General features: G+C 44.1%; 3 protein-coding genes and 2 non-coding genes across 13 annotated transcripts in view; 2 read left to right on the plus strand and 3 right to left on the minus strand.

Annotated features, from left to right (window-relative positions):
* LOC115152595 (pleckstrin homology-like domain family B member 2) overlaps window positions 1–4,749 on the plus strand; it is a 50,149-nt gene extending 45,400 nt beyond the window's left edge. For all 8 annotated transcript variants that reach the window (XM_029697384.1, XM_029697386.1, XM_029697385.1 and 5 more), the window contains 6 exons: window positions 111–264; window positions 2,234–2,324; window positions 2,410–2,556; window positions 2,642–2,861; window positions 2,974–3,059; window positions 3,203–4,749. In XM_029697384.1, coding sequence (XP_029553244.1) covers window positions 111–264; window positions 2,234–2,324; window positions 2,410–2,556; window positions 2,642–2,861; window positions 2,974–3,059; window positions 3,203–3,343 — 839 coding nt within the window. In that variant the 3' untranslated portion in view covers window positions 3,344–4,749. The remainder of the gene's footprint in view (window positions 1–110; window positions 265–2,233; window positions 2,325–2,409; window positions 2,557–2,641; window positions 2,862–2,973; window positions 3,060–3,202) is intronic.
* A 10,380-nt stretch (window positions 4,750–15,129) lies between these two features.
* On the minus strand, window positions 15,130–20,191 carry cct5 (chaperonin containing TCP1, subunit 5 (epsilon)). The gene is made up of 11 exons (XM_029697411.1): window positions 19,955–20,191; window positions 19,271–19,331; window positions 18,719–18,883; window positions 18,132–18,330; window positions 17,667–17,859; window positions 17,077–17,226; window positions 16,681–16,800; window positions 16,384–16,569; window positions 16,058–16,195; window positions 15,729–15,909; window positions 15,130–15,543 (listed from the first exon to the last, which is right to left on the minus strand). Exons 1-11 carry the CDS (start codon window positions 20,057–20,059, stop codon window positions 15,416–15,418), a joined length of 1,626 nt encoding a protein of 541 aa, XP_029553271.1. The 5' UTR covers window positions 20,060–20,191; the 3' UTR covers window positions 15,130–15,415.
* LOC115163502 (small nucleolar RNA SNORA49) lies at window positions 17,350–17,479 on the minus strand. The gene has a single exon (XR_003869757.1). It is a non-coding gene; the product is annotated as a small nucleolar RNA SNORA49 (small nucleolar RNA).
* On the minus strand, window positions 18,429–18,564 carry LOC115163497 (small nucleolar RNA SNORA49). Its single transcript, XR_003869756.1, has one exon. It is a non-coding gene; the product is annotated as a small nucleolar RNA SNORA49 (small nucleolar RNA).
* A 2,709-nt stretch (window positions 20,192–22,900) lies between the features above and the next one.
* LOC115152674 (methionine synthase reductase) lies at window positions 22,901–61,150 on the plus strand. Of its 2 annotated transcripts, XM_029697415.1 has the most exons (14): window positions 22,901–23,419; window positions 23,626–23,779; window positions 24,281–24,398; window positions 24,760–25,297; window positions 25,406–25,519; window positions 26,174–26,327; window positions 31,410–31,498; window positions 31,941–32,121; window positions 38,161–38,203; window positions 39,868–40,048; window positions 40,121–40,239; window positions 51,764–51,856; window positions 59,907–60,092; window positions 60,216–61,150. In XM_029697415.1, exons 1-14 carry the CDS (start codon window positions 23,276–23,278, stop codon window positions 60,358–60,360), a joined length of 2,259 nt encoding a protein of 752 aa, XP_029553275.1. In that variant the 5' UTR covers window positions 22,901–23,275; the 3' UTR covers window positions 60,361–61,150. The 2 variants fall into 2 exon arrangements, with proteins under 2 accessions (XP_029553275.1, XP_029553281.1); XM_029697421.1 differs by lacking the exons at window positions 51,764–51,856; window positions 59,907–60,092; window positions 60,216–61,150 and adding an exon at window positions 40,677–41,113.
* The last annotated feature ends 61,453 nt before the right edge of the window (window positions 61,151–122,603 follow it).

Below are 122,603 nucleotides of genomic sequence, written 5' to 3' on the forward strand. Positions count from 1 at the left end.
CTCTCTCTCTCTGACCCTGTGTGCTTTGGTAGTGGTCTGTCTCTTTCTGACTGTGTGATTTTGTTGTGGTTTCTGTCTGACTATGTGGTCTTGTTGTATTTCTGGTCTAGGTCAGCCGAGCTCTCGGGCCGCCTCCCAGTCCAACGTGTACCTGGACACCTACGGTTACTGTGATAACGGCCAGGCATACGACACCATGAGCGTGGACAGCTCTGACTCAATGGAGACCAGCATCTCTGCCTGCTCCCCCGACAACGTCTCCTGGTAGGTGGCTGTGTGTGTGTTGGGGAGAGAGGAGAGGTGAAGGAAAAGGGGGAGAATTGATGTGTGTGTGTTCAGAGGCTGAATGTGCATACCAATCATATGAAATCAGTTTCTCATTTTCTATAATGTGAAACATGGAGAGGGAGAGAGAGAGGTGAATGTTCATGCATGTTGAAACATTTGTGTGTGTTTGTGTAGAGCTAATGTAAAAAGTATGTTTGCAAATGGACCTGTAGCTCTCCCGCCATTTAGGCTCCCTCCTCAGGGGGAGGTTAGGGGAGTCAGGTTACAAGCGGGGATAGCTATCAAGCGGAGGTAGATTTGGGGTTCAGCCTCACTGTGGTGAAATCATGAGTTCTGTATGTAGAGTGCTCTCTCTCTCTCTCTCTCTCTCTCTCTTTCTCTCTCTGTATCTTTCTCTCTCTCTCTCTTTCTCTCTCTATCTTTCTCTCGCTCTCTCTCTCGCTCTCTCTGACTCTGTATCTCTCTCTCGCTCTCTCTCGCTCTCTCTGTACCTCTCTCACTTTCTCTTTCTCTGTCTGTCTGGAGAGGGTTCAGTCCAGCTCTACACCCCTGGGTTTTAGATGGGTTAGTCTGTTTCTGTGGTCCAGACATTGGAGCTGTTTGCTTGTTTCTGTGCACTGTGAAGCTTTCAGTGACACAGCAAAGCACAATTAGGTTTTGTGGTTTCATTTCGGATTGGACTGAAGGTAAAACGGGATTGGTTCTGTAAACTCACGGCACAGATTCTGTATTCTGTGGGTCTTGGCTCTGGTTGGTTCTTTTTGGGTTAAATTGGACTGGACTAGCTTGGAGCATTTGAATGGACCATAAGCTCCACTCCCTCTCATATATACAGGTAAGCGGGAGAGAGGGAGAGAGGGGGGAGAGAGAGAGAGAGAGAGAGAGAGAGAGAGAGAGAGAGAGAGAGAGAGAGAGAGAGAGAGGAGAGAGAGAGAGAGAGAGAGAGAGAGAGAGAGAGAGAGAGAGAGAGAGAGAGAGAGAGAGAGAGAGGAGAGAGAGAGAGAGAGAGAGAGAGAGAGAGAGAGAGAGAGAGAGAGAGAGAGAGAGAGAGAGAGAGAGAGAGAGAGAGAGAGAGAGAGAGAGAGAGAGAGAGAGAGAGAGAGAGAGAGAGAGAGAGAGAGAGAGAGAGAGAGAGAGAGAGAAGAGAGAGAGAGGAGAGAGAGAGAGAGAGAGAGAGAGAGAGAGAGAGAGAGAGAGAGAGAGAGACACTGAGACTCAGGTTGCTTATATTTCCTGGCTAGCATTCCTGTTGGATTACCTCTCTGATCCGCATGGCGCTGTAATCACACATACAAACACACACACAGTGCTCCAATCAGGATAATTCCCAAAGGAGTATCCATGTAGCCTCGGGAATGGAACACCATATGGAATACTGCATCTCTGTAAAGCCATCACTGGAGTGACGTCTGTGTGTACTAGTTATGTAAGGGAGAGGCCTCTTTCTGAGAAAGGTGACAGGAACAGGAAAGAGAATCCCTGTGTGGCTCCGTTGGTAGAGCATGGTGCTTGCAACGCCATAGTACAAAAAAACGATGAGAATGCATGCACTAACTACTGTCGCCCTAGATAAAAGCGTCTGCTAAATGATTCAAATGTAAGAGAAGAGATGTCGAGAGGAGCGAGAGAGATGAGAGGGTTGAGAGAAGGAATGAAGGATTATGGTTGAGCTGAAGCAGAGATGGATAGAGGAGGAGTTAGCTAGACTTATTCCAGGTGTTTCTTTTGAAGTGGAAATGAAAAGCAGCAGACTGTGCTGAGACACACACACACACACACACACACACACACACACACACACACACACACACACACACACACACACGTCCAGGCTGGTTCTAATGTGTTCCAGCAGGGCCCATTCTTAATGACTGTGTGTGTTCCATGAGAAGAATAAGTCCTGTGCTGCATCATTCCCAGCCTGTAGAATATCTGTGTGTTGCAGTGCCAGTATGTCTAACGTGACCAAACTGGAGGAAATGGAGCGTCTGCTGAGACAGGCTCAGGCAGAGAAGAATCGCCTCATAGAACACAAGGTAACATACACACGTGCACAGATAAACAAACACACACACACACACACTGACATCTAAAGTAAAGTGTGTGTTGTGTCTGGTGCAGGAGCAAGAGATGGAATCACGCAAACAGGCTCTGGAGGAGGAGAGGAGGAGGAGGGAGGATCTGGAGAAACGACTGCAGGAGGAGACCAACAGACGACAGAAACTCATCGACAGGGAGGTGAAACTACGGGAGAAACAGAGAGCACAGGTAAAACAATAGGCATACGAAACAGTATCTCTCCAGGACTAAGATTGCTGACTACTAGAGTAACCTTTAACCCCTGTCCCCACAGTCCCGTCCTCTGACGCGCTACCTGCCAGTTCGTAAGGATGACTTTGACCTAAAAGTCCATATAGAGTCAGCGGGCCACAGTGCTGACACCTGTTTCCACCTGTCCCTCACGGAGAAGACGTGCCGAGGATTCCTGGTCAAGATGGGGGGAAAGATCAAGACCTGGAAGAAACGCTGGTTCGTCTTTGACCGCAACCGAAGAACGCTTTCCTACTTCTCAGGTAAAGAACGGACAGGGACCATGGACTGGAGTCTGAGTAACACACCACTAAGTCCTAGTCTTCTGGTCTGCTTGTGTGTTTCTAACTGTTATGTGTTTTGTCTCTGCTGCAGACAAGCATGAGGCCAAGCTGAAAGGGGTCATCTACTTCCAAGCAATAGAGGAAGTTTACTACGACCACTTAAAGAACGCACACAAGGTACCTACTCCTTTATTGTGTGTGTGTGTGTGTGTGTGTGTTAGACACGGTCTTTCTCTTATTAAATGCTGAATCCTTGTAGCCTTGCTGTATCTGATCCCTTTCCCTATTCTTCTCTCCCCCTCCTTCCCTCCCCCCTCCAGAGTCCTAACCCATGTCTGACATTCAGTGTGAAGACACATGACAGGGTCTATTACATGGTGGCCCCCTCTCCTGAGGCCATGAGGATCTGGATGGATGTCATTGTCACTGGGGCCGAGGGATATACTCAGTTCATGGTGTAGAAGGCGTGATATGGCCATGGCGGAGGGATACACCCACTTTATGGTGTAGGAGACTTAATCTGTACGCGTCGGAGGGATACACTCAGTTCATGGTGTGAAGAGGGGTGCTTCGGAGTGGAAGGATACAGCCAGTGTGTGGTTACAACGACAGGACTAGCTCCTCTCTCTTCTCTGTGACACAGATGGACTTTTTATTTCTGTATTTTATTTCTGTATTTTATTATTATAAAAATGTCCAAGGACGTGTTCTCCAACAGTGTGCCTTAACTCTCACAGTAGCTCTGCTGGGATTGGCCAGTGTTTTTATGCATCATTAGTAAACAACCAAACAGAACGGTCATTTAAATTCCTGGTTGTGTAGGGTCAAATGATCAGGGGGCAAGTTACTGATATTTACTCATCCCCAAAGACCTCAGGTCTCCTGTGTGTGTGTGTGTGTGTGTGTGTGTGTGTGTGTGTGTGTGTGTGTGTGTGTGTGTGTGTGTGTGTGTGTGTGTCTGTCTGTGTCTGTGTGTGTGTGTGTGTGTGTTTGTTACATTGTGATCACATAACCCAGAGGTGCTAATCTTTTTGTATGGTGTCTTTTCTCATGAGGCCAATGTCCTCCATTGTGTCTTCCAGTGTAGCCAAAGGTCAAGTCATCTGTGGTAAAATACAATACCCAAGGCTTCTACTTGGGGAATAGGTTGTCATTGAGATGCAGCCTTATACATGTCAGTGGTATAATAAATACAGGATCATATAGGTTAACCCTCACAGATTATAATCATGCTGGTCAAGCTTTCGCTGCGTATGTTAACGTTGACTAACCAGATAGCTATATGTGAGTTGTATTAATCAAATGCCTTGTTTCATGTTTAATGGTGAGCAGCCTTGGCATATAGGCTTACTGTATGTTAGTGCTCAGTCATGATGCTTTTCCTTCCCACCATCATATACATCTAGTTATTCCCTCTCTTCAGTAGAGGGTGACAGCTGAACAGTCTGAGGGACAGAGAATGACCCCTAAACCATCCCAACTTGACCCTAGCACCTTATGCAGTGAGTGTAGGACAGGTGTAAGCAAATCCAATCCATTTTTGTCACTTGCTTCATAAACAACAGGTGAAGACTAACAGTGAAATCCTTACTTAAATTACTAAATTCCACCCTGCCCATTGTTTCTACTGTATCCTTTCAGATATGAAGTATCCGGGGTCGGGCTAGCCAGGGGTTTGATTCATTATCGGGCATTAATGTGCTTTTTAACCATTATATATATATATTTTTAAATGGCTGTTTTTTTTAATCATGTAGCTATATCATACTGTATTTATGCTATTGATTATCAATGCATGTATCTTTATTTCTGCATACAGAAAAAGCAAGAACACATATTAAAGCAAGAACATATTGTCACTTGAAAATGTGTTTGGTAATTTTTCTTGAAAAGAGAACATGTTTTCATGAGACATTGATTTGATGAAGGGTCCATGATCCATGTAAAGATTCTGGTTATGCTAAATATCACTGGGAAACTCCATGTAATCAGAAGCAGCGGTGTTGTATCAGAACCACTAGAGGGTGATCTGGTCCTGTATTCAGACTGGCTCTCAGTCCTCTTGGCACATTGTATACACACAGGGGTAACATGAGGAGAGACCTTCAACCAAAGAACAGGTTCATTTCCCCCACGGTCTTAAAGAACATCAGATAATAGAGACCTGCTATGACCTCATCTTTGTCCCAGTTTTATGTTCAATCAGAGAGTTCTTGATGTTCTTGTTTTTCTGTCAGAATCACATGTTAAATTCTCATGCGGTGGCTCCCTAACTTGTGCATGTATATAAGGAAGGGGATTGTGCCTATAGAATACATGTCTAAAAGATGTATCATTTCAGAATAAGTGGTGCTGTAGCTCTGCTGGTGTTGCTGGTCTGTCTGTCTGGAGCATGGGCTCAGGGAGAGAGTGGAGGTGTCAGAGAATTACATCACTCAACAGGGTCACAGGGAAAGGGGAGAGAGTGGAGGTGTCAGAGATAATTACTCGACAGGGTCACAGTGAAGGTCAAGAGACCACCACCGCCCCTGACATCTGGACCGAACTGAGGTGCGCTGAGTGATGTGGTGTAACAGAGAGTGGATGTTAGATCAACATATTCATATTGTTTCCCTTTAATTCCAGTCAAAGTAGCTGAATTGTTATCCATGGGGGGCAGAGTGACAGTCAGTGAGAAGGAGGTGAAGGAGCTGGAGAGAGAGAATGCAGGTACTACACAACTACAGATATGAACTGGCACATTTACAGTGAGGGAAAAAAGTATTTGATCCCCTGCTGATTTTGTTCGTTTGCCCACTGACAAAGAAATGATCAGTCTATAATTTTAATGGTAGGTTTATTTGAACAGTGAGAGACAGAATAACAACAAAATAATCCAGAAAAACGCATGTCAAAAATGTTATAAATTGATTTGCATTATAATAAGGGAAATAAGTATTTGACCCCCTCTCAATCAGAAAGATTTCTGGCTCCCAGGTGTCTTTTATACAGGTAACGAGCTGAGATTAGGAGCACACTCTTAAAGGGAGTGCTCCTAACCGCAGCTTGTTACCTGTAAAAAAGACATCTGTCCACAGAAGCAATCAATCAATCAGATTCCAAACTCTCCACCATGGCCAAGACCAAAGAGCTCTCCAAGGATGTCAGGGACAAGATTGTAGACCTACACAAGGCTGGAATGGGCTACAAGACCATCGCCAAGCAGCTTGGTGAGAAGGTGACAACAGTTGGTGCGATTATTCGCAAATGGAAGAAACACAAAAGAACTGTCAATCTCCCTCGGCCTGGGGCTCCATGCAAGATCTCACCTCGTGGAGTTGCAATGATCATGAGAATGGTGAGGAATCAGCCCAGAACTACATGGGAGGATCTTGTCAATGATCTCAAGGCAGCTGGGACCACAGTCACCAAGAAAACAACTGGTAACACACTACGCCGTGAAGAACTGAAATCCTGCAGCGCCCGCAAGGTCCCCCTGCTCAAGAAAGCACATATAGATGCCTGTCTGAAGTTTGCCAATGAACATCTGAATAATTCAGAGGACGACTGGGTGAAAGTGTTGTAGTCAGATGAGACCAAAATGGAGCTCTTTGGCATCAACTCAACTCGCCGTGTTTGGAGGAGGAGGAATGCTGCCTATGACCCCAAGAACACCATCCCCACCGTCAAACATGGAGGTGGAAACATTATGCTTTGGGGGTGTTATTCTGCTAAGGGGACAGGACAACTTCACCGCATCAAAGGGACGATGGACGGGGCCATGTACCGTCAAATCTTGGGTGAGAACCTCCTTCCCTCAGCCAGGGCATTGAAAATGGGTCGTGGATGGGTATTCCAGCATGACAATGACCCAAAACACACGGCCAAGGCAACAAAGGAGTGGCTCAAGAAGAAGCACATTAAGGTCCTGGAGTGGCCTAGCCAGTCTCCAGACCTTAATCCCATAGAAAATCTGTGGAGGGAGCTGAAGGTTCGAGTTGCCAAACGTCAGCCTCGAAACCTTAATGACTTGGAGAAGATCTGCAAAGAGGAGTGGGACAAAATCCCTCCTGAGATGTGTGCAAACCTGGTGGACAACTACAAGAAACGTCTGTCCTCTGTGATTGCCAACAAGGGTTTTGCCACCAAGTACTAAGTCATGTTTTGCAGAGGGGTCAAATACTTATTTCCCTCATTAAAATGCAAATCAATTTATAACATTTTTGACATGCGTTTTTCTGGATTTTTTGTTGTTATTCTGTCTCTCACTGTTCAAATAAACCTACCATTAAAATGATAGACTGATCATTTATTTGTCAGTGGGCAAACGTACAAAATCAGCAGGGGATCAAATACTTTTTTCCCTCACTGTATTTATCTTGCTACAAATGCATCTTTCTAAATATAAAATGCAAATCATCCTAAACATGTATACAGTGCCTTCAAAAAGTATTCAGACCCCTTGACTTTTTCCACATTTTGTTACGTTACAGCCTTATTCTAAAATTGATTAAATAAAACAAAATCCTCAGAAATCCTCAGACAGGCCAAATGTGACCTCTGCAGGTTTGACTGATTCAGAAACTGTAGGACCTTTCAATACTGACACCACACTGGTCTACAGTAGAGTCATCACCAACACTGGTCTACAGTAGAGTCATCACCAACACTGGTCTACGGTAGAGTCATCACCAACACTGGTCTACAGTAGAGTCATCACCAACACTGGTCTACGGTAGAGTCATCACCAACACTGGTCTACAGTAGAGTCATCACCAACACTGGTCTACAGTAGAGTCATCACCAACACTGGTCTACAGTAGAGTCATCACCAACACTGGCAGGGCCTACAACCCAAAGGCTATTAAATATTAAATGTCATCTTCACAGCACCAGGCAACACTAATCAACACACACTGAACAGTTTACTGTAACATAGAGAAGTGGGCAGTGCTGGCCCCCTTGCTTCTCTGATGCAGGTATCTTCACAGCACCAGTGAGAGGAGTCTACTACCTCACATTCACTACTATAGAATATATTGGACATAACATGGGTGTAAAGCTATATCACAATGACCTCAGAGTTATGTTTAATGAGAATATCAATATCGATTCACATGGCTAGAATGTGCATATTTCAAATGCATTCTCTAGAGCTGTAGGAGGGGGATGATAGTAATAACTCCAACACCTTCAGTGGTTTCCTGCTCACTCTTGTGTGACGGGGAAATGTTTCTATCTCAAGTGAAGTTAGATGAGGGCTTCTAATTACCACACATAACTGTTCTTCTCATTAGCATGAATAAACAGATAAAGGCTTTATGTCTCTCCTTGTACCTATGACTTCTTACTATTCTATACTGTGAAACAAAGTAGTGAATACATGAGGTGACCTGGGACAGTGAAACATTGTTTTGTACATAGTGCAGTGTTGGTTATTATTGAGGCTCTGATCAACATCATCAATGAGAGGCTCCATCATGCCTTATGTCATGTGCTCAGAACCCGCAGTTCCAAACCCAAACCACTATAGGGTAATCTTGTTCTGTATTCAGACTGGCTCTGAGTATTCTCTCCAGACATAGGTGTAGGCTAGAGGTGCATTGTGTACACATAGGGGGTTACTTTGGGACAAAGCACAGGTTCATTTCTCCCACAGTCTTAAAAAACATCAGATACAAGAGACCTGCTATAACATCATCTTTGGCAAGGGTTTCTGTCCAATCAGCGAGTCAGAAACATGTTCAATTGTCATGCAGCGGCTCACTACGTTGTGAGTGTATATAAACAAGGGGACAGAGCCTCATAGACTACATCATTTCTGAAGAGGTGCCATTTCAGAATTAGGGGTACTGTTCTCTGCTGGTATTGCTGTTCTGTCTGTCTTGGGCATGGAGCCAGGGAGAGAGTGGAGGGGTCAGAGAGAAAGACATCACTTAACAGGGTTAAACACAGTCTACCAGCCTTGCCGCTCAAAATGAGTGGAGCTGAGGAACATGGAGGCCAGACTGAGGGACAGTGAGGGGGAGAATGCAGGTAATTAGCTGAGGTCATATCAGTGAAAGATTAACCATTTTTGAGAACTGATTGTCAAAATGACATAATTTCAGCACAAGCAGCTGAAATTGCGAGCCATGCGAGCCATGTGGGCCAGAGTGACAGCCAGTGGAAATGAGGCGACGGCTCTCAGAGAGGAGCAGAGTGTCGCCAAGACTGAACTGCAGCTCCAGAAGAACAAGGTGGAGGAGCTGGAGAAACAGAATGCAGGTAAATGTCACAGAGATGTCATCAGTTAGAAATGATACATTTACTGTATTTGAGTAATGTTTGATATTATGGTTTAACTTTGTTCAGTAATCATATTTTCTTTCATGTTATGTCAGCTCTGGTGGCCAGTGACAGCCAGTGAGAGTGAAAACACAAGTGTAACAGTGTAGGTTCCGTCCCTCTCTTCGCCCCAACCTGGGCTCGAACCAGGGACCCTTGCACACATCAACAACTGACACCCACGAAGCATCATTACCCATCGCGCCACAAAAGCCGCGGCTCTTGCAACGCAAGGGGAACAACTACTTCAGGTCTCAGAGCGAGTGACGTCACTGATTGAAACGCTATTAGCGCGCACCACCGCTAACTAACTAGCCATTTCACATCGGTTACACAAGTACTAGGACTTTAACATAATGAAACCATCACCTTAAAAAGGGTCAGGATAACTAAATTCAAGTTCGCTTTTGCATATGTTTTCTGTTAAACCACAGCCTTGGAGGCCAGAGTACCAGTGAGAGGGAGGTGGACGAGCTGAAGAGACAGAATGCAGGTAACAGATGCAGACAACCCTTTCCTCATGTTTATTCATCCACATTTGGATTTTAAAGTTATAGTTTGCTTTAGGATTTGGATAAAATGCATAAAAGACAACCAGAAAAAAAACATGATTTATATTTAACTTTGATTACACTTATGTAAATTATAATGTAAATGTATTTTTTTCACTCTCCTGTGTTTACAGACAGACCAAAGCTGGCCGTCTCTGTTGATTTAGGTGATGGACTGTTGGGACCCTTCAGTACTGAAATCCCGCTCATCTACAGTAGAGTCATCACTAACATCGGCACAGCCTACAACTCAGTTACTGGTATAGTAGTGCATACTACTACTACTTCAAAAAGTATTAGTTGTGCCATCAGATTGTAAAGAACAAGTATAGGTATACACACAGAAAACAAGAACAATGACTTGTGACCTCTCTGTATAGGAGTCAATCGCGATTTTAGCATGTAAATCTTTGTGGGGCAAACTCAACAATAACAAACATTATGCATGCCAGCAAAGCTATTACAAAACACAACACTAAACAATACATGAATTGCACTATAACGGTGACAAACGGTTCCCACAAACTGTTAGGGCCTACATAAAGCTGTCCCAAAAGCAGAGCTTTCTTTTCAGCATCATGGAGTGAATCCTTACCACCGCTACACCTGGCTATCAGCGGATCCTTGTCTGGCAGTGAAACAGGTCATTCAGCCTCATTTACTGCCTTTAAAAAAAACCTAGCTGATATGGCTGACTTGCATAAACAAATGTGGTTTCCTACTGACAATTGAGATGAACAAACTATGGCATAAGGGGACGAAGAGCGGATAAGAGGCAATTCGTAATTTCGAGCTAGGACGGATGTAGTCAATATAACTATTTGTTTAGCACTTTTGAAATGTACAGTGACAGAATTCAGAACATGGGCCGTTTTTACAGTATTCTCCATGTACACCAAGTCAGAACCGTAGGATAAATAAAGGGGGCATATAAACAGACAATGAAAGGTCTTACAATATTTGATGATTACATTTCTCTAAAACAGGCTATAGGCTACATGTGCACCACCAAGTCAGAACAGTAGACAGTAAGTTATGAGGGGGAAAGGGACCAAATTATTAGGGTGAGGCACATGGGCTACTAACAGCTTACTACACAACATACACTTAGTATTACTTTCTTAGCCACGGTATACATATCTTCCTGGCATATTACATAAGTTATGCAGCAGCATACAATACATTTTTGGACATACCTTGTTGTGCTGTGCTCACTTGAACAGGATGGTGGTGCGGCACTCCTTGTGGCCAAATTTTGTCATCAAACTTTGTCATAAAAGTCTGGTATTCTCTGGATTTAGGGTACTTTAAAGACAACTGGGAACTCTGAAAAAAACAAGGTTGAATCATGACGTCAGTGATCTTCAGGTTGGAGCTCTACAAAGAGGCCCGAGTTCCCGACTTAGAATCCCAACGGGCTTGGGAGCCGAAGGTCAAGTCATGCGTCCTCCAAAACATGACCCGCTAAACCACGCTTCTTAACACCTGCCCACTTAACCCAGAAGCCAGCCGTACCAATGTGTTGGAGGAAACAACGTTCACCTGACGACCAAGGTCAGCCTGCAGGCACCCGGACCGCCACAAGGAGTCACTAGAGAGCGATGAGCCAAGTAAAGCCCCCCCTGCCAAACCCTCCCCTAACCCAGACAATGCTGGGCCAATTGTGCGCCGCCCTATGGGACTCCCGATCATGGCTGGTTGTGATACAGCCCGGGTTCGAACCTGGGTCTGTAGTGACACCTCTAACTCTGCGATGCAGTGCCTTAGACCGCTGCACCACTCGGGAAGCCCGAATGTTTATTCTTTTAAGCTTGGACAAGAGACCCTTAAACCCAGACTTGGACCACACACCCACTCCACTGAATAGCAGACTAGTGATTACTTTGCAGCACTTGCAGTTAGCCACTGATTCCTTCCAAACCACTCATTGTTGAATTTGCAATTTCCAACTTGTTGTGTAATGTTTATGTCCAATGGCCGATGAGCACCGATACGTTTTATCCATAATTTCTCTTCATATGACCAGGATTGAAAAGAATTTACCAGTAGATTGTCGACGTGATTCATGATGAGTGCTTGTCTAGCTTGCTAGCTAAGATTTTGAAAGTATGATGTTGACATGATCAGTCCAAACAAAGCTACAGTAGATATAATGTGATTTGACGTCATTTTATCTGTGGCCAATGACCTTGAGCCTTCTTGGATGGGCACTTCAAATGTAACTCTATGGCAGCACCCAAGGAGCTTGAATTTTCGAATTCTCCCTGTAGATTTTGCGGTGACGTAAAAAAGCTCAGAAAGCACTAAGCTAGGCTGAAACATCTACATTTTGAAGCTGCCTTACACAAGAAAGCAAAAAAAAGATAATGTTTGTATGCGGCTTTATTAACACGACTCTTTTTATTTTATTTTTTTACATTGTTTCCCAACTGATGTGACACGTATTAATGCCAAATAACATGCAAAACAAGCCCCACCCGTCCTGAATGATGGGTCGCCAATGATAGGAGTAAACAACCTCTACTGAGAGGTTCAAGCTTTAAAGTCATAATCGGCGGCTCTCTCTCATATTCATAGACAGAGTATGAATGCAATGACTAACAGTCCTGCAGTGTCTATCAGAAATGGACAATGTTGATGTCTCCCTGCTTCTCCTCTGATGCAGGTATCTTCACTGCACCAGTGAGAGGAGTCTACTACTTCAGATTCACTGCCATGGATCACCGTCATTTAGGAACCATGTGTGTGAAACTATAAGAACAGCCAGAGTATTATGTTTCCTCATGAGTACAATCATTATGGGGGCGATGAGTATACAGTTGAAGTCGGAGGTTTACATACACCTTAGCCAAATACATTTAAACTCAGTTTTTCACATTTCCTGACATTTAATCCTGTTAAAAATTCCCTGTCTTAGGTCAGTTAGGATCACCACTTTATTTTAAGAATGTGAAATGTCAGAATAATAGTAGAGAGAATGACTTATTTCAGCTTTTATTTCTTTCATCACATTCCCAGTGGGTCAGAAGTTTACATACACTCAATTAGTATTTGGTAGCATTGCCTTTAAATTGTTTAACTTGGGTCAAACCTTTCGGAAAGCCTTCCACAAGCTTCCCACAAAAAGTTGGGTGAATTTTGGCCCATTCCTCCTGACAGAGCTGGTGTAACTGAGCCAGGTTTGTAGGCCTTCTGGCTCGCACACACTTTTTCAGTTCTGCCCACACATTCTCTATGGGATTGAGGTCAGGGCTTTGTGATGGCCACTCCAATACCTTGACTTTGTTGTCCTTAAGCCATTTTGTCACAACTTTGGAAGTATGCTTGGGGTCATTGTCCATTTGGAAGACCCATTTGCGACCAAGCTTTAACTTCCTGACTGATGTCTTGAGATGTTGCTTCAATATATCCACATAATCTTCTCCCTCATGATGCCATCTATTTTGTGAAGTGCACCAGTACCCCTGCAGCAAAGCACCCCCACAACATGATGCTGCCACCCTCGTGCTTCACGGTTGAAATGGTGTTCTTCAGCTTGCAAGACTCCCCCTTTTTCCTCCAAACATAACGATGGTCATTATGGCCAAACAGTTCAATTTTTGTTTCATCAGACCAGAGGACATTTTCTCTTTGTCCCCATGTGCAGTTGCAAACAGTAGTATGGCTTTTTTTATGGCAGGTTTGGAGCAGTGGCTTCTTCCTTGCTGAGCAGCCTTTCAGGTTGTGTCGATATAGGACTCGTTTTACTGTGGATATAGATACGTTTGTACCTGCTTCCTCCAGCATCTTCACAAGGTCCTTTGCTGTTGTTCTGGGATTGATTTGCAGTTTTCGCACCAAAGTACGTTCATCTCTAGGAGACAGAACACGTCTCCTTCCTGAGCGATATGACGGCTGCATGGTCCCATGGTGTTTATACTTGCGTACTATTGTTTGTACAGCTGAACGTGGTACCTTCAGGCGTTTGGAAATTGCTCCCAAGGATGAACCAGACCTGTGGAGGTCTACAATTGTTTTTCTGAGGTCTTGGCTGATTTCTTTTGATTTTCCCATGATGTCAAGCAGAGGCACTGAGTTTGAAGGTAGGCCTTGAAATACATTTTTACATTTACATTTTAGTCATTTAGCAGACGCTCTTATCCAGAGCGACTTACAGTAGTGAATGCATACATTTCATACATTTTTTTTTTTTTTTCTGTGCTGGCCCCCTGTGGGAATCGAACCCACAACCCTGGTGTTGCAAACACCATGCTCTACCAACTGAGCTACAGGGAAGGCTACACAAATACATCCACAGGTACACCTCAAATTATGTCAATTAGCTTATCGAAAGCTTCTAAAGCCATATCATTTTCTGGAATTTCCCAAGCTGTTTAAAGGCACAGTCAACCTAAGTGTATGTAAACTTCTGACTTCAACTGTATATCTAATGCATTGTCTCTAGAGCTGGAAGAGGGGGAGGTGGTCTACATGTGTCTCCCCAAAGAGCATGTGCTGGCTGGTTCTTCTTGGTTGCGCAACACCTTCAGTGGCTTCCTGCTCTTCCCTGTGTGAGAGAAATGTTATATTGAGCTCAACTGAAGAGTCAGGAGGTTAGAGCTTCCTAGACCAGGGGTGGGCAACTGGCTGCTCCCCTTTTGTGTTTAGAATAGATTAGCTTGAAAACTAACATTTTCTCTACTCCCAATGGCAAAATGTTTAGAATTGCAGGAAATGTACTCTAAAACTGCTCTCCACTGTCAAGAGGGGGCCGCCAAAATGTTTAGGTCGCAAGGTGGGAGGGATCCCCCATCAGAATGTTGCTTAGGACCCCCAAAAGATTAGGGTCTCTGACTGCATGTGTGGGTATGGATGTGAGCGTAAGCAGTCCCACAGCACCCAAGGTAACCCTCATGGTGAATTCAGAATGTTTGTGGCCCCCACCCCATCCAAGATCAAATGTTCTCATAACCATGAATAAAAGCATTAAGTATTTTTCCCTCTCACCATTGACTTCTCAACTTAATGTGCTAGTGGGCTGGCCCACCTGTGGTGAACTGTAGGGAAAATACCACAGCACAGCTTTAAGGAAAATTGTTTTTAAACTAGGGATTGTGGCTAATTGAGGTAAGACAGTAATTACTTATTATGCATGTATGAACTACACTGACACATACAGCCCAAAGTGAGAGGTGTAAAATATTCAATAGTCAACATCAAATGTACCAGAGCATGTCTTTGAGAGCAAAGCTTCAATGTGCCTACCATCTCATATGAATTAAATATGTTTGACACAGTGCATATAATTATTACCTACAAAGCAATAGTGACAAGTGTACTCAAATTAATCAATGAACAGTATTGCACAAGCATATTTGTATCATATTGGGTGAAAACCCACAAAGAGGAGAAATTTCACAGACCAACATTTTATTGATGACTTCAGCTTGAAGGAGGGGGGGGGCGGCAGTTCAGTATCAAATGATAAATAACAGTACGCAGGGTTGGACACTGTGCTGGACAAATGCCTAAAGGCCTAGGACACTTAACATTTTAGAACTTTGCAGAGTTGAGTTCTAGAACATTCTAAAGCGGTAATTCTAGAACACCTCCATTCCAGAAGATTCTAGATTAGAAGTCTGCTGAGTCCTAGAAGACTAACTCGCTCAGTGGGGGTAGGTGGCTAGGTGGGGGTCCTTAGTCTTCAGACTCTCCCGGGCTTCTGATGTCATCGATCTTCAGGATCATCTTGACCACCTGGGTGGCCAGAGAGATCTGCTGCTTCTTCCCATGCAGTGTCTCAATTACATGCTGCTGCTTCATGTCTAGGACAGAGAAAATAATCCACATCAATAACAGCTATATTAAAGATATAACGCTTCATATTAAGTGTTTACCTGTAGCCCCTAGACAGGTGAATGAAAACATTTAACATTGTGAATATTGGATATACAAAAGATGGGTATAAACACAAAAATGTACAGCTGACAAGTTGTGAGTCTGTCCTTACCATTGGTGTTGAGGTGCAGACAGTCGATGCCCAGTGCTGGGTTGTTCTCAGTGACCTGCCTGGCGCGGACCTCTGTCATGGTCTGGATGGAGTTAAGCCCACTGTTCTCTGCCAGGGCCATGGGGATCACCTCCAGGGCATCAGCAAATGCACGCATGGCATACTGCTCCAGGGACGGGCACTGCAGAGAGAGATGGAGGTATGAGCACATTGCTTTGTTTCAGAATCATCATCAGGCTATTAGTGTTACTCCGAGGCACACTCTTGATGCCAGTCAAATACAAGGTTTTAATCTTTCACCTGATACTGTGTGTGTGTGTACACACTACCTTGTCAGCAGCCTGGTTGACAGCGAGGGCACAGGAAATCTCAGAGGCTCCGCCCCCGTACACAATGCGGTTGTCTCTGACCAGGTTACGGATGACACACAGTGCATCATGCAGCGCACGCTTAGCCTCCTCAATGATCTGACAGGGAAATGAAACAGTTAGTTCTGGACTGCAATGAAAGCCTGTACACTTAGGTACAGGAAGTGCCCATCCGTGACCTAAAGATACAGCTGATGAGGAATCACAGCTGTCTACATTAACTGATTATCAGTTGCCTCAGCATAATCTCTTAACAGTCAACATTAGCAGACTACCAGTCCACCCACCATCTTGTTTCCTCCACGGATGAAGATGGTGACTGCCCTGGAGTTCTTGCACTCCTCGATGACCAGCATACGGTCCTTGGTTGTGCCAAAGCAGATCTCCTTAACGACGCCGGCTGAGCCCAGCTTCTCAGCGGTCAGCTCAGAGAACCGAGGCACGATGCGGCCCCCTGTCGCTATGGCAATCAGCTGAGGGAGGAGAAAACAGTGAGGTTAGCGATGCAGAAATACTTTGGTGAAACCCCCCCCAATAACTTTTTGTAGGTAGATGTAGTTTGTGTGTGACGGTGCGCGTATCACCTCGATCTCAGGCCCTCCGACCCAGCGGATGGCAGGCAGCTCATTCTGCAGCAGCAGGTGGTTGGCCTCGTCATCAAAGCCCCACTGGCAGATGGCCAGGTTAGCACCAGTATCCTTGATCTGAAAATATATATAAATAAAAAGTTTAAATATTACATATTTCACACCTTCATGTTATTTCACCAAATTACATTCAGTTAACGCCACTATCTGGTTTAAGAATTTTTTTTATTTTATTTTTATATATAGTTTAGATCACATTCAATTAGATTAGATTCAAGGAGATAGGGGAACTTCATATACACATATTTAAGTTGTCCAGACTGAATGGCTGGAATTAAAAGTATGCAGCTGTGCTATAGAGAAATATGAAGTCCTAAAGTTTCTGTGACTGACCTGTTTGATCATCTCCAGAAACTTGTCCTTCTCATACTTCTGCAGGGCCTTGTATTCCTCCACACAGGTCACGTCCAGCTTGTGCTTGGTCTTGGGCTTAGGGGGCTCAAACGGGCAGGTCAGGATGGCCATCTTTGTGTCTTTCAGGAGCTGAGGGGAAAAGAGTACAGGCAATTACTGTACAAGATCATTTATCTGGCTAAATACAATTAAAAAAAGGAAGTGCTTCGGACTTGGATGGACAAAAAAAAGTACACCTCTAAATCTACAGAAATTGTCAGCTCTCTCACAAGCCTAATTTAAGGTGAATGTCTTAAATGAGAGAGGCGAGATAGCCGTGGTGCTCTATCCCATCAATGCCAGACCACTCCACTGGGGACAGAGTGACTGGAGGGAGGGGAAGAAGAGTTACTGATCCAGTCGGTCCTAGTTTACACTGGGTTGGATCTGAGGTGTGCTAACATGACCCTTGTTTGTATCAACTGTATGACTGGGTTTGTACCTTGGATAAGGTACCACTACCTTTGATGAAGGTCATGCTAGCCTAAATGTCAACGCTATTACATGAAACTATCCTGAGCTGTGTGTACCTTGGGCATCTGAGGGTGGCTGAACTCCTTGTCTATGATGACTCCCTTGATGAGCTGGGTGTCCTCCAGCTTGCCTCCCACCTTGCCCTCCATCTTGATCAGCTCAAAGTCCACGTCCTTACGGTTCATGTCCGCCACAGTCAGGACGGCGTTCACTGCAATCTCTGCCATCTGTCTGTGGCAGCGGTTGATCCTGAGAAAGGGAAGATGGGGGAGAGAAATCTGTATGAGACCTTATGAAACCAATGACCAGGTTCGCAAATAAAAACTTCATCCTACTTTCCATACGGGCCAAATCAATTTGTGTATCATTCATATTTGTGCAAAGACTGCATGGTTCCATTAAAATAAAAATACAAGTAGACATGCAAACAATAAAAAGGCATCAGCTAGCTGGACCATTAATGAAATTCTTGAAAGTTGCCATGACGACCACAAAAAACACTAACTGCCAGTGAGACTCACACTTTGGATCCCAGTGTGGTCATGGCGGTCTGGATGAGTGGCTCCGTGTTGCTGGGGTCGTATGGGTAGGTCTCGCTGATCTTGTCCAACTGCGCGATGGCGATCTTGGCGGCCTGGTCGTAACCGTCAGAGATACGGATGGGGTGGATGCCCCTGTCCAGCAGCTGTTCTGCCTCCTCCAGGAGAGCACCAGCCAGCACTGGAGAGGGGAGATGAGTAAGTTAGGATGAGTGTACCAATATGATTCTGCATTGATGAACAATCTTATCATAGAAAGAATTGAGCATGGCTTTTAGAAATGATCAGCTGTCTCATAAGCCCCATGTAAGATTAAGTTCCTAGATGAGAGAAGTGAGAAAGCCATGCTGCTCTATCCCCTGTCAATGCCAGAACCCTCACTGGGGACAGAGTGACTGGAGTAAGGGAGGGGAGGAGCAGCGTCGAGCAACATTAATCCATTGTCCAGATTAGCGCCAAAAAAAAGGAACCAGGAGAAGAGTACAATCCAATTTTCACAATAATTTGTTTATCTTGTAAGCTAATGAGTCAGACCAATCACAGGGACTCAAATCTGTAGGGTCCCGTACCAACGACTCCGGTGGTCCCGTCTCCGATCTCGTCGTCCTGAGACTTGGAGAGCTCCACCATGAGCTTGGCGATCTGGTGGTCCACATCCATCATGCTGAGGATGGTGGCTCCGTCATTGGTGACGGTCACCTCTCCATCCCGGTCAACCATCATCTTGTCCAGACCTGTAGGAAGAGGAAAAATGAAGGGTGTGGGGGGGAAATCAAATGTACTACACGATGAATGTGTAGCTTTAGGTAGCCATTACTGTGTTGAGTAATCAGAGGGATTGGACACACACCAATACTAGAAGTTCCTTTATAGCTCTGTTTACGAATGTGGCTCCCGAGTGGCACAGTAGTCTAAGGCACTGCATCTCAGTGCTAGATGCGTCACTACAGACCCTGGTTCGATTCCAGGCTGTATCACAACCGACCATGATTGGGAGTCCCATAGGGCAGCGGACAATTGGCCCAGTGTCATTAGGGTTTGGCCGTCATTGTAAATATGGATGTTTTTAACTGACTTGCCTAGTTAAATAAAATATAATAAATAAGCTTCAGTGGGCTTACCGTTTGGTCCTAGAGAGGTCCTCAGCGTCGAGGCAACTGCCTTTGCTGCCATGATGTGAGACTGCACAACACAAAAGGACATTAGTGAATTTCTTCACTGAGGCTGGGATTCTGCAGGAGTCAAACTATAACCAAATAAAATCAAGATATCTCTGGGACCCACTGGCTAGATGGGTCCGTGAAAATGAAATTGACGATCAAGCTTCCTCGTTAATTGCCAAATCTTGTCAGCTGAGTTAGGCTATCCAACTAACTGTCGCTAAACTACTTTACCAACGTTACCTAACTACGTCATGACTGCATGTGGCATGTTCCAAAAAATAACTAATGGACTTTATTCATCATAAGTGATAAACACAGAACTGTTGGTGGCATGTTATCTAGCGAATTCCATTGTTTATTTGACAACCTGCCGCGCCTCACTGTGGCGTCTTCAGAAAATAAGCACATGGGCAGACTAGCATGCCGTTGCTAGCTAGCCATACAAATAACTTTCTAGCTAGCTAGCAAACTTTAACATCAACTAAACATATGCATTGGCCCGTAATGTTATAATGCAACTAGCTAGCCAACTGTCTAGCTAAGCAAGTGGGTGTGAAGTTGCAAGTGTTCTGCATTTGCCTTGACAAGATACTGACGCATGAATGAAGTGGCATGCTAGCTGACTTGCTAAATGCATTGTACCTTCAGTGCGTCAAGGCCCGATAAGCGAGTCTTCTTATCCTGATCTTTGATGATGATGAACGGCCGTCCATACTCATCGAATGCGAGTTGCCCCATAGCGGACATATTGCCCGAAAGACGGCGACACTTTAGAAGTGTCCACGGATGAAATTCAGACTATCACCGGTGAAAAAGTGGAGTGTTGGTAGGCACTTGGTCACACTGGTCTGCTGGCGACTTCTAGAAGGATCGCGGGGCGGGGAGGGCGAGACCAAGACCAAGTAGGAAAAGGGGGAAGTTGATAAATCATTCAATGATTCGATTTTTTAAAAACTATATTGTGAAGATATATTTCGTTTGCCTTTTATACAATGAACGTTTTGAGACAGATGTTGTGAATAAACGGATTGAATTCATGAAATGTTTTAGAAATCACCAAAATTCCTCTCATCACGTCGCCAAATCGGTTCTTCCAGTCTCGCGATCTCACTCTTTTTACTCTTGTCTTGTTTTCTCGCGCTTTAGATACATCGTTTGGTGCTGAAGTTAAGAAACTAGGGGTGATGAAAATACTCAGCTAAAGAGATTTTAAAACTTCAATGTATTAGCTTGATAATGTGCGTTGGGGTGAATACATTCATTTGAGTGAACTGGTATTGTTTGGCTCATTGCATTGGCCATCCAGCCCAAATCGTCCAGAAAAGTGTTAAACATTTGACTTGTGAGTTAGCTAATGCCATTGTGTCAGCTCCACCAAATGTTATGGATATACTGGCAAGACACATGTCTCCCCGACCTAACAATTGTCTACAAAGTGTAATTGCAATGGCGGGTGTCTAGCCCCCGCTTATATATTTTTTGGATTGGTGGATACATCTCATTATTGTAATTTTATTTTAATATTCAATGAGGGTTGTTGACGTCAAACGCCTGCATTCAATGGGAGAGACGCTATCAGTGGAGGCTCCTCAGAGAAGGAAGGGAAGGACCATCCTCCTCAGTGAATTTAATTTAAAAAAATAAAAAGGAAAACATTTTAAAAGTGATACTTTTTAGATAAAAAATATACTACATATATTCACATGTCACCAAATAATTAATTAAAATACACTGTTTTGCAATGAAGGTCTAAAGTAGCCTCAACAGCACTCTGTAGGGTAGCATCATGGTGTAGCCGGTGGACAGCTAGCTTCCGTCCTCTGGGTACATTGACTTCAATACAAAACCTAGGAGGCTCATGTTCTCACTCTGTTCCATAGATTTACACAGTAATTATGACAACTTCCGGAGGATGTCCTCCAACCTATCAGCATGAACTGACATGTTGTCCACCCAATCAAATGATCAGAGAATGAATCTAGTAATGAAAGCATAAACAGCTAGCAAGCACCGCAGTGCATAAAATGAGGTGAGAAGTTGTCTCAAAGTGAGAGAAAGACAATAGTTGAACAGTTTTAAACAAATTCATTTCTTCCAAAAAAGAAGGAGAAGCGAGATAGAGATTTTGTCATTTTTTTCTTCACTTTCAGTTTAATTGACTTAGCTAGCAAATGCAGCTAGCTAGTTTAGCCTACTCAAACAGATGGATTCTATGTTAGCTAGAGTGCTATGACTATCCAACACAATACTGGAACTCTTCCAAGTCAAGGTAAGCTTTTGGTTTTACAAACGTATTGCCACCGGGGCCCGCTGGTGTAAGCACTAAACTACTTACTGACTGTACACTGTAACATTACTGCATGATTGTGGCAGGTTTACTAACAGGTTAGTTCTATTAGCTATGTTGACTATAATGTTACTTTAGCCAATATGGTGACAATAATGTAGGCTGTGTGTAGCAGCTATGATATGGTTTGGCTTGGAAAGGTTTTTTCGCCTGGTCACATAGGGCTGATGTGTTGTTCATTGAAGTTCATAAGCGAAGGGAAGAGGTGAGAGGAGGAGAGCACATAGATGCGAGAAGGAATACAACGTGGCTGCTATGAAAATGAACTGCATTTATGTGTGATCAGGGGTTTATTCATTCTGCCGATTCTGTTGAAAAACGTTTCTTAAACGGAAGCAAACGCAACTAAAGAGGGATAAGCATACCTGAATTTGTCCAATAGAAACTATTGTTTGCAACTGTTGGACTAATTATTAAATCCTAGACCAGTTGTTAACTTTAATTCATAGCCTAGGTTGTAGAAACCCCATGATGGATATAGGGAAAATCAGAGTATCATGTAGTAGCCTAAACCTATTGTTATTACTGAGTGAATGGAATATGAATGACCAAAAACAATTGTCCTCCCTCATCTTAAACGGCACCGACCGCCACTGGACGCTATACTACTAGCCTCATCATGTCATGAATAGGCCTATCCATAGCCATCTCAACAACTCTGATATAAAGTGTTTTTTCTCAAAGATGCCGGGATGTCACGTGTCCTACATATATCAGTACACTCGTAACAACTTAAGCATTACGAAACTTATTCGATGAAATAAACCTCACGTAGCAAACAAGCCATTAATTTTAGTTGTTGACCTTACAAAAAACTCATTGCTTGGCGGGCAAAACAACGAAAAAACGCCACCTGCTGGAGGGAGACAGATTTTCTGCAGAGTTGGGCCCTTCTCTCTTCCTCTCTGGCTCCACTGAATAAACGATCTCTAAGTCCGCTACTGAGTTTGCTTTCTGGCCACTGTCTAGTGCTGGAAGACTAGCACTCGGGAGTTTTACTAGCAGACCAGTTGGATGATAAGCGAATCTCATTGAGTTACAGAGAGCTGTTCCCCAAAAGCATTCTCATATCAGAGAGAATAAGTTCGTGTTATGTTATAAGTTTGATAAATACATGGGCACAAATCCAAGTACATACACATAGTTCTGTATATTCACGCATAGGGACAGGTTGTTCCTTGCTGGGGCGACAACGTGCCGTGCGTCAAACGTGACGTAACTTCCGGGTAAGTTTTGTAAGGCGTTGAACGTGTTCACTTATGTATTTTCTACAATGTTAGAAAATGAGTTGCACGGGGATCTGCAACTAACTTTTCAAATTTCCGATTGTGTATGTACGATAATGACATGCAGTCAGTCGTGGACCTTTAGAGAATGATGATATTTTCTGAATTCACAGTTTTATTTGGTTGGTGTGTAGTCTGTTGAGATGGAAGGATCAGTGTCATGGATGATGTTTCTCAGTTTTCAATCCAGCATGTCGATGTCTGCAGAATGTTTTGTTGTTGACAGCGGTGACAATGTTGCCACAACAGTTATTATATATATATATATATGATACACTCGCTGTAACGTGAAGTTACACTGACTTATTTTATTTCCACTTGTCCAGCAGAATGCCTTGTGAGGTGACGCCCCGGTTCCTGGTTCTGTACGGGTCTCAGAAAGGCCAGGCACAGTCCATAGCCGAGGGGATAGCTGACGAGGCTGAGGAGAGGGGACTGGTTGCTGACATCTACTGCTTGAGTGAAGGAGGGAAGGTAAAGTTGACAAAATAGTGTTAACCTGCCCTGGCTTGTATTCCAATGCGGGCACAACACTGATGATTACAACACTGGTAAACTACTATCAAGCTGCTAAGGAACAAAACTAAGTCCGTATCATTGCATTTGTGGCAGAGTTGTTGTTACCACTGGTCTTTTCTGCTCTGGTATGAATACTGATCCTGTTTTGTGTCTCCCCTCAGTTTAACTTGGAGAAGGAGAGTGCACCTGTGGTGTTTGTTGTGTCTACCACTGGGGATGGGGACCCACCAGACACGGCCCTGAAGTTTGTGAAGAACATTAAAAAAAAGACCCTGGCCAGCGACCACTATTCACACCTCTGCTATGCTCTTATAGGTAAGGAAGGAGTGTTGCCTAATCTTGGTTAACCCAGAACTAAATTCTTGCGTAATTGGTCAGGTGCTCGATTAAGTTCCAGGTCCATACATGTTGAGAAAATAGATCAAGAGATGTTAGAATGTGGAGCAGAACTGGAATGCGGAGCTCCACCCTCTCTCTTTGCAAGTTAGGGGCAAGTGTATGGGACAAATGTCCCGTCCCCTTTTGAAATTCGAAAGATGCCAACACCTGTGAAATTGCGATTTGTCCAAATAACCAGTGATGAAAAACCCTGCTCGTTCTCAATTGGTGCAGCCATAGTATAAAGACAGTTCTACCGTACCATTTGTGTTTAAATAGTCTGTCCACAGCAGATTAGGGTGTGCCTAAGACTAAATGCCTAGTGCTGAGATTAATTGCTACTACCTTCATCTTTATCTTATTTGATGGCTTTAAAATAACAGATTCATTGATCCATTATGTGTGATGATCAATATCTTGTTTTTGTCTGTGCTCCAGCTCTGGGTGATACAAACTATGAAAATTTCTGCAACTGTGGGAAGACTATTGATGGCCGTCTACAGGAACTTGGTGCTAAACATTTCTACGCAACAGGACATGCAGATGATGGTGTAGGGTAAGGCCCAAGGTCTTTTTAAAGGGAAAATAATACTTTTTTTTTTTTACATGTTGATGTATGAGAAACACTCATCAAGTCCTGGCACTCACCTAAGAAGCTTTAAAGTAGGGGAACAATGTCTTCTTGAATCAGTAGCAGTAAAAGTGGTAACAATACAGACACACTTTGAATGTACTTTCCCCATTTACCTCGTGTCACCTCATTTGTGGTATGTGGCACATTACCTTTTGGATTCTTCATACTGCTTATCTCTGAGTCTGAGTGGACTTTGCTTTCTGTCCAGGCTTCAGTTGGTGGTGGTCTCTTAGTGGGTTTCCCATGTTAATACTTTAACTCTTAATCCAAACTGTGTGTCTAGGCTTGAGTTGGTGTTGGACCCCTGGCTTGAAGGACTGTGGGAGGCCATCAGAGGAGCGTTATCCAAGATGGCCACCCCTCAGCCTGAGAGGGATGGCCATGTAAGGGACCTGAGAGCATCGTTGAACGAAACACCCGAATCGTCAGCGACAGATGTCAAACTCCACCTCATGAGTCTTAACGAATCAGAACCTCAGAGCTCTGACTCACTCAGAACAGCAGCAGAGTCGGAGAGTACTAGGACTGAGCCCAAATCAGCTTCTCTGAATGTTACAGAAGCAGCCTCTGAGACAGGGAGTGCAGTTACTGATGTTAGACCAGTGTCATTGACCAGCAACAATAGGACTGCTCCTAAACTAGATGGTGTTGTCACTGATCCCAAGTCAGTGTTAGAGACACAGAGTGGAGCACCCTCTGCTGTTGTAGAGGCCTCTCTGACACGCTGCTTGCCCCCGCTGTCTGAGTCTGTCCTCAATGTCCCAGCTTTGCCTCTACCCTACCTGGATGTCACGCTCCAGGAAGCCACCATAGAACAAGAGGTGGGTTGTGGTAATACTGGGTTCTTTTGGCACAATTACATTGTTTACATCTAATTCATATTTGTTTGAATTCTAACATCACCAGCCACACTTTCCATACCCCCCCAGACCAGTGCTCCGGTCAGTAAGGAAACCCTACACGAGGTTCCGATCTCCAGGGCAGTCCAGCTGACCAGAGATGACTCGGATAAAACAGCCCTTCTGATAGAGCTGGACATCTCAGTGAGTGGCAGGCCTTTCTTACTATATACACTGAGTGTACAAAACATTAAGGACACCTTCCTAATATTGAGTTGCACCCCCCACTTTTTCCCAAAGCAGTCTCAATTTGTCAGGGCATGGACAGGGCGTTGAAAGCGTTCCACAGGGACGCTGGTCTATGTTGACTCCAATGCTTCCCACAGTTGTGTCAAGTTGGTTGGATGCCCTTTTTGGGTGGTGGACCATTCTTGATACACGGAAAACTGAGAGTGGAAAACCCAGCAGCATTGCAGTTCTTGACACAAACTGGTGCGCCTGTCACTTACTACCATACCCTGTTCAAAGCCACTTAAATCTTTTATCTTTCCCATTGACTCTCTGAATGGCACACATACACAATCCATATCTCAATTATCTCAAGGCTTAAAATCCTTCTCTAAGCTGTCTCCTCCCCTTCATCTATACAGATTGAAGTGGATTTAACAAGTGACATCAATAAGGGATCATAGCTTTTACCTGGATTCACCTGGTCAGTCTATGTCATGGAAAGAGCAGGTGTCCTTAATTTTTTGTACACTTAGTGTAGTTTCATGCGGAGACCAAATATATTGGTCAGAAGTTCAAAATTATGGTTAAACTAGTTTCTTTACTCCGTCCTTTCCTCTGTGTACCTAGGCCCATCCGATGGCCTACCAGCCTGGGGACTCGCTTGACGTGCTCTGCCCAAACAGAGCCTCCGAGGTGGGGGAGCTTCTCCAGAGACTGTGCCTGCAGGACCAGAGGAGCCACCGTGTCCAGCTCTCATTGCGCAAAGACACCAAGAAGAAAGGTATGCTGTTCTCTCTTGTCATACACATGACAGGGACATCGTGTGTTTATAGTCTCACATTCAGTACCAGTCAACAGTTTGGACACCTAACTTTTTCTTTATTTTTACAATTTTCTACATTGTAGAATAATAGTGAAGACATAAAAACTACATATGTAATCATGTAGTAACCAAAAAAGTGTTAAACAAATGAAAATAGATTTTAGATTCTTCAAAGTAGCCACCCTTTGCCTTGATGACAGCTTTGCACACTCTTGGTATTCTCTCAACCAGCTTCACCTGGAATGCTTTTCCAACAGTCTTGAGGGAGCACCTATGCTAAGTACTTGTTGGCTGCTTTTCCTTCACTCTGGGGTCCAACTTGGGTTTGGGATGAGGTGAGGTCGGGTGATTGTGGAGGCAAGGTCATCTGATGCAGCATTCCATCACTCTCCTTCTTGGTCAAATAGCCCTTACACAGCCTGGAGGTATGTTGGGTCATTGTCCTGTTGAAAAACAAATGATAGTCCCACTAAGCGCAAACCAGATGGGATGGCGTATCGCTGCAGAATGCTGTGGTAGCCATGCTGGTTAAGTGTGCCTTGAATTTTAAATACATCACAGACAGTTTCACCAGCAAAGCACCCCAACGCCATCACACCACCACCTCCATGCTTCACGGTGGGAACCACACATGTGGAGATCATCCTTTCACCTACTCTGTGTCTCACAAAGACTTGGTGGTTGAACCAAAAATCTCAAATTTGGACTCGTCAGACCAAAGGACAGATTTCCACCGGTCTAATGTCCATTGCTCGTGTTTCTTGGCCCAAGCAAGTCTCTTCTTCTTATTGGTGTTCTTTAGTAGTGGTTTCTGTGCAGCAATTCGACCATGAAGGCCAGATTCACACAGTCTCCTCTGAACAGTTGATGTTGAGATGTGTCTGTTACTTGAACTCTGTGAAGCATTTATTTGGGCTGTAATTTTTGAGGCTGGTAACTAATGAACTTATCCTCTGCAGCAGAGGTACCTCTGGGCCTTCCTTTCCTGTGGCGGTCCTCATGAGAGCCAGTTTCATCATAGCGCTTGATGGTTTTTGCGACTGCACTTGAAGAAACGTTCTTGAAATTTTCCGTATTGACTGACCTTCATGTCTTAAAGTAATGATGGACTGTCATTTCTCTTTGCTTATTTGGGCTGTTCTTGCCATTAATATAGACTTGGTCTTTTACCAAATAGGGCTATCTTCTGTATACCACCCCTACCTTGTCACAACACAACTGATTGGCTCAAACGCATTAAGAAGGAAAGAAATTCCACAAATTAACTTTTTAACAAGGTTCACCTGTTAATTGAAATGCATTCCAGGTGACTACCTCATGAGGCTGGTTGAGTGAATACCAAGTGTGCAAAGCTGTCATCAAGGTATTTGAAAAATCTCAAATATATGTTTGATTTGTTTAACAATTGTTTTTGGTTACTACATGATTCTATATGTGTCATTTCATAGTTATGATGTCTTCACTATTATTCTACAGTGTAGAAAATAGTAAAATAAAGGAAAAACCCTGGAATGAGTAAGTGTGTCCAAACTTTTGACTGGTAATGTTTGTGTGTGTACAGTCGTGGCAAAAAGTTTTGAGAATGACACAAATATAAATTTTCACAAAGTCTGCTGCCTCAGTGTCTTTAGATATTTTTGTCAGATGCTACTAGGGAATACTGAAGTATAATTACAAGCATTTCATAAGTGTCAAAGGCTTTTATTCACAATTACATGAAGTTGATGCAAAGAGTCAATATTTGTGGTGTTGACCCTTCTTTTTCAAGACCTCTGCAATTCGCCCTGACATGCTGTCAATTAACTTCTGGGCCACATCCTGACTGATGGCAGCCCATTCTTGCATAATCAATGCTTGGAGTTTGTCAGAATTTGTGGGTTTCTGTTTGTCCACCCGCCTCTTGAGGATTGGCCACAAGTTGTCAATGGGATTAAGGTCTGGGGAGTTTCCTGTCCATGGACCCAAAATATCGATGTTTTGTTCCCCGAGCCACTTAGTTATCACTTTTCCCTTATGCCAAGGTGCTCCATCATGCTGGAAAAGGCATTGTTCATCACCAAACTGTTCCTGGATGGTTGGGAGAAGTTGCTCTCGGAGGATGTGTTGGTACCATTCTTTATTCATGGCTGTTTTCTTAGGCAAAATTGTGAGTGAGCCCATTCTCTTGGCTGAGAAGCAACCCCACACAAGAATGGGCTCAGGATGCTTTACTGTTGGCATGACACAGGACTGATGGTAGCGCTCACCTTGTCCTCTCCGGACAAGCTTTTTTCCGGATGCCCCAAACAATCGGAAAGGAGTTTCACCAGAGAAAATGACTTTACCCCAGTCCTCAGCAGTCTAATCCCTGTACCTTTTGCAGAATACCAGTCTGTCCCTGATGTTTTTTCTGTAGAGAAGTGGCTTCTTTGCTGCCCTTCTTGACACCAGGCCATCCTCCAAAAGTCTTCGCCTCACTGTGCATGCAGATGCACTCACACTTGCCTGCCGCCATTCCTGAGCAAGCTCTGTACTGGTGGTGCTACGATCCCGCAGCTGAATCAACTTTAGGAGACGGTCCTGTCGCTTGCTGGACTTTCTTGGGCGCCCTGAAGCCTTCTTCACAACAATTGAACCGCTCTCCTTGAAGTTCTTGGTGATCCGATAAATGGTTCATTTAGGTGCAATCTTACTGGCAGCAATATCCTTGCATGTGAAGTCCTTTTTGTGCAAAGCAATGATGAGGGCACGTGTTTCCTTGCAGGTAACCGGGGTTGACAACACAAAGGAAGAACAATGATTCCAAGCACCACCCTCCTTTTGAAGCTTCCAGTCTGTTATTCGAACTCAATCAGCATGACAGAGTGATCTCCAGCCTTGTCCTCGTCAACACTCACACCTGTGTTAACGAGAGAATCACTGACATGATGTCAGCTGGTCCTTTTGTGGCAGGGCTGAAATGCAGTGGAAATGTTTTTGGGGGGATTCAGTTCATTTGCATGGCAATGAGGGACTTTGCAATTAATTGCAATTCATCTGATCACTCTTCATAATATTCTGGAGTATATGCAATTCGCCATCATACAAACTGAGGCAGAAGACTTTGTGAACATTAATATTTGTGTCATTCTCAAAACTTTTGGCCATTACATACATACATACATACATACATACATACATACATACATACATACATACATACATGTGTATGTAGGTCGGTACGTACAGTTGAAGTTGGAAGTTTACATACACCTTAGGGAAATACATTTAAACTCAGTTTTTCACAATTCCTGACCTTTAATCCTAGTAAGAATTCCCTGTCTTAGGCCAGTTAGGATCTCCACCTTTATTTTAAGAATGTGAAATGTCAGAATAATAGTAGAGAGAATGATTTATTTCAGCTTTTATTTCTTTCATCACATTCCCAGTGGGTCAGAAGTTTACATACACTCAATTAGTATTTTGTAGCATTGCCTTAAAATTGTTTAACTTGGGTCAAACGTTTCGGGTAGCCTTCCACAAGCTTCCCACAATAAGTTGGGTGAATTTTGGCCCATTCCTCCTGAAAGAGCTGGTGTAACTGAGTCAGGTTTGTAGGCCTCCTTGCTCGCACACGCCTTTTCAGTTCTGCCCACAAATGTTCTATAGGATTGAGGTCAGGGCTTTGTGTTGGCCACTCCAATACCTTGACTTTGTTGTCCTTAAGCCATTTTGTCACAACTTTGGAAGTATACTTCGGGTCATTGTCTATTTGGAAGACACATTTGCGACCAAGCTTTAACTTCCTGACTGATGACTTGAGATTTTGCTTCAATATATCCACTTAATTTTCCATTCTCATGATGCCATCTATATTGTGAAGTGCACCAGTCCCTCCTGCAGCAAAGCACCCCCACAACATGATGCTGCCACCCCCGTGCTTCACGGTTGGGATGATGTTCTTCGGCTTGCAAGCCTCTCCCTTTTTCCTCCAAACATAACGATGGTCATTATGGCCAAACAGTTCCATTTTTGTTTCATCAGACCAGAGGACATTTCTCCAAAAGTAGGATCTTTGTCCCCATGGGCAGTTGCAAACAGTAGTCTGGCTTTTTTATGGAAGTTTTGGAGCAGGGGCTTCTTCCTTGCTGAGAGGCCTTTCAGGTTATGTCAATATAGGACTCGTTTTACTGTGGATATAGATACGTTTGTACCTGTTTCCTCCAGCATCTTCACAAGGTCCTTTGCTGTTGTTCTGGGATTGATTTGCACTTTTCGCACCAAAGTACGTTCATCTCTAGGAGACAGAACGCGTCTCCTTCCTGAGCGGTATGACGGCTGCATGGTCCCATGGTGTTTATACTTGCGTACTGTTGTTTGTACAGATGAACGTGGTACCTTCAGTCGTTTCTGGAGGTCTACAATGTTTTTTCTGAGGTCTTGGCTGATTTCTTTTGATTTTCCCATGATGTCAAGCAAAGTGGCACTGAGTTTGAAGGTAGACCTTGAAATACATCCACAGGTACACTTCCAATTGACTCAAATGATGTCAATTGGCCTATCAGAAACTTCGAAAGACGTCATTTTCTGGACATTTCCAAGCTGTTTAAAGGCACAGTCAACTTAGACTATGTACACTTCTGACCCACTGGAATTGTGATACAATGAATTATAAGTGATATAATCTGTCTGTGAACAATTGGAAAAATTACTTGTGTCATGCACAAAGTTGATCTCCTAACCGACTTGCCAAAACTATAGTTTGTTAACAAGAAATTTGTGGAGTGGTTGAAAAACGAGTTTTAATGACTCCAACCTAAGTGTATATAAACCTCCGACTTCAACTGTGTGTATGTATGTGTGTGTGTATGTATGTATGTATGTATGTATGTATGTATGTATGTATGTATGTATGTATGTATGTATGTATGTATGTATGTATGTATGTATGTATGTATGTATGTATGTATGTATGTATGTTAGTTATTGCGATTTTGTCATGACATTTAAACTCTATAAAACTGCATGTAACTACTCACATCTGTAATGGATGTAAAGTTGATTGTGTTGTTTCCCCTCCAGCTGCTCATCTCCCCTCCTACATCCCAGAGAACAGCACTCTAACCTACATGCTCACCTGGAGTCTGGAGCTCAGGACTGTCCCTAAGAAGGTCCCTTCTGCTTTCACGCTCTATACCTGAACTTCCCAGTTCAGAACCCAAACCTGACTATGAAAGGTTACTGCACTGCAGTAGGACAACGACTCTCTTTAGTCTAGCTTCTTCTGAGCATGTTTGGCAGACACCTAAGGTAGCAGGGTTGGCAGGTACAGTAGGCTGCAGGAATGTAGCCTGGGTGCCAGCCTGCCTCTGCCAACTTGTCATTGTCTTGTTTGGCAAGGTGACATTGTTGAATGCAGAAACAACCTGACTAGTAGGCCAGATGTAACTGTGTGAAATCTCTGTTTTGTATTATGTGTATGGAGCGCTTTTCCGGACACAGATTAAGCGAGAGCCTGGACTGAAAAGCAATTTTTTTTTAAAGTATATTATTTTTAGTCTAGAATTAGGCTTAATCTATCTGATACTATTCCTTTCTTTCATCCCCCTCCAGGCATTTCTTCGTTCCCTGGTAGAGTGTACAGAAGACAGTGGCGAGAGGAGGAGACTACAGGAGCTGTGTAGTAAACAGGGATCAGTCGACTACAACCTCTATGTCAGAGACCCCAGCCTCGGACTATTGGATCTGCTCAGGGCTTTTCCTGCCTGCCATCCCCCTCTCAGTCTTCTCATAGGTCAGAACTCACTCCCTCTCCTGTCAGTCATAATGTTTGAGCTAATCAGAGTGCGTTGATTTACATGTCACAAAACATGGCTCTAGTTTCTAATGATCACCAATACAGGCAGGTACTGCTATTTCTCTATCCAGCAGAGGGCAGTATAGCCTCAGTAAATGCAGGTTCAGTCAAATTGTACATAGTGTTTTCCCCTACTTCACTCTCTTTTCCTTTTTTATTTTTTTTTACTCCACTTGGGTTTTTCATACATTTTACTGAATCCCAAATGACCAAACCAATGTTCCTGCATTGCTTCAATCAAGTTGTTATCTGTGACTTCAAAAAGGACATTTTTAAATTGAATATTCTTATTCTTGTGACCCACCAGTGCTTCCTGACTCACAATTTGGTCGCCCCTGACATGGAGAACTGTTGGTTGCAGACAGTCTGGCATTATAGTCTCTCATGGCATAAGGCCTAGAATTGCTCTGATGATGACTTGTGTAGATTTAGTTTTATGCTATGGGAAAGGGCATTTATATCAGATGAATACATACAAGTAATCTAAGCAATCTAATATTCATAAAAAATGCTTTGACTGGAACTGTTATTTGTCCTATTTGCACTTGTACTTTGCAGTGTCCTCCCTCAAAAGAGCTGTGTCACAGCTTAATATCCAATGTCAAAGTTATTTTGGGCCCTTTTGCTAACTGCAGCACCTTTCCAGTAGTGGAACCGAGCAATGCAGAAATCTGGCCATTTGTTAATGGGGACATTAGTACGGCTGGTGAAGAATGTGCTGGTGGAGCTGGTGGCCCTGTCATTGACTGTCCTACATTTGACAGGGACAGCGCTGTGGAGGGCAGGGCAGGCCAGGGGTTAACGATTACTACTGCTCTGACAGTGTCTCTGTGTTAACACATTTACTGGCCACTCCCCATTTAGCTTCACTGAGTGAGTTTAAAAGCTCTGCGCCTAGTCATTCGCTAGCTACAGATGCTGTGGAATGTAAAGGTTGGATAAATAGGTGATTTGTAATAGTTATCCACTTTGGGGTTATGCTTTCTCATTGTGACTGCTGTGCAATGGCCAAAAACCTGAAGGAACAGATTTTTTATTTTTATACAACAAAAATTAGCTGTCACTCATGGCGTGAAAAATCTCACACTACCACAAAATATGAAAGGAATATCTTGTGATATGCATGAGATTCCTTCTCCCAGTGATGTATAAATTGTCCCCCAGTTGTGACATGTTGTCATAGTCAGTGATCTAAAGTCAGCTGTCAACTCTGAGGTATGGCTGAGCTGTAGACAAACGGAAAGGGAACGAGACTGTGAATGGGCATGTTAAACCTGTCACTGAGGAAATGGGATGGCAGGGAGTGATATAATTCCAGCGGTGCCTGGGGGTGCTGGGTACCACATTTCTCAGTGATACACCCGGAGTTGTTTACTGTAGAAGAGAGAAGGGCTTAGTTAGTCCAGCTGTTTTGATTCTTTCTCTCTCTGACACTGTCTCTCTTGCACACTCTACAGGCTGTAGTATACAATTTAACTCAAACTATTTTCCTGCACTATATTCCTCAGAGGCCTCATGGCCAGACACCAAATTACCCCAAAAGAGGGCACCTTTACAGCTGACATTGAAATAAGGTGGACATTAACTAGCTCCATCCCACAGGCACCAGATCTGCACTCTAGGGATCTCACAAGTGTATAACTTTTAGATTTAATGAATACAGAAGTATGCCCTAAAATAAACCTGTGTGTGCGCTGAGAAAATAGTAGCTTCCTCCTCCCATTCCTCCATTCTTAGTGATCTAGATGGAAACATCAGACAGGGATAGTGATATACACTACCGGTCAAAAGTTAAAACACCTACTCATTCAACGGTTTTTCTTTATTTTTACTATTTTCTACGTTGTAGAATAGTAGTAAAGACATCACAACTATGAAATAACATGTATGCAATCATGTAGTAACCAAAAAAGTGTTAAACAAATCAAAATATATTTTATATTTGAGATTCTTTAAATAGTCACCCTTTGCCATTGACAGCTTTGCACACTCTTGGCAGTCTCTCAACCAGCTTCATGAGGTAGTCACCTGGAATGCATTTCAATTAACAGGTGTGCCTTGTTAATTTGTGGAATTTCTTTCTTAGTGCATTTGAGCCAATCAGTTGTTTTGTGACAAGGTAGGGGGGTTTACAGAAGATATCCCTATTTGGTAAAATACCAAGTCCATATTATGGCAAGAACAGCTCAAATAAGCAAAGTGTAAGATGGCGCCGGAGAAGAAGGCAGATGTTTTACGTGCCCCCAGCCGATTGTTTTTGCTTGTTTGTTTATTTGCAATGTTTGTAACTTATTTTTTTAACTTATTTTGTACATAATGTTTCCGCTACCGTCTCTTATGACCGAAAAGATCTTCTAGACATCAAGACTGAGATTACTCACCACGGACAGGCAGAATCTGTTTTTTCCTTTCACAACTCTGACGAGCCCGACGTGAAGGATATACTGCTTCCTCGGGAACCGGCCCCGATCCCTGTGATCTGCGTGAATAGGAGTCGGAGAAAGAGGGGCCGAAGGGCGGGCTGCCTTCTGAGAATTCGTAGGCGATCGAATAAACCCCCACTTCCCTCCATTCTGCTAGCAAACGTGCAATCTTTGGAGAATAACATCGCCGAGTTACGAGGAAGATTAAACTACCAACAGGACATTAAAACTATAACATCTTATGCTTCACGGGGTCGTGGCTGAACGATGACAGTATCAACATACAGTTGGCTGGTTATATGATGTACCGGCAGGATAGAACAGCGGCGACTGGTAAGGCAAGGGGCGGCGGACTATGTATTTTTGTACACAACAGCTGGTCTTCGATATCTAAGGAAGTCTCAAACTATTGCTCACCTGAGGTTGTGTGGTCTACAGCTTATCATGAGTTTTCATCTTTATTTTTCGTAGCTGTTTACATATCACCACAGTCAGAGGCTGGCACTAAACAGCACTGAATGAGCTGTATTCCGCCATAAGCAAACAGGAAAATGCTCACCCAGAGGCGACACTCCTAGTAGCCAGGGACTTTAATACAGGGTAACTTAAAGAAATTTAGTAAAACGGATATCAGCATGTTACATGTGCAACCGACAATGATGAGACAGCCTATCGGGAGGAGGTCAGAGACCTGGCTGTGTGGTGCCAGGACAACAACCTCTCCCTCAACGTGATCAAGACAAAGGAGATGATTGTGGACTACAAGAAAAGGAGGACCGAGAACGCTCCCATTCTTATCAATGGGGCTGCAGTGGAGCAGGTTGAGAGCTTCAAGTTCCTTGGTGTCCACATCACCAACAAACTAACATGGTCCAAGCAAACCAAGACAGTCGTGAAGAGGGTACGACAAAACCTACTCCCCCTCAGGAGACCGAAAAGATTTGGCATGGGTCCTCAGATCCTCAAAAGGTTCTACAGCTGCACCATCGAGAGCATCCTGACTGGTTGCATCACTGCCTGGTATGGCAACTGCTCGGCCTCCAACCGCAAGGCACTACAAAGGGTAGTGTGTACAGCCCAGTACATCACTGGGGCCAAGCTTCCTGCCATCCAGGACCTCTATACCAGGCGGTGTCAGAGGAAGGCCCTAAAAATTGTCAGACTCCAGCTACCCTAGTCATAGACTGTTCTCTCTGCTACCGCACAGCAAGCGGTACCGGAGCGCCAAGTCTAGGTCCAAGAGGCTTCTAACCCCAAGCCATAAGACACCTGAACATCTAGTCAAATGGCTACCCAGACTATTTGCATTGCCACTCTCCCTCTCTTTACACCACTGCTACTCTGTTGTCATCTATGCATAGTCACTTTAATAACTCTACCTACATGTACATACTACCTCAACTCACCGTTGCCTCTGTATCATTGACTCTGTATCAGTACACCCCTGTATATAGTCTCGCTATTGTTATTTTACTGCTGCTCTTTAATTACTTGTTACTTTTGTCTCTTATTCTTTCCAAATTTTTTTGAAACTGCATTGTTGGTTAGGGTCTCGTAAGTAAGCATTTCACTGTAATATTCTGTTGTATTCAGCGCATGTGACTAATACAATTTCATTTGAAACGACAGTCTATCATTACTTTAAGACATGAAGGTCAGTCAATATGGAAGATTTCAAAAACGTTAAGTTTCAAGTGCAGTCGCAAAACCCATCAAGAGCTATGATGAAACTGGCTCTCATGAGGACCGCCACAGGAAAGGAAGACCCAGAGTTACCTCTGCTGCAGAAGATAAGTTCATTAGAGTTACCAGCCTCAGATATTGCAGCCCAAATAAATACTTCATAGAGTTCAAGTAACAGACACATCTCAACATCATCTGTTCAGAGGAGACTGTGGGAATCAGGCCTTCATGGTCGAATTGCTGCAAAGAAACCACTACTAAAGGACACCAATAAGAAGAAGAGACTTGCTTGGGCCAAGAAACATGAGCAATGGACATTAGACCGGTGGAAATATGTCCTTTGATCTGGAGTCCAAATTGGAAATGTTTGGTTCAACCGCTATGTCTTTGTGAGATGCAGTGTGGGTGAACAGATGATCTCTGCATGTGTTTTTCCCACCGTAAAGTATGGAGGAGGAGGTGTTATGGTGTGGGGGTGCTTTGCTGATGACACTGTCTGTGATTTATTTAGAATTCAAGGCACACTTAAACAACATGGCTACCACAGCATTCTGCAGCGATAAGCCATCCCATCTGGTTTGTGCTTAGTAGGACTGTCATTTGTTTTTCAACAGGACAATGACCCAACACACCTCCAAGCTGTGTAAGGGCTATTTGACCAAGAAGGAGAGTGATGGAGTGCTGCGTCAGATGACCTGGCCTCCATCAAATGGAGATGGTTTGGGATAAGTTGGACCGCAGAGAGAAGGAAAAGCAGCCAACAAGTGCTCAGTTTATGTGGGAACTACTTCAAGACTTTTGGAAAAACATTCCAGGTGAAGATGGTTGAGAGAATGCCACGAGTGTGCAAAGCTGTCATCAAGGCAAAAAAAAAGAATCTCAAATATAACATATATTATATAATACGTTTTTGTTAGTTACTACATGATTCCATATGTTATTTCAGAATTTTGATGTCTTCACTATTATTCTACAATGTAGAAAAATAGTAAAAATAAAGAAATCATTGAATGAGTAGGTGTTCTAAAACTTTTGACCTTTAGTGTAGATAGAAACATCCAACAGGGTTCGGGATCTAGATGGAAACATCAGACGGGGATAGGGATATAGATGGAAACATCAGACGGGGATAGGGATATAGATGGAAACATCAGACGGGGATAGTGATATAGATGGAAACATCAGACGGGGATAGTGATATAGATGGAAACATCAGGCGGGGATAGTGATATAGATGGAAACATCAGACGGGGATAGGGATATAGATGGAAACATCAGACGGGGATAGGGATATAGATGGAAACATCAGACGGGGATAGTGATATAGATGGAAACATCAGGCGGGGATAGTGATATAGATGGAAACATCAGACGGGGATAGGGATCTAGATGGAAACATCAGACGGGGATAGGGATCTAGATGGAAACATCAGACGGGGATAGGGATATAGATGGAAACATCAGACGGGGATAGGGATATAGATGGAAACATCAGACGGGGATAGTGATATAGATGGAAACATCAGACGGGGATAGTGATATAGATGGAAACATCAGGCGGGGATAGTGATATAGATGGAAACATCAGACGGGGATAGGGATATAGATGGAAACATCAGACGGGGATAGGGATATAGATGGAAACATCAGACGGGGATAGGGATATAGATGGAAACATCAGACGGGGATAGTGATATAGATGGAAACATCAGACGGGGATAGTGATATAGATGGAAACATCAGACGGGGATAGTGATATAGATGGAAACATCAGACGGGGATAGTGATATAGATGGAAACATCAGATAGTGATATGAAGGAAACATCAGAGGGAATATGCTTCCATCAGTTGTTTTCCTTTTTCTTTCAGAACATTTGCCTAAACTGCAACCAAGACCGTACTCAGCGGCAAGGTAAGCTTGTCTCCTAGTTCCGACAGTGTTTCATAGTTTTCCTAATGTTTAACCCAGGCACATACTTTGCTTCTTCATTTTGTGACCCAAATCAAACAAACCTAAAATGGGTGAATGCACACTGACTGTAGTCATGTGGATGTTGGTCTGTTGCGAAGGCAAACCAATGTTCACAGTAGAGGTTCAGGTCAATAGCAGAATGTTTATCCTATGACTGCGACGATGCCCGTATTGTAATATAAAAACACGAAGTAGACTCTTTGGTCTTTTACAAACCTGCTATATGTAAAATATGATGTGCTATAGCTTGGAAAATAAATACATGTGACTCTGGATGACAACATAATGATGTTTTGTTTTCCAACATTAGGGATGTTTTCCTAAAAGAAGTTAAATCGGCTTTGTGTTTTGTTTCCTTGCCACGAGACTAACAAGTATTCAGATAAAAACACACACACACACGCTCACTAACACATAACAAATGAGAGTGGGAAACCGTTACATTATCACTTACATTACTGTCCATTAGTACCATTTTAAACATGTCAACACTGGTTTCTTATGCTCATTAGTTGTGTGTGTGTGTGTGTGTTTGTCTGAAGCTGTGTGTTTTTTTGTTTTTTTTTACAGTGTGTGTGTGCTTTGGTGGGAGGACTGTAGTCGATCAGATGCAGCTGGAGCATTAGGAGGCTGCATCATCGATGCTGTGGTCAATAGAGGTCCCCAGAGACCTGCAGAATGGGAAGACTGAAAATCAGAGAGGGGGAAGAAAGATTGAGGGAGAGTGAGGAAGAGAAATCAAAATGTGAGAGGGAGAGAGCAATCCACTAGCTGGAGAGGAATCAGCGAAATAAGGAGAAAGAGAGGGTACAGTTAGTGTTTGTGGATGAGAACCAAAGGCTTTTTTACTTTGTGCAATGTAGAGTATAGCATCCCCTATTTCATCTACCTATTGTAGCACATCTACAGTATCTAATGATGTATCACATTAACGTTCACACTTATTTCCATAGCCTAATGAGTGGTGCACCAGCAGGACTCTTACTTCCTTGCTATGGTATACAGTCAGCCACAGCGTCTGCTAAATTACAAAAATGCACTTATAGTTGCTGTGAAAAAGTTTTTGCCCCCTTTCTAAATGTCAACATTTTTGCGAAATATGCAAAAATAGAGTAAATCAGAAAGGGGGCAAATACATTTTCACTTTGTTACAACAAGATTGTACACGAAAGTGAAAGACTCACCAAAAGGGGGCGGGCGAAGCAAGCGGAGCCAGGCGGGTAGAAAGGGCAGGCAGAGCAATGACTGTATGCTAGCAGGATATTTCCAATCATCTTTGCTGCTAGCGATGTTTCTGTAAGTGGATGAATTGGTCTAATTTAGCATGTATGGTAAAGCCTCAACCCTTAGCTACATCTTCCAATTTAAATGAGCTTGGGAAAAAATGAATAATGACATTTTTATAGTTTTGTGTGCCAGCGATAAAATGCTAAAATAGAGACACGGTCTAATTGAGCGAGGCGTCAAAGCGGATAACCCGCCCGGCTTCGGTTGGGTCATTATAATTCAAAACAATGCATTCTAAAATAAATCACACTCGCCTTGCTATAACCCCTCTCACTTTGCCTTCCGTTCTCTCCCCTTTCCCCCCCTCTCTCCTCCAGCTCCAGTATGAGACACCCAGGTCGGCTGCAGTTTGTGTTCAACGTCATAGAGTTTCCAGCATGCACTTGGAGACCCACGGGGAGGCAGGGCCTGTGTACTGGTTGGCTCTCTGACCTCGTCAACCCCATTCTGTTGCACCCTAGGAAGGCTCAGCCCTCCAGCACCCCAGCCCTCCCTAAGGTGAGTAGAGGAGTAACCTGTGTGTGTGTGCACGTGTGATACGCCATAACACTTTTTTACGTTTGACCCCAGGTCCATGTGAGTCTGCGTGAGAACTGCTCCTTCCGCCTGCCCTCTGACCTCTCAAAACCCCTCATCATGATTGGACCAGGCACCGGCGTCGCGCCCTTCATTGGTTTCCTACAACAAAGGTACAGCCCTCAAAGATGGAGGATTCATACTAACCCTCCCAGGCTACTATTCTGTTATAAGTGATGCTTGTTTGTCTGATTAGTGGAACTGGTGTGTTGTTTATGTTATGACGACAAACTTATTGTGAAGCTTACTCTCTGAGTGTGCTCTGGTCAAGAACATAAATATGTTAATCACCAGGTTGCTATAACAACCATGATGCAACAGGAAGTGTTTCAGCTTTGATGAGTGTGGCACCAAATCAAGTGTTAACTGGGATGTCGAGTGGTAGTTAATCAAGTTTTTGCATTAATCTCCATAATCATTTACAATAGATCCCATCAAAGATTCACAACACTCTCTTTCCAATATGTCTTGGATGGTGGTTTAATGGTGGTAGTAATATTGCAGACATGGCTGTGATTTAACACTTCTACTTCACTTAAACTACCTGTAGGAGGAAATTGCCTGGCCTCTAAATGCTGATCGAAGGTCAGCTTTGCATTCTACCCCTAAAGGTTAAGGTCAGGATTTGGAGAAGGTAAGCTGATCCTAGATCTGTGCCTAAGGGCAACATCCCACTGAGGTAATAAGTCAAGCCATTCCAGAGCTGCAGTCTGTCTGTCTGGTGTTTATGACTGTAATGAACAGTTATGGGTCAGTTATGGGTCAAACTGGCCGATGGAGACGTATTGATTTGAATGTAAAGAGACCAGTAGACCGTCTGTGTGTCATTAATGTAAATCATAGCTGGTGATTACTGTGGAGGTGTAAAAGCAATATTGACCTGTGTGTGTGTGTGTGTGTGTGTGTGTGTGTTCGCACACGCGTGTGCCTTGTAAAAGACCAGCTGTTAACAATGATGGAATACATAAATAATGGCTTGTAAAAGGTGCTGCTTGGTGTAATTTGACAAGATTAACTTTGTGAGTCATTTGGGGTAGCTAAGCTTACTGACATCACCAAAAGCCTACTAAAATCATCTTACACCTAGGGCTGTTGCCGTGACTGTATTACCGCCACACCGGCAGTCACTGCAGTAAAATTCCACATGATCATTGAGTCTCGGTAACCTCCTAGTATGCACTCTGGACATGCGTTGTTAGTACCCAACTCACTAACGACCATCAGGTCCCAATGGCCTGCTACTCAGGGCTCTGTTGTCCATCTAACCCCTCTGACAGCAATGCAAATGCAATGGAAAATCACATCAAACACTTATCATCAAAACAGTATCGTCCTTTTAAAACTCACCTCACTGTGATTGATCAAGTTGAAGAAAGAAGTTCAACAACAGGTTGAAACTGAGTGTAAAACATGGTCGTTGTGGATGTTGTTTCAAAGCTTAACACAATGAAATGGGCAGGGCTTTCTAAGGTGATGATTCATTCAAAACACCCATATGCATATTAGAGTTTATGCATATTCGTAGGCCTATGCTGGTTCATTGATTGTGCGGGATGGCTAAGCCTATACTTAGTGTATTTGATTTTGAATAGCCTAGTAATAGGGGATTTTTAAAATATATTTTCATAATTAATAGGCTGACACATGACCTTTTTAGCTACATAATATCTCACCACCATGTGTTTCCATCTCCTCTCTCTCCTTTATGCAGAAAGAGGGGCGGTCAACAGTTTAATGAAATAGGTTTAGTTGTGAATACATGTTACTATTGATGTTCCCAAACAGATTTCACTAGGTTTTCCAAATTAATCTAGCGTATTTAGACCTGTTTCAAATGGTCACTTTTACGCTCAACATAGCCACTTCATATTTGCACTCGCTCCGGAATGGGAAAAATATCATTTCTATTTTATTCAGTTCAATTGTCATCGTCTTACTATAAAATCATATAATGGCACGGGACTTCTAAGCATATCTTGTCTGCTAAATGAACAAGCCTACAGCTTTTTTAGACCTGCCTAAAATACATAATAGATTTTATTGTGATGGTGTATATTAAATTGATTTATTCAACTTTTTGAAATGTCGATGTTCCAAAGGCACACCTCTGTGGCTTGTATGTGTTAATGTTAATTAGGGGTCAATTACAATGAGACCGGCAGTGTTTTGCATGACAATAACCGGCTTACAAAATGTCATGACCCCCATAGACCTACTTACACCAACATCCTACTAACATCTTACACCATGTTATTATGACTCTGTCTAAATAAAGTTATGTCCGGTCTGATTCTTTTTATCCACCTAGAATACCCAGTATCACTCGTCATTGTGACAGTACGAATAAAGTTGTTTCCATATTGAAACACTTTGCTGGCCTGAATGTTTCATCCAGACTGTTCTTTTATACCTCAATGATTCAGACAGTGACTTGACAGCTCCTGACAACTCAGCTGTTTACCAGTCAGCTCCAGTTGTCTTGTTTTTCTGATGTCTTCCGACGGGACACTGTTTGGTATTCACTGGTGTGTATGTGTGTGCGTGTGTGCCAGTATGCTGAGGTGATGCTGTTTGGTGGTTAATCGTGTGTGTGGGTGTATTAAGGTGACGCTGTATTGGTGGTTAATGGCTGGTGTGTTTGTGTTGGGACTGCATTGTGATGAATGATCTAGAAGGTGACTGATGTTTCTCAGTGAGGAGAGCTGTCTGTTGTCTGCACCTGTAGGACACCACCTCCACAGGACTGATGAATGTCTAACACCTACCATGACATGGTCACATGCCACCCGCCAACTACGCCAACGTGTGTGTGGTTGATGAATGACTTTTATGTTGCTAGTCCGACTACCCCAAATGTCAAGGTCGTGATAGGGAGTGTACTCTCATACAATGTTCAGTGACATCACTTCCTGCTGTTCAGTGCATTAGTTCACGTTAAAGCTTTTCCATTTTCTTGTCACCAACTAAAGAAATCATTGTTTCTTGGCACATCCCAGGCTTTAGCCTTGACCAAGAAGAAACTAGCAATGTCCCATCTGGAGAAAAGATGCTCTCCAGTGTGGTTCTCTATTTTTCTTAGTAGGCTTCTTTAGTGTAGTATGGGACTGCAAATTCAATGTTGGTTTTGTATGGAATGTCATTGTTTATTTATTGAACCCTTATTGTACCAGGTAAGTTGACTGAGAACACATTCTCATTAACAGCAATGACCTGGTGAATAGTTACAGGGGAGAGGAGGGGGGATGAATGAGCCAATTTGTAAGTTGGGGATGATTAGGTGGCTATGATGGTATGAGGAACAGATAGGGAATTTAGCCAGGACACCAAGGTTAACACCCCTACTCTTACGATAAGTGCCATGGGATCCTTAGTGACCACAGAGAGTCAGGACATCCATTCCGTTTAACTTTCCGCCTGGAAGACGGCACCCTACACAGGGCAATGTCCCCAATCACTGCCCTGGGGCATTGGGATCTTTTTTAGACCGGAGGAAGAGTGTCTTCTACTGGCCCTCTAACACCATTTCCAGCAGTATCTGGTCTCTCATCCATGGACCGACCAGGACCAATCCTGCTTAACTTCAGAGGCATCTTACATTAAGCATCCTCTTACATGTGAAAGGTTTTTCAGATTACATAGCTATCAGGTTGCATGATGTACCTTCTTTCAAACCTGATTGTTATAACTGGGACATTCCACTCCTCTATAGCATTCTGAAAATGTTTAATGTCTACAATAACACCAATCAGTAACATACATGGTAGTGATGGTACATAGCAACCTTAAGTAAGCCCTGATGGTTTGCTGTAGAAAGGCGGCTTCTCGCCTCTTAAGTGCAGTCTGACAGCGCTTTTCTCTCCTTTGTGCTCCTCCATAGACAGTCCTTTTCTCTATATAAAGCTTTTCACTGCTGGAAGGCGAGGAAGACGCTGGGGCAAACCGATGTATCAGTGTACCTGTCTCTCTTCTCTCTTTTTTATTTTCTCTCCCTCATCTCTTCATGCCCCCACCCCCCTCTGCCTGTCTCGCTCTCTTTCTCTAGTAGTCTGCTTGTCTTTCTCTGCTCTCTCTCCTTCACTCTTTCTCCTTCTTCACCTCTATGTCCCCTGCCATAGTTCTGGCAGATTGTAAAACCTGTCACGAGGAAAGCTTTGTACAGTACCCAAATTAAGATTCCAAACAAGGCGTTTACCCCAGATGCTGTGCTTTGATAAGAGATAACAACGTTCATTTTGACAGCAGGATGCTTTATCACCAACAAAACCTGAAGGTGCCTCCTTTTAAGCAACAAAAACAGCATGGGGATCCTTCAATTCTTCCTCTTTTCTCTGTCGCTCCCTCTCCCCTCCCCCTTCCCTCATTCTGTCTGCTTCTGTCAGTCAATGGATGTTTTGAAAAGTACTTTGTGCCACTTTGTAACAACGGAAGCAAAAGAGAGAGGGAGCGGTTGAAGGGTCATAACTGCCTCAGTGGGATCTGTAGACCTCCGGCTGTCTGATATTGATTAGCCATGTCTGAGCTTAAGGATGAGTAATGGTGCAGGATGACCTTACCTGAGGATCAGGCTGGGTTGTTACAAATCTTAAACAGTCAGGGTAGCGTGCTGTTTTCATTCATCAGTGCAACAAGAGGTCTGATTGACATTATTAATTGAGGTTGTTCATCAGATGACAGGTAGAGTTTTTGTTATTGTAAACTGCTCTCCGTAGGTTTGCCATATTCAGCTGAATGCATTCAAAGTAGGGCATGTTAAACATCAGTAATCATAGCTCAGTGGCACTTCCTGGAATCATCGCGTACAGGTACATTTTATTACAGTCTCGTAAATCTCTCACAACACCTTCTTACGCAGAGCATCAAACCCCATTGAACATGAAAAAGGGCAGAGGAGACCTTGCTCCTGCTGAATCACAGTTTCCCCTGCTTCCTGTTCATCTGAGGCAACTGCCTTGGACCCAAAATGGAGTATCTGGCTGTATTGTGATGCTGCTTCCCTCGGGGCCTGTGTTCTGGGCAGAGATGTGATCGAATTGGAAGCCATGTTTTTCCTATTGATTTTGCTCCTTGTGGGGAAGGGTGAGTGAGGCGAGGCCTAGAGGGAAGAGAAGACGAGCCCAGTTAAATTAGTTTACTGACTTTTACTCAGAAATTGCAGATTGACAATATGGGATGATATCACTTGTTTGGTCTGTTTACCCAAGGGAGGCTTCATGAGACTTATTGGAATGCTCAGAATTGGAGCATTCAGAAACCTTGTCCAGTCAAAGTTCTCCACATCTCTAAATCAAATCAAATTTTATTGGTTACATACACATGGTTAGCAGATGTTAATGCTTGTGCTTCCAGTTCCGACCGTGCAGTAATATCTAACAAGTAATCTAACAATCACAACAACTACCTTATACACACAAGTGTAAAGGAATGAATAAGAATATGTACATATAAATATATGGATGAGCGATGGCCGTGCGGCATAGGCAAGATGCAGTAGATGGTATAGAGTACAGTATATACATATGAGATGAGTAATGTAGGGTATGTAAACATTATATAAAGTGGCATTGTTTAAAGTGACTTGTGATACATGTATTACATCCAATTTTTAATGATTAAAGTGGCTTGAGATTTGAGTCAGTATGTTGGCAGCAGCCACTCAATGTTAGTGATGGCTGTTTAACAGTCTGATGGCCTTGAGAAGCTGTTTTTCAGTCTCTCGGTCCCAGCTTTAATGCACCTGTACTGACCTCACCTTCTGGATGATAGCGGGGTGAACAGGCAGTGGCTTGGGTGGTTGTTGTCCTTGATGATCTTTTTGACCTTTCTGTGACATTGGGTGGTGTAGGTGTCCTGGAGGGCAGGTAGTTTGCCCCCGGTGATGCGTTGTGCAGACCTCACTACCCTCTGGAGAGCCTTACGGTTGTGGGTGGAGCAGTTGCTGTACCAGGCGGTGATACAGCCCGACAGGATGCTCTCAATTGTGCATCGTAAAAGTTTTTGGTGACAAGCCAAATTTCTTCAGCCTCCTAAGGTTGAAGAGGCGCTGTTGCGCCTTCTTCACCATGCTCTCTGTGTGGGTGGACCATTTCAGTTTGTCCGTGATGTGTTCGCCAAGGAACTTAACTTTCCACCTTCTCCACTACTGTCCCGTCGATGTGGATAGGGGGGTGCTCCCTCTGCTGTTTCCTGAATCCACGATCATCTCCTTTTGTTGACGTTGAGTGTGAGGTTATTTTCCTGACACCACACTCCGAGGGCCCTCACCTCCTCCCTGTAGGCTGTCTCGTCATTGTTGGTAATCAAGCCTACCACTGTAGTGTCGTCTGCAAACTTAATGATTGAGTTGGAGGCGTGCATGGCCACGCAGTCATGGGTGAACAGGGAGTACAGGAGAGTGCTGAGAACGCACCCTTGTTGGGGCCCAGTGTTGAGGATCAGCGGGGTGGAGGTGTTGTTTCCTACCTTCACCACCTGGGGACGTCCCGTCAAAGTCCAGGACCCAGTTGCACAGGGCGGGGTTGAGACCCAGGGTCGAGCTTAATGACGAGTTTAGAGGGTACTATGGTGTTAAATGCTGAGCTGTAGTCAATGAACAGCATTTTCACATAGGTATTCCTCTTGTCCAGATGGGTTAGGGCAGTGTGATTGCGATTGCGTCGTCTGTGGACTTATAGGGACGGTAAGCAAATTGGAGTTGGTCTAGGGTGTCTGGTAGGGTGTAGGTGATATGATCCTTGACTAGTCTCTCAAAGCACTTCATGATGACGGAAGTGAGTGTTACGGGGCGATAGTCATTTAGCTCAGTTACCTTAGCTTTCTTGGGAACAGGAACAATGGTGGCCCTCTTGAAGCATGTGGGAACAGAAGACTGGGATAGGGATTGATTGAATATGTCCTTAAACACACCACACCTGGCCTGCGCATGCTCTGAGGACGCGGCTAGGGATGCCGTCTGGGCCGGCAGCCTTGCGAGGGTTAACGCGTTTAAATGTTTTACTCACGTTGGCTGCGGTGAAGGAGAGCCCGCAGGTTTTGGTAGCGGGCCGTGGCACTGTATTGTCCTCAAAGCGAGCAAAGAAGTTGTTTAGTTTCTCTGGGAGCAAGACGTCGGTGTCCGCGACGGGGCTGGTTTTCTTTTTGTAATCCGTGATTGACTGTAGACCCTGCCACATACATCTCATGTCTGAGCCGTTGAATTGCGACTCTACTTTGTCTCTATACTGACGCATAGATTGTTCGATTACCTTGCGGAGGGAATAGCTACACTGTTTGTATTTGGTCATGTTTCCGGCCGCCTTGCCATGATTTAAAGCGGTGGTTCGTGCTTTCAGTTTTGCGCGAATGCTGCCATCAATCCACGGTTTCTGGTTGGGGACAGTTTTAATAGTCACCGTGGGTACAACATCACCGATGCACTTGCTAATAAACTCGCTCACCGAATCAGCATATACATCAATGTTGTTGTCTGAGGCTATCCGGAACATATCCCAGTCCACGTGATCGAAGCAATCTTGAAGCGTGGAATCAGATTGGTCGATCAGCGTTGAACAGACCTGAGCACGGGCGTTTCCTGTTTTAGGTCCTGTCTGTCGGCTGGGAGCAACAAAATTGAGTCGTGGTCAGATTTGTCGAAAGGAGGGCGAGAGAGGGCTTTGTATGCGTCGCGGAAGTTAAAGTAGCAATGATCCAGAATGCGGCCAGCCCGGGTTGCACATTTGATATGCTGATAAAATTTAGGGAGCCTTGCTTTCAGATTAGCTTTGTTAAAATCCCCAGCTACAATAAATGCCGCCTCAGGATATGTGATTTCCAGTTTAAATAGAGTCCAATGAAGTTCTTTCAGGGCCGTCGAGGTGTCTGCTTGGGGGGGATATACACGACTGTGATTATAATCGAAGAGAATTCTCTTCTCTGATGTCTCTCTGGAAGGCAACCCTTGCTCGAATTCTGTCTATCTTGTTGTCAAGAGACTGGACATTGGCGAGTAGTATACTCGGGAGCGGTGAGCGATGTGCCCGTCTACGGAGCCTTCCCAGAAGCCCGCTCCATCTGCCCCTTCTGCGGTGCCGTTGTTTTGTACTGGGATCCGATCCATTGTCCTGGTGGTGGTCCAAACAGAGGATCCGCTTCAGGAAAGTCGTATTCCTGGTCGTAATGTTGGTAAGCTGACGTTGCTCTTATATCCAATAGTTCTTCCCGGCTGTATGTAATAAGACTTAAGATTTAAGATAACAATATAAGAAATAATACATAAAACAAAATACTGCGTAGTTTCCTAAGAACGCGAAGCGACCATCTCTGTCGGCGCCATCGGCACAATGTGAAAATTCCCTCTTGAACCAGACTCAGGAGTCTGAATTCTATGACAGAGAAAAGGCCTATGTCAGATCCAGGGGTCTTGTGAAAAGCTATCGACTGTACTTTGCTTGTGAATTACCAGTCCTTTTCCTACAAAACATTGGCATTGTCATCCGTAGCGAGTTTCAATTCACACCGCTTTAGGAAATGGGAAATGTGACGTCAGTCAGTCCCCCTCATAATGACTCATTCTGTGGATGTGAATGGGTTAGGTGTTAAACCCAGGAAGTAGCATCTTATACTTGAGGGCCTCTGACTACTGCAGCTCTCCACAAAGAGATGATAACTCCATCCATCCTTCTTCCAGCTTTTCTTCTCTAGTTCTTTCTGAATGTTGTTCTCTTGTCACCTCTCATAATGACTCATTCTGTGGATGTGAATGGGTTAGGTGTTAAACCCAGGAAGTAGCATCTTATACTTGAGGGCCTCTGACTACTGCAGCTCTCCACAAAGAGATGATAACTCCATCCATCCTTCTTCCAGCTTTTCTTCTCTAGTTATTTCTGAATGTTGTTCTCTTGTCACCTCTCTCTGCCCAGATGGGGGATGGTGATGACGCTTGACCTTTTTAGATGGCCAGATGACTGATGCGTTAGTAAAGGTTTGTGTGTGTGTGCCCAGCAGGTGTGCAGTGTAGATAGCATCACACCGCCTCAGTGTTTTGTGTCTTTGTGCCAACTCGGTGCAAAGGATTCTGGAAGCCCTGCCAGACTCGTTGGCCGCAGGAGTAATCACTTTTATAGAAGCGGGGCTTACGTGCAGGGGGAGATTTAGACACACACCCACACATCAGTTTTTTCCATTCACGCCGGCCGTCGGCTAATCAGACGGTTGCAATCATTTTCAGACTGTTATTTTTTCCACCTCATATTAGCTTACTTTCTTTTATTTAAAAGTTTTTAAATTCGCTAGTTCATAGTGCCCTCTCCCGCTAGAATGAACGATATGCATCTTCTAGCGATCTATTGATAGGATAGGCTGCCTGTCAGTCACAAAGTGAGCGATGATAGGGAAACACAGTCTGCTGCAGTCCAAAAAATGTACACGGAAGAGGGAGAAAGCATGATGCTCGTGAATGTCCCATGTAATGTAAGTGGTGATGATGAGTCGTAATCCACAACTTAGCCTAATTATTGTTGTTTTCTGGCACATTCATTTACTTTCTTGTTTCACGTAGCCAGCCACATGAAGTCATGGCACATAGTAGGCTATTTTACTGTGCTTTGACACCTAAACAGTAAGTTGACTAGTTTATAAAAGGTGTCGAACTGACTACACAAAGTTGATCTCCTATATCCCTTTCACGGCTGGACTACTGCATTTGGGTCCCTGAGACACCAACTTCCAGGGGCCCACAACTCAAAAAGTAATTGGTTAGGGGCCTCCTGGAGGTTGAGAGCCCCGGGGTACGTGCCCTGTCTGACCATTTGGTAATCCGGCCATGATCGCTTTGCCATTCATACTTCATGCAACTTGCTTATATGTCTATTATATCTTATCGGGACAAGTAAACCAAAGGATTTCCTCTTAAAAGAATAATGTGCAAGTATTGTACAATCCAGGTGTACAAAGCTCTTAAGAGACTTACCCAGAACAACTCACAGCTGAATTCACTGCTAAAGGTAATTTTAACATGTATTCACTTGGGTGAGAATACTGATGTAAATGACTGTCTGTATTTCATTTTCAATACATTTGCAAACATTTCTAAAAACATGTTTTCACTTTGTCATTATGGGGTACTGTATGTAGATGGTTGAGAAATATCTATGTAATCCATTTTGAAATCAGGTTGTAACACAACAATGTGGAATAAGTCAAGGGGTATGAATACTTCCTGAAGGCACTGTATAATCAAGCTGTTTATTAGTCTCACTGTGACCGCCGATAACTTGGGAACGAAGTTCACTACAAATACAAAGTTACCAATGTCTTTGCATTTGAAGCGAAGGATCAAAATAAAAACCGAGATGACTGCATAAAAATATGAATACAGTACGCCTATAGGCTACATAGGCCTATATATTTCAATTATATTGTAATACATGTAATGTTCTATTTGTATGCTACACTCTGTCATTTTTGCTTCAATATATTTCATGATGTGTAACAACGTGCGCAGTCATGTGCCAAATAAATCTGTGATTGAGTGCAGTATTATAGGTTATAATTCTAATGTTAAGGTAAGATTTGAATGGAGAAATCTGGTCAGAGAGCAGCGCTGTATCTGTATCGACACATGCTTTCTGCGTGGCGTTTAGGGAAACGCATGTTGCATCTTCTACCGTTGTAGGAAAGCTGCATCATTAAACACTCGTAAACCTTTCATCGCTATCGGGAAACCAGGCCCTGAGCATATAGGCCTTGACCTAGACGATATCCAAAACATCTAACAATAAACTGAATTCATACATTTTCAGTGATTTTTAAATTGTAAAGTCATGTCTTCCTACACAATACTGCAACAAATTGTTCCAATCTGTGAGGTAAACTCAATAAAGGATTCAATAATTTCACTGTGTTTTGGATGGAATCAAGCCATTTAAATGTACCAGGTGACACCAAAATGGAGCTCCTTAGGCAGAAAATGTAGTCACCTGGCTGGCTATTTTTTTTGTATTTGGCTGGATACTCTATGTACTTGTGGAAAACACTGACACATACGGACGCCGGCCTACACAAGTTCTTGTTTTCATTTTTCATGCATTGTGGAGTGTGATCCATCTTTTTTTTAGCGTGTACTTTTCGTGTCCCGTCTGTACTGCGTCATTCCCATCCATGCATTAGGTAATGCGTCATTCCCATCCATGCATTAGGTAATGCGTCATTCCCATCCATGCATTAGGTACTGCGTCATTCCCATCCATGCATTAGGTACTGCGTCATTCCCATCCATGCATTAGGTAATGCGTCATTCCCATCCATGCATTAGGTAATGCGTCATTCCCATCCATGCATTAGGTAATGCGTCATTCCCATCCATGCATTAGGTAATGCGTCATTCCCATCCATGCATTAGGTAATGCGTCATTCCCATCCATGCATTAGGTAATGCGTCATTCCCATCCATGCATTAGGTAATGCGTCATTCCCATCCATGCATTAGGTAATTGTGGCACTCAACTCTATTGGTGTTGTAGAGAGATAGATACAGCAGTGTCACTGCTCCATTTAACCTCTGTTGTGAACAAGGACTGTCCCGTTTTCTCTCTCTGCGTTTTTATTGATTGGGCTTTGAGCTCTCCTGTGTATTTATTTATTTTCTCCTTTTTTGTCTTTCAGGGAGAAGGAGAGGGAGGAAAACCCGGAGGCGGAGTTTGGTGAGACCTGGCTGTTCTTCGGTTGTCGCCATAGAGATCGAGACTTCCTGTTTAGGTGAGTGTCATTCTGACAAACATTGGGTCTTTCCCAAATGGCACCCTATTCCCTATGGGCCCTGGTCAAAAGTAGTGCACTATATAAGGAGTGTGATCCCATTTCGGACGCACCCATGCATCCCCAAAGTCTAGCACCCACCTTGGTGACCTTGGACTTTTCCTACAACCAGAGTGCAGATCATCATGTAAACAAACTGTCTGAGTCAGGCTGTTCTGTGACAGCGTGGTTCCCTGGAATGTGTCACTTCCTCTGTGTCCTTGACGGCTGTGGCGTGATTGAGAAGGTGGTAAGATTGGACCATGGAGGACAAGACTTTAAACTTCATATGACAGGATTATGGTCTGGCTGCCACATAGGACCACAGAGATGCAGTATGTCTCACTAGAACTACACTGTATGGCAGGGATAGGCAACTAAATTCACCCTCGGAATGATTTTTGTCGGAGCGGATGGTCGGGGGGCCCGGATATAATTAGAATAATTTGTACATTGCGAATTAACCAACTAAGCCCAATAAGAGATTGTATTTTCAAATACAATAATTTCATCATACCTTGATTACATTGAGACACGATTGCTTATGTCTCTTTTTTTATTTGTGGAAATACTTGGCAACAGATTTCCTAAATTAAACAGTTTTTTTTGCTGAATTCTTTACAGTATTTTTTTTTTACCCAAAACTAAAATCCCCCCAAAGTATATATATTTAAATATATATATTTTACAAAAAACGTTGGTGGGCCAAAATAAATCACCGACAGGCTTGTTTTGCCCCACGGGCCGCCAGTTGCAGACCCCTATTGTATGGGCTACTGAGCAACACTGGTACGTACACAGGGACGGGGAGCTTTTAGCTGGGATGGGGCATATCGTTGGATGAAGGGTATATTTTACACTAGTATTACAAAGCTCACAAACCACAGAGATATACAGTAGATATGACACTAGATCAAATAAAATGTTATTGGTCACATATACATATACAGTTGAAGTCAGAAGTTTACATACACCTTAGCCAAATACATTTAAACTCAGTTTTTCACAATTCCTGACATTTATTCCAAGTAAAAACCCCCTGTCTTAGGTCAGTTAGGATCACCACTTTATTTTTAGAATGTGAATTGTCAGAATAACAGTAGAGAGAAGGATTTATTTCAGCTTTTATTTCTTTCATCACATTCCCAGTGGGTCAGAAGTTTACATACATAGTATTTTGTAGCATTGCCTTAAAATTGTTTAATGTGGGTCAAACGTTTCGGGTAGCCTTCCACATTTTGGCCCTTTCCTCCTGACAGAGCTGGTGTAACTGAGTCAGGTTTGTAGGCCTCCTTGCTCGCACACGCTTTTTCAGTTCAGTTTCAGTGGAAGTATGCTTGGGGTCATTGTCCATTTGAGTCATTAAAACTAGTTTATGTAAACCTCCGACTTCAACTGTATTTAGCAGATCTTATTGCGGGTGTAGCGAAATGCTTGTGTTCCTAGCTACAACAGTGCAGTAGTATCTAAAACAATTTACAACAATACACACACATCTAAAAGTAAAATAATTGAATTAAGAAATATATAAATATTACATTGCGCAATGTCAGTGGCATTGAATAAAATACAGTAGAATAGAATACTGTATATACATATGAGGTATGTAAACCTTATTTATACATTATTAAAGTGACCAGTGAATCCATGTCTATGTACATAGGGCAGCAGCCTCTAAGGTGCAGGTTTGCGTAACTGGGTGGAATCCGGCTAGTGATGGCCGTTTAACAGTCTGATGGCCTTGAGATAGAAGCAGTTTTTCAGTCTCTCGGTTCTAGCTTTGATGCACCTATACTGACCTCACCTTCTGGATGATAGGGGAGTGAACAGGCCGTGGCTCGGGTGGTTGATGATCTTTTTGGCCTTCCTGTAACATCGGGTGCTTTAGGTGTCCTGGAGGGCAGGTAATTTGCCCCCGGTAATGCGTTGGACAGACTGCACCACCCTCTGGAGAGCCCTGCGGTTGCGGGTGGTGCAGTTGTCGTACCAGGCGGTGATACAGCTTGACAGGATGCTCTCAATTGTGCATCTGTAAAGGTTTGTGTGTCTTTGGGGCCAAGCCAAATTTCTTCGGCCTTCTTCACCACACTATCTGTGTGGGTGGACCATTTCAGATCGTCAGTGATGTGTACGCCGAGGAACTTGAAGCTTTCCACCTTCTCCACTCTGGTCTCGTCGATGTGGATATGGGCGTGCTCCCTCCCTCCGTTTCCTGAAGTCCACAATCAGCTCCTTTTGTTTTGTTGACGTTGAGTGAGAGGTTATTTTCCTGGCGCCACTCTCCTAGGGCCCTCACCTCCTCCCTGTAGGCTGTCTCGTCATTGCTGGTAATCAGGGCTACTACTGTTGTGTCATATGCAAACTTGATGATTGAGTTGGAGGCATGTGTGGGTGAACAGGGAGTACAGGAGGGGGCTGAGCATCCACCCTTGTGGGGCCCCTGTGTTGAGGATCAGCGAAGTGGTGGTGTTGGTTCCTACCTTCACCACCTAGGGGCGGCTCATTAGGAAGTCCAGGACCTAGTTGCACAGTGCGAGGTTCAGACCCAGGGCCCCGAGCTTGGAGGGTACTATGGTGTTGAATGTTGAGCTATAGTCAGTGAGGTATTCCTTTTGTCCAGATGGGATAGGGCAGTGTGCAGTGCGATGGCGATTGCATTGTCTGTGGATCTATGAGGGTGGTAAGCAAATTGAAGAGGGTCTAGGTTGTCAGGTATGGTAGAGGTGATATGCTCCTTGACTAGTCTCTCAAAGCACTTCATGATGATAGAAGTGCTATGGTGCGATAGTCATTTAGTTCAGTTACCTTCGCTTTCTTGGGTACAAGAACAATGGTGGACATCTTGAAGCAAGTGGGGACAGCAGACTGGGATAGGGAAAGAATGAATATGTCCGTAAACATTCTAGCCAGCTGGTCTGCGCATGCTCTGAGGTTCCGGCTAGGGATGCCGTCTGGGCCGGCAACCTTGCGAGGGTTAACACGTTTTAAATGTCTTACTCACGTCAGCCACGGAGAAGGAGAGCCCACAGTCTTTGGTAGCGGGCCGCGTCGGTGGCACTGTGTTATCCTCAAAGCGGGCAAAGAAGGTGTTTGGCTTGTCTGGAAGCAAGACGTCGGTGTCCGGGACGTGGCTGGTTTTCCCTTTTTAGTCCGTGATTGTCTGTAGACCCTGCCACACACGTCTCATGACTGAACCGTTGAATTGCAACTCCACTTTGTCTCTGTACTGTGACTATAACCAAAGAGAATTATCTTGGGAGGTAATACGGTCGGCATTTGATTGTGAGGTATTCTAGTTCCTTGTCTAATTTTTGAGTTTCTGTTTGTTATTACAATCACACCATGAGTAGTTAATCATGAAACATACACCCCCGCCTTTCTTCTTCCCGGAGAGTTCTTTATTCCTGTCTGCGCGATGTACTGAGAATCCAGATGGCTGTATAGATGGGGACAGTATATCCCGAGAGAGCCATGTTTCTGTGAAACAGAGTATGTTACACTCTCTGATGTCTTTCTGGAAGGAGATCCTCGCCCTGAGCTCGTCTACTTTATTATCCAGAGACTGAACGTTAGCGAGTAACATACTCTGGAGCAGTGCATGGTGTGCACGCCTCCTGAGTCGGACTAGAAGTCCACTCAGAATACCTCTTCTCTGCCGGTGGTGTTTTGGAGCAGCCTCTGGAATAAGTAAAATTGCCCTGGGGGGTACGAACAAGGGGGGTACGAACCGCTGCTCTGATATCCAAAAGTTATTTCCGGCTATATGTAATAACACAAACAATGTTGGGCTAATAATGTGAGAAATAACACACAAAAAAAACAAATACTACAAAGTTGCTTAAGAGCTAGAAACAGACCTGCCGTATCTGTCGGCGCCATCTTACTTTAAATCGATTCAGTTGCAGTTCCAGTTCAGAAGACTTGAAACCATTTTTATTTCAAACCAAACTTACTTTAACAGTGAATGCAAATCTACCAAGCTTTCCTCAAATGACTCATAACACTACCAACACAAGGCCATGTGAAGGTCAGTGCACCAATCAAAGCTGTCTTCTGACTAGATCACAAAACGGTGCATTGGTCGCAGAAATCATGAAAGAACAGATCAAAGAAAAATCTGCGTGTATTCGTATATTGCCCTCTATCTCTTTGTTAAATACGTCCTCACAGCCAGGTATCCTGGGCTGATGGGTTTGTTCACAACGTGGGTCTCTCTATCTGGGGGAATTCAAAATGGAGGCCCCCCTGTGAAGACTGAATCGATTTAACATGTGCTAATGAGCATGAAACAGCTGTATCAATCAAAACCAAATGCTGCATTTTCGGGAAGACGTAAGCAAGATTTTTCTTGCACTGTAGGAAGGCACATTTGGATTCATGTTATGTATGAAACTGTATGTTTACTGTGTAAAAGACCCATGTCAGAATCATATTTCAAACATGTTCTCTTGCAGCATGATAAAATCATTATGTTAATCTTTACTCCAGAAAAAAAACACCCTGCAATGTTTCACATGTTTATTATTATTATTATTATTATTATTATTATTATTACCTAACCCGACTATCCATCAGTGGAGGGTCTGAAATGTGAACTGATAGAAAAAATGAAGTGTTCCCTTTTGATGCTAAATATATCTGGGGGTCTGAAATGTGAACTGATAGAAAAAATGAAGTGTTCCCTTTGATGCTAAATATATCCTGTGGTCTTAGGCTAAACCCTGACATCTTCGGTGTGACATTATAGAGTAAAGTTCATTCCAGAATGTTCTTTTAAAAGCAAACAGGCTCTGGGATCAGCCTAATCAACCCCAACATTTAGGTTGACACCAATCTGACCTCCAGTCTGTTACGCGCAACCAGACACTCGGACCCCCTGCAGTTTGCACTCATTTTCTCCCTTTCCCTCCCACCCTCCCTCTCTCGTTCCCTCCTCGTACCCTCCCTCCCTCTTCATGGATTGTGATTTCACTGCTGAGAGATATGGGTTACTGGGCTCTTGTTCAGGGCCATTAAGGGCCAGAGTCCCACAACCGGACCAGGGTTGTTTTCTCTGTCAATACACACCAGGGTTTGACTGAGGCCAAAGAGAAGAGCATGGCACAGTGGGGTGTGGGTGGGACCCCTGGTACCAGGATGTTAACCTTTCAAACAGAAATTAAAGTTGCATGATATTGCCTGACATTCAACAGAATAGAGGGGTAAGGAGAGAGAGAGAGAGAGGGAGAAATTGGAAATGGCAATGCTGTATGTCTCTCATGAAAGTCTTATACAGTCAGGTCCAAAAACTGTTGGCACCCTTGGTATAGATGAGCAAAAAAAGACTGTATAAAATAAATACAAATACTGAGCTATATTGTATGCTTAAAAAAAGGAGGAAATTATATTTTATACTAATACAATTGCTTTGTATCACAACTACTTTTTTTTCTCAAAAAGATAGTTGTCAAAATCATTGGCACCCCTAAAGATTCTTATAAATATAAACAAACAATTAAATCTCCATTAACATTCTACTTTTTTAAGTTGACCTCAATTGACCTTCCATGGCTTCCTGTTTCACTGGGGTATAAAAATAAGGTAATCCGCATGTAAAATCTTTGTCATCAAAGATGGAACAGTGGTAAACTTTCTTGGTATTGGACCCATGTGGATCTTGTCCCCACGCTCAATGAGGAAGATATTTTGTGAGGCAAAGTAAATTAGAATGGCCAAAGTTGGAGAATTACAGAACTTAGTCGTATCTTCAGATCTACAATTAGACACCTCCATGCTAATAGGGTTGCCAGAAAAAAAACTATGTTGAGAGCAACAAACAAATGTAAACACCTGGAGTTTGCTAAATTGGATTGGAACCGGTGGTATGTTCAGATGACATGAAAATTGAACTCTTTGGCCATGCACACCAGTAATGGGTTTAGCGTTGAAAGAAGGATGCATATGCAGAAAATAACCTCATACCTACTGTAAAATGAACTTTACCAAGTACCAGGACCTTTTTTAGCCAAAAACCTGGTTGCTTCTGCCAGGAGGCTAAAACTTTGCAGCAAGTGGATCTTCCAGCAAGACAATAACCCCAGGCACACATCAACATCCACAAAGAAATTGTTAATTGATCACTAAGTCCACATTTTGCAATGTCCATCTCAATGGGGTTCTCCGGACATGAACCCCATTGAAAACCTGTGATTTGAATTGAAGAGGGCAGTCCATAAGCGCAGAACGAAGGATATCAAGGGTCTAGAAAGATTCTATATGGAGGAATGGTCAAAGATCCCTTCCAATGTGTTCTCTAATCTCGTATAACATTTTAGAAATAGACTCAGTTATCCTTGCAAGGGTAGGGTGCCGGAGTATTGAAAACGGGTGGCAACACTTTTTACACCCATCTTTCTTTTAGAGTTTTTATTTGTTAAACAAAATCTTTCTCTGAGCAATTGTATTTGTATAAAATAATATAAATTCCCAATTTTGGGGGGCATACAATACAGCTCAGTATTTGTATTTTATACAGTCTTTTTTTGCTCATCTTTATCAAGGGGGCCAATCATTTTGGACCTGACTGTATATCTGCAGAGAATATGTTGTCATGCTTTCCCCCTTAGACTTTTCTGTTAGTCAATGCCTCACGTTAAAGGGTCAGTATTCATTGTTTTTATTTGAAAACCAGGAAGTGAACCCTCATCACTGCTCAGTTGATACCTTTGGTGACACACGGGGCCGTCTTGGACACACGTCCTCTTCTTTCTCTTTTGTTCTTCCCTCTCCTGTTTTTTCTCTTGTTATTCTAGTGCAGGAATTATCAACTAGATTCAGCCTCGGGACGATTTTTTTCTTGAGAGGATGGTCGAGGGGCTGGTACATAATTATAAATAATTTGTAGACTGCAAATTGACACCAAGAAGCCCAAACAGATATAATATTTGACTAAAACTTTATCATTCAAACCTTGCTTACATTTGGATATGATCACGTCTCTCTATTATGCATGGGAAATACTTGAGAACAAATTTCCTACATTAAAATCACTTGGCGCTGATTTCCTGGTGTTTTAACTTTTTTTTTTATGTCCAACAATGAAAATTCCCCCTAAAAAAATCTCTCTATATTATTTTTTTTGCAAAGAAAACTCTTTAACCACCAGTTAAAGAACCCTGTTCTAGCGTTTAACATACTTGGTATTCTAGGGATTTAGTTGTCAGAGGTAAAAAAAATATATATATGTTATAATTATTTGTAATGAGTCATCCAGATAAACATGGTAATGGTGTTGCAGCAACAATACACAACGTTTAACTCAATGAAGGTGAACGAGAAAGAAGGAAAATAACAACAATACCAGGACAATCCTTTGCTCTACTCTCCTGCAGTATTTACTGCATTTTTACTCATTCTAGTCATGGTCTCCTTATTTTATTAAAACTAGCTTTTAAAAGTCTCCCGGCTACTGCAAAACAATCTTCACCAGACTTCCTTTAACCAGACCACATATGTTGTCCAGTCTGTCTGTCTGTCTACTCTCTATCCTCTCAACCTTGCTAAGGTTCTTCACTGGCTCAGAAAACTCAGCAGACCTTACTGTTGCTACCTACCCAAGGCCCTATTAAAAAAAAAAACATATTGAGATGGAACACACACAGTGTTGTGGCAAGGATAGGTGGATTGATTGTAAAAATATGCTTATAAGAGGGCCTCGACCTTGCTTATGAAATCCATATTTGACCATTTATCTTCCATTAAATAAGACGTATCGGTGGCCTGTGTTTTTATTCGTAGGCTTGTTCACACGGCTGGGTTGGAACTTTATTGAGCTTGACTGTTTTTTCTCTATTTTGGAAATGAAAACTGTTTTCATGCCCTGAACTAACTCTCTCTTTCTTCTCCTCTCACGCTTCTCTTATTCTTCTCTGTTCTCTTGCTCTCTCCTCTTTCTCTTTCTCTCTCTCTCTCTCTTTTCTCCTCTTTCTTCTCTCCTTGCTCTCGCTCACACTTTTCTTTTTCTTTTCTCCAGAGAGGAGCTGCAGGGGTTTGTGGGTAAAGGAACCCTGACCCATCTGAAAGTGTGTTTCTCGCGAGACACTCAGATCGGGACAGAGACCAAGACAGGACCTAGATACGTCCAACACAACCTGCTCCTCCATGCCAAAGACATCACCAACCTCCTCCTCATGGAGAATGGATACCTCTACGTCTGCGGGTGAGCTTAACTTTGATGGTGGCGATGATGATGATGTCAATAGGAAATCCATGGAATAGTCTGGTTCATTATTTTAGTGGCTGTGTATCTGGATTTACTGACTTAATTACTTTGCTCCCACAGTGATGCTAAGAACATGGCTAAAGACGTGAACAATACCCTGATAGAGATGGTATCAGCAGAGCTTCAGCTGGATAAACTAGATGCCATGAAGAGATTGGCTGGACTCAGGGAGGAGAAACGCTATTTACAGGACATATGGTGCTGAGTGGATGAATCTTCAACATATCTTATGTCACAGACCGAAAAGGTCCATGTGTAATTTTAGTGGGCCATTCATTTCCTTTAAGCAACACAAACTGACCATATGGATTGCGTTGCATGTTGTTCCTCTTGCCTCATAGCACCTAACCATAAACTTCATAAACTGACCATAGAAGATTGAGTTTCAAGGACTGTAGCTGTTTTATAGGGGAATTATGCAAGACTAACACACTGCCTGTTCAGCTTACTCCTCATCCTACTTCACATTCTTGTCTTCCAATACTTTTTTGCTGTGTGCAAAATTGTGTCCAAAATACAAAAGGTGTGTTTGCTTGAAAAGGTTTAAAGGTCTCTGATGTATTTCTTATGCTCACTGTATGATGATAAGGAGTGATATGGCGGGTGAAACTTATCTTGGCACGCGTACAAGACGAGATGAAACCCATTCAGAGATAACGATCAAAGGTAATGAATTTTGATTGATATGGGATGATTGTGTTTTAATTTGAGAATAATTCAATTGTTCAAGGTGACTTTCCTCACTAGATGAAGCTGGAGTCGGCGGTTAGTTAATTGAAGGATTTTCGCTATGGGCCTTCCACCGTACCCTAGAGAGACTTCTCAGCATTAAATCTTCAGACACTGCTAGTCTTTTTATATCAGCAGGTCTCTCGTCAGGATGGGAGAGGGAAAATATGTTGACCGTCTCCACTGCTGGTCTAGACTGTGCTTGTGCTCTGTATGAGAATGGATGACAACATCACACTCAATAAAGCTTCGCCAAGTAAACAAATCAACTTCTGCTTGTCTGTCAGAGGAAAGTATAGGCCTGTCCATGAGGTCAGACCGGGGTGGAGAATTGTGTTACGGACTGGACAAATTGGAGGAATTTCAAACACAGTTCAATGAATACCAGAGCGGATTGGACGTCATCAATAAGTCTCGGCCACTTTCTCCTGCTGCTCCACTTTGTCAGAGGATCATCAAATCAGTAGTGGTGGTTTGAAACCGCTGTCCCTGCAGCCTGGATGCCTGTCTCACTGTCTGCTTTAGCCAACTCCTTTTGTTGCCATGACAACATGAGACCCGAGGGTCATATGGAATGAGTTATGAGTCACCGAGGTCATCGTACTGTATAGATGTCACTAAACCGTGATGAGAGGTAATTTGTATTTTCATGCACAAAATGTCTTTGGACAAAAGATTTGGTTGAAGCAGAGACAAGCTGGCATCCAGGCTGCGTGTCAGGGAGGAATTACAGGCTGCAAGTCACCAAGGCTGTTTTCTAAACATCACTGAATAAGGTGGAAAGGAGTTGGGTGTTGAATGTGATGAATGGTCTTTTCATTGATCCACAATCCACAAACGTTATCATGCAGCTATCATTCTTAACCCAAGGCTGAAATAAAAAAAAATTGGGGTGGGGGGCAAAAATCAGTAGGCCTTGGTAGCTAGAGAACAATTTATCATCCCCTGCTAAAGGACAAAAGAGAAGTTAAGCAATCGCTTAGATGTCTGCTAAAAGGTGAGAAAAGTTTTGTTTTAGTGAGAGAAGGAAGTAGGGTTCAGGCTCAGGCTCTTCTCCACACGCATGCTTGACGAACACACACAACACATACACATGCTTAAGCTTGATTAATGGCACCACGCTCACCCAGTGTGTAATAAACAAGAGGGGAAACTTTAATCAAGTTTGGCCTCGTCTTTGACAAAGCAACACCCCCTGAACATCGTCGCTGCTGAGTGGTTTTTTGTGGAAGGCGCATCACTCTTCGCCCACTCCTTATTTACCTAGCCTATTCGCATCCTTTCACCCCCACCTGAAAAATCACCCTCTCGTCTGAAGACAGAGAGCCCCGCGGATCCTCCGGCCCCGTCATGGCCACCGCGCAGTAAGGACTGATGAAGTTTTAAATTACAGTTTCTTAATTAAAAAGGTTCAAGGTGCCTTTTCCGTCTGCAGTGAGAGTCGAGACGCAAAGAGGTAATCGAAATAAATCAGACAAAGACAGAGCTAGGCGCTAGTGAGGACTGGAGGATAATTCTATGATAGATCTGTGTAGTTAAGAATGGCGTAAATGAAGCAGAAAGATGTATATGGAAGGTAATGACTCATTAGGTGGAAGTGGAGAGTGAAGTAGCGTGGGGGATGTAGTTGGGTTCTCAGGTTGTTCGGGGGTACAAGAAATGTGTTACCGTACAAACAAACTTCAACCCAATACAGTGGGTGCAGATGGGGGATATTGAATGTTAGAGTGCCAATCTTTCCCGTTGATTTGGTGATTGAGGCCTGCAGTAATCTTCTGATGCTCATCCCCTGGCCTTATGCCCGTAAAGCACAATATCAAATCATTTCTGGGTAGCCATTAAGCACTGTGATAGTTTTAAATAAACTGGTAAAAAAAAAAGATTCTTAGCAAAGGGCAATTTCTCGAGCAAGAATTTTGCTAGTACTGTATGGGAGTAGTCTAGGTGGAGAAAAATTACACAAAAAAAACCTGATTATTGGAAGAGAGGTTTGGAACTCTTTTATTGGTCTATTAACTAATTTGCCAAATGGTGATGTCACCATGGAAGGCCAAAACTCAGGCAGTCTTTTCAAACAGCTCTAACACTAAAAGGGCATTATCCTAATTTTTACAATTTCACAGTATTATTCCAACCTCATAGTGTGGAAATATATATAAAACACAGGTAAATCATGTATTTGACTGCACTGGGCCTTTAAACTTCTAGGACCGAGGAGGACACACTCGGTTGTCAGACTGAAGTGCATGGGGAAATGTTGTCTACTCTGTGGTCTGCTCCATAATTTAAAACAAACATAGAAATACTGTTAGATCCAGCTTGACTCTAGAGAGAGAGCCAACTGTACACACACTGATGTTCACTCCAGCATCTGTCCAGAAAGACCAGAGGCGACAAAAAAAAGGCTGTTGTGATATTGCGTTTCCTGCGCCGATCTGATTTCGCTGTGGAAACTGGAAAATGTACGTTTTCTATTCCAGGGCTTTCTGTTAATCAACGGCAGATACCTCCAGTCCACAAAGAATAGAGTAAACATTTGATGTAATTGAGGCTGGTAGATTGAGGATGAATTCAATAACAAGTCACATCTCCCAACCCTCCTAAGCTTTAAAGATTGTTTTCATTTATGAAGTTACTTTACTATGGTAATAGACAAATACACTATGTGACAACCATCGTAATATGATGTGGTCTTAACATACTGCACTGAGGTATATACTATATACAACTCCTCACAACGAAGTAGGATTTATCTGTTGATATACAGTGCTATAGGCAGTCGTAAAACACCTGGCGTGAACATTCATCTTCTATATTCTAGTCGCACGCATGTATTTGTCCCAAATGACGGCGCAAGGAACTGAATATGGATGTATCTCTGAAACAAACACCTCTCATTGCTTCATAATTCTACCCAATAGCAAAGTAAAAACACTAAACTCAGCAAACCCCAAAAACAACAACTCGCATTGCCCCAATTATATTTTCAGCTAGGAACACTCTCAATCATCATTAGTCAAAGACAAAACCCAAATTAAACATAAATCGTTTTAGCGTGTATAAACTTTGGGCAGCGAGTGGCGGTCGAATGTGTGTTTCCCAAGATTGACGACATCCTGCGTCCTGACAGACATAATGACTTATGCAAATTAGTGATTAATTGGATTTCAGAGAGATTAGTGTGTTGGGCAGTGAGGGACGTGCTAAGACTGAGGGATGGACAGTGTGTGTGTGTGTGTGTGTGTGTTTGTGTGTGTCTGCAAAAGAGAGAGAACATAATTACACTTTCTATCTTTTACCAGTTATATTTTGATGAAAATCTGTTCCTATTTCCCCTCAATAAACTGCTTTCCCCTCCTCCTAGTATGTTCAGATGAACTCTATTCTAAAATCCTACCAGCAGGACTATGTGCTATTTAGCTCATCATCACCACACATATTGGCATTTAAACAGAGAGCTTTAGAGCAGTCTCTCTCTCTCGCTCTTTGTTTCTCTCTCCCTCTGTTGCTCTCTTTGTTGCTCTCTTTGTTGCTCTCTTTGTTGCTCTCTTTGTTGCTCTCTTTCTCTTTGTTGCTCTCTCCCCTGCTTTCTCTGTTGCTCTCCCCTGCTCTCTTTCTCTCTGTTGCTCTCTCCCCTGCTCTCTTTCTCTCTGTTGCTCTCTCCCCTGCTTTCTCTGTTGCTCTCCCCTGCTCTCTTTCTCTCTGTTGCTCTCTCCCCTGCTCTCTTTCTCTCTGTTGCTCTCTCCCCTGCTCTCTCTCTCTGTTGCTCTCTCCCCTGCTCTCTCCCCGGCTCTCTTTCTCTCTGTTGCTCTCTCCCCGGCACTCTTTCTCTCTGTTGCTCTCTCCCCTGCTCTCTCTCTCTGTTGCTCTCTCCCCTGCTCTCTCCCCGGCTCTCTTTCTCTCTGTTGCTCTCTCCCCGGCACTCTTTCTCTCTGTTGCTCTCTCCCCTGCTTTCTTTCTCTCTGTTGCTCTCTCCTCTGCTCTCTTTCTCTGTTGCTCTCTCCCTCTCTACCTCTCCCCCCTCTCGCTCCCCTCTCTCTCCCTCTCCATCTCTCTACCGCTCTTGCATTCTCCCTCTCTCTCTCTCTCTCTCTCTCTCTCTCTCTCTCTCAATTCAATTAGATTCAAAGGGGCTTTATTATATTTGATTTTTGTTGTCATTTAGCAGATGCTCTTATCCAGAGCGACTTACAGTAGTGAGGGCATACATTTTTGTACTTTTTTGTTCTTGGCATGGGAAGCATACAGTGCATTCGGAAAGTATTTAGACAGCCTTATTCTAAAATGGTTGGAATCCAAAACTGTCCTCATCAATCTATACACAGTACCCCATAATGACAAAACAAAAACAGGTTTTGAGAAATATTCAGACCCTTTGCTATGAGTCTTGAAATTGAGATCAGGTGCATCCTGTTTCCATTGATCATCTTTGAGATGTTTCTACAACTTGATTGGAGTCCACCTGTGGTAAATTCAATTGATTGGACATGATTTGGAAAGGCACACACCTGTCTTTGTATGGTCCCACAGGTGACAGTACATGTCAGAGCAAAAACCAAGCCATGAGGTCGAAGAAATTTGTCCGTAGAGCTCTGAGACAGGATTGTGTCGAGGCGCAGATCTGGGGAAGGGTACCAAAAAATGTCTGCAGCCTCTCAATAGCAAGGCTATGGTCACTGAGTCTGTACATAGTCAAAGCTTTTCTTAATTTTGGGTCAGTCACAGTGGTCAGGTACTCTGTTTTTTGGTTAATTCTTTCCAGTGTGTCAAGTAATTATCTTTTTGTTTTCTCATGATTTGGTTGGGTCTAATCATGTTGCTCTCATGGGGCTCTGTGGGTACTGTTTGTGAATAGAGCCCCAAAACCAACTGTCTGAGGGGTCTCTTCTCTAGGTTCATCTCTCTGTAGGTGTTGGCTTTATTATGGCTGGTTTGGGAGTCACTTCCTTTTAGATGGTTGTAGAATTGAACATCTCTTTTCTGGATGTTGATAATTAGTGGGTATCATACTAATTCTGCTTTGCATGCATTATTTGGGGTTTTACGTTGTATACGGAAGATGTTTTTGCAGAATTCTGCATGCAGGGTCTCAATTTGGTGTTTGACACATTTTGTGAATTCTTGGTTGCTGAGTGGACCCCAGACCTCATAACCATGGAGGACAATGGGTTCTATAACTGATTCAAGTATTTTTAGCCAGATCCTAATAGGGATGTCAAATATAATGTTATTTTGATGGCGTAGATGGCCCTTCTTGCCTTGTCTCTCAGATCGTTCACAGCTTTGTGGAAGTTACTTGTGGTGCTGATGTTTAGGCCGAGGTAGGTATAGGTCTTTGTGTGTTCTAAGGCAACGGTGTCTAGATGAAATTTGTAGCCCTGGCAACTGGACCTTTTTTGGAACACCATTATTTTTGTCTTACTGAGAGATTCACTGTCAGGTCCCAGGTCTGACAGAATCTTTGCGGAAAATCTAGGTGATGCTGTAGGCCCTTGGTTGGGGACAGACGCACCAGATCATCCACAAACAGTAGACATTTGACTTCAAAGTCTAATAGGGTGAGGCCGGGTGCTGCAGACTGTTCTAGTGCCCTCGCCAATTCATTGATATATATGTTGAGGAGTGTGGGGCTTAAGCTGCATCCCTTTTTCACCCCACAGCCCTGAAGAAAGAAACTTGTGTGTTGTTTTGCCAATTTTGTGTTTGTGTACATTGATTTTATTATGTTATGTTTTTCCCACAACACCCCTTTCCATCAATTTACAGCAGACCATCATCCCAAATTGAGTCAAAAGCACTTTGCCTTGGTTTTGGCTTATTTGTTTGTCAATTGGGGTGTGCAGGGTGAATACGTGGTCTGTCGCATGGGAATTTGGTAAAAAGCCAATTTGACATTTGCTCATGACATTGTTTGATAATGCAGAGTATTTTCCTTAGGTTGACGGAAGTAGCCGGGGTCGAATTTGTCAACATTTTTGTGGATTGGGATGATCAGTCCTTGGTTCCAAGCATTGGGGAAGATGCCATAGTTGAGGATGATAAAGAGTTTAAGTATAGCCAGTTGGAATTTGTTGTCTGTATGTTTTATTATTTCATTTAGGAGACCTTCAACACCACAGGCTTTTTTTGGTTGTAGGGTTTGTATTTTGTCCTGTAGTTCATTCAATGTAATTGGATAATCCAGTGGGTTCTGGTAGTCTTTAATGGCTGTTTCTAAGATTTGTAATTCATCATGTACTGTATATGTTTTTGCTATTTGTTCTTTGTTATAGGGCAAAAAGGAGAAGTGGTTTCCGTTTTGGATAGATATTGTAGCTCATTGTGTTGGTTTAATGTGTTCCAATTTTCCCAGAAGTGGTTAGATTCTATGGATTCTTCAATTACATAGAGATGATTTCTGGCATGCCGTTCCTTCTTTTTTCTTAGTGTATTTCTGTACTGTTTTAGTGTTTCACTATAGTGAAGGCGTATGTTCAGGTTTTATGGGTCTGTTTGTGGTTGGATAGGTTTCTCAACTTCTTTCATAGGCTTTGCATTGTTCATCAAACCATTTGTCATTGTTGTTAATTTTCTTACGTTGTCTGATTGAAATGTTATGATTTTATAGGGAAGCTGAAAGGTTAAATATGCGGTTTCGGCTTCCTACTGCCAGGTTTACACCTTCACAATTGCAGTGAAACATTTTGCCCAGGAAGTTGTCTAAAAGGGATTGAATTGGTTGTTGCCAAATAGTTTTTGGGTAGGTTTCTACACTACTTTCCTTCATCTATAGCATTTCTTAATAGTATGCAGTTTGTTTGTCTTTGATGCTTCATGATTGATTATTGCTTTGTTCAAGTAGACTGATTTTGCTGTAATCTGATAGGGGTGTCAGTTGACTGACTGTAAACGCCCTGAGAGACTCTGGGTTGAGGTCGGTGATAAAGTAGTCTACAGTACTACTCAAATCAAATGTTATTGGTCACATACACATGTTTAGCAGGTGTAGCGAAATACGTGTGTTCCTAGCTTCAACAGTGCAGTAATATCAAACAATACACACATCTAAAAGAATGGAATTAAGAAATATAAATATTAGGATGAGCAATGTGAGAGTCCGGAGTATATATAAATATGTCGGTGTGTGTTTATGTGTATGTGTGTGTATATATATATATACTGTCGTGTCTTTGGCATCATTAAAGGTGAAGACTTATTTTATCAAATAAATTCTCTGTAATTATTATTACATGATTAAACTAATCATGTAAATTTCATTTACTAGGAAGTTGGGGTACCATGAAAAATCTTCAGATTACAAAGTTATAATTTTCCGCAAGTTGTTAATATCTGATCAATTAGTCTTCTATTAATGAATTATTCTTTACCTCATGTCAGTCTAATCTGAATGTCGTAAATTGTTGGTTCTTTTTATTTTTTATTTCACCTTTATTTTAACCAGGTAGACCAGTTGAGAACAAGTTCTCATTTACAACTGCGACCTGGCCAAGATAAAGCAACGCAGTGCGACAAAAACAACAACACGGAGTTACACATGGGATAAACAAACGTACAGTCAATAACACAGTAGAAAAATCTGTATACAGTGTGTGCAAATGAAGTAAGGAGGTAAGGCAATAAATAGGCCATAGTGGCGAAGTAATTACAATTTAGCAGTTAACACTGGAGTGATAGAATGTGCAGATGAGGATGTGCAAGTAGAAATACTGGTGTGCAAAAGAGCAGAAAAACTAAAACAAATATGGGGATGAGGTAGGTAGTTGGATGGGCTATTTACAGATGGGCTGTGTACAGCTGCAGTGATCGGTAAGCTGCTCTGACAGCTGACGCTTAAAGTTAGTGAGAGAGATGTAAGTCTCCAGCTTCAGTGATTTTCTTGCAATTCGTTCCAGTCATTGGCAGCAGAGAACTGGAAGGAAAGGCAGCCAAAGGGGGTGTTGGCTTTGGGGATGACCAGTGAAATATACCTGCTGGAGCGCATGCTACGGGTGGGTGTTGCTATTGTGACCAGTGAGCTGAGATAAGGCCTGGAGCCAGTGGGTTTGGTGACGAATATGTAGCGAGGACCAGCCAACGAGATCATACAGGTCGCAGTGGTGGGTAGTATATGGGGCTTTGGTGACAAAAGGGATGGCACTGTGACAGACTGCATCCAATTTGCTGAGTAGAGTGTTGGAGGCTATTTTGTAAATTACATTGCCGAAGTCAAGGCTCGGTAGGATAGTCAGTTTTACGAGGGTATGTTTGGCAGCATGAGTGAAGGAGGCTTTGTTGCGAAATAGGAAGTCGATTCTAGATTTAATTTTGGATTGGAGATGCTTAATATGAGTCTGGAAGGAGAATTTACAGTCTAGCTAGACACCTAGGTATTTATAGTTGTCCACATATTCTAAGTCAGAACCGTCCAGAGTAGTGATGCTAGTCAGGCGGGCGGGTGCGGGTAGCGATCGGTTGAAGAGCATGCACTTAGTTTTACTAGCATTTAAGAGCAGTTGGAGGCCACAGAAGGAGTGTTGTATGGCATTGAGGCTCGTTTGGAGGTTTGCTAACATAGTGTGCAAAGAAGGGCCAGATGTATACAGAATGGTGTCGTCTTCGTAGAGGTGGATCAAAGAATCATCCGTAGCAAGAGCGGGTATATATCATTGATATATACAGAGAAAAGAGTTGGCACGAGAATTGAATCCTGTGGCACCCCCATAGAGACTGCCAGAGGTCCAGACAACAGGCCCTTTGATTTGACACACTGAACTCTATCTGAGAAGTAGTTAGTGAACCAGGCGAGGCAGTCATTGGAGAAACCAAGGCTGTTGAGTCTGCCGATAAGAATACGGTGATTGACAGAGACAAAAGCCTTGGCCAGGTCGATGAAGATGGCTGCACAGTACTGTCTTTTATCGATGGCGGTTATGATTTTGTTTAGGACCTTGAGTGTGGCTGAGGTGCACCCGTGACCAGCTCAGAAACCGGATTGCATAGCGGAGAAGGTACGGTGGGATTTGAAATGGTCGGTGATCTGTTTGTTAATTTGGCTTTTGAAGTCCTTAGAAAGGCAGGGCAGGATGGATATAGGTCTGTAACAGTTTGGGTCTAGAGTGTCACCCCCTTTGAAGAGGGGATGATCACAGCCGCATTCCAATCTTTAGGAATCTCAGATGATACGAAAGAGAGGTTGAACAGACTAGGAATAGGGGTTGCAACAATGGTGGCGGATAATTTTAGGAAGAGAGGATCCAGATTGTCTAGCCCAGCTGATTTGTCGGGATCCAGATTTTGCAGCTCTTTCAGAACATTAACTGTCTGGATTTGGGTGAAGGAGAAGCGGAGGGGGGCTTGGGCCAGTTGCTGCAGGGAGTGCAGAGCTGTTGGCCGGGGTTGGGGTAGCCAGGTGGATAGCATGGCCAGCCATAGAGAAATGCTTCTTGAAATTCTCGATTATCCTGGATTTATCGGTGGTTACGGTGTTTCCTAGTCTCAGTGCAGTGGGCAGCTGGGAGGAAGTGCTCTTATTCTCCATAGACTTTACAGTGTCTCAAAACGTTTTGGAATTAGTGCTGCAGGATGCAAATTTCTGTTTGAAAAAGCTAGACTTTGCTTTCCTAACTGACTGTGTATATTGGTTCCTGACTTCCCTGAAAAGTTGCATATCGTGGGGACTCTTCGATTCTCGTTTAGTACACCACAGGATGTTTTTGTGCTGGTCAAGGGCAGTCAAGTCTGGAGTGAACTGAGGGCTATATCTGTTCTTAGTTCTACATTTTTTGAAAGGGGCATGCTTATTTAAGATGGTGAGGAAAACACTTTTAACCTCTCTAGGGTAGGGGGCAATATTTGCACGGCCGGATAAAAAACGTACCTGATTTAATCTGGTTATTACTACTGCCCAGAAACTATAATATGCATATAATTATTGGCTTTGGATAGAAAACACCCTAAAGTTTCTAAAACTGTTTGAATGGTGTCTGTGAGTATAACAGAACTCATATGGCAGGCAAAAACCTGAGAAGATTCCTTACAGGAAGTGGCCTGTCTGACCATTTCTTGGGGATTCTACACTCTCTTTATTGAAAACTGAGGATCTCTGCTGTAACGTGACACTTCCTACGGCTCCCATAGGCTCTCAGAAGGCGGCAAACCGGTGAATGATGTCTTTGCAGGCCCTGGCTGAAAAACACTAGCGCATTTGGATAATGGTCGATCAGAGAACAATGAGACTGAGGCGCGTGCACGAGGCGACACCATGTTTTTATTTTTTCGTCTTTGAACTAAAACAGGGTTTCCCGGTCGGAATATTATCGCTTTTTTACGAGAAAAATCGCCTAAAAATTGATTTTAAACAGCGGTTGACATGCTTCGAAGTACGGTAATGGAATATTTAGATTTTTTTTGTCACGAAAAGCGTCGGGCGCGTCACCCTTCGTCACCCTTCGGATAGTGTCTTGAACGCACGAACAAAACAGAGGATATTTGAACATAACTATGGATTATTTTGAACCAAACCAACATTTGTTATTGAAGTAGAAGACCTGGGAGTGCATTCTGACGAAGAACAGCAAAGGTAATCAAATTTTTCTAATAGTAAATCGGAGTTTGGTGAGGGCCAAACTTGGTGGGTGTCTAAATAGCTAGCCCGTGATGGCTGGGCTATCTACTCAGAATATCGCAAAATGTGCTTTTGCCGAAAAGCTATTTTAAAATCGGACATAGCAATTGCATAAAGGAGTTCTGTATCTATAATTCTAAAAATAATTTACGTTTTTTGTGAACGTTTATCGTGAGTAAATTAATAAATTCACCGGAAGTTTGCGGTGGGTATGCTAGTTCTGAACGTCACATGCTAATGTAAAAAGCTGGTTTTTGATATAAATATGAACTTGATTGAACAAAACATGCATGTATTGTATAACATAATGTCCTAGGATTGTCATCTGATGAAGATCATCAAAGGTTAGTGCTGCATTTAGCTGTGGTTTGGGTTTATGTGACATTATATGCTAGCTTGAAAAATGGGTGTCTGATTATTTCTGGCTGGGTACTCTGCTGACATAATCTAATGTTTTGCTTTCGTTGTAAAGCCTTTTTGAAATCGGACAGTGTGGTTTGATTAACAAGAGTCTTGTCTTTAAAATGGTGTAAAATAGTCATATGTTTGAGAAATTGAAGTAATAGCATTTCTAAGGTATTTGAATATCGCGCCACGGGATTCCACTGGCTGTTGAGTAGGTGGGACGATTTCGTCCCACATACCCTAGAGAGGTTAAAGAACAACCAGGCATCCTCTACTGACGGGATGAGGTCAATATCCTTCCAGGATACCCAGGCCAGGTCGATTAGAAAGGCCTGCTCGCAGAAGTGTTTTAGGGAGCGTTTGACAGTGATGAGGGGTGGTCGTTTGACCGCGGACCCATAACGGACACAGGCAATTAGGCAGTGATCGCTGAGATCCTGGTTGAAAACAGCAGAGGTGTATTTAGAGGGCAAGTTGGTCAGGATGATATCTTTGAGGGTGCCCATGTTTACGGATTTGGGGTTGTACCTGGTAGGTTCCTTGATAATTTGTGTGAGATTGAGGGCATCTACCTTAGATTGTAGGGACGGCCGGGGTGGTAAGCATATCCCAGTTTAGGTCACCTAACAGTACGAACTCTGAAGATAGATGGGTGGCAATCAATTCACATATGGTGTCCAGGGCACAGCTGGGAGCTGAGGGGGGTCTATAACAAGCGGCAACAGTGAGAGACTTATTTCTGGAGAGATGGATTTTTAAAAGTAGAAGCTCGAACTGTTTGGCCGTAGACCTGGATAGTATGACAGAACTCTGCAGGCTATCTCTTTAGTAGATTGCAACTCCGGCCCCTTTAGCAGTTCTATCTTGATGGAAAATGTTGTAGTTGGGGATGGAAATTTCAGAATCATAAGCCAGGATTCAGACATGGCTAGGACATCAGGGTTGGCGAGTGTGTTAAAGCAGTGAATAAAGCAAACTTAGGGAGGAGGCTTCTGATGGTAACATGCCTGAACCCAAGGCTTTTACGGTTACAGAAGTCAACAAATGAGAGCGCCTGGGGACACACAGGGCCTGGGTTAACCTCTACATCACCAGAGGAACAGAAGAGGAGTAGGATGAGGGTACGGCTAAAGGCTATAAGAACTGGTCATCTAGTGCGTTGGTAACTGAGAATAAAAGGACCAGATTTCTGGGCGTGGTAGGATAGATTCAGGGCATAATGTACAGACAAGGGTATGGTAGGGTGTGAATACAGTGGAGGTAAACCTAGGCATTGAGTGACGATGAGAGAGGTTGCATCTCTGGAGGTACCAGTTAAGCTAGGTGAAGTCTCTGCATGTGTGGGGGGTGGGACAAAGCTATCTAAGGCATGTTAAGCGGGACTAGGGGCTCCGCAGTAAAATAAAACAATGAGAGCTATCCTAAACAACAGTATACAAGGCATATAAACATTAGAGAGAGGCCTAAAGCAATCACAGGTGTTGTTTGGGAGAGCTAAGACAAGGGGAAAGACAACAACGGGTAAACAGCTAAGATAACAGCAACGGGTAAATGGCGATGAATGGGCAGAGAGGGTCAGTTAGCTACACATAGGGCCTGAGTTCGAGGCTGGGGCCGACAGACAAACAAAATGAAGTACCCTGTTAATGAACAGTCCAGCAGGCATCAGCTGTGTAGCCGAGTGATCATAGGGTCCAATGAGCAGCAATAGATGAAACAGGGAGCCGTTCGGTAGTCGTTACTACGCTAGGCGAGCGGGAGACACGGCGTTCAGAGAGGTAGCAGGCCGGGGTAAGCAGATGGTTCTTCACCGACATCCACGACGCAGAGGCCGGTTGAGAGCCCATCGGTCAGCAGATCAGTCGTGATGGATCGGCGGGGCTCCATGTCGACAAAGGGTCCAGGCCAATTGGCAAGAGAGGTATTGTAGTTGATGTACTTCGTTGGGTAGCCGGGCGATGGGCCTAGCTCGAGGCTAACTGGTGCTTGCTTCTGGACAGGGGCGTTAGCCACAATAGCCACTCGGTAGCAGCTAGCTAGCTGTGATGATCCGGTGTAATGGTCCAGAGCTTGCGGCAGGAATCTGGTGATATGAGAAGCAGTCCGATATGCTCAGGGCTGAAATCGCGCTGTGCAGACTGGCAGATTTTATCCAGGCAAAAGCGTCTGGAGTCTGAGCTAAAGGTAAAGACTGCTATCAGTGGCTAACAATGACTAAATAGCTGGTAGGTAATTAGCTGGCTAGCTTCTGATGGCTAGCTTCTGATGGAGGTTCCAGTTATAAGGTCCCCAAAACATTGCAGAGCCGTACCACATTGGGTGAGGCGGGTTGCAGAGGCGTTTGGTCCAGATGGGATATTGCAGTGTGCAGTGCGATGGTGATTGCATCGTCTGTGGTAAGCAAATTTAAGTGGGTCTAGGGTGACAGGTAAGGTAGAGGTGATATGATCCTTGACTATTCTCTCAAAGCACTTCATGATGACAAGTGAGTACTACGGGGCAATAGTCATTTAGTTCAGTTACCTTCGCTTTCTTGGGTACAGGAACCATGGTGACCATCTTGAAGCATGTAGGGACAGCAGACTGGGATAGAGAGAGATTGAATATGTCCGTAAACACACCAGCCAGCTGGTCTGCGCATGCTCTGAGGACGCGGCTAGGGATGCCGTCTGGGTCGATGTGAGTAAGACACGCTTAAATATCTTACTCAAATCGGCCACGGAGAAGGAGAGCCCACAGTCCTTGGTAGCGGGCCGCTCCGGTGGCACTGTGTTATCCTCAAAGCCGCCGAAGGTGTTTAGCTTGTCCAGGACCAAGACGTTGGTGTCTACGACGTGGCTGGTTTCCCTTTGTAATCCGTGATTGTCTGGAGTCCCTGCTACATACTTCTCGTGTCTGAGCCATTGAATTCCGACTTTACTTTGTCTCTGTACTGATGTTTTGCCTGTTTGATTGCCTTACGGAGGGCATAACTGGACTGTTTGTATTCGATCATATTCCGAGTCACCTTGCTATGGTTATATGTAGTGGTTCTCACTTTCAGTTTTGCATGAATGCTGCCATTTATCCATGTTTTTCTCAAGAGATGAACTGTAGGTGTACACACAATAGGAGTCCCATCGAAGCCTACCATTGATTATGTACAGACCTAGCGTTCGACAGAGCTGCAGGAGTTGTGACCTGATTTTGTTGGTTGTTTTGTCATAGTTGTGTCTAGGGGGGCATATGGGGGAGGGAATGCTGTGACCTCCAGGTAGGTGGTTGTCCCCTTGTGTGCTGAGAGTGTCAGGTTCTTGTCCAGTTCTGGCATTTAGGTCGCCACAGACTAGTACATGTTCCTGGGTCTGGAATTGGTTGGTCTCCTTTCCTCTTCTTCATTAAAGTATGGGGAGTGTCAACAAGCACAGCACTTACACAAATGACTGATGATTGACTGAGAGTAATTGATGATATAATTATTGTGGGGGCTGTCTTGTTAGACTTTAGTGCAGCTTTTGACTTATCGATCATAGTCTGCTGCTGGAAAAACGCAATCGGGGGGGAAGGACCTTCGTCAGGGTGGTGACCAAGAACCCGATGGTCACTCTGACAGAGCTCCAGAGTTTATTTGTGGAGATGGGAGAACCTTCCAGAAGGACAGCCATCTCTGCAGCACTACACCAATCAGGCCTTTATGGTAGAGTGGCCATTCGGAAGCCACTCCTCAGTAAAAGGCACATGACAGCCCGCTTGGAGTTTGCCAAAATGCACCTAAAGGACTCTCAGACCATGAGAAACAAGATTCTCTGGTCTAATGAAACTAAGATTGAACTCTTTGGCCTGAATGCCAAGTGTCACATCTGCAGGAAACCAGGTACCGCTCATCACCTGGCCAATACCATCCCTACGGTGAAGCATGGTGGTGGCAGCATCATGCTGTGGGGATGTTTTTCAGCGGCATGGACTGGGAGACTAGTCAAGATCAAGGGAAAGATGAATGGAGCAAAGTACAGAGAGATCCTGGGGGGGTCTCGCAGGTCTGGGATGGAGTCTCGCAGGTCTGGGCGAGGTGCTTATCGCTCTGTTGCTCCTGTGTGAGGTGCTGGGGCTGTGGTTGGGTGCGATGTCTTTCAGGGTCCTGGCAAAGGTTGGGACTGCCGCCTCGTATATGTGTATATGCGCTCCATTTAGTTAGACTGCCTTTTAATTAGTTACTTAGTTGGTCGTAGAGGCTGTCCAAGTCCAGGGTGGGGTGATGTGCCAGGTGGACATTGGGTTTTGAGGCACAGTCACAGGAAATACTTGCGTTTACCTGCTGTATGGTGCAGGGTGAACGTTTTTTCGGGGTAGCAGGATAGAGATGACCACTCTTGAGTTGGGGAAAGTGGAGGAAGCTTTTTCAGTCACTCCCTTGAGTGTTGTGGCCACCCTTTCCTGCTTGGCCCTCTGGTCATTTGTGCCCGTGTGATTTATTATGTGGTTGGGGGACCCTAGTTGGTCCTCTGACAGCAGCTCCAGGGCGAGTCACATTTTTGGACACCAGAGTTTATCCACTTTGTGTATGGGAAAGATTTTTTTGTTCTTTAATGTATTTCCCATTTCAGTGTGTGTGTGGAGGGGGGGTTGTCAGGAAGGCCAACAGAGGTGCTTGACGGGGGGGACGGGGGGGGGTGCTAGGAGGGGGAATCTGCTGGGTTGGTGGATCCTGTCTTGGGTGTCCCACTGTGGTTTTTGGTGTCTGAAGTGGGCTGTTCTGTTGGCATCTCTGGGGGGGGATGTCCTGCTCTTTCATGAATTGTTCATTGTCACACCTCAAGCTTTCTAAGCTCCTTCTTCACCACTCTCACCCTCCATCTGGGAAGTTTTTCCTCTACCTCCTGTTGGAATTTTGTCACCGCAGTCCAGAGTGCAGACACGTCTCTCTCCCTCTTCAGCTCTCCGGGACTGGTTGAAGGCGTTTTGTGTTGGTCTGTTAGGGTTTGTGCTGTCTGGAATGTGAGGAATCGTTGTTCGAGCTCCACCAGCCTTATCTCCAGCTGGGTGAATTTTTCCGTCATAGTTTTACATTTACATTTGACATTTTAGTCATTTAGCAGACGCTCTTATCCAGAGCGACTTACAGTAGAGTGCATACATTTTATTACATTTTTAAATACTGGCCCCCCGTGGGAATCGAACCCACAACCCTGGCGTTGCAAGCGCCATGCTCTACCAACTGAGCAGTGCTGTTTTGAGATCTGGGTTTGCTCGGTGCTGGGAGGGTGACTCTCCTCTTGGGGCTGCTCGTCTGTGGAACAGTTTGAGGAGGAGGTGTGATCCGACTCTCTCAGGGTGAGGGAGTTGTCACCAGAAGTGCTGTGCTCTCTCTTTTATTCTGCAAATATCCTGCCAAACTGTGTGTACTTTCACTGCACCATTACTTTTACAGTCTTGTACAGGTTGAGTCAGTGTCCTCGTTGTCCAGTATTCTGATTTTCCACCCTTTACAAATACCCTCTTTCTTGACAGAGGGGTAGTGTGCTATTTTAGCACTGTGCCATGACAGGGTCTGTGTGGGAAATTAAGTTGCTTAAAATCAAATAAACGTTTCTTTGTCACATGCGCCAAATACAACCTAAACCTAACCTTACAGTGAAATGCTTACTTGCAAGCCCTTAACCAACAATGCAGTTTTAAGAAAATACCAAACCAAAAATTATTAAATAGCAGCAGTAAATAACAATAGCAGGGCTATATATACAAGGGGGTACAGGTACAGAGTCAATGTGCGGGGGCACCGGTGTCAAAGTAATTGAGGTAATAGGTACATGTAGGTAGAGTTATTAAAGTTACTATGCATAGATAATAACAGAGAGTAGCAGCAGCGTGGGAGGGGCAATGCAAACAGTCTGGATAGCCATTTGATTAGATGTTCAGGAGTCTTATGGCTTAGGGGTAGAAGCTGTTTAGAAGCCTCTTGGACCTAGACTTGGCACTCCGGTAACGCTTGCCATGTGGTAGCAGAGAGAACAGTCTATGACTGGGGTGGCTGGAGTCTTTGACAATTTTTAGGGCCTTTCTCTGACACCACCTGGTATAGAGGTCCTGGATTGCAGGAAGCTTGGTCCCGGTGATGTACTGGGCCGTAAGCATTACCCTCTGTAGTGCCTTAGTCGGAGGCCGAGCAGTTGCCATAGCAGGCAGTGATGCAACCCTTCAGGATGCTCCCGAGGGTGCAGCTGTAAAACCTTTTGAGGATCTGAGGACCCATGCCAAAACTTTTTAGTCTCCTGAGGGGGAATAGGTTTTGTCGTACCCTCTTCACGACTGTCTTGGTTTGCTTGGACCATGTTAGTTTGTTGGTGATGTGGACGCCAAGGAACTTGAAGCTCTCAACCTGCTTCACTGCAGCCCCGTTGATGAGAATGTGGGCGTGCTCGATCCTCCTTTTCCTGTTGTCCACAATCATCTCCTTTTGAATTGATCACATTGAGGGAGAGGTTGTTGTTCTTGCACCACTTAGACATGTCTTTGACCTCCTCCCTATAGGCTGTCTCATCATTGTCAGTGATCAGGCCTACCCCTGTTGTGTCATCGGCAAACTTAATGATGGTGTTGGAGTCATGCCTGGCCATGCAGTCATGAGTGAATAGGGAGTACAGGAGGGGACTGAGCACGCACCCCTGAGGGGCCCCCGTGTTGAGGATCAGCGTGGCGGATGTGTTGTTACCTACCCTTACCACCTGGGGGCGGCCCGTCATTTTTTATTTCTCGGTACGGTACTGTGATGACCACTGCACAGGGGGAAGCCATGGAGCAGATTGCCAAAGAGGCCTTTGCATTTGGGTGGGGGAGGCTGAGATGCTCTGCTGCCGTTATTGGGTTCAAGGGCTTTCACGCCTCTCACTTCACACCTCAGTGCAAATAGAACTAGCAAGTTTGGTAGCCTTTTAACTTAGCATTCAGGCTTTATAGAATAAAATATCTATAGATTTTTGTAATGTCTTTTACTTCATGGCTTTAGAAGTAGCTTCAGAATGAACATTACTCCGTTTCAGGTTGGATGGTATTTTCATGTTTCTGTTGTGCTTCTTCTGCTGGTTTTTGGTTCGCTGGATTGTCCTTGGAAGTAAAAATCCTTGCTAAAAATCCAGGTTTTAGGTTTGGAATTTTGATTTGGAGTGAAGGTTATGCTGTAGAGGGTAGTATCTTTTATAAATCCTTGTGAAAAAATCCAAGTTTACACAGCTCTAAACCAATTTTTTTGCAGAGCAATTCTGGAGCACATGATCTTGTGACCACTCTCTCTCTGTCTCTCTCCTCTTTAAGACATTTATAAGCCGCTAACAGGCCAGTCTAATCCTGCCCATGTCCACATAAGCAGCTAGGATAGGAGACTCATAGTGACTCACCATGAGATGGAGTCATCACGGACCAGCTTAATGTCGGAGGGAGGGAGGGAGGGAGGGAGAGAGGGAGATCATAGACTCATCAGTGCTGATTTCATGTCAAGGACAGAAAAAAGGGGTAGAGAGAGAGAGGCGATACATACAAGACATGGAGAGAGATGCGAAGGAGAGAGAACATAAAGGATGTTTAGAGACAAGGGGTGAGAGTGGAGAAACTGCTTCAAACTCTCCCTGTTATGTAATCTATCAATGTGTTTACCTGACCGCAGGAGGGGGCGGTAGTTTCACCTGAACCTCCCTTCATACACCTCTCCCCTGCAGAGACACAAGATTGGACACATGCACACACACACAGTTGGGTTAACAAGCACAGGGACAATGCATCAACACTTAAATATCATGCGAGAGAGAGTGTGTGTGTGTGTTTGAGTCTGCATGCATATGTGTGTGTATATATATGTATGGTACTGTATAACTATTCAGAGTAGGAAGCATTCCCTGATACCTTGCCCATTACACACTGAAGATAGCAAGGCTTTGGAAGGAGGCTGTGAGAATAGCAGAAATTACTTTCTAATAGCTGAGTGATGCCTTTCGTTTTGTCATGAGCAAATATAAGTAATTTCTCATTCACTGAGATATGCACACACACTCACAGAGGTCAGTAGATATCAAATCAAAATAAATCACATTTCATTTGTCATATGCGCCGAATACAACAGATGTAGACTTTACAGTGAAATGCTTACTTACAAGCCCTTATTTTAACCAACAATGCAGTTTTAAGAAAATCCCTAAAAAAGTAAGAGATAAGAATAACAAAATATTAAAGGGCAGCAGTAAATAACAATAGCGGGGCTATATACAAGGGGAACCGGTACAGAGTCAATGTGTCAATGTGCGGGGGGCACCGGTGTCGAGGTAATTGAGGTAATTATGTACATGTAGATAGAGTTATTAAAGTGGCTATGCATTGATAATAACAGAGAGTAGCAGCAGCGTGGAAGAGGGTGGGTGGGGGCAATGCAAATAGTCTGGTAACACTTGCCGTGCGGTAGCAGAGAGAACAGTCTATGACTGGGGTGGCTGGAGTCTGACAATTTTTAGGGCATTCCTCTGACAACGCCTGGTAAAGAGGTCCTGGATGGCAGGAAGCTTTGCTCTGGTGATGTACTGGGCCATACACACTACCCTCTGTAATGCTTTGCAGTCAGAGGCCGAGCAGTTGCCATAGCAGGCAGTGATGCAACTCGTCAGGATGCTCTCACTGGTGCAGCTGTAAAACCTTTTGAGGATCTGAGGACCCATGCCAAATCTTTTCAGTCTCCTGAGGGGGAATAGGTTTTGTTGTGCCCTCTTCACGACTGTTTTGGTTTGCTTGAACCGTTTTAGTTTGTTGGTGATGTGGACACCAAGGAACTTGAAGCTCTCAACCTGCTCCACTACAGCCCCATCGATGAGAATGGGGGCGTGCTCGATCCTCTTTTTCCTGTTGTCCCCAATCATCTCCATTGTCTTTATCACATTGAGGGAGAGGTTGTTGTCCTTGCACCACACGGTCATGTCCCTGACCTCTTTCCTGACCTCTTCCCTCATCGTTGTCGGTGATCAGGCCTACCACTGTTGTCTCATCAGTAAACTTAATGATGGTGTTGGATTCATGCCTGGCCGTGCAGTCATGAGTGAACAGGGAGTACAGGAGGGGAATGAGCACGCACCCCTGTGGTGCCCCCGTGTTGAGGATCAGTGTGGTGGATGTGTTGTTACCTACCCTTACCACCTGGGGGCGGCCCGTCAGGAAGTTCAGGATCCAGGGTCTTTAGTTTAGTAATGAGCTTTGAATGCTGAGCTGTAGTCAATGAATAGCCTTCCTTTTGTCTAGGTGTGAAAGGGCAGTGTGGAGTACGATTGAGATTGCATCATCTGTGGATCTGTTGGGGCGGTATGCAAATTGGAGTGGGTCTAGGGATTCTGGGATAATGGTGTTGATGTGCGCCATGACCAGCCTTTCAAAGCATTTCATGGCTACAGACGTGAGTGCTACGGGTCGGTAGTCATTTAGGCAGCTTACCTTAGTGTTCTTGGGCACAGGGACTATGGTGGTCTGCTTGAAACATGTTGGTATTACAGACTCAGACAGGGAGAGGTTGAAATGTCAGTGAAGACACTTGCCAGTTGGTCAGCGCATGCTCGGAGTACACGTCCTGGTAATCCGTCTGGCCCTGCGGCCTTGTGAATGTTGACCTGTTGACCTGTTTAAAGCTCTTACTCACATCGGCTGCGGAGAGCGTGATCACACAGTCATCCGGAAGATCTGATGCTCTCATGCATGCTTCAGTGTTGCTTGCCTCGAAGCGAGCATAGAAGTTATTTAACTCATCTGGTAGGCTTGTGTCACTAGGCAGCTCTTGGCTGTGCTTCACTTTGTAGTCTGTAATAGTTTGCAAGCCATGCCACATCCGATGCGCATCGGAACCAGTGTTGTACGATTTGATCTTAGTCCTGTATTGGCACTTTGCCTGTTTGATGCTTCGTCGGAGGGCATAGCGGTATTTCTTATAAGCTCCTTGAAAGTGGCAAAACACTGAGACTTCCTTAGATATCGATTACCAGCTGTTGTTTACAAATATGCATAGGCCTCCGTCCCGTGTCTTTCCAGAGGCTGTTGTTCTGTCCTGCTGATAGAGTGAAACATACCATATTACAGTTTTTAATGTCCCGTTGGTGGGATGTACGTGCTTTCAGGTTGTCCCATTTATTTTCCAGTGATTGAATGTTAGCTAGCAGAACAGAAGGCAAGAGCAGATTAGCCACTCGTCGCCTGATCCTCACAAGGCATCCTGATCTCTTTCCGCTAAACCTACGTGTCCTTTTCCAGCGAATCATGGGGATCTGGGCCTGGTCGGGTGTCCGTACTATATCCCTCGTGTCCGACTCATCCAATTTGAGGTGAGTAATCCCAGTTCTGATGTCCAGAAGCTCTTTTAGGTCATAAGAGACGCTAGCAGCAACATTATGTACAGTCGTGGCCAAAAGTGTTGAGAATGACACAAATATTAATGTTCACAGTCTGCTGCCTCAGTTTGTATGATTGCATATACTCCAGAATGTTATGTAGAGTGATCAGATGAATTGCAATTAATTGCAAAGTCCCTCTTTGCCATGCAAATGAACTGAATCCCCCCAAAAAACATTTCCACTGCATTTCAGCCCTGCCACAAAAGGACCAGCTGACATCATGTCAGTGATTCTCTCGTTAACACAGGTGGGAGTGTTGACGAGGACAAGGCTGGAGATCACTCTGTCATGCTGATTGAGTTTGAATAACAGACTGGAAGCTTCAAAAGGAGGGTCTTGCTTGGAATCATTGTTCTTCCTCTGTCAACCATGGTTACCTGCAAGGAAACACGTGCCGTCATCATTGCTTTGCACAAAAAGGGCTTCACAGGCAAGGATATTGCTGCCAGTAAAATTGCACCTAAGTCAACCATTTATCGGATCACCAAGAACTTCAAGGAGAGCGGTTCAATTGTTGTGAAGAAGGCTTCAGGGCGCCCAAGAAAGTCCAGCAAGCGCCAGGACCGTCTCCTAAAGTTGATTCAGCTGTGGGATCGGGGCACCCCCAGTACAGAGCTTGCTCAGGAATGGCAGCAGGCAGGTGTGAGTGCATCTGCACGCACAGTGAGGCGAAGACTTTTGGAGGATGGCCTGGTGTCAAGAAGGGCAGCAAAGAAGCCACTTCTCTCCAGGAAAAACATCAGGGACAGACTGATATTCTAGAAAAGGTACAGGGACTGGACTGCCGAGGACTGGGGTAAAGTCATTTTCTCTGATGAATCTCCTTTCTGATTGTTTGGGGCATCTGGAAAAAAGCTTGTCTGGAGAAGACAAGGTGAGCGCTACCATCAGTCTTGTGTCATGCCAACAGTAAAGCATCCTGAGCCCATTCATGTGTGGGGTTGCTTCTCAGCCAAGGGAGTGGGCTCACTCACAATTTTGCCTAAGAACACAGCCATGAATAAAGAATAGAACCAACACATCCTCCGAGAGCAACTTCTCCCAACCATTCAGGAACAGTTTGGTGACGAACAATGCCTTTTCCAGCATGATGGAGCACCTTGCCATAAGGCAAAAGTGATAACTAAGTGGCTCGGGGAACAAAACATTGATATTTTGGGTCCATGGCCAGGAAACTCCCCAGACCTTAATCCCATTGAGAACTTGTGGCCAATCCTCAAGAGGCAGGTGGACAAACAAAAACCCACAAATTCTGACAAACTCCAAGCATTGTTTAAGCATGAATGGGCTGCCATCAGTCAGGATGTGGCCCAGAAGTTAATTGACAGCATGCCAGGGTGGATTGCAGAGGTCTTTAAAAAGAAGGGTCAACACTGCAAATATTGACTCTCTGCATCAACTTCATGTAATTGTCAATGAAAGCCTTTGACACTTATGAAATGCTTGTAATTATACTTCAGTATTCCATAGTAACATCTGACAAAAATATCTAAAGACACTGAAGCAGCAAACTTTGTGAAAATTAATATTGGTGTTATTCTCAAAACTTTTGGCCACAACTGTACAAAGCAAGTTACGAATGCCGTGAAAAAAACAAACAAAATAGCATGGTTGTTTAATAGCCGGTAAGACGGCAGCCCTACCCTCCGGTGCCATCTTTCATAGTATCTGTTACTATAACAGCAAGAGTCAGGATGACCGTTGCTAAGTAATCTCTAAAGTAACTGGTCATAACAACCATCTCTTAATCACTGAAGGAAAGCATGAGAAAAGTTTTCATCTTAATAAGAGAGAAGAGAGTAGAGAATTTTGCAAAGAAAGCATACCTGATATTATGGATGCAATAAGGATGTATAATCAAATACAGCAGAACTTCTGTACTGTAGCATTTCTACATTAATAAAGTATATACATATACAACAAAGACCATTAGTAAGATACATATAGTTTCTATGAGTTGTATCTGCTTTAAACATTATTGGTGGAATGTTTACCACCCAGAGGCTAATACATACATAAAGGATGGATAGGGAATTTGTGTTTGTGTTATTAATCATAGCCTTAAAAAATGACAGAACGCACATGGAACAAGTCCTCTGGGATTTCCCTCAGTGATTACAGTTTGATTGAAAAATCTATACATACGCAGAACAATTACACAATGTACAACATACAGCACCAGCGCTACGTACCAACACACAAGGCAATCTTAGATGAGGGATGAGTTTTATTCACCTGAGAGAGATTTGACCCTTATGTATCCACCATATAGGATCACGTCATCCATTACTATGGTAACACTAGCACTGTAGGGAAAGGGGTAAGAGGTTGTGACAATGACATGGTATTTACTTTGACCTCATCCTTTGGGATGAATTGGAACGCCGACTGAGAACCAGGTCGAATCGCCCAACATCAGTGTCCAACCTCACTAACGCTCTTGTGACTGAATGGAACAAGTCCCCGCAGCAATGTTCCAACATCTAATGGAGAGCCTTCTCAAAAGAGTGGAGGCTGTTATAGCATCAAAGGGGGGACTAACTCCATATTAATACCCATGATTTTGGAATGAGATGTTCGACATGCAGGTGTCCAAATACACTGCTCAAAAAAATAAAGGGAACACTTAAACAACACAATGTAACTCCAAGTCAATCACACTTCTGTGAAATCAAACTGTCCACTTAGGAAGCAACACTGATTGACAATACATTTCACATGCTGTTGTGCAAATGGAATAGACAACAGGTGGAAATGATAGGCAATTAGCAAGACATCCCCAATAAAGGAGTAGTTCTGCAGGTGGGGACCACAGACCACTTCTCAGTTCCTATGCTTCCTGGCTGATGTTTTGGTCACTTTTGAATGCTGGCGGTGCTTTCACTCTAGTGGTAGCATGAGACGGAGTCTACAACCCACACAAGTGGCTCAGGTAGTGCAGCTCATCCAGGATGGCACATCAATGCGAGCTGTGGCAAGAAGGTTTGCTGTGTCTGTCAGCGTAGTGTCCAGAGCATGGAGGCGCTACCAGGAGACAGGCTAGTACATCAGAAGACGTGGAGGAGGCCGTAGGAGGGCAACAACCCAGCAGCAGGACCGCTACCTCCGCCTTTGTGCAAGGAGGAGCACTGCCAGAGCCCTGCAAAATGACCTCCAGCAGGCCACAAATGTGCATGTGTCTGCTCAAACGGTCAGAAACAGACTCCATGAGGGTGGTATGAGGGCCCGACGTCCACAGGTGGGGGTTGTGCTTACAGCCCAACACCGTGCAGGACGTTTGGCATTTGCCAGAGAACACCAAGATTGGCAAATACGCCACTGGCACCCTGTGCTCTTCACAGATGAAAGCAGGTTCACACTGAGCACATGTGACAGACTTGACAGAGTCTGGAGACGCCATGGAGAACGTTCTGCTGCCTACAACATCCTCCAGCATGACCGGTTTGGCAGTGGGTCAGTCATGCTGTGGGGTGGCATTTCTTTGGGGGGCCGCACAGCCCTCCATGTGCTCGCCAGTGGTAGCCTGACTGCCATTAGGTACCAAGATGAGATCCTCAGACCCCTTGTGAGACCATATGCTGGTGCGGTTGGCCCTGGGTTCCTCCTAATGCAAGACAAAGCTAGACCTCATGTGGCTGGAGTGTGTCAGCAGTTCCTGCAAGAGGAAGGCATTGATGCTATGGACTGGCCCGCCCGTTCCCCAGACCTGAATCCAATTGAGCACATCTGGGACATCATGTCTCGCTCCATCCACCAACGCCACGTTGCACCACAGACTGTCCAGGAGTTGGCGGATGCTTTAGTCCAGGTCTGGGAGGAGATCCCTCAGGAGACCATCCGCCACCTCATCAGGAGCATGCCCAGGCATTGTAGGGAGGTCATACAGGCACGTGGAGGCCACACACACTACTGAGCCTCATTTGGACTTGTTTTAAGGACATTACATCAAAGTTGGATCAGCCTGTAGTGTGGTTTTCCTCTTTAATTTTGAGTGTGACTCCAAATCCAGACCTCCATGGGTTGATAAATTGGATTTCCATTGATTATTTTTGTGTGATTTTGTCAGCACATTCAACTATGTAAAGAAAAAAGTATTTAATAAGATTATTTAATTCATTCAGATCTAGGATGTGTTATTTTAGTGTTCCCTTTATTTTTTTGAGCAGTGTACTTTAGATCATATAGTTGTGGTATATGGCCAAAATACCACAGCTAAGGGCTTTTCTTAAGTATGACACAACACAGAGTGCCTGGATACAGCCCTTACCCATGGTATATTGGGCATATACCACAAACCCCCGAATTGCCTTATTTATATTATAAACTGGTTAACAACGTAGCAGTAAAAATAAATGTTTTGTCAGACCCAGGGTATATTGTCTGATATACCACGGCTGTCAGCCAATCAGCATTCAGGGCTCGAACCACCCAGTTTCTAACAGTCTACAACACACAACCCCCCCATTAGGTCTGATACCAACAGACTCAGAGACAGAGAGTTTCTAACTACAAGCCATCAGACTGCTGCACACTTGAACTTGACTGACCACCTTCTCTGGTTCTCCGCACCTTAGCACACATGCACACTCACTCATGAACACAGACACATACAGTTGAAGTCGGAAGTTTACATACACTTAGGTTGGAGTCAATAAAACTTGTTTTTCAACCACTTCACAAATTTATTGTTAACAAACTATAGTTTTGGTAAGTCGGTTAGGACATCTACAGTGAGGGAAAAAAGTATTTGATCCCCTGCTGATTTTGTACGTTTGCCCACTGACAAAGAAATTATCAGTCCATAATTTTAATGGTAGGTTTATTTGAACAGTGAGAGACAGAATAACAACAAAAAAATCCAGAAAAACGCATGTCAAAAATGTTATAAAATGATTTGCATTTTAATGAGGTGACGAACAACAGCAAAGGACCTTGTGAAGATGCTGGAGGAAACAGGTACAAAAGTATCTATATCCACACTAAAATGAGTCCTATATAAACATAACTTGAAAAGCCACTCAGCAAGGGAGAAGCCATTGCTCCAAAACCGCCATAAAAAAGCCAGACTACAGTTTGCAACTGCACATGGGGACAAAGATCATACTTTTTGGAGAAACGTCCTCTGGTCTGATGAAACAAAAATTGAACTGTTTGGCCATAATGACCACCATTATGTTTGGAGGAAAAAGGGGGACGCTTGCAAGCCGAAGAACACCATCCCAACCGTGAAGCATGGTGGTGGCAGCATCATGTTGTGGGGGTGCTTTGCTGCAGGAGGGACTGGTGCACTTCACAAAATAGATGGCATCATGATGGAGGAAAATTATGTGGATATATTGAAGCAACATCTCAAGACATCAGTCAGGAAGTTAAAGCTTGGTTGCAAATGGGTCTTCCAAATGGACAATGACCCCAAGCATACTTCCAAAGTTGTGGCAAAATGGCTTAAGGACAACAAAGTCAAGGTATTGGACTTCAATCCCATATACATTTTTTGGGCAGAACTGAAAAAGCATGTGCGACATTTCACATTCTTAAAATAAAGTGGTGATCCTAAGACAGGGAATTTTTACTGGGATTAAATGTCAGGAATTGTGAAAAACTGAGTTTAAATGTATTCTGCTAAGGTGTATGTAAACTTCCGACTTCAACTGTATATACATTGACACACATCACAATTGCTGCTACCAACCTCTTATTATATTGCTCAATTTATACACTTGCCCCCATCCCCCCTTCCCCTATAACATGTAAATATTGGACTATAAATTGTGCCTCCCTGTATTTAAAAAAAAAAAGTTTTGCTTTGTCATTATGGGGTATTGTGTGAAAAAACAATTGAATACATTTTAGAATAAAGCTGTAATTTAACAAAATGTGGAAAAAGTCAAGGGGTCTGAATACTTTCTGAATGCACTGTATTTGTGTACGATCATGTGTCTATTATGCATGGGAATACTTGGGAACAAATTTCCTGAATTAATATTACTTGGAGTTGACAGAGAACAGATATCAGAGCATCTGATGCAGGATCAAAAACAAATCACCTCCTCTGATCAGATGCTCTGTAGGAGAGGAGATAAAAAGGTTTGTTTAGTGCAGGGGTGGGCAACTACAGTCCTTGAGGGCCTGATTGGTGTCACACTTTTTCTCCAACCCTAGCAAACACAGCTGATTAATCAAACTGCATTCTAAACGGAAGATCCTGATTAGTTGATTATTGGAGTCAGGTCTGTTAGCTGGGGCTGGGGCAAAACTGTTACACCAATCAGGCCCTCGAGGACTGGAATTGCCTACCCCAACCTAGTCTGTATGTGCTTAGCATAACTCTGCCCTCAACAGATACACATCAATCATGGATTAAGAGCTACCCATCTAATAGAACACAGAGGGGTTTCTTTAATGGAAGCCACACTAACGTTATCCAGGTAGTGCGGTATACCTCAAGGCTGTTGTCTTGGTCCTCTACTGTTCTCAATGTTTTACTAATGACCTACTACTAGCCTTGAATAAAACCTGTGTGTCTATGTATTCTCAACATTACACACATTAGCTACCACAGCATGTGAAATAACTGCAACCCTTAACAAAGAACTGCAGTCAGTTTTAGAATGGGTGGCTAGTAATAAGCTAGTCCTAAATATATAAATATGAAAATCATTGTATTTGGAACTAATCATTTGCTAAACTCTAAACCTCATCTAAATCGAGTAATGAATAATGTGGTGATTGAGCAATTTGAGAGAACCAAACTGCTGGGTGTCACCCTAGATTGTAAGCTGACATGGTCAAAACATATTGATTCAACGGTTGCTAAAATGGGGAGAGGTCTGTCCGTGATAAAGCTCTGCTTTCTTGACATCACAATCGAACGAACAAGTCCTACATGCCCTAGTTTTATCATACCTGGACTACTGCCCTGTTATATGGACAAGTGCTACAAAGAAGAACATAGGCAAATTACAGTTGACCCATAACAGAGCGGCACGCCTGGCCCTTAAATGTACACAGAGGGATAATATCAACAGCATGCATATCAATTTCTCCTGGCTCAAAGTAGAGGAGAGATTGACTGCATCACTACTGGTCTTTGTGAGAGGTATTGACGTGTTAAAAGTACCGAAATGTCTGTTCAATAGGTTAACACACAGCTCAGACACTTGTCCATACCCCACAAACTCAGGTAAATCAAGCCAGCAGTAAAATCAGATTTAAAAAACACCTCACAGCACTGTGAAGACACACGCAAACACACATCAGCTACCTTTAAGGAATTTTCTTTTTGTTACCTTTATTTAACAAGGAAAGTCAGTTAAGAACAAATTCTTATTTACAATGATGGCCTACACCGGCCAAACCAATTGTGCACCGCCCACGGGACTCCCAATCACAGCCAGTGGGGATACATCCTGGATTCGAACCAGGTGTTTGTAGTTACACCTCTAGCGCTGAAATGTAATGCCTTAGACCGCTGCGCCACTCAGGAGCCCAATGATATGAGAACAGTGAGGCTGAGTCCCAGAGGGATAATTGCAGAGTCAGAGATGACACGACTAATGAAGCGATTCCCTAATTAACCAGTGGTGTCACTGCTGCCTCTTAGCTGGCCCTCTGGCCCACTCCAGCCTCTAACAAGTAACAACACATACTCAGGGTGTTGCGTTTAAGGTGTGTGTGTGTGTTGGGTGTGCATGCTTGTGCTCGTGCACATACCCTTTTCACACTATTGGGTGTGAATAGTAATCATAGTCTAGGCCTACATCAAATGAGTGCGCTACAATGCCTATGCTTGGTGAGCCAGCCACACATATAGTGTACAGTACATAACAATAACTCATTTGTAAGGTTGTAATGCCATCATTTTCACCTTAAGCATGCTCTTTGTAAGAAGAGATATTCAGAGCAATGCCACAATAGCAATGCAGAAAACGGTTTTGTCTTCCACTTGCATGTAGTATGCGTCACTTTTACTTTCCCCGACATTGTGACCTTTTAGTGAAAGTCCGACCTGTGTTGGATTCACAGTCGTTTGATTTGTTCAAAGTGTACCATTATGATGGGACATTAAATAATTGAGTCAGCCTTCTCTCTCCAGTTTCTCGCTCTCTCGCTCTCTCTCTCTCTCTCTCTCTCTCTCGGTGTACCGAAAATGTATGTTGAAACTATTCTTCATCTAAATTACCACACTCTGCCTTTCCACTTCAACGATGTGGAAATTGTTCTCCTATTACTTCTCATGAATATCACACATGCACGCACGAACACACACACAACTCATCTCACATCATCTCACATCAATGCATCTTGTTACTGATGCTTTTCCCAAATACCAGAACTCTGATTGCTTATCTCAGTGCCCACACCTCAGGCAGACTAATGTGTGTGTGTGTGTGCATCCCTGCGTGTGTGTGCATCCCTGTCTCTTTAGTAAACCTGACAGCGTGTCTGTAAAATGGGTGAATGACAGAATACTACATATACTCAGAGAGAAGGTCAGACTGAATAGCACCTTTTAATTAATATTTTAATATTTCATATCATTACCGTAAAACTTAAAACAAATGCAGTCTCAAATAGCCAACTGTCCCTTTTAATAGCCAGACAATGGCACACATTTCAGCAAATAATCGCCTATTTCAAATAAACGGTTACCATGAATTACCATGACTTGTTTATGAGGTTTGATTTGTTACTTGAAATATTTCAGTCATAATAATTAATTCAGACTCTAAAAAATATTGCAATCGGCTGTTAGAAACTACTAGCCATTGGCTGCCAACGAGAACTGCTAGCTAATTGGCTGCCAACGAGAACTGCTAGCTAATTGGCTGCCAACGAGAACTGCTAGCTAATTGGCTGCCAACGAGAACTGCTAGCTAATTGGCAAGCACAAAAACAGTCAACAACTTCAACTTGTGCTTTTCTTATTTTCACAATCGACCTCTTGTTGTGAAAGTAAGAACTGAAAAACGCAGAGTCAAAGAGGAGAATAAGGATTCTGTTAAGCGAAATTTAAATATATACGCTACCGTTCAAAAGTTTGGGGTCACTTAGAAATGTCCTTGGTTTTTAAAGAAAAGCTAATTTTTTTGTCTATTAAAATAACATCAAATTGATCAGAAATACAGTGTAGACATTGTTAATGTTGTAAATGACTATTGTAGCTGGAAACGGCAGATTTTTTATGGAATATCTACAAAGGTGTACCGAGGTCCATTATCAGCAACCATCACTCCTGTGTTCCAATGGCACGTTGTGTTAGCTAATCCAAGTTTATAATTTTAAAAGGCTAATTGATCATTAGAAAACCCTTTTGCAATTATGTTAGCACAGCTGAAAACTGTAGTTCTGATTAAAGAAACAATAAAACTGTCCTTCTTTAGACTAGTTGAGTATCTGGAGCATCAGCAATTGTGGGTTCAATTATAGGCTCAAAATGGCCAGAAACAAATAACTTTCTTCTGAAACTTGTCAGTCTATTCTTGTTCTGAGAAATGAAGACTATTCTATGCGAGAAATTGATCTCGTACAACGCTGTGTACTACTCCCTTCACAGAACAGCGCAAACTGGCTCTAAGCAGAATAGAAAGAGGAGTGGGAGGCCCCGGTACACAATTGAGCATGAGGACAAGTACATTAGAGTGTCTAGTTTGAGAAACAGACACCTCACAAGTCCTCAACCTTGCAGCTTCATTAAATAGTACCCGCAAACACCAGTCTCAATGTCAACAGTGAAGAGGCGACTCTGGGATGCTGGCCTTCTAGGAAGAGTTCCTCTGTCCAGTGTCTGTGTTCTTTTTCCCATCTTAATCTTTTATTTTTATTGGCCAGTCTGAGATATGGCTTTCTCTTTACAACTCTGTTGTTGAGTGTCTGTTACTTGAAATCTGTGAAGCATTTATTTGTTTATTTATTTTTTATTTAACCCCTCCTTTCTCAGCCTCCAGTATTTATGCTGCAGTAGTTTGTCCCTAGCCCCCCGACACAGTCTGTTATATCTGGAGTATTTCTCCTGTCTTATCCGGTGTCCGTTGTGAATTTAAGTATGCTCTTTCTATTTCTCTCTTTCTTTCTTTCTCTCGGAGGACCTGAGCCCTAGGACCATGCCTCAGGACTACCTGGCATGATGACTCCTTGTTGTCCCCAGTCCACCTGGCCGTGCTGCTGCTCGAGTTTCAACTGTTCCCTGACCTGTTCACTGTGATTACTATTATTTGATCATGCTGGTCATTTATGAACATTTAAACATCTTGGCCATGTTCTGTTATAATCTCCACCCGGCACAGCCAGAAGAGGACTGGCCACCCCTCATTGCCTGGTTCCTCTCTAGGTTTTGGCCTTTCTATGGAGTTTTTCCTAGCCACCGTGCTTCTATACCTGCATTTCTTGCTGTTTGGGGTTTTAGGCTGGGTTTCTGTACAGCACTTTGATATATCAGCTGATGAAAGAAGGGCTATATAAATACATTTGATTTGATTTTGATGATTTGGGCTGCAACCTGAGGCTGGTAACTCTAATGAACTTATCCTCTGCAGCAGAGGTAACTGACCTCCTTTCCTGTGGCGGTCTTCATGAGAGCCAGTTTCATCATAGCGCTTGATGGTTTTTGCGACTGCACTTGAAGAAACTTTTAAAGTTCTTGAAATGTTCCGCGTTGAGTGACCATCATGTCTTAAAGTAATGATGGACTGATGTTTCTCTTTGCTTATTTGAGCTGTTCTTGCCATAATATGGACTTGGTCTTTTACCAAATAGGGCTATCTTTTCTATACCACCCCTACCTTGTCACAACAGAACTGATTGTCTGAAATGCATTAAGAAGGAAATAAATTCCACAAATGAACTTTTAACAAGGCACACCTGTTAATTGAAATGCATTCCAGGTGACTACCTCATGAAGCTGGTTGAGAGACTGCCAAGAGTGTGCAAAGCTGTCATCATGGCAAAGGGTGGCTACTTTAAAGAATCTCAAATCTAAAAGATTTTTTGATTAAAAAATAATTGGTTACTACATGATTCCATTATTATTCTATGACAGCCTGCTTGGAGTTTGCCAAAAGGCACCTAAAGGAAAGTACAGAGAGATCCTTGATGAAAACCTGCTCCAGAGTGCTCAGGACATCAGACTGGGGCGAAGGTTCACCTCCCAACAGGACAATGACCCTAGCACACAGCTAAGACAACGCAGGAGTGGTTATTGGACATGTCTCTAAAAGTCATTGAGTGGCCCAGCTTTAGCCCGGACTTGAACCCAATCGAACATCTCTGGAGAGACCTGAAAATAGCTGTGCAGCGACACTCCCCATCAAACTTGACAGAGTTTTAAAGGATCTACAGAGAAAAATGGGAGAAACTCCCCAAATTCATGTGTGCCAAGCTTGTAGACCTGCTGTTTTCAACTCTCTAGAGACAGCAGGAGCGGAAGAGATACTCTGAATTATCGGCTATGAAAAGCCAACTGACATTTACTCCTGAGGTGCTGACCTGTTGCACCCTCGACAACCACTGTGATTATTATTATTTCACCCTGCTGGTCATCTATGAACATTTGAACATCTTGGCCATGTTCTGTTATAATCTCCACCTGGCACAGCCAGAAGAGGACTGGCCACCCCTCATAGCCTGGTTCCTCTCTAGGTTTCTTCCTAGTTTCTGACCTTTCTATGGAGTTTTTCCTAGCCATCGTGCTTCTACACCTGCATTGCTTGCTGTTTGGGGTTTTAGGCTGGGTTTCTGTCCAGCACTTTGAGATATCAGCTGATGTAAGAAGGGCTTTATAAATAAATTTGATTTGTAGTGTCATACTCAATAATTGCAATGTTGCTTCAACACATTGCAGAGTAAAGGGTCTGAATACTTATGTAAATGTGATATTTCAGTTTTCAGTTATTTGTAAAAACAAAAAGATGCATAAGTTGAAATACCTCTTTTTGCTTTGTCATTATGGGGTATTGTGTGCAGATTGATGAGGGGGAAAAAATTAAACATTTTAGAATAAGGCTGTAACGTAACAAAATGTGTAAAAAGTCAAGGGGTCTGAATGCACTGTATATAAGGTTTTTTATTTTAATTCTTTTTTTTATACCCAAAGCCATATCTGAAATTTCTCTTGGGAAAAATGAAGTTATTCAGCTGAATTCCATTAGTTCAGAATCAGAATAGAGGACAGTAGTGGAACATGAAGGATGAAACTCTTATTCTTTGGGGGCGGTAAATCTGGCCCAAAACCACAGTTATTCAGAGCTTATTACGATAAAAAATAGTAATGGCCAATTCTAAGCAATCAAACTCTGTGGTGAACTGTATTATCTGTGGCAAAGCTAAGAACACTTTATCATGATGGATAAAAGAAAATTACATTGTGCTCTACCCAAATGTGTTTGACTAATTTCATCCAGTTAAATTTGATTTCAGGAAAGGTTTCACCGTCCCTCATCCAGACAGTCAAATAGGATTACTGGTGTCAGCGAAAGTGAGGGTTAAGTGAAGAGCTTGAAAAGGTAAAGAAAAATGTAAGAAAATAGTCTGAAAAATGCCCTTCATCATTGCAGTTATCAATAGACAGATGGACAGACAGATAGAAACATGGCATGCTAGCTCCATCCTGGTGGCGCACCTGACTAATTCCATGGATAGAGAACAGAAGACTATAGGTTTGAATCTCACTGATGCCATGTCACAATAAAAAATAAATGTGTTTGCATGATGAATGCTTAAGTGCTTGGAGTTCAAAAAAGTTAACCCAAAATAAGCTAGCAGTGTTATTAAAAGTCTTATTGAAACATTATGTGAAAGTTTAAAAAAATCTCCAAATAACCTATAATGTCTATTCTCAGAGCGTTTATATAACCGGGTCTGCAACGGTCATTTCATCACCGGTAGGTCAAGTCTGACCGATTTCGAGTTTAGTTTAGCAGTTATGCTTACCAGGTGTTAACAACAACACTAAGTTATTGAAAATTAGCTAGCTAGATAGCTTGTAGTCTAGCAATTAGCATGTATCGTGTGAGTTTAAAGTTTTGGAGAAGCTATTTTTCACCATAAAAATGTACCTTTATAAAAAAGATTTGGATGCCTCTATCATCGCATTTGCAGACAAATGTTATGAGTTGATTGGATAATGATAATTTGGGCTATTAATAAGTGCATAGTGATATAGGTTTACAGCTATATTTCAGAGACGTTTCCTTTGCATTTTCATGCAAATCTACTAAAAATAAAAATATGATAGTAGCCTAGGCCTGCTCTACTGACACTGACAACGTATCAATAAAAATGATCTTGTCTTGAATGCAACCATGAAATCTAGGCATATGAAAAGGGGGCCCTGGCTATTCAGCGTTTGTCATATTGTCAGAAGTAATGTTTTTGCATTTAACCCTAACCTTTTTCCTAACCTTAACCTAATTCTCCTAACGTGCTGCCTAAATTCTCCTAATCTGCTTCGAAATGTCAAATTTTACGTTAATTTTACAAAAGCCCGACCCCTTCTAGCCATGACCATGAAAAGGGAGACGCAAATTGTACAATATGACGTCCATATATCCTGGAGGACATTATTGTCCCCAAAAACTCCAGTGGGTATCATATATTCATATGTTCAATGTTTATTTGTCACGTGCGCCGAATATAACAGGTGTAGACCTTACAGTGAAATGCTTACTTACAGGCTCTAACCAATAGTGCAAAAAAGGTATAAGGTGAACAATAGGTAAGTAAAAAAATAAAAACAACAGTAAAAAGACTGAAAACAGTAGCGGGGCTATATACAGTAGCGAGGCTATAAAAGTAGCGAGGCTACATACAGACACCGGTTAGTCAGGCTGATTGAGGTAGTATGCACATGTAGATATGGTTAAAGTGACTATGCATATATGATGAACAGAGAGTAGCAGTAGCGTAAAGAGGGGTTGGCGGGTGGTGGGTGGTGGGACACAATACAGATAGCCCGGTTAGCCAATGTGCGGGAGCACTGGTTGGTCGTGCCAATTGAGGTAGTATGTACATATGTACATGAATGTATAGTTAAAGTGACTATGCATATATGATAAACAGAGAGTAGCAGCAGCGTAAAAGAGGGGTTGGGGGGGGCACACAATGCAGATAGTTCGGGTAGCCATTTGAGTACCTGTTCAGGAGTCTTATGGCTTGGGGGTAAAAACTGTTGAGAAGCCTTTTTGTCCTAGACTTGGCACTCCGGTACGGCTTGCCATGCGGTAGTAGAGAGAACAGTCTGTGACTGGGGTGGCTGGGGTCTTTGACAATTTTTAGGGTCTTCCTCTGACACTGCCTGGTATAGAGGTCCTGGATGGCAGGCAGCTTAGCCCCAGTGATGTACTGGGCCGCACGCACTACCCTCTGTAGAGCCTTGCGGTCGGAGGCTGAGCAGTTGCCGTACCAGGCAGTTATGCAACCAGTCAGGATGCTCTCAATGTTGCCGCTGTAGAACCTTTTGAGGATCTCAGGACCCATGCCAAATCTTTTTAGTTTCCTGAGGGGGAATAGGCTTTGTCGTGCCCTCTTCACGACTGTCTTGGTGTGTTTGGACCACTCTAGTTTGTTGGTGATTTGGACACAAAGGAACTTGTAGCTCTCAACCTGCTCCACTACAGCCCCGTCGATGAGAATGGGGGCTTGCTCGGTCCTCCTTTTCCTGTAGTCCACAATCATCTCCTTAGTCTTGGTTACGTTGAGGGATAGGTTGTTATTCTGGCACCACCCAGCCAGGTCTCTGACCTCCTCCCTATAGGCTGTCTTGTCGTTGTCGGTGATCAGGCCTACCACTGTTATGTCGTCTGCAAACTTAATGATGGTGTTGGAGTCGTGCCTGGCCATGCAGTCGTGGGTGAACAGGGAGTACAGGAGGGGACTGAGCACACACCCCTGAGGGGCTCCAGTGTTGAGGATCAGCGTGAAAGATGTGTTGCTACCTACCCTCACCACCTGGGGGCGGCCCGTCAGGAAGTCCAGGACCCAGTTGCAGAGGGAGGTGTTTAGTCCCAGGATCCTTAGCTTAGAGATGAGCTTTGAGGGTACTATGGTGTTCAACTCTGAGCTGTAGTCAATGAATAGCATTCTCACATAAGTGTTCCTTTTGTCCAGGTGGACATATATGATATTCATATGATAACCCAATGATCATTTGTTGAGAACTTTATTCATAAGAGGAGGGAAAATATATGGATATTACAGCATAGGACAAAGGCCTCAATGGGATAGGACAACCTGCTGTGTTGACTATTGGTTGTTCAAGCCCAACAATAGATGTATTCTTTATTTGACAATAAAACACCTGAATGAATCAAACACAACCAAACAATTAAGAGCCCTGATGGTATAGGTGACCTGAAGAAGTGATATTCTAACATCAGGTGTGCTTTTAATTTATTTATGTACAACTGTAGGTTCACCAGCGGACATCTATCAAGACATCCATGTCAACTGGAAGATGAGCAATGCTGCTGCAGAATCTTCTTGAACTGCACTGTTGGTTAAGGGCTTGTAAGTAAGCATTTAACGGTAAGGTCTACACTTGTTCTATTTGACACAAGTGACAAAGTTTGATTTAATCAGTTTCTACTTCTACCACTTTATCATTTTCCAGATATGAAAGGAGACATCCCTCAATTAAACAAGATGGTTGTTATCTGCTGTGCATTTTGAGTAGAGCACCTTCACCTTGTCATCATGACAAAAGTGCCCCCTTAAACCGTATGAATATATAAAATGTAATTTGAAATGTGTAAAAGTCTATTGTTTATGATATTATAAACATTCTGTACTTTAATAATAGGCTATATTGTTGGATGGATGAAATGAAAAGTATTTTGTCATCTCTGCTTTGCCTAGCCCCATTGAATGAAACGTATTTCTTTCTTTCTTTACAATTTAAACACATTTACCATAGGCAATGTAATTGTTCCAGTAGTCTTAGGCAAAACATCTTCAATATCACAGTGGCATATCCAAGTGCCACTCAGACCTTGGAGAAAAGTATCTGGCAGTGAACATCGTAGTGGTAGTTGTGTGTATGTTTTAAGATCCCATCTCCTGCTTCCAGACATTTTCACCACCTAGATTACAAGGGTTGTATTTGCACCAAAAAATGTAATGTACAAAATCTAATATAATTATTAGCCTCATATACATTTTAGTCATATACATTGTCTACTGGTATGGTTTTTAAATTGAGAACAAATAGCTGAACAATATGTAAACAGTGTGTGTTAAGCTATTATCTGCTTCAGATGCACAATGTCAAGGGGTGCAAAGCAAATGCTCATAAACCTGTATGGTCAATCCGACGTCTGCATTGGTCGTGCAGCATTTACGGTGATATGGCCTCTGCAGAAGTCAGGGCGTTCATACTTATTGCACTTCGCAGAGCAGTGCAGAGCTGTTGTGAAGGAAGTTGGCTAGGAAGTGAGTTTGTGTTTATACAGGACCTCCCGCCCCACCTACTGTCAACCAATCATGTCAAAGCGGAGCTATAGTATACGGAGCCCTCAGCATTGTTACAAAATTTGAGAGGCATACGGAGTTGCGGATACGGAGCTCCAAAAAATATTTGGCCTCTGCGTGCCTCCGGAGGCTCCGCAATAGCGTCACACCATCGATACAGTGCCTCCGACCACATTTTTGGATCAAGCATATATTGGCTCTAATGTCATCATACTGTAGGCCAGTAGTTCCCAACTCCAATCCTCGCGTACTGCCGAAATGTACAGTTTTATTGTAGCCGCAGACAAACACACCTGATTCAACTTGTCAACTAATCATCAGCCCCTCAATGAGTTGAATCAAGTATATGTGTCTGGGGCCACAACAAAAGTGTGCTGTTGGGAACCACTGCTGTAGGCCTATAGCTGCATTGGCGTTGCATGCCATTATCTGCTGCAAAACTGGTTCACATGGCTGATATCCTGAAAAAATTGTGACAATCAAATAAAACTAATTGGAGAGTTTATGACTGAACAAAAAGCTAAGGTTCATTTGAGAATACAACGCAGAGACACAGACAAATTAGAGACACTAGTCAATCTTGAATAATAGTTAAGTGTTTAAACTGGTTTTAATTGTTAACTTCAAAGAACCAACACGCATATAATTTCAAAGTGTTCAAGTAGGCTAACTCATACATAAAGGCTAGACGTTTTAGTAACAGATAGGATATTATTACTAAAACGTGATTTCAAGTGAACAAAAAAGAGTACCAGAGGTGGCCAACCTTGCTCCACTGATCCCTGATCTACTGGGTGAACAGACTTCTGTTCCTGCCCAGCAATAGCACATTGATTATTAACTAATTAGATTTGATACATTGAATCAGGTGTGTTGGTGCTGGGCTGGAACAGAGGCCTTCACACCCAGCAGGGTTGGCCTGCTCTAGTTGTAATAGGTTTATACAGTGTGTGACTTTTAAACTGTATTTTTGGTCTCAAAATTTGCTAACATATAATCAATCCATCGTATACAAGGATGTACCCTTATTCTCTTGGGACATTCATTGGGACCTCTTCATCTGCAGATAGAGTTTGATGGCTCTCTGTAGCTGAGGACAGAACATCACAAAGAAACAGGCTGCATTATACTCAAGTTAGATAGCCCTGAATATTATGTTGCTACTACACATCTCTGTCTTCCAGTTTTTCCTCACTAGGGACTGGAACTGGACAATAGTTTCATAATGTCCTTCCACAAAGTTACCTGCCCTATCCAGAGTAGCCTGCTCTCCCTTCTCTGACAGCTGGAAGTGCTAGCTAATCCTTTCATCCTTTTAGAAATGCATTTGGAGTTACAACGATAAATACATAAAGATAGCTAACTAGCTAATATGAAGTTAGCAAGCTGGTGATATTTAATTCACGTAGCTAGATAGCTATACATTTTACATTTACATTTACGTCATTTAGCAGACGCTCTTATCCAGAGCGACTTACAAATTGGTGCATTCACCTTATGATATCCAGTGGAACAACCACTTTACAATAGTACATCTATATATTTTTTTTTGGGGGGGGGTAGAAGGATTACTTTATCCTATCCCAGGTATTCCTTAAAGAGGTGGGGTTTCAGGTATCTCCGGAAGGTGGTGATTGACTCCGCTGTCCTGGCGTCGTGAGGGAGCTTATTCCACCATTGGGGTGCCAGAGCAGCGAACAGTTTTGACTGGGCTGAGCGGGAACTGTGCTTCCGCAGAGGTAGGGAGGCCAGCAGGCCAGAGGTGGATGAACGCAGTGCCCTTCTTTGGGTGTAGGGACTGATCAGAGCCTGAAGGTACGGAGGTGCCGTTCCCCTCACAGCTCCGTAGGCAAGCACTATGGTCTTGTAGCAGATGCGAGCTTCAACTGGAAGCCAGTGGAGTGTGCGAAGGAGCGGGGTGACATGCGAGAACTTGGGAAGGTTGAACACCAGACGGGCTGCGGCGTTCTGGATGAGTTGTAAGGGTTTAATGGCACAGGCAGGGAGCCCCGCCAGAAGCGAGTTGCATTAATCCAGACGGGAGATGACAAGTGCCTGGATTAGGACCTGCGCCGCTTCCTGTGTAAGGCAGGGTCGTACTCTGCGAATGTTGTAGAGCATGAACCTACAGGATCGGGTCACCGCCTTGATGTTAGCTGAGAACAACGGGGTGTTGTCCAGGGTCACGCCAAGGCTCTTAGCACTCTGGGAGGAGGACACAATGGAGTTGTCAACCGTGATGGCGAGATCATGGAACGGGCAGTCCTTCCCCGGGAGGAAGAGCAGCTCCGTCTTGCCGAGGTTCAGCTTGAGGTGGTGATCCGTCATCCACACTGATACAGTGGGGCAAAAAACGTATTTAGCCAGCCAGCAATTGTGCAAGTTCTCCCACTTAAAAAGATGACAGAGGCCTGTAATTTTCATCATAGGTACACGTCAACTATGACAGACAAAATGAGAAAAAAAATCCAGAAAATGTCATTGTAGGATTTTTTATGAATTTATTTGCAAATTATGGTGGAAAATAAGTATTTGGTCACCTACAAACAAGCAAGATTTCTGGCTCTCACAGACCTGTAACTTCTTCTTTAAGAGGCTCCTCTGTCCTCCACTCGTTACCTGTATTAATGGCACCTGTTTGAACTTGTTATCAGTATAAAAGACAGCTGTCCACAACCTCAAACAGTCACACTCCAAACTCCACTATGGCCAAGACCAAAGAGCTGTCAAAGGACACCAGAAACAAAATTGTAGACCTGCACCAGGCAGGGAAGACTGAATCTGCAATAGGTAAGCAGCTTGGTTTGAAGAAATCAACTGTGGGAGCAATTATTAGGAAATGGAAGACATACAAGACCACTGATAATCTCCCTCGATCTGGGGCTCCACGCAAGATCTCACCCCGTGGGGTCAAAATGATCACAAGAACGGTGAGCAAAAATCCCAGAACCACACGGGGGGACCTAGTGAATGACCTGCAGAGAGCTGGGACCAAAGTAACAAAGCCTACCATCAGTAACACACTACGCCACCAGGGACTCAAATCCTGCAGTGCCAGACGTGTCCCCCTGCTTAAGCCAGTACATGTCCAGGCCCGTCTGAAGTTTGCTAGAGAGCATTTGGATGATCCAGAAGAGGGTTGGGAGAATGTCATATGGTCAGATGAAACCAAAATATAACTTTTTGGTAAAAACTCAACTCGTCGTGATTGGAGGACAAAGAATGCTGAGTTGCATCCAAAGAACACCATACCTACTGTGAAGCATGGGGGTGGAAACATCATGCTTTGGGGCTGTTTTTCTGCAAAGGGACCAGGACGACTGATCCGTGTAAAGGAAAGAATGAATGGGGCCATGTATCTTGAGATTTTGAGTGAAAACCTCCTTCCATCAGCAAGGGCATTGAAGATGAAACGTGGCTGGGTCTTTCAGCATGACAATGATCCCAAACACACCGCCTGGGCAACGAAGGAGTGGCTTCGTAAGAAGCATTTCAAGGTCCTGGAGTGGCCTAGCCAGTCTCTAGATCTCAACCCCATAGAAAATCTTTGGAGGGAGTTGAAAGTCCGTGTTGCCCAGCGACAGCCCCAAAACATCACTGCTCTAGAGGAGATCTGCATGGAGGAATGGGCCAAAATACCAGCAACAGTGTGTGAAAACCTTGTGAAGACTTACAGAAAATGTTTGACCTGTATCATTGCCAACAAAGGATATATAACAAAGTATTGAGATAAACTTTTGTTATTGACCAAATACTTATTTTCCACCATAATTTGCAAATAAATTCATAAAAAATCCTACAATGTGATTTTCTGGATTTTTTTCTCTCATTTTGTCTGTCATAGTTGAAGTGTACCTATGATGAAAATTACAGGCCTCTCTCATCTTTTTAAATGGGAGAACTTGCACAATTGGTGGCTAACTAAATACGTTTTGTGCCCCACTGTATGTCTGCCAGACATGCAGAGATGCGATTCGCCACCTGGTTATCAGAAGGGGGAAAGGAGAAGATGAATTGTGTGTCATCTGCGTAGCAATGATAGGAGAGACCATGTGAGGATATGACAGAGCCAAGTGACTTGGTGTATAGCGAGAATAGGAGAGGGCCTAGAACTGAGCCATGGGGGACACCAGTGGTGAGAGCACGTGGTGCGGAGACGGATTCTCGCCACGCCACCTGGTAGGAGCGACCTGTCAGGTAGGACGCAATCCAAGAGTGAGCCGCGCCGGAGATGCCCAACTCGGAGAGGGTGGAGAGGAGGATCTGATGGTTCACAGTATCAAAGGCAGCAGACTCCAGTGCTAGCCTCCCTACACTGGCTTCCTGTTAAGGCAAGGGCTGATTTCAAGGTTTTACTGCTAACCTACAAAGCATTACATGGGCTTGCTCCTACCTATCTTTCCGATTTGGTCCTGCCGTACATACCTACACGTATGCTACGGTCACAAGACGCAGGCCTCCTAATTGTCCCTAGAATTTCTAAGCAAACGGCTGGAGGTAGGGCTTTCTCCTATAGAGCTTCATTTTTATGGAATGGTCTGCCTACCCATGTGAGAGACACAGACTCAGTCTCAACCTTTAAGTCTTTACTGAAGACTTATCTCTTCAGTAGGTCCTATGATTAAGTATAGTCTGGCCCAGGAGTGTGAAGGTGAACGGAAAGGCTGGAGCAACGAACCGCCCTTGCTGTCTCTGCCTTGCCGGTTCCCCTCTTTCCACTGGGATTCTCTGCCTCTAACCCTATTACAGGGGCTGAGTCACTGGCTTACTGGTGTTCTTCCATGCCGTCCATGGGAGGGGTGCGTCACTTGAGTGGGTTGAGTCACTGACGTGGTCTTCCTGTCTGGGTTGGCGCCCCCCCCTTGGGTTGTGCCATGGCGGAGATCTTTGTGGGCTATACTCGGCCTTGTCTTGGGACGGTAAGTTGGTGGTTGTAGACATCCCTCTAGTGGTGTGGGGGCTGTGCTTTGGCAAAGTGGGTGGGGTTATATTCTGCCTGTTTGGCCCTGTCCGGGGGTATCATCGGATGGGGCCACAGTGTCTTCTGATCCCTCCTGTCTCAGCCTCCAGTATTTATGCTGCAGTAGTTTATGTGTCGGGGGGCTAGGGTCAGTCTGTTACATCTGGAGTATTTCTCGTCTTATCCGATGTCCTGTGTGAATTTATATATGCTCTCTCTAATTCTCTCTTTCTTTCTTTCTTTCTCTCGGAGGACCTGAGCCCTAGGACCATGCCTCAGGACTACCTGGCATGATGACTCCTTGCTGTCCCCAGTCCACCTGGCCATGCTGCTGCTCCAGTTTCAACTGTTCTGCCTGCGGCTATGGAACACTGACCTGTTCACCGGACGTGCTTGTTGCACCCTCGACAACTACTATGATTATTATTATTTGACCATGCTGGTCATTTATGAACATTTTAACATCTTGACCATGTTCTGTTATAATATCCACCGGCACAGCCAGAAGAGGACTGGCCACCCCTCATAGCCTGGTTCCTCTCTAGGTTTCTTCCTAGGTTTTTTGCCTTTCTAGGGAGTTTTTCCTAGGGAGTTTTTCCTAGCCACCGTGCTTCTTTCACATGCATTGCTTGCTGTTTGGGGTATTAGGCTGGGTTTCTGTACAGCACTTTGAGATTTCAGCTGATGTACGAAGGGCTATATAAATAAATTTGATTTGAGATAGGTCTAGAAGGATGAGAGCAGAGGAGAGAGAGTTAGCTTTAGCAGTGCGGAGAGCCTCCGTGACACAGAGAAGAGCGGTCTCAGTTGAATGGCCAGTCTTGAAACCTGACTGATTTGGATCAAGAAGGTAATTCTGAGAGAGATAGCAAGAGAGCTGGCCAAGGACGGCACGCTCAAGAGTTTTGGAGAGAAAAGAAAGAAGGGATACTAGTCTGTAGTTGTTGACATCGGAGGGATCGAGTGTAGGTTTTTTGAGAAGGGGTGCAACTCTCGCTCTCTTGAAGACGGAAGGGACGTAGCCAGCGGTCAAGGATGAGTTGACGAGCGAGGTGAGGTAGGGGAGGTCTCCGGAAATGGTCTGGAGAAGAGAGGAGGGGATAGGGTCAAGCGGGCAGGTTGTTGGGCAGCCGGCCGTCACAAGTCGCAAGATTTTATCTGGAGAGAGAGGGGAGAAAGAGGTCAAAGCATAGGGTAGGGCAATGTGAGCAGGACCAGCGGTGTCATTTGACTTAACAAACAAGGATCGAATGTCGTCAACCTTCTTTTCAAAATGGTTGACGAAGTCATCCACAGAGAGGGAGGAGGAGGATTTCAGGAGGGAGGAGAAGGTGGCAAAGAGCTTCCTAGGGTTAGAGGCAGATACTTGGAATTTAGAGTGGTAGAAAGTGGCTTTAGCAGCAGAAACAGAGGAAGAAAATGTAGAGAGGAGGGAGTGAAAAAATGCCAGGTCCGCAGGGAGGCTAGTTTTCCTCCATTTCCGCTTGGCTGCCCAGAGCCCTGTTCTGTGAGCTCGCAATGAGTCGTCAAGCCACGGAGCAGGAGGGGAGGACCGAGCCGGCCGGGAGGATAAGGGACATAGAGAGTCAAAGGATGCAGAAAGGGAGGAGGGTTGAGGAAGCAGAATCAGGAGATTGGTTGGAGAAGGATTGAGCAGAGGGAAGAGATGATAGGATGGAAGAGGAGAGAGTAGCAGGAGAGAGAGAGAGCAGTATGTAAACTTAGCTAACTAGCAAACATTACGTTAGCAGCTCATTTGAGTTAGCCTGCACACTAAGTTTCTGTAGCAAGATAGCTAATTAAACAGACTTTGTGCAGTTACTAGGTGATTTGTGACGCAACTGCCAGCCCACTATTCGTATCAGATATAAAGAAAAGGTGGCAAAAAGTTGGCCAATGGTAAATTTGGCAGAAAGATATCTTGGTATATTCAGTTGTGGCCAAATATATTGACACCCTTGCACTTTTCTTAAATAATGTATTTTTTAAATTAATTGAAATAGATTTTTTTTAAAACACATACGTTATTGGATTTTCAACAATGCAGAACAAATGTTATTTTTGAATACAAAATTATTAGCACCCCGGAGCTAGCACTTGGTTGCACAGCCTTTGGCCAAGATAACTGCCCACAAATGCTTCTTATAGCCATCAATGAGCTTGCTGTACATTTTCTAGTGGCAATTTAGCCCAATCTTCAGCAGCAAACTGTTCTAATTCTTCAATGTTTGAGGGATAAACACATTTAGCATCTCCAGGATTCCACGCATACAAGCTGCTGGTGTGCGAATTTGGAACATCTACATTTAAAAAAGCCTAATAAATCCATTTAATATACACCATCACAATACATCCATTATTGGTTTTAGGCAGGTCTAAAGAAATATGATATGACAAATGTATTTCAGAATATGAGTCGGCCTAGTGTTTTATCAGGCTATGCGCCATGCCATAGGCTAGTTCATTTAACAGATAAGATCTGCTTGTAAGTCCAGTGCCATTATTTTATAATATATGATTTTATAGAAGAATATAATTGAACTTTAAAAAAATATGTATATTTTTTTTTATCATAGCTGAATAAAATAGAAAGGAAAACATTTTCCATTCCGGAGCGAGTGCGCATATGAAGTGGCTATGTTGAGCATAAAAGTAATCATTTGAAACAGGTCCTATGCGCTAGATTGAGTTATTTAGCAACTTTAGTTGAATGATATAAACCTTAGAATGTCTTTATAAATCAGTGTGCCAATATATTTGGCCACAAGGCTGTCAATATATTCGGCCGCAACTGTATCTGAAAGGTATCGCGGGCAACAACGCATGTACTTTTATTTATAGTCATGATGATTGCGGGAATATGTTTAAAAGTCCCACCAACCCCTCAATAAAAATGTCCCTTATGGCGCCGGAAGAAATGGCAGCAGTTTTACGGGAGCCCAACCAATTGTACTATTATGTGGTTTTTTTCGTGTTATTTGTAACTTATTTTGTACATAATGTTTCTGCCACCGTATCTTACAGGCAGAAAAGTGCTTCTGGATATCAGGACAGCGATCACTCACCTCGGATTAGACAAAGATTTTTTCTTCAACAAGCAAGACGCACAGGACATTCTCCAAACACCTGACAGGGCCAACATCTCCGTTATTTGTAAGAGGAAGCGACTCAGGTAAAGAGGACAAAGAGCCGGATGCCTGGTCAGAACCCGGAAAAGGCGAGTGGGAAGGCTGCCGTTACCGTCAATACTACTCGAAAACATGCAATCATTGGACAATAAACTAGATGAGGTACGATCACGAATATCCTACCAACGGGACATCAAAAACTGTAACATCCTATGTTTCAAGGAATCGTGGCTGAATTACGTCATGGATATTCAGCTAGCGGGATATACGCTGCACCGGCAAGATAGAACAGCACACTCCGGTAAGACAAGGGGGGGCGGTCTGTGCATATTTGTAAACAACAGCTGGTGCACGAAATCTAAGGAAGTCTTTAGGTTTTGCTCGCCTGAAGTAGAGTATATTGTGATAAATTGCAGGCCACACTACTTGCCTAGAGAGTTGTCATACTTTTCGTGGCTGTTTATTTACCACCACAGACAGATGCTAGCACTAAGACCGCACTCAGTCAGCTGTATAAGGAAATAAGCAAACAGGAAACCACTCACCCAGACCCGCTCCTACTGGCCGGAGACTTTAATGCAGGGAAACTTAAATCAGTTCTTCCAAATTTCCATCAACATGTTAAATGTGCAACCAGAGGGAAAATAAATTCTAGATCACCTGTACTCCACACACAGAGCCTCGTACAAAGCTCTCCCTCGCCCTCCATTTGGTAAATCCGACCACAACTCCATCCTCCTGATTCCTGCATACAAGCAAAAATTAAAGCAGAAAGCACCAGTGACTCGGTCTATAAAAAAGTGGTCAGATGAAGCAGATGCTAAACTACAGGACTGTTTTGCTATCACAGACTGGAACATGTTCCGGGATTCTTCCGATGGCATTGAGGAGTACACCACATCAGTCACTGGCTTTATCAATAAGTGCATCGAGGACGTCGTCCCCACAGTGACTGTACGTAAATACCCCAACCAGAAGCCATGGATTACAGGCAACATTCGCACTGAGTTAAAGGGTAGAGCTGCCGCTTTCAAGGTGCGGGACTCTAACCCGGAAGCTTACAAGAAATCCTGCTATGCCCTGCGACGAACCATCAAACAGACAAAGCGTCAATACAGGGCTAAGATTGAATCATACTACACCGGCTCCGACGCTCGTCTTATGTGGCAGGGCTTGCAAACTATTACAGACTACAAAGGGAAGCACAGCCGCGAGCTGCCCAGTGACACGAGCCTACCAGACGAGCTAAATCACTTCTATGCTCACTTCGAGGCAAGCAACACTGAGGCATGCATGAGAGCATCAGCTGTTCCGGATAACTGTGTGATGACGCTCTCCGTAGCCGACGTGAGTAAGACCTTTAAACAGGTCAACATACACAAGGCTGCGGGGCCAGATGGATTACCAGGATGTGCTCTCCGGGCATGTGCGGACCAACTGGCAGGTGTCTTCACTGACATTTTCAACATGTTCCTGATTGAGTCTGTAATACCAACATGTTTCAAGCAGACCACCATAGTCCCTGTGCCCAAGAACACAAAGGCAACCTGTCTAAATGACTAGACCAGTAGCACTCACGTCTGTAGCCATGAAGTGCTTTGAAAGGTTGGTGATGGCTCCACGGCAAGGCTGCCTTTCCCCTGGCCTCCTTGCACATTTTGTGCCAGATCACTGCAAATTTTGGAAGTACTAGTTCAGAAATCTATTTTAGTATACAGAAAAAACATTGACAATATTATTTAACATTTTTTTCCATTTATTTTCAGTGCCTACCCTGCATACCCTGACCGCTCGTCACTGCTGACACCATTTTGAGTTTAACTGTAGACAACTTTATATTTACCATAACAGGAAAATGAACACAAGGTAATTATTTACAAGTATGGCGAGCTGCTATCTTATTGTTTTTACAGGCAACATACCGTGAATCCTATCTGAAATAAGTAATACAGGCAGATAAACAGAGCGTGTTTGGCTGTGTGTGTGAGGTATGATATGTTTAAGTAAACAACATGTTGACTCAATCAATGTTTACCCTGTACTTGAAATGGTTTCTCCACATAAATCAGTATGGCCCCATCTCTCAGTGTAACGTTCGTCTGTGGAAGAAGGAGTAGACCAAAGCGCAGCGTGGTACGTGTTCATGATGTTTATTATAACTGAACACTAAAACAAAAAACTAAGTGGAACAAACTGCAGCAGCTCTGTCAGGTGAACACACCAAACAGAAAACAACTACCCACCCCAACCCTGTGGGAAAAGGCTACCTAAGTATGGTTCCCAATCAGAGACAACAATGGACAGCTGTCCCTGATTGAGAACCATACCCGGCCAAAACAAAGAAATACCAAAACATAGAAAATGGAACATAGAATGCCCACTCTTCACACCCTGGCCTAACCAAAATAGAGAATAAAACCCTCTCTATGGCCAGGGTGTGACACTCAGACAGAGCCACAGACAGTGGTGGACTCCTTCTGTGTATTCAGACTGAGACTGGTGTTGAGGATCAGCGTGGCAATAAAATGCAAATTAATTACTTAAAAATCATACAATGTGATTTTCTGGATTTTGGTTTTAGATTTTGTCTCTCACAGTTGAAGTGTACCTATGATAAAAATACAGACCTCTACATGCTTTGTAAGTAGGGAAACAGCAGTGTATCAAATACTTGTTGTTCTCCACTAACATCAAGGCGGTGACCCGATCCTGTAGGTTCATGCTCTACAACATTTGCAGAGTACGACCCTGCCTCACACAGGAAGCGACGCAGGTCCTAATCCAGGCACTTGTCATCTCCCGTCTGGATTACTGCAACTCGCTGTTGGCTGGGCTCCCTGCCTGTGCCATTAAACCCCTACAACTCATCCAGAACGCCGCAGCCCGTCTGGTGTTCAACCTTCCCAAGTTCTCTCACGTCACCCCGCTCCTCCGCTCTCTCCACTGGCTTCCAGTTGAAGCTCGCATCTGCTACAAGACCATGGTGCTTGCCTACGGAGCTGTGAGGGGAACGGCACCTCCATACCTTCAGGCTCTGATCAGGCCCTACACCCAAACAAGGGCACTGCGTTCATCCACCTCTGGCCTGCTGGCCCCCCTACCTCTGAGGAAGCACGGTTCCCGCTCAGCCCAGTCCAAACTGTTCGCTGCTCTGGCACCCCAATGGTGGAACAAGCTCCCTCACGACGCCAGGACAGCGGAGTCAATCACCACCTTAGAGAGGGGTTTTTGTTCTTTATTTTGGTTAGGCCAGGGTGTTACATTGGGTGGGCGTTCTATGTTTTTGTATTTCTTTGTTTTGGGCCGTGTGTGTGTGGCTCCCAATCAGGCACAGCTGTAGTTCGTTGTTGCTGATTGGGAGTCACACATAAGTAGCCTGGTTTTCCTTTGGGTTTTTGTGGGTGATTGTCTTCTGTTAGTGTGTTTTCCTGACAGGACTGTTTTGCTGTCGTCTTTGGTTTATTTTTGTCAAGTGTTCTCTTTTTTCAATTAAAATTCTAATGACGAACACATCCTCCGCTGCACCTTGGTCTAATTCTGACGACGGCCCTTACAGAATCACCCACCAACAACGGACCAAGCAGCGGAGGAAGGAGAAGCACAAGGAGCGACGGAACAATAATATGGACTATCGGGAGTCGTGGACCTGGGAGGAGATCAGAGCCGGAGTGGGCCCATGGAAGAAGGCAAAGGAGGACCGGGTAGATTACAGTGGAACGCCGATAGCGTTCAAACCGGAGAGGCAGCCCCAAGATTTTTTTTGTGGGGGGCACATGGACAGATCGGCGGAGCCGAGGATGGAACCAGAGCCAGTCGGGGTAAAATTGGAGGGGAGCGAAGCAGAGACTGTTAAGGAGTTGATGGGTAAATTGGAGGAGAAGAATATGAGAGAGCTATTGTGTTGGTGTATTAGGCACGGCATTCACCCTGCAGAGCGTGTCCTAGAAATAATGTCACCTGAGTTAGTACTTCATACTTGTCCTGAGGTGCGTGCTAGCCGTCTGGTAAAGACAGTACCAGGCCTCCAGTGCGTCAGCCCAGTCCTACTCGTCCTATTCCTGCTCCTCGCACTAGCTCTGAGGTGCGTGTATCCAAACTGGCACTTCCAGCACCACGCATCAGGCTTCCAGTGCGGCAGCCCAGTCCAACTCAGCCTGTTCCCGCTCCCCGCACTAACCCTGAGGTGCGTGTCCCCGAACTGGCACTTCCAGCACCACGCATCAGGCTTCCAGTGCGGCAGCCCAGTCCAACTCAGCCTGTTCTCGCTCCCCGCACTAACCCTGAGGTGCGTGTCCTCGAACTGGCACTTCCAGCACCACGCATCAGGCCTCCTGTGGGTCTCTCCAGCCTGGTCTATCCTGTGCCTCCTCCACAGACCAGGCCTCCAGGGGGTCTCTCCAGCCTGGTTTATCCTGTGCCTCCTCCTCGGACCAGGCCTCCAGTGGGTCTCCCCATCCTGGTCAGTCCTGTGCCTCCTCCACAGACCAGGCCTCCAGTGGCTCTCCCCATCCTGGTCAGTCCTGTGCCTCCTCCACGGACCAGGCCTCCAGGGGGTCTCCCCATCCTGGTCAAGCCTGTGCCTCCTCCACGGACCAGGCCTCCAGGGGGTCTCCCCATCCTGGTCAGTCCTGTACCTCCTCCACAGACCAGGCCTCCAGTGGGTCTCCCCAGCCTGGTGAGTCCAGTGCCTGCGCCCAGAGCCAGGCCTCCTTCATGTCTCCCCAGCCTGGTGAGTCCTGGGCCAGAGCTGCCAGAGCAACCCCGCCAGTCCGAAGCCGCCGGAGCCTCCCGCCAGTCCGGAGCCGCCCGCCTGTCCGGAGCCGCCGGAGCCGCCCGCCTGTCCGGAGCCGCCAGAGCCGCCCGGTGAGTCCTGTGCCTGCGCCCAGGCCCAGGCCTCCTTCACGTCTCCCCAGCCTGGTGAGTCCTGTGCCTGCGCCCAGGGCCAGGCCTCCTTCATGTCTCCCCTGCCTGGTGAGTCCTGGGCCAGAGCCGCCAGAGCCGCCCGCCAGTCCGGTGCCGCCAGAGCCGCCCGCCAGTCCGGTGCCGCCAGAGCCGCCCGCCAGTCCAGTGCCGCCAGAGTCGCCCGCCGGTCCGGAGCTGCCAGAGCCGCCCGCCAGTCCGGAGCCGCCCGCCAGTCTGGAGCCGCCAGAGCCTCCCAGGCGCAGGCCTCCTTCATGTCTCCCCAGCCCGGTGAGTCCTGTGCCTGCGCCCAGGGCCAGGCCTCCTTCATGTCTCCCCAGCCTGGTGAATCCTGGGTCAGTGCCGCCGGAGCCGCCCGCCAGCCCGGAGCCGCCGGAGCAGCCAGGGTCACCCGCCAACCGGGCGCAGCCAGGGCCTCCCGCCAGCCGGGCGCAACCAGAATCGCCCGCCAGCCGGGCGCAGTCAGGGTCACCCACCAGTCCTCCGGCGCGGCCAGGTGCGCCACCTAAGTGGGCAACGCCAAGGGTGGAGCGGAGGCCACGTCCCGCACCTGAGCCGCCGCCGTAAGAAGGCCCACCCGGACCCTCCCCTTCAGAGTCAGGTTTTGCGGCCGGAGTCCGCACCTTTGGGGGGGGGGGGGGGGGGGTACTGTAATGCCCTGGCCATAGAGAGGGGTATTTGTTCTTTATTTTGGTTAGGCCAGGGTGTTACATTGGGTGGGCGTTCGATGTTCATTTTTCTATGTTTTTGTATTTCTTTGTTTTGGGCCATGTGTGGCTCCCAATCAGGCACAGCTGTAGTTCGTTGTTGCTGATTGGGAGTCACACATAAGTAGCCTGGTTTTCCTTTGGGTTTTTGTGGGTGATTGTCTTCTGTTAGTGTGTTTTCCTGACAGGACTGTTTTGCTGTCGTCTTTGGTTTATTTTTGTCAAGTGTTCTCTTTTTTCAATTAGAATTCTAATGATGAACACATCCTCCGCTGCACCTTGGTCTAATTCTGACGACGGCCCTTACAGATAATGCTGTTGATGTGAACCATGACCAGCCTTTCAAAGCACTGTATGGCTACAGACGTGAGTGCAATGGGTCGGTAGTCATTTAGGCAGGTTACCTTAGTATTCTTGGGCACAGGCACTATGGTGGTCTGCTTAAAACATTGGTATTACAGACTCAGACAGGGAGAGGTTGAAAATGTCAGTGAAGACACTTGCCAGTTGGTCAGCTCATGCTCGCGGAACAAGTCCTGGTAATCCGTCTGGCCCTGCGGCCTTGTGAATTTTGACCTGTTTAAAGCTCTTACTCACATCAGTTGCGGAGAGCGTGATCACACAGTCTTCCGGAACAGCTGGTGCTATCATGCATGTTTCAGTATTATTTGCCTCGAAGTGAGAATAGAAGTAGTTTAGCTCATCTGGTAGGCTCGTGTCACTGGGCAGCTCTCGGCTGTGCTTCCCTTTGTAGTCTGTAATGGTTTTCAAGCCCTGCCACATCTGACGAGCATCAGAGCCGGTGTAGTATGATTCAATCTTAGTCCTGTATTGATGCTTTGCCTGTTTGATGCTACGTCAGAGGCCATAGTGGGATTTCTTGTAAGCTTCCGGGTTAGAGTCCTGCTCCTTGAAAGCGGGTGAGCGTTTTCTTGTTTGCTTATGGCGGAATACAACTCATTCAATGCTGTCTTAGTGCCAGCCTCTGACTGTGGTGGTATGTAAACAGCTACAAAAAATACAGATGAAAACTCTTAGTACATAGTGTGGTCTACAGCTTACCATGAGATACTCTACCTCAGGCGAGCAATAGCTTGAGAATTCCTTAGATATCGTGCACCAGCTGTTATTTACAAATATGCATAGGCCCCCGCCCCTTGTCTTACCAGCCGCCACTGTTCTATCCTGCCGGTATAGCGTGTAACCAGCCAGCTGTATGTTGATCATGTCGTCTTTCAATTACGACTCTGTGAAGCAAAAGATGTTACAGTTTTTAATGTCCCGTTGGTAGTTTAATCGTCTGTGTATCTCGTCGATTTTATTCTCCAAAGATGACACGTTTGCTAGCAGAATGGAGGGAAGTGGGGGTTTATTCGATCTCCTACGAATTCTCAGAAGGCAGTCCGCCCTTTGGCCCCTTTTTCTCTGCCTCCTCTTCACGCAAATCACAGGGATCTGGGCCTGTTCCCGAGAAAGCAGTACATCCTTTGCATCGGGCTCGTCAGAGTCGTGAAAGGAAAAAAAGGATTCTGCTAGTCCGTGGTGAGTAATTGCAGTCCTGATGTCTAGAAGTTATTTTTGGTCTTAAGAGACAGTAGCGGCAACATTATGTACAAAATAAGTAAAAAAAGAAGTTACAAACAACACAAATAAACAGGGAAAAAAACACAATAGGTTGGGGACACGTAAAACGTCTGCCTTCATCTCCGATGCCATCTTACGTGATGCATATTAGAGTCCTGCATCAGGTACGATACCCACATTTCCCTACGGTTGACCTGACAAAAAAATTGCTGGCGGGTGGAATTAAATATTATTTCAACCTGCGGGTCGGCTCGTGGTTCAGAACAATTATATTGCGGGTCAGAAAGTTTTTAAATCAAAATAATATTTTTTTACAAACCCAGGAGCTTATTGTGTTCCATTCGGTTATCGGTGAGGCAAACATATACTCTAGGCTACCAGCCATGCACATAGTGGATCAGGGAACTTTCCATTATTTGTGTGGTTCTGCAACTGATGTATCATCCCCCCACGTGAGAATATGTTGCCAAGTGTACTTTCCCTGGCTAGCCTAGCTCATGCAAAATGGCTAACGTAGGCCTAAGAAATAAAAAGAACAGTTATGAAATACACCATCGTGGAAACAGATGCTGCACGACTGAAAACCCTGGTTTGGTTTGGAACGATTTTGGAGTCATTGCGGACAAGGACAACAATCCGGTAGATGGATAGAGAGCCAGCAAAAAGAAAGTTAAAGCAGATATTTGTTTGCGATAGGCTAATTCAGTTTTTTTTCAGCTAATTATTACATTAATTCAGGCTTTCCTTAATTTAGACCAGCGGTGTCAAAATCATTCCATGGAGGGCCGAGTGTCTGCCGGTTTTTGGTTTTTCCTTTCATTTAAGGCCTAGACTACCATGTGAGGGTAGTTCCTTACTATTTAGGGACCTTAATTCATCAATCAGGTACAAGGTTGGAATGAAAACTTTTCAACGTGGATTTGTGTTGTCATTGTAGAAATTAAATATTGTTCTTAATTCATGGCATGGATTCCTTTTATCCAAATGTTGAATAGACACGCAGACAAATTAATTATTGCAGGGAGGGGAATAATAGCGTACTACACTGGAGTCATAAAAGCAATTACATAAATGTATGTTATTTGTCAGCTCTTAGAACAATTCTGTGTGTGTGGGTCGGGTTCTGCATAAAAAACGGGTGGGGCTCAGAATTGATATGGCCGGTGTGTGGTGGGTGAGGCTCCAAAAAACTGACCCATACAGGACTCTAGTGCACATATGTGACCTAGTACGCAATTTTTAGGGAAAGGTTGGTCGGGGAGGATGGGTGGGCGTTTTCCACAACCGACTAGCAATCCAAAGATTGCAGGTTCGAGTTGCGTCGGGGACAACTGTAACATTTTGGCCAACTCTTCACCTAACCCTTTCCTAACCTTAACCTAATTCACCTAACCTGCTACGTAAATTATCCTAACCTTTGTCGTTAGTTCTCCTAATCAGCAACTTAAATTATTGTGCCACCAGTTAAGATGTAAGATACTAAACATCCTCTAATTCACATAAGATATTGTGCGACCACTATTCCATTCATAATGTTACTTAATGTAGCGTAATATATCATACTACCAAATCCTACAAATTGCCCTGAGGCCAGGATGGTGTGTTCTGTTCTCTTTGCTAATGTAGAATGTTACCTACTTCCCCTCTCCTGTGCTGTTCTGCACTGCTCACCATGGGCTCCATGGGTAATTGACTGGAGCCTGAATGACAGGGAGGCCCACCAGTGGATCAACTGGGGCTTGATAAATTGATGTTCATTTTACTTCTAATTTGTTTTAATATTGTTGTGGGAATTGGGCGGGATGGGCTATCTGTTGGAACAGTGGGTGTGCAAATATAAAAGCAAATTGAACGCTTGTGTTCGTATAAGTGTGTGTGTGCATCAATTCTATTCTACTGTACTTCATTCCTTCCAACTCTACATGTCTAAATGCAGCATTTTTATTTTATATTTAACCTTTATTTAACTTGGCAAGTCAGTTAAGAACAAATTCTTATTTACAATGACGGCCTACCAAAAGGCAAAAGGCCTCCTGCGGGGACAGGGGCTGGGATTAAAAATACAAAAAATAAAATAAAAATATAGGACAAAACACACATCACGACAAGAAAGACAACACTACATAAAGAGAGACCTAAGATAACAACATAGCAAGGCAGCAACACATGAAAACAAAGCATTGTAGCAACACAACATGACAACAACATGGTAGGAACACAACATGGTAGCAGCACAAAACAGTGTACAAACATTAATGGCCACAGACAACAACACAAAAGGCAAGAAGGTAGAGACAACAATACATCACGCAAAGCAGCCACAAATGTCAGTAAGAGGGTTTTATAAATAAGCATCAACCAGTGGGTCTTGCGACGGGTATACAGAGTTGACCAGTTTACAGAGGAGTATAGAGTGTGGTGATGTGTCCTATAAGGAGCATTGTTGACAAATCTGATGGCTGAATGGTGTCCCTTAGAATCATAATGAGAGAGTGAGAGTAATATGCTGTCTCTTGTTCTCAGTAATAGGACTCCAGTAATTAGACCAGTGTGGCAATTGGAAAAGTTAAGAGACGCTGTTGCAGGCTGGCTGATTAAGGAGCTGAAATATGACAGTGGCCTCTAGGTGGCCCCGCGACGCCACATTAACTCTGGGTCAACATATCTAATCACCATAGAAGAATAGAGATAGAGATAGATGACTCTAGTGCCCCAAATCCTGTTTTAGCATGGACAGTGCCATTGAGGACTTTCACCATTTTGAAGCAGTCAATTGGGTGGGACTTCCTATGGGTTAAGAATGGATCCCTTAATTTACCCAGGTCACCAGGAGGGATCAGCCAATGAATTATACTTGAGCAAACATTCCATAACTGCAGGTGGCAGTAAATCGCCAATCGTGGCTTTATACCTGTTAGTACTCCTAGAAGTACTAGAAAAAGAAAAGTGGACTACTTGAAAACAGAGATGCTCTCACAGACGCCATAATGGGACAGATAAAATGTTATGTCCTCTAACTATCTCTATGCTTCAGGGAAACTGACATCCTTCAACACACACTGTACAGGCCCTGTATGATTACATGGGGTATCAATGTGCACTGTCAGCTGGTCCTATACCAGCTGGAACTCAAGGCCCTCAGTTGTGCTGCCTTGGGCTAATTCATATTTTCTGTCTTGTATGCATCTGCAGCTAGTCCTGATGCGCGTGCTTGCGTGTGTGTGACAGTGACGCCCTTGATGCGTGGTTGGCTCGGCAGCAGTACTACAAACTCATTAGATAGCAGATGTGAGGTGTCCCAGCTATCACAGCATCAGACCAAGGTGAGAGTTAAACATCAGACTGGTGCTTACACCCTCAGGCATTATGCAGTCCACGCCTGTCGCATCGGCCCGCATATCTGACTGTAGGTAAACTGAGGCAGCATCAAGCAGTTTGGGGAAAGATAACTCTTGTAGTATGTTAAGAGTCATTCAGAGTCACCTCCACAGGAAGTTTGGTGTTTTAGGAAACTGTCCTCAGGACACAAATTCCCTGTTTCCACTAAGACTAAGAATTTATGCACCAGAACGTTAACGTGAAACTGAAGCATTCCAGACCTAGAAAACGGCCAGGTACTCCACAATCAAGTTCTTGGTAGCCCAAAGACTGTGTTGAGACTTAAAGCACTGACTTTATTAATTTAGTAGGTCACAATAAACTCACAAGGATTTAAGTGTGTTACAATGCAAATAAACTTTTCAGAAATACTACTGTATGTCAATGAGGTGTCATACCTTAAAGGATGTCCCCTAGGATATAGTTTGTCCTCCAGCTGTGGTCCAAATCATATTTGGGCGAAACACCTGATTACATTTCCCTGTGTGAAGAGTCCAAATCAGATCATGTTTGTTTCTCGGAGCCTGATTAGGTCTAATTGAACTACATCTATAGTATAAACATTGCAGGAGCCCAGTCCCACTGGGGCCAATAGAGAGGTTATTAAGGGAAGGCTTTATCCTCTCTATCTCTCTCAATCTCACTCTTTCTTTCTATATCTCTTTCTCTTCCCATTTCTTTCTCTCTCTTTTTCAGCCACTCTCTCTCTCTCTCTCTCTCTCTCTCTCGCTCTCTCTATTGCTCTCTCTTCCCCTCTCTTTCTCTTTCAATCTCTCTCTCTTCCTCTCTCCATCTCATTGCATACCTGCACACACACATATGCACACACACTCATACACACACCACCCCACCCAATATGCCTGCATGCGAATCAAAGCTTGAATACCAAAATAACACCCTATGTTACATGTTATCCACACTAATTGATCATGCTAATGACCCTCTGAAATAGGTTGCCCTTATTTTCCTGCCTTAAAAGGAAAATAAAATATATAATTTATAAATTATTTATATCTGTGAGGAACCCAGCCAGTGATTTGTGATTCTGTCTCATATGGCTTAGTACTAAGGCAGATGCAGTGTAATTATCGGTACTGTGAGAACAGTTTTAGTACTACAGATGTAGGATCTTAATTTGGTTTGGCTTTTGCTGCTGAGAATTTTCCTGCACTGCAGGAAATGCAAACTTGTAATTTCCACTTTAAAATGTCAGAGTTGATTTGCCCTAACGAAAAATGTATCAACCTCTACAAGAAATGTCCATTAATTATAAGCCACATTGTCACGCCCTGACCTGAGAGAGTCGTTTTTCTCTGTTTGGATAGGTCAGGGTGTGACATGTGTTGTATGTCTATGTTGTTTTTGTATTTCTTTGTTGGGCCGAGTATGGTTCCTAATCAGAGGCAGCTGTCTATCGTTGTCTCTGATTAGGAATCATACTTAGGCAGCCTGTTCCCCACCTGTGTTTGTGGGTTATTGTATTTTCTGTGTGTGTACGGCACAGTGCGTTACGTTTATTGTTTTGGTTTCCCTCAATAAAGATGTGGAATTACCGGCACGCTGCGCCTTGGCTCCTTTATGACAGGGAATTTGAAGATTCAGAACGTGACAGAATAACCCACCACAAGAAGGCCAAACAGCGTGCGCTGACTGGGAAGACGAGCTGGACCTGGGAGAATCAACGACAGAAGCCCGAGAGGCAACGGCAAAAAAAAAGTGTGCGGGGGGGCACACGGGGAGATTGGCGAGGTCGGGGTTGAGACCTGAGCCAACTCCCCGTGCTTACCGTGGGGAGCGAGTGACCGAGCGAGCACCGTATTATCCGGTGATGCGCACTGTCACCGGTGCGCACTCACAGCCCGGTGCACTCGGTGCAAGATCCTCACCATTGCCGTGCTAGAGTTGGCCGTCAGCCAGGAAGAAGTGCGCCGGCTCAGCGTATCTGGTCTCCAGTGCGTCCCTACGGCCCAGGTTATCCTGCGCCTGCTCTACACATGGTAGCCCCCGTTCACCAGCGCAGCACAGTTCATCCTGTGCCAGCGTCCCGCCCTTGCTGGGCTACAGTGACCATCCAGCCAGGACGGGGTGTGCCAGCCCTGAGCTCCAGACCTCCAGTGCGCCTCCACGGCCCAGTATACCCTGTGCCTGCTCTGCGCACCCAGTCTCCTGTGCGTCTCCCCAGTCTGGTGAGACCGGTTCCAGCCTCCAGTGATGATCGATGGTCCGAAGCCTCCAGTGATAATCCATGGCACGAAGCCTCCAGTGATGATCCATGGCCCGGAGCCTGTAGGGATGATCCATGGCACGAAGCCTCCAGTGATGATCCATGGCCCGGAGCCTGTAGGGATGATCCATGGCACGAAGCCTCCAGTGATGATCCATGGCCCGGAGCCTGTAGGGATGATCCATGGCACGAAGCCTCCAGTGATGATCCATGGCCCGGAGCCTGTAGGGATGATCCATGGCACGAAGCCTCCAGTGATGATCCATGGCACGAAGCCTCCAGTGATGATCCATGGCACGAAGCCTCCAGTGATAATCCATGGCACAAAGCCTCCAGTGATGATCCATGGCCGGAGCCTGTAGGGATGATCCATGGCCCAGAGCCTGTAGGGATGATCCATGGCCCGGAGCCTGTAGGGATGATCTATGGCACGAAGCCTCCAGTGATGATCCATGGCCCGGAGCCTGTAGGGATGATCCATGGCACGAAGCCTCCAGTGATGATCCATGGCACGAAGCCTCCAGTGGTTATTGTATTTTCTGTGTGTGTACGGCACAGTGCGTTACGTTCTTACTGCGTACCTGTTTATTGTTTTGGTTCCGGTTTCCCTCAATAAAGATGTGGAATTAACGGCACGCTGCGCCTTGGCTCCTTTATGACAGGGAATTTGAAGATTCAGAACTTGACACACATAATAATTCACATTTCCTGTTGCCACAGGATTATTTTCCTACTGTAGCAAACTGGCCCAAATTAAGATCCCACATTTTGTATGTTTCAATGTATTTTATTGGTGACGTGTATGTCACCAATAAAATATTAATTGATAGATACAGCATAGTTAAAACATTTTAACTATGCTGTATCTATCAAATATTTTATTGGTGACATACACGTGTTTAGCAGATGTTATTGCAGGTGTAGCGAAATGCTTGTAATGTAATTTATGTGTAAACATGGTGTAAAGAACTGTAGAGAAAGAAACCTCTATTCTAGCAGAAGTCATGCTAGCATGGATTACATAGAAACCCGTTCAGTTGTGAATTATGGAAATACTGAGTGAATTTGGTGAATTGGGACACTGCTCTTGCTAGTATCACTGTTCTTTAAGAGTGATACTAGTATCTTAACGAACAGTGATACTAGTATCTTATTAAAGAACAGTGATACTAGTATCTTAAAGAACAGTGATACTAGTATCTTAAAGAACAGTGATACTAGTATCTTAAAGAACAGTGATACTAGCAAGAGCAGTGTGCGGGTTTCTCTTTTCTTTCATGTTATTCAAATGTTACCATGCACCTGCAACAAAGATAGCTCAGATGGATGAGTGCCTTTTGAATTTTGCTCAGTCATTGTAAAATAGTCCATTTCTGGTGGTACCTCTGGACGTAGTCTATGTGAAAGTCTCAGATGACACCCTAGTCCCTATACAGTGCACTACTTTTGACCAGGGCCCATACGGCTCTGGTCAAAAGTAGTGCACTATATAGGGTATAGGGTGTTATTTGCGACCCACCCATAGCCTGCCTCTGTTCTAATCTCCATACATTTCCTCTAACTGATCACGTCCTCCAGCTTGTTCTGTTATTGATGTCAGCCATTGACCAGAGACATTCATAAAAAGTGCTTTAGTTTCGCTCCATAAACTTCAGCTTTATTGCCATTAAGGGATGTAGGGAGAAAATTATTAGTCTGCTTTTAATAAAAGGAACTGCTTGACGCCTTAGATGGACATAAAGAGGCTCATAGAGAACATAATCGTAACTCTGTTACAGAAGGTAACACCTCTTGATTTATTTTGACATTAATGTTAATATTTTGAATATATGAACATATGGAAATATCCACATTGAATATATAAAAATGAATATATTCAAGAATAAAAAAAACTGTTTGTGTGTGTGTGTGAGAAAGTGTCTTCAGCATAGTGCGTGTGTGTCTACAGTGTATTGTGTGTCAGGATATTGTGAATAACATAACAATGTCTGTCTGTATATGGCTCTATTGACACAGGCCTCCTGGGAAAGAGAGATTTTAATCTCAATGGGATCAACTGTATAAATATTAGATGAATAAAGTATTACTGTGTGTGTGTGTGACGTTGTGTGTGTGTGTGTGTGTGACGTTTTGTGTGCATTCCTCTCTCAGGAGGAATAGTCCCATCCATCTTGTCCCCTCAGTAATGGGGGCTCAGGGCAGCTTATACCCGGCTTCCCGATCCGTCCTCATTTAGTTGGCATTTTGTTCCGGGCCAGACACTCTTCCTCTGACGCAAGGAGAGAGAGAGACCCAGACTTTCTCCTCTCCTCCCCTGTCTTCTACTGTCTCTCTCATCGCCCGTCTGTCTAGCTCTCTCCCTCCTGTTTTTCACCTCTCTCCTCTTCGTCTCCTGGCCTGTGCACCTGATCACCCCCGGCTCGCCCACTTCCTCCTGTCTTTTCCAGTCTCCTCTCTTCCCCTCTGCCTCCTCTCCATTCACTGTCTCCTCTTCCTCTCTGCACTCTGCCCCTCATCATTCCACTGACTCTGGCTCTCTGTCTTCCCTCCTCTCTTTCCCCTAACTATACTCTCACCACTCATGTCTCCTTTCGGCTTTCTTCTCCTCCCTTCTCTCCTCTCCTTCTCTCCGCTCTTTTCACCTCCTCTCTTCCTCTCCTCTCCCACCCTTGCTTCTCATCTTTCACTCCACAGGGATAGTATACCAAATGAGGACAAATTGATATGAAACCCAAAGGAGGAGAGGAAAAAAGAGTCTACACATCGCAAGTCGACCGTAAGCATAAATTATGTGACATAATGCTGTGCACATTCTATAAATGTGTCCATCTCTCATCATGATATCCTCTGTGTTACTCATACGACCAGTAAACACTGTAACGGCAGACAGTGCACTATGATTGTCTCCTTGGATGCTGATGTAAGGTCAGTTTTGCAATTTGCTCCCTAATGGTTAAGTTTAGG

Source organism: Salmo trutta, chromosome 2 (assembly GCF_901001165.1).
Source record: "Salmo trutta chromosome 2, fSalTru1.1, whole genome shotgun sequence".
Lineage (NCBI taxonomy): Eukaryota > Metazoa > Chordata > Actinopteri > Salmoniformes > Salmonidae > Salmo > Salmo trutta.

What these genes read in the sequence shown, in the direction of transcription:
- cct5 (XM_029697411.1), bottom strand. Translation starts at nt 20,059, where the DNA reads ATGTCCGCTATGGGGCAACTCGCATTCGATGAGTATGGACGGCCGTTC. An exon ending in GACCTCTCTAGGACCAAACG is followed by an intron (nt 18,884 to 19,270) that starts GTAAGCCCACTG and finishes CTCTTCCTACAG; the next exon opens with GTCTGGACAAGATGATGGTT. An exon ending in TCCGTGGAGGAAACAAGATG is followed by an intron (nt 16,196 to 16,383) that starts GTGGGTGGACTG and finishes TTTCCCTGTCAG; the next exon opens with ATCATTGAGGAGGCTAAGCG.
- LOC115152674 (XM_029697415.1), top strand. Translation starts at nt 23,276, where the DNA reads ATGCCTTGTGAGGTGACGCCCCGGTTCCTGGTTCTGTACGGGTCTCAG. An exon ending in TGATAGAGCTGGACATCTCA is followed by an intron (nt 25,520 to 26,173) that starts GTGAGTGGCAGG and finishes CTGTGTACCTAG; the next exon opens with GCCCATCCGATGGCCTACCA. An exon ending in GATCGAGACTTCCTGTTTAG is followed by an intron (nt 51,857 to 59,906) that starts GTGAGTGTCATT and finishes TCTTTTCTCCAG; the next exon opens with AGAGGAGCTGCAGGGGTTTG.